The following is a 144,179-nucleotide window of genomic DNA, read 5'->3' as shown; positions in this document are numbered from 1 at the left end:
TCTAAGAATATATCCTAAATACTACCGTATATATTTTAAACAGAGTGCATTCAAAGTCTGTTGCAAGCACACCATATGAGATATGGAAGGAAAGAAAGCCTAATCTTATACGTCTTAAGATTTGGAGCTGTCCTGATTATGTCAAAAATATTTTTAGACATAAACTTAGTGCTAGATCAGACAAATATAGATTTGTAGGATATCCTAAGAAAATTAATGGATACTACTTCTACCATCCTACTGAACAAAAGATTTTTGTTAGTAGGCATGCCACTTTTTTAAAAAATGAATTCATCCAAGAAAGAGGCTGTGAGAGGAATATTGAACTTATGAAAGTTCAAGATCTACAAACCAATCTAGAAATACCTATGGTTGAACCACAAGAAGATCCTCCATCAGAAATACTGAGAGATGAGATATATCCACAATACGTACCTTCTCTCCGAAGGTCAGATAGAGTACGTCAAGCACTTTTGAGATATGATTTTATCATTGAGAATGATAATTCGATCAACATCTTTCAGGATGATGATCCACTGATCTATTCAAAAGCTGTCATGAGTAAAAATTCAGACAAATAGCTGAAAGCCATGAATTCGGAGATGGACTCGATGTACGCCAACCAAGTGTAGACTTTGATTGATGCACCTGAGGGTGTGACCTTAATAGGGTGCAAGTAGATTTTCAAGAAGAAGATTGGAGTAGATGGCCAAATAGAAACCTACAAAGCTAGGTTGGTGGTGAAGGATTTCAGACAAAGGCAAAGAATTGATTATGATGAAACTTTCTCACCAGTGGCTATGCTCAAGTCCATCCAAATTTTGCTTGCTATAGTGGCATACTATGATTATGAGATCTGATAGATGGATGTCAAGACTGCTTTTCTCAATAGTAATCTAGAGGAAGAGGTCTATATGACTCAACCAGAGAGATTTATCTCAAGTGGGAGGGCAAATCAAGTATGCAAGCTAAAGAAATCTATCTATGGATTGAAGCAGGCTTCGAGGAGCTAGAACATCCAATTTGAGATGACAGTTAAAGAGTTTGGCTTTATCAAAAATAAGAATGAACTGTATGTATATAAGAAGATAAGTGAGAGTGCTATTGTCTTTTTGGTTTTGTATGTCGATGACATACTGTTCATTGAGAATGATATTCCAATGATACAATTGGTCAAGATTTGGCTATCAAATAAGTTTTTCATGAAAGACTTGGATGAAGCATCCTATATACTAGGTATAAAAATCTATAGAGATTGATCTAAAAAGATGTTAGGCTTATCCCAGTTATGGTACATAAATCTCATATTAAAGAGATTTAATATGGAGGCAAGTAAGAGAGGTTACCTACCTACAAGTCATGGTATACGACTCTCTAAGAAAATATATCCTAAGACATCAGAAGAGAGGAAGAGGATGAATGAAATCCCTTATGCTTCGACTGTGGGATCAATTATGTATGCCATGCTATATACCAAGCCTGATGTAGCTTATGCTTTAGGCATAGCTAGCAAATTTCAGGTTGATCCAGGAGAAGATCATTGAAAAGATATGAAAAATATTTTAAAGTACCTAAGAAAGGACTAAAGATATTTTTTTCATATATGGAGGAGGATCAGAGTTGAAACAAGAGGATTATATAGATTCTAGTTTTCAATCTGATCCAGATGATAGCAAGTCAATATCAGGATACGTGTTTACCCTAAATGATGGGGCAGTGAGTAGGAAGAGTTTCAAGTAGCAGATTGTAGCTGACTCAACCACTGAGGCCTAGTAAAGCCGTTAAGTTATCTGGATGAAAAAATTTATTATGGAATTAGGAGTTATTCTTCAGATCGAAGGATCAGTGTCACTTTATTGTGATAACACTGGGGCTGTTATTCAAACTAAGGAACCTAGGTCTCATCAAAGATCCAAGCACATCCTCAGACACTTCCATCTCATTTGAAAATTTATAGAGAGACAAGATATTATCCTTGAACGAGTAGACATAAAGAACAATATAGCAAACCCATTCATCAAGGCCATACCACAGCAGCTATATGATCTCCATCTTGATTGTATAGGATACAAAGGCAATTAGCTTTAGTGCAAGTGAGAGATTGAAAGAAGAGTGCCCTATAAGCTAATTACAAGTATGTTGCAATGGAACTTTTCTTTATAATTTTTTAACTCATATAATGATATTTATTATTTAATAATAAAATGAGATATTGATTCATCATTCTAGCTGTATCTTATTATATCTAAGATTATGATGAATCTCAAAGATTAGGATAATAATTTTAAGAGATATAAATGGTTCATGCTAGTGAAATCTAAAATCTTAAAATTTTAATCTTAAATATTTTTGATCGTAGGAGCATTGAGTCAAAGATCAATGTTCCAAATAGACTGACACATCTATGTATACTCGACAAAGAGGGTGGCAATCTCACTAGCCACTTGTGTATTAGACATTAATACAAGGATGTGGATGCTCATTTGAGAAATGAGTCCACTAAATTGACTCGATGAAAGAAAATATCTTATGGAAGTCTTACTTGCATGTCAAAGATGGTTCTTTAAGTGAGAATTATGTAAGTGATCTTTAAACCTGAGACCACCATAGAATCTTATACATATGAACCTATATTTTGGTTCATACCCAGACATGGCATTAAGATATGTACGGAGTGTTCTAGATATGTTGGAGTGTGTATGAAGGTTATGAGTAGGTTAATATGGTATTGATCACTCCTAGTAAGAGGAGATCGCATCATGTGTATTTTCATCCTTAGATGACTCAAAAAAAATCTTTTAGCCAAAAGCAGAAAGGAGATTAGAAAGAGTTTTTAATACTTTTTTATCAAAATTATTATTGATTAATTAAGAATCAATATGAATATGTGTTAGAGTTTGACATGTTCCATACTTATGAATATATTTAGGGTGAAGGGATAATCAAAGGATTGAATACACAGTAACTTACCATTAAAGGATATATTTGATATTTTTATCAAATTTTATATTTTTTGATTAGTCATGATATATTACTAGATATCAATCTTAATTTATAGATTTGATCAAATTAAAGTGTTTAATTTGATCACCAATTAGAAAGGATTCAAATTGTTGAACTCGGATTAGCTCGATTAGATCTAAATCGGTTAGATTGAAATCTAAACAAATTTGGTTAACTTACACCCAGACCTACTGCTAGCTAGATGTAGAATCTAATGGATCACACATATATAAAAATTAATCAAGGACCCTTTTAATAAGGTTGATTGAAATTTTAGATTCAATCAGGATTCTCGATAAGCATGCTAGCACGTGTGAAAATCCTAGCTCCTTTGGAGATCAATTTGGTCTCATCCTTTGCTAATTAGCTAGCCTAATTTGGTGAATATTTGGATTAGGTCCTGCCACCTAGAAGCAGCCTAAAATGAGACATCTAATCCCATGTTCATATATGAAGAGTCTAAATTGTGAAGGACTCTTGGTGCAAAATGGGTTTTGTGTGTGTGTGTTAGCATGAGCAGGAGGAGTCCTTCTAGCATGGAATTAAGATACATGTGGTAGCCTATATCATCTTTAATCCTCTGGTGCATATCTCAAAGTATGAGATAGATTTTTTTTGAAATTTTTGGGTTGGAGAAAAAATAAGAAAATTGAAGGTCTCTCGCATGTGGGATGAAGCATTGCTTCTCTCTATGGTTTGGAGAGTCTATCTCTTAATCAAATGCTTTCAAATTGAACTTATTTCTTTTGATAACATTCCATATTTGACAAACTATTTTTGGTGATTTTTTTGAAATTTTGTAAGACTTATTAGATGGCCAAATGGATGCTAGAAACTTCCTCACGTGTGCGCACACATGGTGATCAGAACTCACATGAAGAGGTGTGAGAATAGCATCCTTCCATGAGAATTTTATCACCTTATTAGGTTTTTGGAAATAGAAATGAGTCTCCTATCCATGTGGATTTTTGTAGATTTTTCTAATTTGAGAAGGGATACGACAATAATCCTTCTTTGGTCGTGCACGTAGGTGTAGGTGCAGATCAATGTATCGGTGATAAGAGTTTTTCTACTTGAAGGAACTCTTATCTCTAATAATTTGATTAGATAAGCCTCTTGGATGAGGCATGTCCCTTCCTTTTTAGCACCCCTCTGATGGCTATAAAAGGATCTGGGTACAGAGTGTCCGATGCATTCAAAAAAGGTTTCCAATTTTTCTCTGTAGCTCTCCTTTCTTTCTTACAACCTATCTTAGTTTTAGGATAAGGCTTTAGAATTTAAGACAAAGCCTTATCTGATCCTAACAATGGTTAGAAAGATCCTAGAGAAGGAGAATCAGAAGTCTAGAGAAAGTTCTAAGAGGATTGAGTCAGATTCTTGAAGAAATCTGATAGGTATGGGGCTAGTCGAGTTCTAGGGACTAGAACTCTTGAAGCAAGGTGAAGGAGGAGCGCTGTCTTTGGTTCAATTTTCATATGAATCATCATTGGAGGGCAGATACTTGGATGCCTCATAAAAATTGAATTAGTGCTATAGGTATTCTTCTTATCCTAATTTTAATTTAACTATATTTTGATTGTTATAGTCAAGGGTTTCTGGGCATTTGGGTTTTCGGTGCATCAGGTATTTTAAATAAAAATTTTAAACACCTAACCCTTCTACTGCACCACTGGAACCCAACACAAAGACCAACATCAAATTGTTAGTCCTTCTTAAGTACTTAAGAATATTTTTAACAATAATCCAGTGTTCTTCACCTGGATTTGCCTGATATCTACTCGTGATACTTACGGAAAGTGCTATATCAAGGCGTGTACATAACATGGCATACATGAGGCTCCCTATTGTTGAAGCATAAGGGATCTAGCTCATGCACTGCATCTCCTCAGGTGTATCAGGATACATCTTCTTAGAGAGATGAATGCCATATCTAAGGGGTAAAAAATCTCTTTTAGAGTTTTTCATGCTAAGCCTCTTCAGCACCTCCTCTATGTACATTTGTTGTGAGAGGCCTATCATTCTGTTAGATCTATCTCTATAGACCTTTATACCAAGAATGTAGGATGCTTCTCCTAAGTCTTTCATGGTAAACTCTTTCGACAACCATACTTTGATCGATATCAGCATGAAAATATCATTTCCAATCAGGAGGTTGTCATCGACATACAATGCAAGGAATGTGATAGTGCTCTCACTAACCTTTCTATACACAAATAGCTCCTCATTTTTGATGAAATCAAATATTTTGATCACATCATTGAAGCGAGTGTTCCAACTCTGAGATACTTGCTTGAGTCCATATATAGACCTTTACAACTTGTAGACCTTGTGATTACTATCACTGGATGTGAAATTCAGAGGCTACTCCATATAGATATCTTCCTCAAGATATCCATTTAGGAAGACAGTTTTCACATTCATCTATCAGATTTCATAATCATGAAATGCTGCTATCGTAAGCAGAGTATGGATGGATTTCAGCATAGCTACGGATGAAAAAGTTTCACGATAGTCAATGCCTTCACGTTGACTATAACCTTTTATGACTAGCCTTGTTTTATAAGTCTCTACTTTACCATCCAACCCAATTTTCTTTTTGTAAATCTATTCACACCCAATAGGTACAATACCTTTAGATGGATCTACTAAGGACCAAATCTAGTTGGAATATATAGAGTCAATTTCTAACTTCATCGCTTTCATCCATTTCTTAGAGTCTCTATCTAACATTGCCTCATCATAGATCTTGGGATCATTCCTAATGTTCCTATCTCCCATAAGGAATGCTTCCTCTAAATCCTCAGTAAGAATACCTAAGTAGCTTTCAGGAGGATGGAAGATCCTACTTGATCTATGAGGTGGAGGAGGTATCACATCTACTGGCTCATTATTGGGTTTAGATTCTTGGACTCGATGCTCTTTAGAGACTTTCTCTTCGAGCTCAATTTTTCTCCCACTACCTCTATCTTGGATAAACTCTTTTTTCAAGAATATGTTATGATGGCTCACAATCACATTATGATCCTCAAAAAAATAGAAGCAGTATCCCATAATTTTCTTAGGATACCCTATAAAGCGAGCCCTAAAGGATCTAGCCTCTAACTTGTCCGCCTGCTGTCGCTTGACATAGACTGGACATCTCCAAATCTTAAGGTATCCAAGAGTTGACTTCTCATTAGGCCATAACTCATATAGTGTGGTAGGAACAGATTTAGAGGGAACCTGATTCAAAAGATGAATCATAAAAAATAAAGCATATCTCCAAAGAAAGTCAAGAAGGTCTGTGAAGCTCATCATAGACCGAACCATATCTAATAAGGTCTGATTCCTCCTTTCAGATATCCTATTGAGCTGAGGTATCCCTAGAGGTGTCCACTGTGAGACTATGCCATTATCTTTGAGATAGATCCAAAATTTTCCACTAAGGTATTCTCCTCCTCGATCTGATTGAAGAACCTTTATGAATTTTTTGATCTATTTTTCTACTTCATGTCTGAACTCTATGAACTTTTCAAAGACTTCAAACTTTTGGTGCATCAGATATACAAATCCATATCATGAATAATCATCAATAAAGATTATGAAGTAGATATAGCCATCCCTAGCTTGTATATCTAATGGACCACAATGTCAGTGTGTACTAGGGCTAATATCTTAGTTGGCCCTTTCCTCTTGTCTCACAAAGGATAGCTTGATTATTTTTTCTTGAAGACATGATTCTCAAATTGAATAACACTAGAAAGTCAATGGTCCGAAAAGATCATCTTTCTCCAGTTTGTTGAGTTTGTCCCCTTCAATATGGCTAAGCCTAAGGTGTCATAGGTATTTTTGGCTAATTCTATCTCTAAGTCTCTTGGACCCTATAGTATTCACAACTTACTCATTAATATTTACACTCGTATCCGTATGTAAATGATAAAGATCGTCAATCAAGAAAGTATGTGCAAGAATTTTATTTTTGAAATAAATTAAACACATATCTTTATTGAAATAAAAATTATAGTTATTCTGTGTCAGCACAGAGATAGAAATCAAATTTTTACTAACTATAGGTACATAATAACAGTCTTTTAAAAATAAACTAAGTCCTAACAGTAGTCACAGAGGGTAGGTCTTGACGGCCATAGCAGCAACTCTTGCTCCATTGCCGACTCAGAGAGTGATCTCACCTTTCCTCAGCCCCCTAACTTCTTCATGACCCTGCATAGAAGTGCATAAATGAGCACTTAAACCAGAATCTAGACCCAACTAGAAGAAGAGAAAATCATTATATTAGTTTCAATAATGAACAATTCAGACATACCTTCAAAAGGTCCATCTTTCTTTCTACTCTTGACAGTCGTCTGGTAGGCCAGATAGTTTCTCCTCCAATGGCCTTCGACATTACAATGAAAATATTTTTCTTTATCGTCAACCTTCTTCGGAACTTATTTTTTGGGCTTGGCCTTATTCTTCTGCTTCTTTACGGGCTTTTTCTTCTTCTTAAAAAAAGACTTTCTTTTAGAGGAAGCTTGCTACGCAGCTAGAACTGTGCCCCTTAAACTCTTCAAGGTGTCCTCTGCTGTTACCAACATATTCAATAACTCAAGCAAAGTGGCATCGATTTTATTCATATGATAGTTTATAATGAGCAGCCCATATGAATCAAGAAGAGATTGGAGGATCAAATCTACTTGTAATTCCTTATCCATGTTCATCTCAAGCTTCTAAAGCTCCTTTATGTCCTTGATCATTATCAAACAATGATCATTGACGGACTATCCATCATACATTTTTGCTCTGAAAAATCTCCAGAAGACCTCAAAGCGAGCTATGCAACTCTGCTCACCATACAACTCTTGTAGGTGAGTCAGCATCTCTCTGACAGTCCTCATGTCTTCATGCTATTGCTGAAGATCATTGCACATGGATGATAAGATATAACACTTTGCCTTGTTATCTTCATCCATCCATTTCTCAAGTGTGGCTCATTGATCAGGGGATGGACAAATAGGTAACACAGGTGCATCCTGATCTAGGACATGAGTGAGCTTTTCGAAGTTAAGAACAATTCTCAGATTTTGAAGCCGATCTTTGTAATTGGTGCTAATCAACATATTAGTATCGAGGATTTGGGCTAAGGGGTTGGTACTCGACATGGTTATCTGTAGAGAGAACAATTTTTAGTTAGATATTTATACTTATAAGATTGTTTATTCTAGGAACTTTAAAAATAAATAAAAGCTCTCACTATTTTTTCGAATCTTCCAAACTCTTCAGATAGGAAAACAAAAGTCTATATGCGATCAGTTTCAAGTGGGTACTGTGGTCTCATTAATCTATACACACCTTACCTAATAGTTATTAGTGAATACAGACCAATGAGTGGATAACACTTTGTCCATTGCTGAAGGAAAGAGAAACTATTTCTCTTTGGATGATCTAGGTTGCATCTAAAATTTTTTTTATTAATTTACATGAATAAGGATCAAATATTTACCTAATTAGCAATAGAACTAGAGATCAAATCTCAAATAATCTAAATTAAACCTTTGTGGAGGCCTGGATGTGTAGACCCTCTACTTCGCATGCACGTCAGATGCCACGAGAAAGCAGGATGAACTCCGATCAAATCACCTTCACAATCTAATCAAATGAGGGATGAGAGGTGCTGGTGTGACGCCTTACACCAGTAAGGGTGATGCCCAAGAAGGGCCCTATGCCAAGGAGAAAGGGATGGCACCAAGGGGAGACGCCAAGGATGAGAAGAAGGAATCTCTCTCTCTTCTCACACCTCTCTCTTTCTCTTTCTCTTCTCTCAATCTGATTTGTTTGCTATGTATCCATAGATAGAAACTCTCTCTATTTATAGATAAATCTCATGATCTAATAAGTATAAGACTCCTAACCTAAATCTAATTTAAATCAGTCCAATACTCATGAAAGAAGGATTTCTACATGAGATAGAATTACCATCACTTATGACAATCACTTTGCATCCAATCCCTCATCCACGTGGGACACCCCAAACCAGCACCATTTCAGGTGTAGGTCAGCCCATATGAGAGGAAAATTTTAGTGCAAGAAGAATTTCTCATATCTCATCCAAAATAAATTCGATTCAAATCCAATTCAAAGTTGGTTCGAAATAATTTCGAAAGACTATCAATCCTAAACTCTTTAGGACTTTTGTATCAAGTTTAACTTAAATTTTGGATCTAATTAAGTCTAATTAACTCAAATCTAATTTCAAATTAATTAATACTTAAATCTAATCTCTCATATGCTCTATAGATTATAGATCAGAAACTGTTCATTCCTGAGATCGAACCAAAACCTCATGTATAGTACTAGCTAGACATAGTCAACTCTTCAATCTTATTTGACCCATAACTTAATTCTCAATTAAGTTAGCTTATATGTTCAATCAAATCAAGTACTTTCAAATTGGATATGTAAACATAAGCTGATTCCTTCCTACTTTGTCTGACTCGTGTGCATGACTCCATAGATTCAAACACTAAGCCGATAGCACAAGAACCAATTCTTGTACTAATTGAGATACCATCTAGCAATGGTTTCTGACATCTAGATAAGTTAAATTATCAAAAAAAATATTTCAGAACCCATACACATTGTTACCGCATAATTCATCCTTTTGATCCTGAATGCTCTAGGATGATCTCAGGTTAACTATCAACCTAGATTGCTTCATCTACATTGTATTTCAATCTTTCAAATCCATCTCATGGATTATGTTGGTTAAGATTTTACTAAATTAAAATATAGCGATACATCAACTTCAATAATCCAGAGGGGTCAATCCCATCTTGATCCATACACAGACTTTGCAAGTACTTGAATGTACCCAGCAGTCTTTCATACTACATTAGAAATCCAGATAGTTTGGCATCAAAGCACAGTGAGTTGCTTGCAAGTCACTATGGTGATCTCAGGTCTGAAGGACACTTATACCCAGTGCTTCACGAGCAGCTCTTGACAGTAGAATGCTCAGCAGGTGAGTCACTTATTCAATGATGATGTACTCCTACATCTCACCTGTATGCCATACCAGTGTCACCACACTCCTTAGTTAAGAGGATAACCAACCTATATGGCACACAATGACCTCCACTTGATAAACGTCATCATCCTATAATGATGTATTATTTGGTTGTGAATATATTTAAGAACTATACACTAAATCCTCTCTTTATCGCACACTAATATAATTCTAACGACTTCATCATAACACAAGAGTTCAAAGAAGATGTAACTATATGATGAAAAATATCAAAATAACTATTATTCATGAATTAATAATTCATATATAAAGATGAACTCAATCATCATACGATTGATTTTAGGATATAATTTCTAACAACTCCCACTTGGACTAAAGCCAATCGAAGTAGTATCTTATACCCATCTTTCATTTAAAGTCATCGAACTCTTTGATCCTAAGAGCTTTAGTGAAGGGGTCGGATAAATTCTCCATTTCGTTGATTTTCTAAAGCTCCACATCACTTCGATTCATGATTTCTCGCACCAGATGATAGTGGTACAGAATATGTTGCAACATTCGATGCAGCATTGTATTCCACTTTGTATACAGAATCGACCATAGTATGTTACTTGGAACTCTTCCAACAAACTACTCCTTTATTCAGAGTAAATACATAGCCCGACATGCTTCTGCTGTCATCACAATTTGATTGAAAATTGAAATCGGTATATCCCACTGATTTCAGGTCAGTGTCTCTATAGATAAGTTATTAGTTTTTAGTATTTCTTAAATACTTAAGAATTGCTTTCACAATCTTTCAATGCTTCTCATCTGGATCAGACTGATACCTACTCACTACCCCTAGTGAATAGGCCACATCCGATCTCGTACATGTCATAGTGTACATGATAGATCTTATTGTCGAAGCATATGGTATTCTACTCATACGCTCTCTCCTCAGAAGTTGTCAGATAATCCTTCTTGAAAAGAGTAATCCTATGACCTATCAAAAGATAGCTTTTATTGAAATTATCTATGTTGAACCGCTTCAACAAGGTATCAATGTACGTAGATTGGGACAATCCAAACAACCTTTTAGATCTCATCCCTAGGATGTAGGATGCTTTTTTCAAGTCTTTCATAGAGAACTGTGATGATAACTATAGCTTCACACTCTGCAAAGCTGGGATGTCATTTTCTAGTAACAGTATGTCATCTACATACAGCACAAAGAAAATGACTACAGAATCAGAAGTTCACTTGTAGATGCAAGGCTCTTCTCCATTCCCAATGATGCCATATGTTTTGATTACCTTATCAAAATGTATGTTCCAACTCCTAAACGCCTACTTAAGTCCATAAATAGACCTTTTCAGCTTGCACACTTTTGACTCATCTGTGGATGTGAACCCTTCAGGTTGTATCATATACACCTCTTCTTCTAGTTCTTCGTTAAGAAAAGTAGTTTTGACATCCATCTGCTAAATCTCATAATCTAAGTATGTAGTGATAGCAAACATAACCTGGATGGACTTGAGCATTACCACAGAAGAGAAGGTCTCGTCATGGTCAATACCATAATGCTGACAGTAACCTTTGGCAACTAGACGGACTTTATAGGTCTCTACTTTTCCATCTGCTCTATTTTTTCTCTTGAAAATCCATTTATAACCTCTGAGTTTTATCCCTTTGGATGGATCAACTAGTATCTATATACCATTGATCTTCATAGATTTCATCTCGAATTTCATGGCTTCAAGCCAGTTCTGAGAATCGAACCTTTGTATGGCCTCCATATAGGTGATCAAATCCTCATCATTCTCATCAAGTTCGATGGGGTCATCATTTTGGATCAAAAAATTATAGTATCTATCTGATTGATGCGGTACTTTATTGGATCTCTTTAATGGTACTTCTACTGGCTCCAGATTTAATTCACTAATCAAATTCAATTCTGTGTGTGTCAGTCCTTCCACCTCATGAACTTTATCAAGTTTAATTTTACAAGCCTTAGCTCTTTCACTAAGAAACTCTTTTTTCAAAAAGACTGTCCGACTGCTGACAAACATCTTTTGTTCTGCAGTGAGGTAGAAGTAGTATCTTTTAGTTTTATTTGGATACCCTACGAACAAGCATCTATCAAACTTAGGTCCAAGCTTATCTATCTTTAAATGTTTGACATAAACTGGACACCGCCAGATCCTAAGGTGTGAGAGCACCGACTTACGTCCAATCCATATCTCATATGAAGTTTTATCAACAAACTTGCTTGGCACCTTATTCAAAATGTAGCAGGCAATTTCTAAAGCATATCCTCAAAAAGAGATTGACAGACTCATAAAGCCCATCATGGATCAGACCATGTCTAACAAGGTTCGATTCCTCTTCTCCAACACCCCGTTATGTTGTGGTGTTCCAAAAGGGGTCCATTGTAAAAGAATCTCATTCTCTTCTAGATATATCAAAAACTCATTGGGGAGGTATTTCCTATCTCGGTTTGATCGAAGGGTCTTAATACTCTTCCCAGTCTGTTTCTCTACTTCAGTATAGAATCATTTGAATATTTTAAATGATTCTGACTTATGCTTCATAAGATAGACATATCCATACCTCGATAGGTCGTCTGTAAACGTAATGAAGTAATAGTATCCTCCTCTGACACTTATGTTCATAGGTCCGCATATATCAGTATATATTAAACCTAGGATATCGCTGGCTCTTTCATCATTTTTTTTAAAAGGTGACTTAGTCATCTTACCAAATAGACAAGATTCGTAGGTTAGTAATGATTGACAATCATCTATCTTAAGGACATGTTTCTTGATCAACCTGTCAATTCTACTCTTGTTCACATGACCAAGACTACAATGCCAAGGTAGGATTCACTAATATTATCTAATTTAGGATGCTTGCTGGCTGTGTACATTACACTAACAGGCTGTGATATCATGTATATGCCATATTTTAATTATCCATGCATAATTGCAGTATCATTCATAATGATATCACAAAAATCATCTTTTATTATAAACTTGTAACCAAATTTGGCCAAAAGGCCTATAGAGATGATATTCATTATAAAAGAGAGACAATAATGACAATCATCTAACATGGCACTACTGGACTCGAAGACAAGCTGTAAAGCTTTCAAGGTCAGAACTGAACAAAACTTCCATCTCCAACGTTAAGAAACCACTCGTCCTCTCTAAACTTCTTACTTACCTATAGTCCCTGCAACGAATTGAATATATTAATAAGACTTTCGATACCCAATACGCAGGTAGTAGTATCACAAACACAAAAATTATAAGGTGTTATCATATAAGTATCTTGTGAAGCAACCGCTTGCTTCTTTCTCTTGCTTGTAGGCTTGTTTGGATCAAGGGTGGCTATATAAGTAGGACAATTTCTCTTTCAATGATCCAGCTTTTTGCAGAAGAAGTATTCTGCCTGGCTCTTGTCAACTTTTGATGTTTGCTCTACTGAAGATCGATAGTATGAGATTTTTATCCTTTTTTCTTTTTTCCTCTCCTAAAGGATCGACACCCTATAGATGAACCTCCCACTAAATTCACTGACTCCTTCTGGAGCTGGTGATCCTTCTTAAATATTTGCATTAATCTAAACAAACCATGATAGTTCACTATAGGTTTCGTCATTCTATAATGACTAAGAAAGGATAGGTAGGGTTTCGGTAGCGAATTGAGAATAGCATCCTTGCCTAACTGTTCATGCAATGAAAAGCCAAGTTTGCTAAGTTGTTCAATCTGCTCAATCATGTACAATACATGATCGGTGATTGAAGCCCTCTCTTGCATACAGGCATTGAATACTGTGTAGGAGATTTTGTGTCTCTTCACATCCTTAGGGGTGTTGAAGGACTCATTCAATATTTAAATGATCTTTTCTGACTGTGCATCTTCAAACTTATGACTAAGTTCATCGTTCATAGCTACCCTCATCACACAATGCATAGTCGTACAATTATTGAGCCACTTCATATAAGTATCTCTCATGGCATGAGGAGCATTGGCTGCAGGTTCTTCAGGTGCCTTGTCTGTAAGGACATATAAAATCCTCTGGTACTCTAAGATGATCTTCAACTTTTGATACAGCTATCAAAGTTGGATCTAGTGAGCTTGTCACTGTCTAACAGCGTATGGAGGGTTAATGTGTTGGTCATAATTGAAAGAAAAAATATAAGCCTATTAGTAAATGAATTATTTTTTAATCCTGAAGATATAGACTTCAGTCTAAAGGTCATCCCACTATTTTTATGAATTAGTAGCATCTACCTCTAATTCGAAGAATTGCATTAATTCTTTAACAGGTACTAGAATCCACACGAATTATATTCAGACCCGAGTGTAGCTCAGCCAACTTGTTAGATGCATGTCCTAGAAGTCAATATGGCTAACACATTGTAATTAATCTAGGATACAATTTTATACTTAATATATTAATATAATCAATAAAAGGATAAATTCTTTTTCATTCAAGTGTAATGTATCTTTGAATCATCCATGAAATTAGTTTCGATACATATTCTCAAGGTGTTGAGAATTAGAGACATGTATTTAATTCCTAAAGAGCTCCCGATCATAGGATCATCATGAAAATAATGATAGATCCAGATAGACTGGCACACAAATCACTTCCTTCAGGATAGATGGATCTCTAATCTATTGTGTAGAGACATAGGATGATGAGTGCAGATGATTGTTAGAGAACAACTAGCATTGAGTGTGACCATACGAGAGATCACTTGAAATTCTATTCAATCATCAGTGATTGTCTCGATGCTGTAGTTATGTGACTGATCTTTTGACTTGAGATGGTACTATTACTCATAGTGAGACTACTGGAGTTTGATTGACACATAAATATGGGTCTTAATGAGCCCTTGTAGCAAATATTGACGACAGTTAGTCCACTATAGGAATAGAGTGCGCATCAAGATAGGATCTTCAACCTTAATAGAGAGGAGTAGTCCTATGAGATTTAAGAAGTTAAGTCTATGAATCTGTGACCACAGTAGAGTGATTGATGGAAAAGAGTTTTCATAGACATCACATCTGGACTTGAGCTAATCGAATCTATCATATGACTGATGTTGAGGTTTGATGATTTATCCATGACCCATCATCTAGTCGGGACTCATAATAGAGGGACTGAATCACATGTTAACTACACCTAAAGATTTATTTTAGTTCTACTGAGTTGTCACTATATACTGTTAGGTGTCACTGATGGATTGTGAGAGCTCACTAGGGTTGTTTTGGATCAACAATCTTTGATTGAGTTAGAGTGAAATTATTTCGATTCATTGAAAAGAGTTTCAATGATACAATGATAGAGATCATTGTATGTCTCACTACCAAATAGAATTGAACCTATGAGATCACACAACAAAAGGATCATGCCTGAAATTAGTAATTGAGCTTATGAAGTGTCAATTGGGTTTAGAGAAATCTATTAGGTTTATGGTAACCTTGCTAGCACATGGTTGGACCCAATTTTTTTTTTTCAATTAGATTTACTTATTTGATAAGTCTAACTTAATTATCTACTGATTACCTATATGAATAAGATTTATGAGACTCTAATTGTTGGGTGTTGGGTATAAAATAACCCCAGCTGAAGTTCGTAAAAGGCTGACTCTCCCAGGGCTCTTCCGGCTTCCGACCTTGTGCGGCATCTTTCTGAACTCCCTCAGCTGTCCGAGCTTCCATAATACTATCCGAACTCCCCCAGCTGTCGACCTTCCACAGTGTCCTCCAGATTCCTCCAACGGACGAACTCCTATTGTGCCATTCAGACTTCTCCAATAATGAGCTCCTCCATTCATCTACCGGACTGTCCCAAATGCTCTATAGGCTTCACTATCAGTCGATTTTCTACAGTGTCGACTATTCTCCGAATCTCTTCCAGACTTCTTCCAACCATGATCAACTTTACTCCGAACTTCTTTCGGACTTCGTCAATGATCGAGCTTCTCCAGCGGTAGGACTTCTACAGTAACTAGACTCCATCCAAGTTTCTATGGTGGTCGACCTCCTTCCGAATTTCATCCGAGCTCCTACAAGAGTCGGACTCCGTTTGAACTTCTACAGCGGATGAATCCCAGACGAACTTCTACAATAGACGGGCTCCACCAGCCGGATCTCTACTCTGAACTTCTATTGCAAGCAGACTTCATCCGAGCTTCTACAATAAGAAGTCTCCATCCAAGATTCCACGGCAACCGGTCTTCATCCGAGCTTCTACAGTAAGCGGCCTCCTTTCGGGCTCTTACAAGAACCAAACTCTGTCCAAACTTCTATAATAGAATTGAATTCCAGACTCCTCCAGTGCTCAACCTTCCACAGTGTCCTCAAGACTTTTTCAGTGGACGAACTTCCACAACGCCTTCCAAACTCCACTATCGGTCGACCTTCTGCTGGATTCCTCGTGAAATCAGACCTCTCCAATGAACAATCTTCAGACGAACTTCTACATCAGATAAATTTTAGACAGACTTCTCTAGCAATAGGACTCCTGTCGGACTTCTCCAACAAAAAGTCTCCGTCCGAGCTTCTACAGCAGATGACTTCCACCTGCAGCATCAGCGCCCAAGGCACCCGACAACAGTAGACTCATCAGCAATCTCGAAAACATCCGAGCCTCTTTTAGATTACTGAGACAGAGAGCCATTCTACTCCATCAGACGTCCCAGCCAAGCTTCAACCGTCCAGCCCAAACTCTCTGACAAGTAGCGACAACGGACACTACCCCACTCCGTCCTCTGTAACAGATTCCATGTGGCCCCACCACTCTCTGGCAAGTCACGACAAAGGACACCACTCCACTCTCTGTAACAGATTCCACGTGGCCCCACTACTCTCTAGTAAGTCGTGACAATGGATACCACTCCACTCTCCATAACAAACTCTATGTGGCCCTGAACGGCCCACTACCAGGCAGTTACGGACGTCGCTGTCAAGTGGTTATGCTCTCCCACCTATAAAAGAGACCCTCCCAGATACGTTCTCCTCCAAGCTCTAAACTCTATCTCGAAACTCTGCTAAAATTTTATTCGAGTGCTCCATTTCTATTGAAGCAGAGTACTGACTTGAGCATCGAAGGATCTTGCCGGAGCACCCCCAACTCCAGTTTAGACTTTCCTTACAGGTCCCGATGGTGGCCGCGATCCCCTCGACTCCAGCTTCTCCGATGTCGGTGGAATTCTACACCAACAGAATTGACGCTAGAGGAAGGGCCTGTGTCTTCTTAAAGGAGTACTCAACGAGACTGTCTCCGATCATCTTCTTCGACATCTTTTTCCTCTTCTCCTGCCAGATCCCCACCCGATGCCTCCCCAAAAGGCATCCAACAGGCGATCTACGGCCTCCATGGCCAGATCTCAGTGAGATCCGCAAGCTCCAGCCTCATCGCCAGTTTTTCAGGCTCCTCCTCCAACAATGGTAGTCGGCATGGAGCAGTTCGACCTGCTGGTTCAGTAGGTTAGGGGCCTCACCGAAGCAATGCAAGCCATGCAGCAGCAGTAGAAGCAGCTGCAGGCATCTGTGCGGCTGGAAAGAGCATCGTCGGAGTTTTAGAATCTGACGATCGGGTGATCCACTTGGGCCAGTCACCCTGTCTTCCCCGAAAAGGAGAAGCAAAGGGCGGAGAGCCCTCCATCTGATCATGATTCCACCCCCGAAGGGTCCCTATCTCCATTCTACCAGAAGACCCTTGAGACTCGCAATTGAGAGGATCTCATGGATCAAAGGTTCTAGGAGATGAACCGATGGATCGAAAAGCTCCACCATGCTCCCCCTACTTACGGTGAGGATATCTGTACTAACCCTCCTTTCTCTCAAATGATTATGCAGGAACCGATCCCGCGAAACTTCAAGCTCCCCCAATTTGAGAGCTACGACGGAACCTCAGATCCGGTTGACCACCTGGAGGCCTTTCGGACAATGATGCTGCTCCATGGCATGCCAGATGCCATCCTATGTCGAGCCTTCCCATCTACTTTGAAGGAAGCAGTAAGAAACTGGTACTCAATACTGAAGCCAGGTACTATCTTCTCCTTTGATCAGATGAGCCACCAGTTTGCTGCTCATTTCGTCAGCAGTCGGCATCCCTGGAGAGGTTCAGAGTCCCTCATCAACATCAAGCAAAAGGAGGGAGAATCCATCCGAACTTACGTCGATCGTTTCAACGTTGCTGCATTGGAGGTCCGAAACTTGGACCAATTAGTTACAATGACCACCCTGAAGAGCGGTCTTCAAAAGAACGATCTTCTATTTTCCCTGGAAAAGAAGTATCCCGGAGACTTTGTTGATTTGCTGGCTCAAGCCGAAGGGTATGCCCGAGCAAAGGAAGCCTTCAAGATGAAGGACGAGGAGACCGTGAAGGAGTGGCAAGCAGGTGACTCCAGCAAGCCCGCAGCTAAAAAAGGGGTGAGTGAAGCTCGACCACATTCTCGAACTCTCCCCGGACACAAGCATGTCCGAACTCCTCTCCGAGCTTGTAGGCAGAGGAGCCCAGACTGTAGAGTTTGACGGAGCTCTCCCCCAGGAAGATTCCACAGCTACGCCCCTCTCAATGCTCTAAAAGCCCAAATGCTGATGGAGGTCAGGGAGCAGCTGCCAAGGCCGAAGAGGATGCGCACACATCCCAGGAAGTGCAACCCTAACAAGTTCTGCCTCTATCATCATGAGCACGGCCATGACACGGAAGATTGTATTCAGCTCTGAGATGAGATCGAGGAGCTCATCAGATGAGGTCGGCTCGACAGATTCATCCGATGTCGGCTTGAAGGTAGGGAAGATCGACCGAGGGCCCTACCACAGCTAGAGCCACCAAGGAGGAAAGAACAGTCGGAAGATCGGCCTCCAATCAGGATCATCAACACCATCTCTGGAGGATCCTGGCGGGGAGCAGCCAGTGGATTGGCCGTACCGCCCAAGCGGTAGAGGACTGAAGAATCTATAACCTTTACTGAAGAAGATGCCAAGGAGATTCAATTCTCCTATAATGATGCGATTGCGATTTCTTTAAATATTGCTGACTATGATGTACGCCGTATTCTTATTGATAGTGAAAGCTCTGCAGATATTTTGTTTTACGATGCATTCTCAAAAATATCCATTCTGGATGGTCGATTAGGGTCGATAAGCTCCCCGTTGGTAGGGTTCACTAGTGATGCTGTGCCGGTGAAAGGAGTAATAACTTTAATCGTAGTTGCAGGTCGGTACCCGAAACAATCTAGAGTGCAAGTGGATTTTCTAGTAGTAAGGGCACCGTCTGCCTACAATGCAATACTCGACCGACCTGATCTCAACGCCCTCCAAGCTGTGGTATCGACTTACCATTTGAAATTAAAATTTTCTACTAGCCAAGGGGTCGGAGAGGTCAAAGGAGATCAAGTCCTGGCAAGACACTGCTATAACATAGCCTTACAAAGAAATTATCGGTCTAACCCCTGTCTGGTTGATGGATTAGACACCCACGATGACCTTGCTAAGGAACGGGGTGAGCTGATTGAAGATCTTGTCTCAATTCTTTTGAACGACGGGAATGAGGAGCATGTGGTGAAGATCGGCTCCAACCTGGGAGATGAGGTACGGACACAGCTCATCAATTTTCTACAAAAGAATGTGAATGTTTTTGCTTGAGTTTCGACGGACATGCCAGGGATTGATGCGGAAGTCATGGAACACCGTCTAGCTGTTGATCCCAAACATTGGTCGATGAAGGAAAAAATTCGAGGTCATGCACCAGAAAGGCAGAAAGCAATAGCTGAGGAAGTTGATAAACTCCTGAAAGTCGGGTTCATCAAAGAAGTCAACTACCCGAACTGGATCTCCAATGTGGTTCTTGTCAAGAAGGCGAATGGCAAGTGGAGGATGTGTATAGACTTCAAAAAGCTGAATAAAGTCTGCTCGAAGGACAGTTACCCTCTGTCCAGAAATGATCAATTAGTGGATGCAACCTCGGGCCATGAGCTTCTCACTTTCATGGATGCATTTTCTGGTCACAATCAAATTAGGATGGCACCAGAGGATGAAGAAAAAACTACTTTTATTATTAACTGTGGTCTTTATTGTTACAGAGTCATGCCTTTTGGCCTCAAAAATGCAGGGGCGACCTATCAATGGCTGGTGAACAAGATCTTCAAAGAGCAGACAACCGCAACATGGAGGTCTACGTGGACGACATGCTTGTAAAAAGTAAATTCTCAATGAACCATGTCGCCGACCTTGAGAAGACCTTCAGCGCCCTCCAAAAATATAAGATGAAGCTGAACCCAGCCAAGTGCGCTTTTGGAGTGACCTCAGGAAAATTCTTAGGCTTTATGGTATCGAGGCGCAGGATCGAAGCAAATCCAGAAAAAATTCATGCCATCCAGGAAATGACCGCCCCAAAGTCAATAAAGGAAGTTCAGCGCCTTACTGGGAGAGTAGCAGCTCTGAATCGCTTTGTCTCAAGGTCGGCCGAACGGTGCCTACTTTTCTTTCAGACTCTCAAGCAGTCGAAAAATTTCTGTTGGACCACTGAATGTTAGCAGATATTCGAAGAATTAAAGAGCTACCTCGACTCACCTCTGCTATTGGCAAAGCCTGAACCCGGAGAGGAGTTGTTCCTGTACCTGGCGGTCTCCCTTGTGGCTCTTGCAGCAGTTCTGGTTAAGGAAGAAGTAAAAATTCAACGGCCGATCTACTACATAAGCCGAGTATTAAGAGATGCCGAAACCAGGTATACTAAGTTAGAAAAACTAACTTACGCCTTGTTGATTGTAGCTCGAAGGCTCTGACCTTACTTTCAAGGGCACACCATAACACTGCTCACCGACCAACCGATTAAGATGGTTCTGCATCGAGCGGATGCTTCCGAAAGGATAGCGAAATGGACAGTCGAGCTCATAGAATTCGATATCAACTATCGACCTCGGCCGGTGATAAAAGCTCAGATATTAACAGACTTCATAGTGGAATGTACTATTCTGGAAGAGATCGAACTTGAACAAGGTGAAGCTAACAACCTAGGGCTCCAGCCGAACTCCCCTAAAGAAAGAACAGATCTCCCTGATGGTTTTTGGGCCCCCTATGTAGATGGTTCCTCCAACATGTCAGGCACAGGAGTGGGCCTGATCTTGATCAATCTGGAAGGAATTATCATAGAGTACGCACTGCGCTTCGGCATCCTGCAGCTACTTCTGGAGGTCAGAAAATTTCATCGACCAATCTCGATCGTGGTCGGCTTGAGTCATGAGCCAGAATGAGCTCCCCTCCAACTGGTCGATCTTCTCCCGTGCAGCCACCAGCTCGACCTCAAGGGAGCTGATCTTGGAAGCCTAAGTCCAAGATCGGTCGCTGGCGCATTTTCGGAGTTCCTCAAGCTCCTTTATGAAGTCAGCCTTCCTCCGAGTGTAGTCCATGAAGCCCTTCTTATAGAGGTCCCGAAGGCGAGTAACCTCTGCGGTGGCTTCCGAATGGCTCTTCCTCAGTCGGTGAAGTTCGTCATCCAGCTTCTTTGATTTTTTCATTAGGTGACGAACTTCCCTTCTCAGATCCCAGATCATCGATTTCAAAGGGATCCCCTACGGCAGGGGAAGAGTTTCGATAGGGCACTGTTGTTGGGAGACAAGAGTGTCACAACACAAATCAGTGCAAGAAAATAAAAGAGAAGAAAAAAGATGCAGAGTAAGAAAAAGGAGCTCTCTATAAAGAAGAATCTGATTTCATTGATTAAATAGTTCTTAAATACAAGAGAATGAGAAAAGGTCACAACAAAGGGAAAAAATATAAAATTAGAGGTTTCAGACCTCTGGGGCAGAAGTGGAGGAGCTCGATGCCCTCGGAAGGTCGATCGTGGTAGCCACGGCAGTCGAGGAAGTCCCCACTGGAGGAAGACCGACAGCGGCTTCAGAAGGTCCGGCCTCATCGTCAGACGCCTCATCCAGGAAGTCGAGGTCCAGTTCGAAAAACTTCCCGACCACCTTCTCCTGACAGAGCTCAAAGCCCTTGATGAAGGTGGCCTGGCCGAACTGGACCTTCAAATCTCTCATCTCGGAGGAGGTTTTGAACTCCTCCACTGCTCGGACCATTGCCTCCGAGACCAGGGTTGGGATCTGCACCTTCAGCTCAGAGACCTCGGCCTCCGCCTTCTTTCTTTCCTCCTCCAAGGTTGTTGCCCAGCTATGCAACCCAAGAGGGGGGGGTGAATTGGGTTTCTAAAAATTTTAGGCTTAATTAATTACTTATGATGAATGAGAACAAAGACTTTAATTCAAGATTAATTACCTAAAGCAAGAATGCAAGGATATAATAGAGAAATAAAGAGAAACAATAAAGCACACCACAAACACAAGGATTTATAGTGGTTCGGTGCCAACCTTGCACCTACATCCACTCCCCAAGCTCCTACTTGGAAATTTTAATCCACTATACTTGTATTCAACCCGAATACAAATCGTCGGAAACTCCGACACTAGCTATCCCAAGCTAGTCTACTTGTTTCCCGGGTACAAGTCAACCCAAAATACTCTGATTTCAGGTTCGGATCAACCTTCCCTTGTTTTGGAAATCCTCCAAAAACAAGAACAAATACTCACAAAGAGTAAAATAGCTTAGAGCACAAATTAATACAATAACAGCTCCTTAAATGAGCGAATATAACAATAAAAATACTTTACTCAAATGAAGAATCTCCTTTTTGGATTTTCTCAAGGTGGATGAATGCTTGAATGAACTCTTGAGAAGAAGATGATCTTTGATTGAGGACTTCTTGAAGGCTTTGAAAGATCTCTGGATCAAGGTTGAACAATAGGCTTGAAAAATCCTCTCTTTGAATGCTCTTGAATCTCTTTCACAATCTCTCGTGTGGATTTTGGATCCTCTTTTCTTTTTCTCTCGAATATCTCGTTGATCACTTCGTGTATATTTTGGATCCTCTCTTTTGTATTTGATCTCTCATTTTTTTCTTCCGTTTCTTTCATCATTTGAAACCTTTTATAACCTTAAGAAACAAGAGAAAATATTTTAGGCAGATAAAGAGCCGTTAGAGCAATTTTAGGAAGCATAAAAGGCAATTAAAATGGGCAAAAAAATAGCCGTTGCTGACATTTTCCGTCGCAGGGGTCGACTCATGAGTCGACTCATGCTTCAGGGGTCGACTCATGAGTCGACCTCTGTTGCAAAGACCAGAGATTCAGTTTCTGGATTTTCTTGGCTCAAAATAGCAGAAGTCGACTCATGAGTCGACTCATGCCTTGTGGGTCGACTCATGAGTCGACTCACAGGTCGTGCCAAGCCAGAAAACTAGCGTGCCAAGGGGAATTTTTGCGTGCCAATCAGCTCATAGTGCCATGAGTTGACTCATGAGTCGACTCATGCACTTCAAACCTTCATAACTTCAAAAATATAAGTCCAAAAATAATGAAATTTTCACCAATAGATTACAAATCATTTGTTCTACCAAATGATACTATCAAATCAGGATTTTAATGAAATTATGATTTTGCCCTTGAAGAGCATAAGGACTTTTTCAATTTAAAATTATTTGTATCCCTTCAATCTGCTTTGTAATCATCAAAATCAATCTAGGAGCAACAAAGGTGCCCCTCAGATCTGTCGAGGTTTGTCCCTTCTTCTGTAGTGCCTCTTGGAGACTTGCGACTTCGGCGATCTTCTTCTTGAGGCGGGCGGTCTCGGCCAGGCGACCTTCCTCCGCCTGGACCGCTTCCTTCTTAGCATTGTTCATCGCCTCGATGTTGGCGATGAGCTGGTGTCCAATTTGCAAGAGCAGCCAGGGAGAATATAAAAGCCAAAGAATAAGCTAAGTAAAGAAGCGAGAAGAAGAAAGAAGTAAATTGACCTACCTCGACAAAGGACCCAGAGAGTCCCAGACCCGCTGCTCAGGATCGGTGTGGACGATCCTGTGGATGACCTAGGACAGGATGCACCCATCGACCAATCTCTTTATTAGATCCGTATTATTGAAGAGATTCTCCCCCGGATCTTCTTCGGAGCTGTCGGACCCCTCGATGGCAGCCCTACTGCTGCGGCTCTTGCGGGCCAACATCTTCTTCCTCCTCCTTTCGACCCCCGGTGCCTCCTCGAGACAAGCCTCTGGAGCAAGAACCTCGATCAAGGGGCTTCTTGAAGAGGCTCGGGGGACTGCGAGCTCGACGTCGGAGGGGGCATCGACGGCAATGGCCGCCTGGGCAGGCACAACCGAGCTAGTCTCTTCTACCCTGGCCCTCTTCGCCGCCCCCGAGGATGCGGCACCTTTCCTTTTGTGGGCCTTGAGACCTTGGGCTAGCATTCGAGTTGCGTCAGCATCCACATCTGCAATGAAAGAAGATCGGCACAGCTTAGAAAAAGAACAAGAAGAAAGGGGAAGCAGTGAATCACAAAAAAAAAAAATACCGACAGGGTTGAGAGGGCTTAGGCCGACGTTAAATAAGAGTTTCTCCTTCAGGAGGTCAGAGAGGAGAGGAGCTGGATAAGCCTCGAGTTTATTGGAGGCTTCAAGGTCATCCTGTCCCAGGCTAGAAGCCCGACAGATGGAATCCCTCAGGGAGCCCCAGGGGGGCAACTCTAGCTCCAAGGTCGAGCATCAGACGTAGAAGTACCTCTCCTTCCAGTTGTGGATAGAAGAGGGGGCACTTTTCAGTAACCCCTTTCTACCAAACTAGGGGGAGAAGTACCACCAGTCCTTTGCTGAAGGGTGACGCTTGAAGGTATAGAAATTTCTAAACAAAGAAAGGGTTGGCCGAACTTCAGCTAAACTACAGAGGGAAAGAAATCCTATCAGAAATCTAAAGGAGTTCGGTGCTACAGAAACTAAAGAAATGTTTAAGAAGCAAAAAAGAGCAATAACAAAAGGTGGAAGCAGAAGTCGAAGCCTGATGCGGAAAGCTTCTTGGTATAAATAGAAGCAGCCGGGGGGAGGGGCGCTAGCTCGGCCAGTTGGCCCGGAAAGCTCCAGCTCATACTCTGAAGGAACTCCGTACTGAATTCTAATCAGTGAGAGTTCCTCCAGAGTCAGAGAGCTGGGGATGGTGTCTGGTACAAAGATCAGATGAGATTCATCTACAGAACTAAAATTTTATGGGGCTGGAATGGACGAACTCCTAGAACTGCTTGAGGAGGAAGTGTTGGAAGATATTTTGAATCAAGTGAAAACCCTAAAAATCTCAAAAAAATTAAAAAAAATAAGAAACAGGATGCTCGTGGAAAATCGAACAGGCAGAATGCAAAGGAGGAAAATGAAAGAATAGCAAGAAAAAAAAAGGAAGGTTCTGGAACTAACCTAGGTTGATCCGAGAGATGCAGAGATGCAGAGATGGGGGTCAACCCGAAGAATAACTAAGGCCGAGAGGAATGCTGGAGAAGGATGAAACTCTTGAGAAGAAGGAGGGATCGAAGAAACTCTCAGGCAAAGTGAAACCCCTGAAGGAGGGGAGCGGGTTAAAATAGGCAACTGGGTCCGATGCAATGATGATTGCAGATCTCCTCTGGCCGATCTACAACCGTCGCATGTCCCACTCATCATGGCAGGCGGCTGACAACTGACAAAATCATTATTGCACCGTACCTAGAGCAATGCTCCAGTGAGAATTCCAAAAAAATCTTTTCGGATTGCCTCGATTTGAAAAGACTCCAGCACCAGTACACCAAACGCCAAAATATCTGGGAACAATCGAGTACGAAAATCGAGGGAGGCAACTTCGGCTGTAAAAACTTCTCTGAACTTCCTTCATTTGGAATCCGAACTCGAAAGTAGGGGGACTTGTGTTGGGTATAAAATAACTCCAGTCAAAGTTCGTAAGAGGCCGACTCTCCCAGGGCTCTTCTGGCTTCCGACCTTGTGCGACGTCTTTCTGAACTCCCCCAACTGTCCGAGCTTCCATAATACCATCCGGACTCCCCCAGCTGTCGACCTTCCATAGTGTCCTCTAGATTCCTCCAACGGATGAACTCCTATCATGCCATCCAGACTTCTCCAATAATGAGCTCCTTCATTCATCTATCGAACTGCCCTAAATGCTCTCTGGACTTCACTATCAGTCGATTTTCTACAGTGTCAACTATTCTCCGAATCTCTTCCAGACTTCTTCCAGCCACGATCGACTTTACTATGAATTTTTTTCAGATTTCGTCAATGATCGAGCTTCTCCAGCAGCAGGACTTCTACAATAACCAGACTCCATCCAAGTTTCTACGGTGGTCGACCGCCTTCCAAATTTCATCCGAGCTCCTACAAGAGCCAGACTCTGTCCAAACTTCTACAGCGGATGAATCCCAGATGAACTTCTACAACAGACGGGATCCACCAGCTGGATCTCTACTCTGAACTTCTATTGCAAGTGGACTTCATCCGAGCTTCTACAATAAGAAGTCTCCATCCGAGCTTCCACGGCAACCGATCTTCGTCTGAGCTTCTACAGTAAGCGGCCTCCTTCCGAACTCTTACAAGAACCAGACTTTGTCCAAACTTCTACAATAGAATTGAATTCCAGACTCCTCCAGCGGTCAACCTTCCATAGTCTCCTCAAGACTCCTCCAGCGGACGAACTTCCACAATGCCTTCTGAACTCCACTATCGGTCGACCTTCTGCTGGATTCCTCATGAAACTGGACCTCTCCAGCGGACAGTCTTCAAACGAACTTCTACATCAAATAAATTTCAGATGGACTTCTCTAGCAATCGGATTCCTGCCGAACTTCTCCAACAGAAAGTCTCCATCCGAGCTTCTACAGCAGATGACTTCTGCCTGTAGCATCAGCGCCCAAGGCACCCGATAATAGTGGACTCATCAGCTGTTGCCCAGCTATGCAACCCAAGAGGGGGGGTGAATTGGGTTTTTAAAAATTTTAAGCTCAATTAATTGCTTATGAAAAGTAATTGTTAAAAGCTTGATGAATTAGAAGAAAGACTTTAAATCAAGATTAATTACCTAAAGCAAGAATGCAAGGATATAATAAAGAAATAAAGAGAAACAATAAAGCACACCACAAACACAAGAATTTATAGTGGTTCAGTGCCAACCTTGCACCTACATCCACTCCCCAAGCTCCTACTTGGGAATTTCAATCCACTATACTTGTATTCAACCCGAATACAAAATGTCAGAAATTTTGACACTAGCTATCCCAAGCTAGTCCACTTATTTCCCGGGTACAAGCCAACCCAAAATACTCCGATTTCAGGTTCGGATCAACCTTTCCTTGTTTTGGAAACCCTCCAAAAATAAGAATAATTACTCACAAAGAGTAAGACAGTTTAGAGCATAAATAAGTACAAGAATAGCTCCTTAAATGAGCGAATATAATAATAAAAATACTTTACTCAAATGAAGAATCCCCTTTTTGGATTTCCTCAAGGTGGATGAAGAGTTGAATGAACGCTTGAGGAGAAGGTGAACTTTGATTGAAGACTTCTTGAAGGCTTTGAAAGAGCTCTTGATCAAGGTTGAAAAATTTGCTTGAAAAACCCTCTCTTTGAATGCTCTTGAATGCCCTTTTGAACGCTCTTGCTTTTCTCTTTCACAATCTCTCGTGTATATTGTAGATCACCTGTCTCTCTCATGTAGATTTTGGATCTCCTCTCTTTTTCTTTTGTGTATTTCGTTGATCTCCTTTTTCTTTCACCTTTTGAAACCTTTTATAGCCTTAAGAAACAAGGAAAAATATTTTAGACAGAAAAAGAGCCGTTAGAGCATTTTAAGGGAGCATAAAAGGCAACTAAAATGGACAAAAAACTAGCCGTTGCGGATGATTTCCATCGCAGGGGTCGACTCATGAGTCGACTCATGCTTCAGGGGTCGCCTCATGAGTCGACCTCTGTTGCAAAGATCAGAGATTTTGTTTCTGGATTTTTTTTTGGCCCAAATCAGCAGAGGTCGACTCATGAGTCGACTCATGCCTTGTGGGTCGACTCATGAGTCGACTCACAGGTCATGCCAAGCCAAAAATCCAGCGTGCCAAGGAAAATTTTTGCGTGCCAATCAGCTCATAGTGCCATGAGTTGACTCATGAGTCGACTCATGCACTTCAACCATTCATATCTTCAAAAATATAAGTCCAAAAATAATGAAATTTTCACCAATAGATTACAAATCATTTGTTCTACCAAATGATACTATCAAATCAGGATTTTAGTAAAATTATGATTTTGCCCCTGAAGAGCATAAAGACTTTTTCAATTAAAAATATTTGTATCCCTTCAATCTGCTTTGTAATCATCAAAATCAATCTAGGAGCAACAATCTTCCCCTTTTTTATGATGACAAAATATTTGAACAAAAGCATTTATGTGAATGCATTATAGATGCTTGAAAAGAGTATGATTCTTTTGGCATGTAATATAAATGGTCATATACAAAAATAGTTTGTCCATTTTCTTAAAGATTTGAAGATATGCTCATTGGATTATGTGATTTTAGTGTTAGAGTGGAAAACTTATTTTTGTTATCAGATTAAGCTGTATTTTGAAAATTTGCTCATTCTCATTTGATTTTAGTTTTAGCATCAGAGCAAAAAAAATAATTATGTGCTTTAATTGCTTTTGATACAAAAGATAATTATGTGTGCCAAAGTATGTTTAAGAGTTGATTTGGAATGTGTATTAGATCATTTTGAGTTTAAGATGTATCAGAGCAAGAGAAAAATAAATTTTGCAATGTATCAGAGCAAGAAAAATAATTTTACAATGTTATCAGAAAAAATTTTACAATGTATCAGAGAAAATTTTTATAATGTATCAGAGCAAATTTTATAATGTATCAGAGCAAGTTAAAAAAAAATTTTAAGATGTATCAGAGTAAGTTAAATTTCAAAAGATGTATCAGAGCAAGTTGGAATTTTGAAGTATATCAGAGCATATTTAAATTTTTAAAGCAAATCAGAGCATATGTAAAGAAGTAATTTAAAAGTTACTTATTTGCATTGTACTTAGCATTGTACTTTTGATATTGTTCTTTGAATTCTCCAATTCATTCATTAATTTCTCATAATTTGTAGTTTTGCTTTTGATGGGTTGCTTTTTCTTTAATTGCTCATAATTTATGGTTTTGCTTTTGATTGGTTTTTTGTTTAATTTTTGTTTAATTTCTCCCCCTTTTTGACATCATCAAACATGGTTAACTCCTCCTTTTTCTGAAACATTCTTTAATTTCTCTCCGTTTAGAGTTTATCAAAGATGTTTGCTCCCCCTTAATACAGCAATTATTAACAGCAAACAACAATAAAGAGAAGACAATATTTCAACAAGGAGAATATATATATATAACCAAAATATGATCGACATCATTACAAAAGGTATAAGTAAAAGATGATACCATAAAACCATAATTGTTTCATTACATAGTTCTTAATATAAAAGTCAACCAGCTAATTGTCAATACATGGCCCCAAAATACAGATCCTAGAACAAGACACTAACACCTAGGATTTAGTAATGATCATGAGAAGTCATGGATCGGAGTCATCAGATATGGGATGAGAAGCTGATGGATCAGAAGTGCGTCCTCTACCCCGTCTGCCTCTGGCACGAGCAGGAGAGCGAGATGAACTGGGAGGCTGAGAATGCTGAGAGGCTAAGGACTGAACAGAAAGGGTGAGTCTGATGGAATCAAGTATGTTCAGTGCTCTGGAAACAGACTGAAGTAGAGCAGTGAACTGAGTGGTTGCATGCTCACTCGATCCTCGGATTTCTTTCCTCAGTAACTCATATCCACCCTCTAGTGCTCCTCTGAGCCTGCCAGCCTCTGCAGTGAGGTCTGTGACCTCAATAGTGGACTCCTGTGACTTGGGATGGGCCAAAGCAAGGACTTGCCCCTGCAAGTCAAGAACTCTGCCAGTCAGTCTCCAGACAGTGTCCTCAAGCTGCTGAATCCGGATGGACTGATCTGATATCATCTAAAACATAGTGGATATGTGGGGAGTCATGGTCTGATCAGAAGAAGTGGCTCCTGGTGCAAAAGTAGTACTGCTCCACTGACTAGATAGCAAAGAGGCCACACGCTGTGATATCTGCTCGATCTGATCATCAGCCAGTCTGAACTCTGATGGAGGTGCTCTGCTCTCTGGCTGATACACTGGTGTGGGCATCCTAGTAAACTCTGAAGGGCCAGCCTCTGTATCAGGAATGAACTGGATATTTGGTGATGCTGCCCTGAAGTCATGGATAGGAGATGATGGACCTTCTTCTTCTACTCTGTCTTCAACTCTGTCTTCAGCTCTATCTTCAGTTCTCTCCCCAGCTCTCTCCTCAGCTCTCTCCTCAGATCCCTTGATCCAACCACCATCAGTCTTTGTAAATCCCATTCGGTGCAGGGTGTGTTGGTTGAAAGTGTCCACATGAGAGAGCTTAGTAGAAGCCTCCCCCTCACAGCTAACTCCAAACCTCCTAAATACTCTAGTAAGGGCCATACCATAAGGCAAGTGTGCCTTGGATCTGTTCAAAGTCTCTCTCATGGCCTCTATCATAAGTGCAGGGAGGTTCAGGGGTGTCTGAGTGATGACATGAAACATGATACAAACATCTCTGCTGGAAAGTAAATCATGCCTACCACTCCTAGGAAAGAAGAGCTTCGTTACCATCTGATGCAGGATCCTCATCTCAATGGACAAAATCTTTGCTTCCAATTTATTCAAACTTCCTGAATAAGTTCCCCCTAGAATAACTCTGATCCCCTCTTCTTTTACTGGGAGTTCCATATAAGAGTAACCCTCACTAGGCAAATGAAGTATTTCTCCCAATATACTAGAATCCAAGCAAATATCAATACCCTTGACTGTTGAAGTCACTGACCCATTTCCATAATGTAGATTCTGGTAGAATTCTCTAACAAGGTCAACATAGGTGACTTCCTTAAGGGAGCAGTAGAAATCCCATCCTTGGTTTTTAATCTTAGTTGCAAATGTAAAACCCTCTTTTTCAAAGAACCAAAAATCTATATTTTTCCTGATTTCAACTTTTCTATCAAAAAGAGGATTCTTACTGGGGCTTAGGAAGGATTGAGGGGGACCTTGAGCAGATACTGAAACTGGAGTGGGAGCAGTGGAAGACTGAGCAGCTTGTCTTTTCTTTCGGACATTTTCTTCAGGCTCACGGATTGACTTTCTTCTTTGGGGAAGCTTCATCTTCGGAGCCATATTCACTACAGAAGCAGGCAAGGAGACTTGGAGGAACAAGCGAATGAGTGGAGAAGGGATCACAAGAGAGTGAAGAGGGATTTTGGTGGAGAAAAGAGGTGGATTTGGGAAGAACGGTGGAGTGCTAGGGCACGCTCCAACTATGCCAAACAATGGGAGAAAGCACAAAAATCCCTTTCCAAGGTGGCGATTTTTGGTGGAGAGGAGGAGGGAGAAATGCCTCGAGCTAGATCCTTGGATTTGGAGCAAAAGGAAATGGGGAAGTCGGCTTTTGGAAGGAGGAAGATGAAAGGATGAGTCGTCTCACGAACAGGATCCCATATAAAAATAATGAGCCCGTGAGAAGTTTGAGGAAATAACAAGTTTGCCATTGAGTCGACTCATGGGGGTCGACTCATGAAGTTCAAAAATTCAGAAAAAATGTGAATAAATTCCAAAAAAATTTGAAATTTTGGGAGAAGGAGTTTTGCTCAAAGATAAGTTTTTAGAATGATAAACTTGAGCTTTTGGGACCAGGTTAGATGTTGGAAATTGAGCTCTAAGAATTTTTGACATCAATTCTTGGAAATTGAGAAAAATTTAGGCATATGGATCTAGAATTCCTAGATTTCTCCTAATTTTACAGAATCTATCCTCACTAAGGGCCTTTGTAAAGATATCAGCTAATTGATTTTCAGTGCAAATATATTCAAGAATTATATTTTTGTTTTGAACATGTTCTCTTATAAAATGATGTCTTATTTCAATATGTTTGGATCTTGAGTGTTGATTAGATTTTTAGATAGATTTATGGCACTTGTGTTGTCACATCTTATTGGTGTTTCATTAAGTTTGATTCCAAAGTCTTCGAGTTATTGCTTAATCCATAAGATTTGAGCACAACAACTTCCGGCTGCAATGTATTCGGCCTCAGCCGTAGACAGTGCCACCGAATTTTGTTTCTTGCTAAACCATAAGATTAGGTTAACTCCAAGAAATTGGCAAGTTCCACTTGTGCTTTTTCTATCTAATTTACATCCAGCAAAATCAGCATCTGAATATCCTAATAAATCAATTTGTGAGTCCTTAGAGTACCATAACCTTAGAGTTTGAGTACCATTTAAGTATCTAAGGATTCTTTTAACAGCATTCAAATGAGATTCTTTAGGATTAGATTGATATCTAGCACATAAGCAAACACTAAACATGATATCAGGCCTACTTGCAGTTAAATATAATAATGAGCCAATCATACCTCTATAGTATTTTAAGTCTACACATTTACCTTCATCATCCTTGTCAAGCTTACATAAGGGACTCATTGGTGTGCCAATTGGTTTGCAGTTCTCCATTCCAAATCTTTTGAGTAGTTCCTTGGTGTACTTGCTTTGGGTGATGGAGATTCTCTCTTTTGATTGTTTGATTTGGAGTCCGAGGAAGAAGGTGAGTTCTCCCATCATGCTCATCTCGAACTCTCCCTGCATGAGCTTAGCAAAGTCTTGACAAAGGGATTCATTAGTAGACCCAAAAATTATGTCATCAACATAAATTTGTATAACTAGCATATCATTTTGATTTCTTTTAATAAAGAGGGTTGTATCTACATTACCTCTTGAAAAGCTATTATTTAGTAGAAATTTGCTTAGCCTATCATACCATGCTCTAGGTGCTTGTTTTAATCCATATAAAGCTTTATTTAATCTAAAGACATGATTAGGAAAAGCATGATTTTCAAATCCAGGGGGTTGTTCTACATATACTTCTTCAGCAATATATCCATTTAAAAATGCACTTTTAACATCCATTTGAAATAACTTCAATTTCATAAAGTAGGCATATGCAAGTAGAAGTCTAATAGCTTCTAATCTAGCAACAGGTGCAAAGGTTTCATCAAAATCAATTCCTTCTTCTTAATTATATCCCTTAGCAACCAGTCTTGCTTTATTTCTAATTATATTTCCATGCTCATCTAATTTATTTCTAAAGACCCATTTTGTGCCAATTATTGAATAATTTTTAGGTCTTGATACTAAGGTCCAAACATTATTTCTTTCAAATTGATTAAGTTCCTCTTGCATTGCATTAATCCAATTATGATCATTTTCAGCTTCTTCAAAAGTTTTAGGTTCAAGATGAGATACAAAAGCACAATGATTAACTACATCTCTAAGTGAAGAACGGATTTTTACCCCATGCATAGGATCACCAATAATTAACTCCTTAGGGTGGTTGTGAACATACCTCCATTCCTTGGGTAGGTCATTTGTACCTTGAGGTTGTTCTTGAATTTCTTCATCTTTCTCATCTTGTTCGTCTTCTTGATCCTTGTCTTCTGGAGTTGCTGAATCTTTCAGAGTGATCTCCTTCATACCTTCTATTAGTGGATCTGCATCATCAACACCCTCATTCTTCCTTGAAGGAAGATCGTTAGATTCATCAAAAACAACATGTATGGACTCCTCAACTACTAAAGTTCTTTTGTTGAAAACTCTAAATGCTTTACTAGTGGAGGAGTAACCTAGAAAGATTGCTTCATCTGATTTTGCATCAAATTTACTAAGTTTTTCTTTGCCATTATTTAATACAAAACATCGGCAACCAAAAATATGAAAATATGCAATATTTGGATTTCTTCCTTTCCAAAGTTCATAGGGGGTTTTCTTTAAAAATTGTCTAATCAAAGCACGATTTAAAATGTAACATGCTGTGTTAATTGCTTCCGCCCAAAAATATCTTGGAAGGTTGCTTTCACAAAGCATGGTACGGGCCATTTCTTCTAAGGTTCTATTTTTCCTTTCAACTACCCCATTCTGTTAGGGTGTCCTAGGAGTAGAGAAGTTATGGCCAATTCCATTTTCATCACAAAAATTTTCAAAATCTTGATTTTCAAATTCAGTTCCATGATCACTTCTAATATTTTGAATTGAAAACCCTTTTTCATTAGTGACTTTTCGGTGAAATTTAGTGAAAATATGAAAAGTTTCATCTTTGTGTGCCAAAAAGAAAACCCAAGTAAAACGAGAGTAATCATCTATAATTACAAAGCCATATCGTTTTCCTCCTAGACTAGTGGTTCTAGTTGGTCCAAATAAGTCTATATGCAAGAGCTCTAAAGGTCTAGAAGTTGAAACAGTATTTTTGGATTTAAATGAAACTCTAGTTTGTTTACCTAATTGGCATGCATCACAAATTTTATCCTTTTCAAAATTCAGTTTTGGCAAACCAAGAACTAATTCTTTCTTAATTAATTTTGAAAGAGAATGCATGCTAATATGTGCAAGTCTACGATGCCACAGCCAACTAGTTTCATTAACTTTAGCATTCAAGGATACTAGGCATTGCATGTCTAATTTGGCTAAATCATTCAAATCTACCATATAAATATTGCCATGCCTATGTCCTATAAATTTAATGCCATCGTTAATAGGACTAGTCACAATGCAAACAGATGATTCAAAAACAACTTTATACCCTTTATCACAAAATTGACTAATGCTAAGTAAGTTATGCTTTAAACCTTTAACTAATAAAACATTCTCAATGTATTTGGAGGGAGTGATACCAATGTTACCTATCCCTATGATCTTTCCTTTGCCATTATCTCCAAAGGTGACCATCCCTCCATCCTTAGCATCAAGCGTGATGAATTGTGATTCATCACCAGTCATGTGTCTCGAGCATCCACTGTCAAGATACCATTTCCTGTTTCCTTCTTGGGATGCTAGACACACCTGCAAGCAAAGGTCAAGTTTCTGTCTTAGGTACCCAAGCTTTCTTGGGTCCTTTTAGGTTAGTCAAAATGGTTCCTTTTGGAACCCATATTTTCTTTATAGTTGTGTTTGCAGATTTGTTAATAAGGTATGTGTATGATTTATGTCCTATTCTACCACATTTGAAACAAGTAATATTTGTAGACTTGTTACTTGAATAATTTACATAAATATTCTTCAAAAATTTTTGTTTCTTCAAGGGGTTATAGCCAAGTCCAGCCTTATCATATACAGCTTTTTGATTATCAAGAATCATATTTAGTTTGTTTGAACTTAAGGTGAACTTATCTACTACAGATTTCAGCTTGTTAATTTCATTCTTTATGCTTTGATTTTTTTGAATCAAGGTGGATTTTTCAATTGAAAGGTTTTCAGCTTGTTTCACTAAGGACTGATTTTTCAATTTCAGTTCTTTGTTTTTCATCCCTAGTTTCTTTAATTCATCAATTAAATCATAGAATGCTTCATGCAATTCTTCAAAAGTAAATTCACTAGAAGTTACCTCATTTTCGTGTGCCATAAGGCACAGGTTGGCTTGTTCTGTTGAGGTTTCCTCATCGGAGCTTGAGTCATCACTCGCACTCCAAGTCGCCATCATTGCTTTCTTTTTGAACTTTTTGGGACCTTTCTTCAGTTGTGGACATTCGGATTTGAAATGTCCCGGCTTCTTGCACTCGTAGCATATAAGGGGTTGATCTTTCTCTTTCTCTTTGCTTTGTTCTCCTTTTGTGAATGACTTCTTTCTCATCCCCTGTTTTCTTTTTCTTAGAAACTTCTTAAATCTCCGGGTGATGAGTGCCATCTCTTCATCCTGTTCTTCATCTTCAGTGTCATCCGTTTCATCATCAGGCGAAGCTGTGGATTTGAGGGCAATGATTCTTTTCTTTTTGACTTCATCCTCTTGATGTTGCTTCATGTTAAGTTCATGAGTCATCAAGGATCCAAGAAGCTCTTCTAGAGGTAGAGTGTTCAAGTCCTTTGCTTCTTGGATGGCAGTCACCTTGGCTTCCCAAGTTCTTGGCAATGACCTGAGAATCTTCCTTACAAGCTCACTGTTAGTATAAGATTTGCCAAGACTCTTCAAACCATTAACTATATCAGTAAAATAAGTAAACATAGCAGTTATGGACTCATCATGCTCCATTTTCAACAATTCATATTTATGCACAAGCATGTTTATTTTAGACTCTTTTACTTGATTTATTCCCTCATGGGTTACTTCTAACCTATCCCATATTTCTTTAGCAGATGCACAAGTAGAAATACGATTAAATTCATTTGCATCAAGTGCACAATAAAGAACATTCATAGCTTTAGCATTTAATTGTGCCAATTTCTTATCAACCTCATCCCATTCTTTCTCGGGTTTGGTTGACTCCTCACCATCTATAATCTTGGTGGGTGTGTGAGGACCGTTCACTATGATACTCCACATATCATAGTTGAGTGCTTGTATGAATATCTTCATCCGAGCTTTCCAATAGGTGTAATTAGACCCATTGAAAAGTGGAGGTCGGTTGGTAGATTGCCCCTCGGCTAGAGAAGTACTGACATGGTGTTGCTCCTAGATTGATTTTGATGATTATAAAGCAGATTGAAGGGATACAAATAATTTTAAAATGAAAAAGTCCTTATGCTCTTCAAGGGCAAAATCGTAATTTCACTAAAATCCTAATTTGATAGTACCATTTGGTAGAACAAATGATTTGAAATCTATTGGTGAAAATTTCATTGTGTTTGGACTTATATTTTTGAAGTTATGAAGGTTTGAAGTGCATGAGTCGACTCATGAGTCAACTCATGGCACTGTGAGCTGATTGGCACGCAAAAATTCTCCTTGGCACGCTAGTTTTCTGGCTTGGCACGACCTGTGAGTCGACTCATGAGTCGACCCACAAGGCATGAGTCGACTCATGAGTCGACCCCTGCTAATTTGAGCCAAAAATTTCCAGAAACGCATTCTCTGGTTTTTGCAACAGAGGTCGACTCATGAGTCGACCCCTGAAGCATGAGTCGACTCATGAGTCGACCCCTGCGACGGGAAATGTCAGCAACGGCTATTTTTTTGCCCATTTTAATTGTCATTTATGCTTCCTAAAAATCCTCTAACGGCTCTTTATCTACCTAAATTATTTTCTCTTGCTTCTAATGCTACAAAATGCTTTAAATGATGAAAGGAATTGCAGTTTAAATAGCGGATCAAACGTGAAATCAAAAACGAGAAGAATAGAAGAAAGGATCTGAAATTTGCACGAAAAAGCCTGAGATCAACGAAAAATCCAAAAAGAAAAAGAGAGAGGATCCACAATATACCAGAGAGATTGTGAAAGAGAAAAGCAAGATCTTTCAAGGAGAGAATTCTTCACGCCTATTGTTTCAACCTTGATCTAGAGATCGTTCAAAGCTTTCAAGAGATCTTCAATCAACAACCAACCTCTTCTCAAGCATTCAAGCGTTCATCCACTTTGAGAAAATCTGAAAAAGGGGTTCATCATTTGAGTAAAATTTTTATTATTATATTTGCTCATTTAAGGAGCTGTTATTGTATTAATCTGTGCTCTAAATACTCTTACTCTTTGTGAGTTTTTGTTCTTGTGTTTGGAGGATTTCCAAAACAAGGAAAGGTTGATCCGAACCTGAAATCGGAGTGTTTTGGGTTTACTTGTACCCAGAAAATAAGTGATCTAGCTTGGGATAGCTAGTGTCGGAGTTTCCGACATCTTGTATTCTAGCTTGGGATAGCTAGTGTCGGAGTTTCCGACGTTTTGTATTCAGGTTGAATACAAAGGATAGTGGATTGAAATTCCCAAGTGGGATCTTGGGGAGTGGATGTAGGTGCAAGGTTAGCACCGAACCACTATAAATTCTTGTGTTTGTGGTGTGCTTTATCACTTCACTTTATATCTTTATTATATTCTTGCATTCCTGCTTTAGGTAATTAATATTGAATTAAAGTCTTTGTTTTGTTCTTCATAAGTAATCAGTTGGGCTTAAAATTTTTAGAAACCCAATTCACCCCCCCTCTTGGGTTGCATAGCTGGGCAACAAGTGGTATCAGAGCCGGTGCTCTAGCCCTTCTTTGATCTAATAATCAAAGAGCCAAAGATCTATGGCAACCCATGTTGGTACTTCTCTAGCCGAGGGGCAATCAACAAACCGACCTCCACTTTTCAATGGGTCTAATTACACCTATTGAAAAGCTCGGATGAAGATTTTCATACAAGCACTCGACTATGATATGTGGAGTATCATAGTGAATGGTCCTCACACACCCACCAAGATTATAGATGGTGAGGAATCAACCAAATCCGAGAAAGAATGGGATGAGGTTGACAAGAAATTGGCACAATTAAATGCCAAAGCCATGAATGTTCTTTATTGTGCACTAGATGCAAGTGAATTTAATCGCATTTCTACTTGTGCATCTGCTAAAGAAATATGGAATAGGTTAGAAGTAACCCATGAGGGAACAAATCAAGTAAAAGAGTCTAAAATAAACATGCTTGTACATAAATATGAATTGTTCAAAATAGAGCATGATGAGTCCATAACTGCTATGTTTACTCGTTTTACTGATATAATCAATGGTTTAAAGAGTCTTGGCAAATCTTATACTAACAGTGAACTTGTAAGGAAGATTCTCAGGTCACTGCCAAGAACTTGGGAAGCCAAGGTGACTGCCATCCAAGAAGCAAAGGACTTGAACACTCTACCTCTAGAAGAGCTTCTTGGATCCTTGATGACTCATGAACTTAGCATGAAGCAACATCAAGAGGATGAAGTCAAAAAGAAAAGAACCATTGCCCTCAAATCCACAACTTCGCCTGATTATGAAATGGATGACTCTGAAGATGAAGATCAGGATGAAGAGATGGCTCTCATCACCCGAAAATTTAAGAAGTTTCTAAGAAAAAGGAAACAGGGGATGAGAAAGAAATTCACAAAAGGGGATCAAAGCAAAGAAAAGGAGAAAGATCAACCCCCTATATGCTACGAGTGCAAGAAGACAGGACATTTCAGATCCGAATGTCCACAATTGAAGAAAGGTCCAAAGAAGTTCAAAAAGAAGGCAATGATGGCGACCTGGAGTGCGAGTGATGACTCAAGCTCCGATGAGGAAACCTCAACAGAACAAGCCAACCTGTGCCTGATGGCACATAAAAATGAGGTAACTTCTGAATCCACTAGTGAATATACTTTTGAAGAATTGCATGAAGCATTCTATGATTCAATTGATGAATTAAAGAAACTAGGGAAGAAAAACAAAGAGCTGAAATTGGAAAATCAGTCCTTAGTGAAACAAGCTGAAAATCTTTCAATTGAAAAATTCACCTTGATTCAAGAAAATCAAAACTTAAAGGATGAAATGAACAAGCTAAAATCTATAGTAGATAAGTTCACCTTAAGTTCAAACAAACTAAATATGATCCTTGAAAATCAGAAAGCTATATATGATAAGGCTGGACTTGGTTATAAACCCCTGAAGAAACAAAAATTTCTGAAGGATATTTATGTAAGTTATTCAAGTAACAAGTCTACAAATATTACTTGTTTTAAATGTGGAAGAATAGGACATAAATCATATACATGTCTTATTAACAAATATGCAAACACAAAGAAAATATGGGTTCCAAAAGGAACCATTCTGACTAACCTGAAAGGACCCAAGAAAGCTTGGGTACCTAAGACAGAAACTTGATCTTTGCTTGCAGGTGTGTCTAGCATCCCAAGAAGGAAACAGGAAATGGTATCTTGACAGTGGATGCTCGAGACACATGACTGGTGATGAATCACAATTCATTACGCTTGATGCTAAGGATGGAGGGATGGTCATCTTTGGAGATAATGGCAAAGGAGAGATCATCGGGATAGGTAACATTGGTATCACTCCCTCCAAATACATTGAGAATGTTTTATTAGTTAAAGGTTTAAAGCATAACTTACTTAGCATTAGTCAATTCTATGATAAAGGGTATAAAGTAAGTTTTGAATCATCTGTTTGCATTGTGACGAGTCCTATTAACGATGACATTAAATTTATAGGACATAGGCATGGCAATGTTTATATGGTAGACTTGAATGATTTAACTAAATTAGACATGCAATGCCTAGTTTCTTTAAATACTAAAATAAATGAGACTAGTTGGCTGTGGCATCGTAGACTTGCACACATTAGCATGCATTTTCTCTCAAAATTAATTAAAAAGGTTTTAGTTCTCAGTTTGCCAAAACTGAATTTTGAAAAGGATAGAATTTGTGATGCATGCCAATTAGGTAAACAAACTAGAGTATCATTTAAATCCAAAAATACTGTTTCAACTTCTAGACCTTTAGAGCTCTTACATATGGATTTATTTGGACCAACTAGAACCACTAGTCTAGGAGGAAAATGATATGGATTTGTAATAATTGATGATTACTCTCGTTTTACTTGGGTTTTCTTTTTAGCTCACAAAAATGAAACTTTTCAAATTTTCACTAAATTTCATCAAAAAGTCACTAATAAAAAAGAGTTTTCAATTCAAAATATTAGAAGTGATCATGGAACAGAATTTGAAAATCATGACTTTGAAAATTTTTGTGATGAAAATGGAATTGGCCATAACTTCTCTGCTCCTAGGACACCCCAACAGAATGGGGTAGTAGAAAGGAAAAACAGAACCTTAGAAGAAATGGCCCGTATCAAGCTTTGTGAAAGCAACCTTCCAAGATATTTTTGGGCAGAAGCTATTAACACAGCATATTACATTTTAAATCGTGCTTTAATTAGACAATTTTTAAAGAAAACCCCCTATGAACTTTGAAAAGGAAGAAAACCAAATATTGCATATTTTAATATTTTTGGTTGCCGATGTTTTGTATTAAATAATGGGAAAAAAAAATTTGGTAAATTTGATGCAAAATCAGATGAAGCAATCTTTCTAGGTTACTCCTCCACTAGTAAAGCATTTAGAGTTTTCAACAAAAGAACTTTAGTAGTTGAGGAGTCCATACATGTTGTCTTTGATGAATCTAACGATCTTCCTTCGAGGAAGAATGAGGGTGTTGATGATGCAGATCCACTAATAGAAGGTATAAAGGAGATCACTCTGAAAGATTCAGCAACTCCAGAAGACAAAGATCAAGAAGACAAACAAAATGAGAAAGGTGAAGAAATTCAAGAACAACCTCAAGGTACAAATGACTTACCTAAGGAATGGAGGTATGCTCACAACCACCCTAAGGAGTTAATAATTGGTGATCCTATGCATGTGGTAAAAACACGTTCTTCACTTAGAGATGTACTTAATCATTGTGCATTTGTATCTCAACTTGAACCTAAAACTTTTGAAGAAGCTGAAAATGATCATAACTGGATTAATGCTATGCAAGAAGAACTTAATCAATTTGAAAGAAATAATGTTTGGACCTTAGTAACAAGACCTAAAGATTATTCAATAATTGGCACAAAATGGGTCTTTAGAAATAAATTAGATGAGCATGGAAATATAATTAGAAATAAAGCAAGACTGGTTGCTAAGGGATATAATCAAGAAGAAGGAATTGATTTTGATGAAACCTTTGCACCTGTTGCTAGATTAGAAGCCATTAGACTTCTACTTGCTTATGCTTGCTTTATGAAATTCAAACTATTTCAAATGGATGTTAAAAGTGCATTTTTAAATGGATATATTTCTGAAGAAGTATATGTAGAACAACCCCCTGGATTTGAAAATCATGCTTTTCCCAATCATGTCTTTAGATTAAATAAAGCTTTATATGGTCTAAAACAAGCACCTAGAGCATGGTATAAAAGGCTAAGCAAATTTCTACTAAATAATGGTTTCTCAAGAGGCAATGTAGATACAACCCTATTTATTAAAAGAAACCAAAATGATATGCTAATTATACAAATTTATGTTGATGACATAATTTTTGGGTCTACTAATGAATCCCTTTGTCAAGACTTTGCTAAGCTTATGCAGGGAGAGTTTGAGATGAGCATGATGGGAGAACTCACCTTCTTCCTCGGACTCCAAACTAAACAATCAAAAGAGGGAATCTCCATCACCCAAAGCAAGTACACCAAGGAACTACTCAAAAGATTTGGAATGGAGAACTGCAAACCAATTGGCACACCAATGAGTCCCTCATGTAAGCTTGACAAGGATAATGAAGGTAAAAGCGTAGACTTAAAATACTATAGAGGTATGATTGGCTCATTATTATATCTAACTGCAAGTAGGCCTGATATCATGTTTAGTGTTTGCTTATGTGCTAGATATCAATCTAATCCTAAAGAATCTCATTTGAATGCTGTTAAAAGAATCCTTAGATACTTAAATGGTACACAAACTATAGGGCTATGGTACTCTAAGGACTCACAAATTAATTTATTAGGATATTCAGATGCTAATTTTGTTGGATGTAAATTAGATAGAAAAAGCACAAGTGGAACTTGCCAATTTCTTGGAGTTAACCTAATCTCATGGTTTAGCAAGAAACAAAGTTCCATGGCACTATCTACGGCTGAGGCCGAATACATTGCAGCTGAAAGTTGTTGTACTCAAATCTTATGGATTAAGCAACAACTCAAAGATTTTGGAATCAAACTTAATGAAACACCAATAAGATGTGATAATACAAGTGCCATAAATCTATCTAAAAATCCAATACAACACTCAAGATCTAAACATATTGAAATAAGACATCATTTTATAAGAGAACATGTTCAAAACAAAAATATAATTCTTGAATATGTTTGCACTGAAAATCAATTAGCCGATATCTTTACAAAGGCCCTTAGTGAGGATAGATTCTGTGAAATTAGGAGAAATCTAGGAATTTTAGATCTATTTGTCTGAAATTTCTCAATTTCCAAAGAATAGATGTCAAAAAATCTTAGAGCTCAATTTTCAACATCTATCCTGGTCCCAAAAGCTCAGATTTATCACTCTAAAAACTTATCATTGAGCAAAATTCCTTCACTCAAAATTTCGAATTTTTCTGGAATTTATTTGCATTTTTCCTGAATTTCTGAACTTCATGAGTCGACCCCCATGAGTCGACTCAATGGCAAACTTGTAAATCTCACAAACTTCCCACGGGATCATTGTTTTTAAACGGGAACCCTGTTTGTGAGACGACTCATCTTCTCATCGTCTTCCTTCCGAAAGCCGTTCTTTCCAACTCTTTCTTGCTCCAAAACCAAGGATTTATCTCAAGGCAATTCTCCCTCCTACTCTCCACCAAAAATCGCCTCCTTGGAAAAGAGATTTCTCGTGCTTTCTCGCATTGCTTGGCGCGGTTGGAACGTGCCCTAGCACTTCACCGAACTTCCAAAATCCACTTCTTTTCTCCACTAAAATTCCTCTTTACTCTCTTGTAATCCCTCCTCCTCTCAATTCAAGTCTTCTTGTATGCTACTTTATTGGATATGGCTCCAAAGATGAAACTTCCCCAAAGGAGGAAATCAATCCGTGAGCCTGAAGAAGTTGTCCGAAAGAAAAGGCATGCTCAGTCTTCAACTGCTCCCACTCCAGTTTCAGTACCTGCTCAAGGTCTCTCTCAATCCTCCATAAGCCCCAGTGTAAATCCTCATTCTGATAGAAGAGTAGAAACCGGGAAAAATATAGATTTTCGGTTCTTTGAGAAAGAAGGCTTTACTTTTGCTACCAAGATCAAAAATCAAGGATGGGAACTCTATTGCTCTCTTAAGAAAGTCACCTATGTTGATCTAGTCAGAGAGTTCTACCAGAACCTAAATTATGGAAATGGGTCAGTGACTTCAACTGTAAAGGGAATTGATATCTGTTTGGATTCTAGAATATTGGGAGAAATACTTCAGTTGCCTAGTGAAGGATACTCATATATGGAACTCCCAATTAAAGAAGAAGGGATCAGAATTATCTTAGGAGAAGCTTTTTCAGGAAATTTAAACAAATTGGAAGCAAAGCTATTATCCATTGAGATGAGGGTCCTGCATCAGATTGTAACAAAACTCTTCTTTCCTAGGAGTGGTAGGCATGATCTACTATCTGGCAGAGATGTATGTGTCATATTTCATATCATCACTCAGACCCCCCTGAACCTCCCTGCACTTATGATAGAGGCCATGAGAGAAACTTTGAATAGATCCAAGGCACACTTGCCTTATGGTATGGCCCTTACTAGAGTATTTAGGAGGTTTGGAGTTAGCTGTGAGGGGGAGACACCTACCAAGCTCTCACATGTGGACACTTTCAATCAACACAGCCTGCACCAAATGGGAATTACAAAGACTGTTGGTGGTTGGATCAAGGGCTCTGAAGAAAGAGCTGAGGAGAGAGCTGAGGAAAGAGCTGAAGACAGAACTGAAGGCAGAGTAGAAGAAGAAGGTCCATCTTCTCCTGTACATGACTTCAGGGCAGCATCACCAGATACACAGTTCATTCCTGATACAGAGGCTGGCCCTTCTGAATTTACTAGGATGCCCACACCAGTGTATCAGCCAGAGAGCAGAGCACCTCATTCAGAGTTCAGACTGGCTGACGATCAGATCGAGCATATATCTCAGCGTGTGGCTTCTTTGCTGTCTAGCCAGTGGGGTAGTACTATTTTTGCACCTGGTGCCACTTCTTCTGATCAGACCATTACTCCCCACATCTCCACTGTGTTTCAGATGATTTCAGATCAGTCCGTCAGGATACAGCAGCTTGAGGACACAGTCTGGAAACTGACTGGCAGAGTTCTTGACTTGCAGGGGCAAGTCCTTGCATTGGCCCATCCCCAGCCACAGGAGTCTACCATTGAGGTCACAGACCTCACTGCAGAGGCTGGCAGGCTCAGAGGAGCACTAGAAGGTGGATATGAACTACTGAGGAAAGAGATCCGAGGATCGAGTGAGCATGCTACCACCCAGTTCACTGCTCTACTTCAATCTATTTTCAGAGCACTGAACGTACTTGATTCTATCAGACTCATGGTATCAGCCCTAGCATCTCAGCATTCTCAGCCACCCAGTTCATCTCGCCCTCCTACTCGTGGCAGAGGCAGACGGGGTAGAGGACGCACTTCTGATCCATCATCTCCTCACCCTATATCTGATGACTCCGATCATTGACTTATCTTGATCTTTACTAGACCATAGGAGTTAGTATCTTGTTCTAGGATCTATACCTTGGGGCCATGTATTGACATTTAGCTGGTTGAATTTTATGTATTGAAACAATTATGATATTAATGGAATCATCTTTTACCTATATTTCTACCTCTTTGTAATGATCATATTTTGGTTATATATTTTCTTCTTGTTGAAATATTGTCTTCTCTTTGTTGTTGTTTGCTGTTGATAATTGCTATATTAAGGGGGAGCAAACATCTGTGAAAAACTCTAAAGAGGAAGAAATTAAAGAATGTTTCAGAAAAAGGAAGAGTTAACTATGTTTGATGATGTCAAAAAGGGGGAGAAATTAAACAAAAACAAAAATTGAAATTAGACAAAAAGCAAAACCCTAAATTATGAGAAAAAAAGGAGGAGAAATTAAACAAAAACAAAGATTGGAAGATTAAAACAAATATTGGAGAAATTAAATAAATATTGGAGAAATTAAACAAATATTGGAGAAATTAAAGAAAAAACAAGGATTGAAAGATTAAACAAAACTTTGTGAAATTTGGTATCAAAATTTGGTATCAAACAGAACTTAAACAAAAAGTCATCCATCAAAAGCAAAATCATAAGTACAATGCAAATAAGTATTTTTTTTTATGCTCTGATATATTTCAAAATTCAAACTTGCTTTTGAAATTTTACTCACCTTGATACATCTTAAGAAATTTATTTTACTCTGATACATCCTACAATTTCTTTTAACTTGCTCTAATACATGATAAAATTTAATCCGATACAGTGTGAAGGTTTCTCTGATAAATTATAAAATTTAATCCGATACAGTGAGAAAGTTTCTCTGATATATTATAACATTTGCTCTGATACAGTGTGAAATTTTCTCTAAAATTTGTTCTGATACAGTGTGAAATTTTCTCTGAAATTTGTTCTGATACAGTGTGAAATTTTCTCTGACATTTGCTCTAATACAGTGTGAAATTTTTTCTGATACATTATAAAATTTTCTTGCTCTGATACATTGTAAAATCTTTTCTGATATCATTGTAAAAATTATTTTTTCTTGCTCTAATACATTGCAAAATTTATTTCTCTTCTCTTGCTCTGATATATCTTGAACTCAAAATGATCTAATACCTTTTTCAAATCTTTAAGAAAATGGACAAACTATTTTTGCATTTATATTACATGCCAAAAGAATCATACTCTTTTCAAGCATATACACCTATAATGGATTCTTTTGAAATTAATGCATTAACATAAATATTTTTGTTCAATTGTTTTATCATCATCAAAAAGGGGGAGATTGTTGCTCCTAGATTGATTTTGATGATTACAAAGCAGATTGAAGGGATACAAATAATTTTAAAATGAAAAAATCCTTATGCTCTTCAAGGGCAAAATCATAATTTCACTAAAATCCTGATTTGATAGTACCATTTGGTAGAACAAATGATTTGAAATCTATTGGTGAAAATTTTATTGTGTTTGGACTTATATTTTTGAAGTTATGAAGGTTTGAAGTGCATGAGTCGACTCATGAGTCAACTCATGGCACTGTGAGCTGATTGGCACGCAAAAATTCTCCTTGGCACGCTAGTTTTCTGGCTTGGCACGACTTGTGAGTCGACTCATGAGTCGACCCACAAGGCATGAGTCGACTCATGAGTCGACCCCTGCTAATTTGAGCCAAGAATTTCCAGAAACGCATTCTCTAATTTTTGCAACAGAGGTCGACTCATGAGTCGACCCCTGAAGCATGAGTCGACTCATGAGTCGACCCCTGCGACGGGAAATGTCAGCAACGGCTATTTTTTTGCCCGTTTTAATTGCCATTTATGCTTCCTAAAAATCCTCTAACGGCTCTTTATCTACCTAAATTATTTTCTCTTGCTTCTAATACTACAAAATGCTTTAAATGATGAAAGGAATTGCAGTTTAAATAGTGGATCAAACGTGAAATAAAAAATGAGAAGAATAGAAGAAAGGATCCAAAATTTGCACGAAAAAGCCTGAGATCAACGAAAAATCCAAAAAGAAAAAGAGAGAGGATCCACAATATACCAGAGAGATTGTGAAAGAGAAAAGCAAGATCTTTCAAGGAGAGAATTTTTCACGCCTATTGTTTCAACCTTGATCTAGAGATCGTTCAAAGCTTTCAAGAGATCTTCAATCAACAACCAACCTCTTCTCAAGCATTCAAGCGTTCATCCACTTTGAGAAAATCTGAAAAAGGGGTTCATCATTTGAGTAAAGTTTTTATTGTTATATTTGCTCATTTAAGGAGCTGTTATTGTATTAATCTGTACTCTAAATACTCTTACTCTTTGTGAGTTTTTGTTCTTGTGTTTGGAGGATTTCCAAAACAAGGAAAGGTTGATCCGAACCTGAAATCGGAGTGTTTTGGGTTTACTTGTACCCGGGAAACAAGTGATCTAGCTTGGGATAGCTAGTGTCAGAGTTTTCGACGTCTTGTATTGTAGCTTGGGATAGCTAGTGTCGGAGTTTCCGACGTTTTGTATTCAGGTTGAATACAAAGGATAGTGGATTGAAATTCCCAAGTGGGATCTTGGGGAGTGGATGTAGGTGCAAGGTTAGCACCGAACCATTATAAATTCTTGTGTTTGTGGTGTGCTTTATCGCTTCACTTTATATCTTTATTATATTCTTGCATTCCTGCTTTAGGTAATTAATATTGAATTAAAGTCTTTGTTTTGTTCTTCATAAGTAATCAGTTGGGCTTAAAATTTTTAGAAACCCAATTCACCCTCCCTCTTGGGTTGCATAGCTGGGCAACACATGGGTTGCCATAGATCTTTGGCTCTTTGATTGTTAGATCAAAGAAGGGCTAGAGCACCGGGCTCTGATACCACTTGTTGCCCAGCTATGCAACCCAAGAGGGGGGGTGAATTGGGTTTTTAAAAATTTTAAGCTCAATTAATTGCTTATGAAAAGTAATTGTTAAAAGCTTGATGAATTAGAAGAAAGACTTTAAATCAAGATTAATTACCTAAAGCAAGAATGCAAGGATATAATAAAGAAATAAAGAGAAACAATAAAGCACACCACAAACACAAGAATTTATAGTGGTTCAGTGCCAACCTTGCACCTACATCCACTCCCCAAGCTCCTACTTGGGAATTTCAATCCACTATACTTGTATTCAACCCGAATACAAAATGTCAGAAATTTCGACACTAGCTATCCCAAGCTAGTCCACTTGTTTTTCGGGTACAAGCCAACCCAAAATACTCCGATTTCAGGTTCGGATCAACCTTTCCTTGTTTTGGAAATCCTCCAAAAATAAGAACAATTACTCACAAAGAGTAAGACAGTTTAGAGCATAAATAAGTACAAGAATAGCTCCTTAAATAAGCGAATATAACAATAAAAATACTTTACTCAAATGAAGAATCTCCTTTTTGGATTTTCTCAAGGTGGATGAAGAGTTGAATGAACGCTTGAGGAGAAGGTGAACTTTGATTGAAGACTTCTTGAAGGCTTTGAAAGAGCTCTTGATCAAGGTTGAAAAATTTGCTTGAAAAACCCTCTCTTTGAATGCTCTTGAATGCCCTTTTGAATGCTCTTGCTTTTCTCTTTCACAATCTCTCGTGTATATTGTAGATCACCTATCTCTCTCGTGTAGATTTTGGATCTCCTCTCTTTTTCTTTTGTGTATTTCGTTGATCTCCTTTTTCTTTCACCTTTTGAAACCTTTTATAGCCTTAAGAAACAAGAAAAAATATTTTAGGCAAAAAAAGAGCCTTTAGAGCATTTTAAGGGAGCATAAAAGGCAACTAAAATGGGCAAAAAACTAGCCGTTGCGGACGATTTCCATCGCAGGGGTCGACTCATGAGTTGACTCATGCTTCAGGGGTCGACTCATGAGTCGACCTCTGTTGCAAAGACCAGAGATTTTATTTCTGAATTTTTTTTTGGCCCAAATCAGCAGAGGTCGACTCATGAGTCGACTCATGCCTTGTGGGTCGACTCATGAGTCGACTCACAGGTCGTGCCAAGCCAAAAATCCAGCGTGCCAAGGGAAATTTTTGCGTGCCAATCAGCTCATAGTGCCATGAGTTGACTCATGAGTCGACTCATGCACTTCAACCATTCATATCTTCAAAAGTATAAGTCCAAAAATAATGAAATTTTCACCAATAGATTACAAATCATTTGTTCTACCAAATGATACTATCAAATCAGGATTTTAGTAAAATTATGATTTTGCCCCTGAAGAGCATAAAGACTTTTTCAATTAAAAATATTTGTATCCCTTCAATCTGCTTTGTAATCATCAAAATCAATCTAGGAGCAACATCAGCAATCTCAAAAACATCCGAGCCTCTCTTAGATTACTGAGATAGAGAGCCATTCTGCTCCATCAGACGTCCCAGCCGAGCTTCAGACATCCAGCCCGAACTCTCTAGCAAGTCGTGACAACGGACACTACCCCACTCCACCCTCCGTAATAGATTCCACATGGCCCCACCACTCTCTGGCAAGTCGTGACAACGGACACCACTCCACTCTCTATAATAGATTCCACATGGCCCCACCACTCTCTGGCAAGTCACGACAACGGACACCACTCCACTCTCCATAACGAACTCCACATGGCCCTGAACAGCTCACTACCAAGCAGTTACGGACGTCGCTGTCAAGCGGTTACGCTCCCCCACCTATAAACGAGACCCTCCCAGATATGTTCTCCTCTAAGCTCTAAACTCTATCTCAAAACTCTGCTAAAATCCCATTCGAGTGCTCCATTTCTGTTGAAGCAGAGTACTGACTTGAGCGTCGAAGGGTCTTGTTGGAGCACCTCCAACTCCAATTTAGACTTTCCTTGCAGGTCCTGACGGCGGCCGTGATCTCCTCGACTCCAGCTTCTCCAGAGTTGGTAGAATTCTGCACCAACATTGGGTGTCTAAGGTTATGGATCACATAAATTAAGGGTGCCAGTCCTTTATGAATTTCATTGATAGTTATTATGGGGCACCACTTTGAATTGTTCAATTTGGATGTATCTATTGATTAGAGAGCCTTTAGTTCTCATATAGAGTGTCTTTTGGGTGCAAAAGAGGGTGTCTAGTTATGGGTGCAAGGGCTCCAATAGTTGGTGCCTAATGGGCTTCCTAATGTAAGTTGGATAACTTAAGTTAGTAGGAGTCCTAATGTAAGTAGGACTTGTATTATGTGATTGAATAGGATTCAATCTTTGTGCTTATAAAAGGAGACCTCCCCTAAGGTCTTAAGACCATCCAAGCTGCCCACTCCATGCCCAAAGAGCTCCCCACACCCCTCTTTCTTCTCCCTTTCTCTTGTTCTCCCTTGGGCGTCCCATATATGCCCCATACTTGGGATGCGCATCCCAACTATTGCACACGCCCAAGGTGTTGGGTGGCCCTTCATCTGCTAGTTGTTGGTTTCTTGTAGCACTACAAGGTAAGGAGAAAGGCTAGAGAGGAAGAGAAGATAAGGATCAAAGAGAAAAATCAAATGTTGATCGCGATCCAAGCTTCGTTCAGATTCAGCAGGCTGAATTTTAAAGAATCAAAATTCAGATCTTAGAGGGCTGTTCCAGACTGATCTCGAGTGGATACTCATAGAGGCTAAATACTTGTATGGCTAATAGAGAGCCTTGTCTCTTTCAGATCTAGATTTGAAGAAAGAGATTGTGAAATAGATATATGATTTGATCACAATCTAAATTTCAGCATATATCAATTTCAGCATATGAAATAGATCCATATGATTTTATATTTTTATACATGTAAAATTTAGATTAAAATTACTTTAATCTTATTCTTCACTATAATATTTAAAAAATTAAGTTTTGAAATACATATGCATGTTTCAAACTTCAAATACCAACAGTGGTATCAGAGCCACAAATTTTCTTATACTGAATTTTGATATACATATTTTTGAAAAAATTTTAAAATTAATTTTTTTTTTGATACATAAGATGTATGAATGGATCTTCAAATCTAAAATCTAATTTTAGATTTAGTTTTAGAATATATAGTTGATATGTTGTTGCATGCATAGATCTGAATTTTGATCTAGAAAGAGTTCTAGTTAATATTCATATGAAATATAGATGCATGCATGAAATCTGAAATTTTTATGATCTAAATTTTAATTTATATATGTGATATATGATTGCATATTTAGATCATAAATTTATTTTTAATCTTATTCGTGACTAGTATATGAGATATATAATATCATGCTTAGATCTAAAATTTTATTTAGATCAAATTATACATGCATATATATGATATATGTTTGTATGTTAAAACCTAAAAATTATTTTCATATTTTAAAACTTACTTTCATGTAAAGAATTTAGATTTGAAATATGATTTTAGAATCTAAAATTTATGTTTGTGCATGAGAGTTTTGGTCATGAAAAAATAAAAAATTAGGTCATGTAATAGGATTACATCTAAGATTTTTGATTTGAGTCATATGGGTCTAATTCGATTAAGTAATTGGTCAAACTAAGTCAAGTATTGAATTGAGTTAGATCAATTAAGTTAATGATCATACAGTTATTGTTGATCAAATCGATTGAGTCACATATGTAGAATCAATTAATCTAAGGACCTAATTTGGCTCGTTGGTTTGAGTCTGATTCGCTTGAGCTAACCAATTCTGATCAATCGACCTATTGATGTCTAAGGCAAGTTAATGAGATGTAGTTATTTAATTGATTTCGTTAGAGAACCTGATTAATTCATTGGTGTCTAAGGAAGACAATAGGGGGACCCCCACTATTCTCCATTTACCTGGCCAATTTGGAAGATTGGGTCTTAAATTAGGTTGCTTGGCATTTTGGTTTAGCCCATGCCAGTTAGATCAGTCATATGATGACTGATTAGATGAGACATAAATCCAAACCTCCCCATAAATATTAAGTCCATAGATCTTCCACCATTGTAGATGTGCGGGCGTGTTACCGACGTTGATTGTTCTAGACTGGTCACAGTGGTTTAATTACATCGAAAATATGCAACCACTCTATTAGCAAAGAGTTGCTTCAAGATAAAGATGGGGTTGGACCCAATAACTGTTAGGTAAGGGATCCAATGACGGCCTTGCACCTGCTTATGAACAATGGGTCGGACTTAACTAAGAAGTATGGACAATAACTATTAGGTGAGCCCACATGACTTAGAGATCAAGTAGCTGCAATATGTTTAGTGAAGCATCTGGGTAAAGAGTTGCCCATGCATCGGTGTGTATGTTACCAATAACTATTAGGTGAGGTGCATGTCATCAATAGGACCGCAGCACCCACTAGGAATCTTTTGTCATGTTAGAATTTTTATTTTCTTCTCGAGGAGTAGAGGGATCCAAAAAATTAGTGAGAGTCATTATTTGCATCTTAAAGTCCCTAGAAGTAAATTAAAAAATTAAGTACAAAAGTTTAACTTGAATCTCTACTCTTGTAGTTAAACCATCATGTTAGCCTCAAATTCTCTAGCTTATATCCTTGAAACCAATCATTTGATTAGTAATAATTTCAAAGACTGGCTCAGAAACCTCAGGATTGTCCTGACTTCAGAAAAGTTAAGCCATGTTCTTGATCAGAATCCCATTGTGTTGTCAAACCATCTAACTACTGAGCAGAGAGCTGCTTTTGAGAAGTGAACGGATGAAGATAGTCGGGTTAAGTGCTATGTGCTGGCATCTATGTCAAACGAGTTGCAAAGCCAGCATGAGCATAGCCCACTGTCCGGGCCATGATTACTTATCTACAAGAGTTGTATGGTGAGCAGAGCCGTACTGCGCACTTCGAAGTGTCCAAAAAACTCTTCAACCTGAAGATGTACAAAGGGCAGTCTATCTATGAGCACTGTATAATAGTGATCAAAGATATTGAAGAGCTTGAGAAGCCTGAGCTTGATATGCAAAAGGAATTACAGATGGATCTGATCCTTCAATCTCTTACCAGTTCATATAGTCAATTCATCGTGAATTTTTATATGAACAAACTTGACTACACTATTTTCAAACTTGTCAACATGTTGGTCACAACGGAGGGTACCTTGAAGAGTTTAAGGGGCACTATTCTCTCTGTGGAGTGGACTTCTTCTTTTAAGAAAAAGTCTGTTAGAAAGAAGAAGGCTAAATCCACAAAGAAGCAGAAGAGAGAGAGCAAGCCAAAGAAGGATGGTCCTAAGATGGCTGAAGCAAAGAAAAAGTGTTTCCATTGTCATGCTGAAGGCCACTAGAGGAGGAACTGTCCTAAATACCTGGAGAGCCTAAAGACTAAAAATGGTGACAAACCTTTCGAAGGTATACTTGTAATTGAATCTAACCTTACGATTTCTTCTACTTCTAGTTGGGTATTGGACTCTGGCTTGAGTACTCATATTTGTATGTTAATGTAGGATCTGATAGAAAGTAAGAGATTAAGGAAAGATGATATGATCCTTCGGGTCAGCAATGGAGCAAAGGTTGCTGTAGAAACCATTAGCACTTATCCTCTTCGATTACCATCTGGCGTTATATTAGATTTGAGAGACTATTATCATGTTCCTGTAGCTAGTCGAAATTTAATTTTTATGTCTATGCTAGCACAAGAAGGTTTTGAAATTAGTTTCAATAAAGGCTTTTATTTCATTTATTTATGAAATAAATTGCTTGCATGAAGTCTTTTAATTGACAGTCTTTATCACTTGCATGTTGATGCGAATGTGAACCTAAATGAGCAAATAGTAAGTGCCATAGGTCAAAAGAGATCCAAAGATAAAATTAACCAGAAGTACTTGTGGCATCATAGACTAAGCCATATTGGAGAGGACAGGATAAACAAACTGAAAAAAGATAGGATTCTTGACTCTCTTTGCCCAGAATCATATCCAACTTGTGAATCTTGCCTTCGAGGAAAGATGGCTAAGTTATTCTTTGTAGGACATGGAAAAAGGGCCACAGAGTTAATTGCCCTAGTACACATCGACGTGTGTGGGCTATTTGATGTGCAGGCCAGGAATGGTTATACCTACTTTATTATCTTTACTAATAATTTATCTAGGTACAGGTATATGTTTCTAATGAAACATAAGTCTGAGGCCTTTGAAAAGTTCAAAAAATTCAGACATGAAGTAGAAAAGCAGACAGGCAAGCCCATTAAGATTCTTCGATCTGATCGAGGAGATAAATATCTTAGTCGAAAATTTTTGAGATATCTTAAGGACAACGGCATAGTCTCTTAGTGGACCCCTCTTGGAACATCTCAGCTCAACGGGGTATCTGAAAGGAGGAATAGGACTCTATTGGATATGGTCTGATCCATGATGAGCTTCACTGATCTACCCTTATTTTTTTAGGGACATGTCTTGTTAACTGTAGGGAAATATGTCTCAAAAGTCAATCGTCAAGCTGTTGACGGTTGAGCAACCAAGTATTGTAATTGATTTGTTAATAAATAAATATATTTGGTATTTTCATCATAAGCATTCATCTTCTAATGAACTCCATTGTTATGATGAAGTCCTTAGGACTATTTAGATTCGATAAAGAGAGGATTTATCGATTAGTCCTTAAAACTGTTCATGACCAAATGATAGGCAGTTAATAAGGACGACAGCTTCTATCGAGCATAGGTCGCTGTAGGTCATATGGGTTGGTTGTCCTCTTAACCAAGGAGTGTGGAGATACTGGTATGGCATACAGGTGAGATGTAAGGGTACATCATCATTGAACGTGACCAACTCCAGAATATTTTGCTGTCAAAAATGTCTCTGATGGGATATAGGTATAAGTATCCCTTAGACTTGAGATCACCTCAGTGACTTGTAAGCAACTCACTGTGCTTTGGTACTGAACTAACTAAATTTCTAATTCAGTGATAGAAGGCTTCTGGGCATAGTCAAGTACTTGCAAAGTCAGAGTGTGATCGAGATGGGATTGACCACTCCAAGAGTTGGAGAAGAATGAGTCACTGTATTTCAATTTAGCAAAACCTTGGTCAGGATTATCCATCAGATGGATTTGATATTTTGAAATACAATGTGGACAACCTGATCAGAGTTGATAGTTGAACTCTGAGGTGTCCTATGATCATTTTGGTCAAGGGGATGAATTATATGGAAACTATATCCGCATGGGTTCTAAAGATGTTGTTCTACATAGTCGACCTATCCGATCGTCGAGTACCATTGCTAGATGGTCAACTCGATTGGTATAAAAATTTATTTCTATGCTACCGACTTAGGTTTGGACCTATGAGGTCACACACATTAAAGTTCATGATCCGATCGGATAATTGATCAATGATTGAGAATCATTCTAGGATTAAATGATCAATACGATTGACATTTAACCTAGTGCAAGTATTTTTGGAGGATCGATTAGCAATTTGATTACTAATTAGTTTAATTTGATTAAGTCAATGGGCTGAGATTAAGTCTAATTGAATATAATTTAATTATATTTAGTTTGGGCTTGATTGGATCAAGTCCAATTGGTTTATTGGATAAGTCAAGAGCAAAGAAAAAACTAGTCCTAATTCAATTAGGACTTGGGTCAACCTAATTTTTAATTTGATTAGAAAATTAAATAAGATTTAAATCTAATTTAATCTAATTAAATTAAGTTTTTAATTAAGTTAAGACCTATTTTAATTGAGTTGATCTAATTTTAGTTTGATTTGGTTTGAGAAACCAAATTAAAACAAGTCATCAGATAGAATCCTAGTAAGACTAGGATTCCACCTTGCGCCACATAAGCCCCCCCATGCCCTCTCTCTTATTCCATGCCAATCCCCTCTTATTTTGTGTGACAAAAGCCCTCTTTCAGGTCTATCCCATGTTCAAAAGGTTTTCTCTCTTCTTCCATACATGAAAAGTGGTTGTGGATCAAATCAAAGTAGGAATAAGTTTGAATTTCAAATTCTATGAGATAGAGTTTTAGAAATCCAAAACTTTTTTTCTTTTTGCATCAAATTTATCTAGATTTTTTTTAAAATTTTCATGACTTGTAGGGCACATATTGTGAACCTTTTTCTGGTGGTCCATGCATGAAAATAAGGAGGAGGAGCCCAAGAGTTGGGAGCCCCTTATCTTGCCATGTTTGGATAAGCCTTGACTAGGTATTTGACCTAGACAAGGACTCTATCATATCTCTCTCTATAAAATGAGTTTCTTCATAAAATTTTTAGAAAACATAGATATTTGAGAGACCTTTGGAGCATCCAAAAATTAGAGAGAAAAACCTTTGGATCATAGAGATATAATAGACACAAGATAAGGTGTCTAGGAGAGAGTAAAGAGAAGAAGAAGAGAGTCTTCTTCTAGGGTTGTTAGTTTCATCTCTTCCCTTCCTCCATCTTGAGTTTCTTGAGAGTGTCTCAGATCTGAAACTCCTCCTCCTACTTCTCATCTTTGGAAGAGTCCAAATCAAAAAGAAGGAGGCATCTGATCAACCATCGAAGAAGGATCAGTGCAGTACTAGCATACTGTGCTGATTTCCTGGAGCAAAACTTCTGATCGAGATTCGTGGGCTCGTGTGGATGACTCCTAGAGGTCGGATATGTGTGCGGCTCACAACATCATCCTCAAATCTAGATCAGCAAAGTTAGAATGTCTAACTTGCAAGGTAATAGATCTGATCTATTGTTTAATACATACATTAGATGTAGTATAGAAACATGTTGATATGATCAATATGTAGTTCATGCTCTATATATTTTAATTTTTGATTTAATGCTATATAATAATCATATAATAGAATCTTAGATCTAGGGATTTTTTGATTTTAAAAAATAAATTTTGATTTATTTTAGTCTTCCACTGCCTGATCTTAAAAAAGTTTCAAGATCTAACCCTAAAACCCTAGATCTGGTTCCTTCATTAACTGCCATTCACTTGTTGAATAGGATTCTTTCAAAGTCCATTCCTATCACACTGTATGAGATATGGTTCGGTAATAAGCCGAGTCTGGGTTATCTTAAGATTTGAGGATGTCTGGCCTATGTCAAGAGACAGATGGTGGAAAAATTGGAGGATAGATCTATTATAGCTCATTTTATAGGGCATCCAAAAGAATTCATGGGATACTACTTCTACTTTCCATAAGATCACAATGTGATTGTGAGTTGAAATATCGTATTCCTAAAAAAATAGTTTATCTAGGATGGTGGTAGTGGGAAGTTAGTGGAGCTCAAAGAGAACGTCTCTGAAGAGCCCAGAGCTATAGATCCTGAGGAACCTATAATTCATGAGCCAATAGTTGATGTTCTTCTACCATCTCATAGATCTAACAGGATCTCCTGACCTCCTGAAAGGTACATGGTATGCTTATGGAGAAAGTAAAGAAAATATTTCTTATGAAAGATAGGGGTCATACTGATGACCCTAATACCTTTGACGAAGTGATGTCTGACATCGATTCCGAGAAGTGGTTAGATGCAATGAAGTCAAAAATTGACTCAATGCACTCGAACCAAGTTTGAAATTTAGTGGATCCACTTGAGGATATTATACCTATTGGGTGTAAATGAATCTATAAAAGAAAGATAGGTGTCGATGGTAAAGTAGAGATCTATAAAGCTAGGCTTGTAGCTAAAGGTTATAGTCAGCGTGAAGGCATTGACTATCTGAAAACCTTCTCGCCCATAACTATGCTGAAATCCATCCGCACTCTGCTTGCTGTTGCAGCTTATTACAATTATGAAATCTGGCAGATGGATGTGAAAACTATCTTTCTAAATGGATATCTTGAAGAAGATATCTATATAGAGTAGTCTATAGGTTTCATGTTTGGTGATGGTGATCACAGAGTCTGTAAGCTGCAAAGATCCATATATGGATTGAAGCAAGCCTCTCGAAGTTGGAATTATCATTTTGATGAGGCAATCAAATCATTTGATTCAATCAAAATGAAAAGGAACCTTGCGTATACAAGAGAGTCAGTGAGAGTGCGATCACCTTCCTCGTATTATACGTGGATGATATTCTCCTTATTGAAAATGATATTCCTATGCTGACCATGATCAAAAGATGATTGTCCAAGAAATTCTCCATGAAAGACTTAGAGAAAGCATCCTATATTCTTGAAATAAAGGTTTATAGGAATAGACCTAGATGGATGCTTGGCCTGTCACAAAAGCTGTACATAGAGAAGATGCTGAAGAAGTTCAGCATAGAAAACTCCAAGAGAGGTCTTTTACCTCTCAGGCATGGTATTCGTCTCTCCAAGATGATGTGTCCGCCCACATCTGAGGAGGTTCAGTGCATGAGTAGGATTCTTTATGATTCGGTAATAGGAAGCCTCATGTATGCCATGCTATGTACCCAACCTGATATTGCCTTTGCTGTGAGTGTCACAAGCAGATATTAGTCGAATCTAGATGAAGAGCACTGGACAGCTGTAAAGAACATCTTTAAGTACTTAAGAAGAACTAAGGATTTGTTCTTGATCTTTGGAGGAGACTCTGAGTTACGAGTTGAGGGGTATACTGATTCAAACTTCATGTCTGATCCTGATGATAGGATAAGGTATGTATTCATTTGCCATGGTAGTACAGTCAGCAGAAAGAGTTTCAAGCTATCCATCATAGTAGATTCAACCACGGAGGCTGAATATGTCGCTGCTTCGGATGCTACGAAGGAAGACTCTGGTTCAAAAAGTTTATTGCAAAACTTTGGGTCATGACATCGGATATCATACCACTGTACTGTGACAACAATGAAACCATAGTACTTGCTAAAGAGTTAAAGTCTCATCAAAAATCAAAGCACATCGAGCAGCGTTATTATATCATATGTGACTACCTCGATAAGAAATATGTCAAGGTGTGAAGAGTAGACTTCACGGATAACGTGGCTGACCCGCTGACTAAGAAGTTGAGCCAACCAAAAATGGAAGTCCACCTTGAAAAGAGGGGACTTAGATTTATTGCCAATTGGTTTTTAGTCTAAGTGAAAAATTATTAGATATATATCCTAGAAGCCAATATGGCTGATACATTGTAATTAATCTATGACATAATTTTATACTTAATATATTGATATGATCAATAAAAAGGTAAATTCTTTTTCATTCAAGTGTAATATTTCTTTGAATCATCCAAAGAATTAGTTTCGATATATATTCTCAAGGTATTGAGAATTAGAGATATATATTTAATTCTTAAAGAGCTCCCGATCATAGGATCATCATGAGGATGGTGATAGATCCAGATAGACTGACACATAAATCGCTTCCTTCGAGATAGATAGATCACTAATCTACTGTGTAGAGACACAGGATAACGAGTGCGGGTGGTTGTTAGAGAACAACTAGCATAGAGTATGACCATACGAGAGATCATTTGGATTTCTATTCAATCATTAGTGATTATCTCGATGCTGTAGTTGTATGACTGATCTTTTGACTTGAGATGGTACTACTGCTTGTAGTGAGGCTACTGGAGTTTGATTGACACATAAACATGGATCTCAATGAGCCCTTGTAGTGGATATTAGTGATAATTGGTCCACTGTAGAAGTAGGATGCGCATCAAGATTGGATCTATCAATCTTGATAGAGAGTAGTCCTATGAGATTTGAGAAGCTAAGTCCATAAATCTGTAGCCACAGTAGAGTGATTGATGAAAAAGAGTTTCCATAAACATCACATCTAGATTTGAGCTAATCGAATCTATCATATGACTGATGTTGAGGTTTGACGATTTATCCATGACTTGCCATCTAGTCAGAACTCACGATAAAGAGACTGAATCACATGTTAACTACACCTAGAGGTTCATTTTAGTTCTACTGAGTTGCCACTATATACCGCTAAATGTCACTGAAAGATTATGAGAGCTCACTAGGATTGTTTTGGATCAATAATCTTTGATTGAGTTAGAGTGGAATTATTTCAACCCATTGAAAAGAGTTTCAATGATACAATGATAGAGATCATTGTATGTCTCACTACCAGATAGAATTGAACCTATGAGGTCACACAACAAAGAGATCATGCCTGAAATTAGTAATTGAGCTTATGAAGTATTAGTTGGATTTAGAGAAACCAATTGGGTTCATGGTAACCTTGCTAGGACATGATTGGACTCAATTCTTCTTTCAGTTAGGATTACTTATTTGATAAGTCTAACTTAATTATCTGCTGATTATCTACATGAATAAGGTTCATAAGACTCCAATTGTTGGCTGTCTAAGTTTATGGATCACACAAATTAAGGGTGCAAGTCTCTTATGAATCTCCTTGATAGTTATTATGGGACATCACTTTGAATTGTTCTATTTAGATGTATCTATTGATTAGAGGGCCTTTAGTTCTCATATGGGGTGTCTCCTGAAGTGAAATTTGGGTGTTTCAGTGCAGGGATAAAATGATAATTTTAAAACTTTTTCAAAATTATAATTTTACAGCAAAAATTATTAATTAATCTAATTAATTAACATGTATTAACCCTACATAAGGATCTAAATATGATATATATAGCATGCATTTAAATTTGAAATTTAAACTTTTACAGTAAATATTTTACTGTTATGTGATCAGAACATATTACCTTTGTGTGGGTACTCGATCACCGTAATCTGATCACTGTCGGAAGGGTCTGATCATCATAATATAGCCACACAGTATATCTGGCCACTACGGATCATCCACAAGAAGCTCTCGATCTGATCGGCTCCTCATAAATGCTAGTTTGTTGCAGAACCCTTTCGATAGCTGATGCTGATCAAACTCATTGGATCTTGATCTGTCAATTCTTTGGATGCTTCAGATCGTCAGTAGATGTACTTGAGAGGTTCATGAAATTCTTCCTAAGATCTGGTGGGCTCATGACACTCGTAGCTCACTTTCTCACTTCTCAAACCCTAGGCAGAAACCCTAGGGTACTCCAAGAAAAACCTTGCACCCACTCTCTCTTTTCTTTTCTCTTCTTTTCTTCTCCTTTCTCACGCACAGAAACTTTCTCATGCCACACTTTTTCTTTGGGATTAGATGTGCGCATGCCCTATCTTCTCTTCTTTTTAAAATAATGCAAGACCGCATCTTTTCAGCATTTTCACCACGTGAGAAGATAAAGATAAGTGGTTGCTCACTTGAATCCAAATCGAATTTGAATTCAAATACCAACCAACCAATTTTATCCACTCTTGACGTGAGAAGGGAAGGGTGTGGGCTTCTTTGTGCGTGGAGAGTTTACATGAGAAACCTTTTCTCGTGTGGAGGAAGTGGCGCACAAAAGAAAGGGATGGCGCAGGGATTTGTTAACCATTCAAATTCAAACATCCTTTGAATTTGAATGGCCAACAAATTTATCCTTATCATTATCCATTCAAAATGGTGCACAAAGAAGGGGTGTGGGAAGACTTCTGTGTGAGAGAAAATTCATGAGAACTCATTTCTCGTGAATTCAAATAGGCACAGGTGAAGTGAGGTGGCGCAGGAAGATAAGTCAAGGTGGTTTGAAATTTTAAAGCAATCTAATTGAACCAACCATATTAAAGTAGGTTAGACACAATTAGACTAAATTAAACCCAACATAATTAGACTTAATTAGGCTCAACAAAATATTAATCAAATTAAAAATTGACTAAGCCCAACCCCTGATCAGATCAGGGATCAAACCACCTCGGTGATTAGGTCAACTCTTAACCTAATCGGGTCAAACCCAACTGAATCCAATTCAATTGGACTTGATCCAAAAATAATTACTCAATCAAATTGGGTTAATTAGCGATCAAATCACTAATTAAACCTCTCATAAATACTGAGTCCAAATCTAATGGGCAATCGGACATCAAAGTCCATCGATATGAAACTTTGATCGAAGAGTCCCAAACTAGTGGGACTCTTGACCCCAGTACCCAAAATGTGTGAAACTTGTGATCAGAGAATCCTGATTCTCAATCATAGAGTCCCCAAGCATTAGAACTCTTGGTCGAAGAGTTCCAATCCAGTGAGACTCTTCACCAGCCATCAGATCAGATAGGAACCTCTAATGTGTGTGACCCCGCAGGTTCGAACCTAAGCTGGTAGCATAGAAACCAATTCCTGTACTAATCGAAGTGACCATCTAGCAATGGTACCCAACATCCGGATAGGTCGAATAGATGCAATCGCAACATTCAGAACCTACGTGAATATGGTTACTGTATAATTCATCCCTTTTGACCCTTGTGTATAGGACGACTCAAGGTTAAACTGTCAACCCTGATCAGATCATCCGAATCATGCTCCACTCAAACAGTCCTGTGACTCCTCACTAGGACTATCCTGGCCAAGGTTTTGCTAAATTAAAATATGGCTATACACAGCTCCTAAACTGGAGTGGTCAATCCTATCTTGACACATGCACCGACAAGTCAAGTACTTGACTACACCCAGCAACCTTCCGTCACTGAATTAGAAATTTAGGTAGTCCAGTGCCTAAGTGCAATGAGTTGCTTGCAAGTCACCATGGCGGTCTCAGATCAGAGGGACAGTTATACCCATATCTCATCAGAGCAAATTTTGATAGCAGAAAAAAGCTTCGGAGTCGGTCACATTCAGTGCAGATGTACCTTTACATCTCACCTATATGCCATACCAGTGTCTCCACACTCTTTGGTTAAGAGGACAACCAACCCATATGGCACACAACGACCTATGCTTGATAAACGTTGTTGTCCTTAGTAACAATGTATCATTTGGTCGTGAATAGGTTTAAGGACTAAATGACAAATCCTCCTTTGTCAAGTCTAAATAGTCCTAAGGACTTCACCACAACACAGGAGTTCATTAGAAGATAAAACAATTTGTGATGAAAAATACCAAAATAACTTTTACTTATTTATAATTCATATACTAATACAAGAAAGAGCACAATCGTCAACAGGCTGACGATTGGCTTTGGGACACTATTCCCAACAATCTCCCACTTGGCCTAAAGTCAATCGGTGCAGTATCTAATACCCATCTTCGACTTGAAGTCGTCGAACTCCTTCACCGCAATGGCTTTAGTGAATGAGTCGGCCAGATTCTCCTTTTCGTCGATCTTCTGAAGGTCAATGTTACCTCTATCCATGATCTCTCGGATGAGATGGTAGCGACACAAAATATGCTTCGTCTGCTGGTGTGCCTTCGGTTCCTTCGCCTGAGCAATGGCTCTAGAGCTATCACAGTAGAGCAGAACTAGACCAATAAGGGAGGGTGCTACTCCGAGCTCGGTGATGAATTTTCTCAGCCACACAGCTTCTTTGGCAGCATCTGATGCAGCGACATACTCTGTCTCACAAACTGAATCAGCCACAGTATGCTGCTTGAAATTCTTCCAGCAGACAACCCCACCATTAAGGATAAAAATAAATCCCAACACACTCTTGCTGTCATCGTGATCAGACTGAAAACTGGAGTCTGTAAACCCCATAAGTCTAAAGTCTGACTTACCATAAATAAGTCACTGGTCCTTAGTATTTCTTAAATACTTCAGGATAGTTTTAACAACCTTCCAGTGATTTTCTCCTGGATCAGATTGGTGTCTACTCACTACCCCTAGTGAGTATGCCACTCTGATCATGTACATGTCATGGCGTACATGATAGATCCCACTGTCGAAGCATATGAAATTCTACCCATATGCTCTCTCTCTTGAGTTGTTGTCGGACAATCCCTCTTCGAGAGAAAAATTTCATGGCCTATCGGTAGATAGCCTTTCTTGAAATTCTTCATGCCGAACCTCTTCAGCATAGTATCAATGTACGTAGACTGGGATAAGCCAAGCAACCTTTTAGATCTATCCCTATAGATCCTCATCCCTAGGATGTAGGAAGCTTCTCCCAGATCCTTCATGGAGAACTATGACGACAGCCAAATCTTTATTCCTTGTAATGCAGGGACATCATTTCCAATTAAGAGAATATCATCCACATACAATACAAGAAATATCACTACTGGACCATTAGCCCACTTATAAATGCAGGGCTCTTCTCCGTTCTTAATGAAGCCATACATCTTGATCGTCCTATCAAAACGTATGTTCCAACTCTGGGATGCCTGCTTAAGTCCATAAATGGACCTCTGTAGCCTGCACTCCTTAGACTCATCTGTGGATGTGAACCCTTCAGGTTGTATCTGAGAGAAAAATCAGTGTAGAGGTAAATTGATAATTTTAAAACTTTTTCAAAATCACTATTTTACAGCAAAAATTATTAATTAATCTAATTAATTAATAAAAATTTATCCTACACTAGGATCTAAATATGATATAAAGCATGCATGCATTTAAATTTGAAATTCAAATTTAAACAGTAAATGCTTTACTGTAATGTGTTCAGAACACAATACCTTTGTGCGGGTAGTAGATCGCCGCAATCTGATCACTATTGGGAGAGTCTGATTGTCATGATGCAGCCACACAGTGTGTCTGGCTTCTGTGGATCATCCATATGAAGCTCCCGATCTGATCGACTCCTCACGAGTGCTAGCTCGTTGTAGAGCCCTTTCGACGGCCGATGCTGATCGAACTCCTTCGATCGATGTCTGCCAATTTTTTAGATACTCCAAATCATCAGCAAACATGCTTGAGAAGATGTTGAAGATCTCTCTAAAATTTGGTGGGCTCACGACACTCGTAGCTCAGCTTCTCACTTTCCGAACTCCAGGCTAAAATCCTAAAGAACTCACTGAAACCCTGCACACACTTTTTCTTTCTTTTCTCTATTTTTCTCTCGAAAGGATATTGACCTTCACCTTGCACACAAGGATTCCTCACTCCTAGATTTTCTTTCAAAATTTTTCTTGCACAGGCCCCACTCTTCTCCTCCTTTTAAAACAATGTCAAACGTCTTATCCATTTGAGAGGATAAAGATGAGTAATTGTACATTTGAATTCAAATCAAATTTTGAATTCAAATGGAAATCAATTTATCCCTATCCACTAAGGATGTGAGAAGAGGAGGGCATGGGTTAATTTGTGCATGAGTGATTTCATGAGAAACATTTTCTCGTGTAATAAATGGGGCGTTAAAATAGGATAAGGTCAAGGCGCTAAGATTGGTTGCTCATTCAAATTCAAACTTTTGTTTTGAATTTGAATGGCCAACTAATCATCCTTATCTACTCATTTGGTGCATTAAAGTAGGATGTGAGGAGGGCTTTGTGTGAGGAAAAATTCATGAGAACTTCCTTCTCATGAATTCAAATGGGTGCAGTGGAAGTGAGGTGGCGCAGGGAGAATGGGTCAAGGTGGTTTCATTATTTAAACCAACCTAATTGAACCAAATAAGTTAGGCCCAATTAGACTAATTTAAATCCAACTTAATTAGGCTTAATTAAGCTCAATAAAATCTTAATCAAATCAGGAATTGATTAAGCCCAACCCCTGATCATATCAGGGACCAAACCATCTCGACGATTAGGTCAACTCTTAACCTAATCGGGTCAAACCCAACTGAATCCAATTCAATTGGACTTGATCCAAAATTAATTACTCAATCAAATTGAGTTAATTAGTGATCAAATCACTAATTAAACCTCTCATAAATATTGAGTTCAAATCCAATGGGTAATCGGACATCAGAATTCATCGATATGTAACCCTGATCGAAGAGTTCTAAACCAGTGGGACTCTTGACCCCGGTACCCAAAATGTGTGGAATTCATGATCAGAGAATCCTGATTCTCGATCACAGAATCCCAAACATGAAGAACTCTTCACCAGCTATCAGATCAGATAGGAACCTCTAATGTGTGTGACCCCGCAGGTTCGAACCTAAGCTGGTAGCACAAGAACCAATTTCTATACTAATCGAAGTGATCATCTAGCAATAGTACCCGATGATCGGATAGGTCGAATGGTCACAATCACAATACTCAGAACCTACGTGAATATTGTTACTGTATAATTCATCCTTTTGACCTCTGTGTTTAGGACGACTCAGGGTTAAACTGTCAACCCTGATTAGATCATCCGAATCGTGCTCAACTCAAACAGTCCTGTGACTCCTCACAAAGACAACCCTGGCCAAGGTTTTACTAAATTGAAACACGACTGTACACAGCTCCTAAACTAGAGTGGTCAATCCCATCTTGACACACGCACCGACAAGTCAAGTACTTGACTACACCCTGCAGCCTTCCATCACTGAATTAAAAATTCAAGTAGTCCAGTGCCTACGTGCAGTGAGTTGCTTGCAAGTCACCGTGGCGGTCCCAGGTTGGAGGGATATTTATGCCCATATTCTATCGGAGCAAATCTTGACAGCAAAAATAGCTCCGAAGTCGGTCACGTTCAGTACTGATGTATCCTTACATCTCACCTGTATGCCATACCAATATCTCCACACTCATTGGTTAAGAGGACAACCAACCTATATGGCACACAACGATCTATGCTTGATAAATGTTGCCGTCCTTGGTAACAACGTATCATTTGGTCGCGAATAGATTTAAGGACTAAATGACAAATCCTCCTTTGTTGAGTCTAAATAGTCCTAAGGACTTCACCACAACATAGAAGTTCATTAGAAGATGAAATATTTTGTGGTGAAAAATGCCAAAATAATTTTTATTAATTCATAAATCATGTACATATACAAAAATGAGCACAACCATCAACAGGCTGACGATTGGCTTTGAGACACTATTCCCAACAATCTCTCACTTGGCCTAAAGCCAATCGGTGCAGTATCTAATACCCATCTTTGACTTGTAGTCATCGAACTCCTTCACCGTAATGGCTTTAGTGAATGGGTCGGCCAGATTCTCCTTTCCATCAATCTTCTGAAGGTCAACATCATCTCGATCCATAATTATCCAGATGAGATGGTAGCGGTGCAGAATATGCTTCATCTGCTGGTGTGCCTTGGGTTCCTTCGCCTGAGCAATGGCTCCAGAGCTGTCACAATAGAGCAGAATTGGACCAACAAGGGAGGGTGCTACTCCGAGCTCGGTGATGAATTTTCTCAGCCACATCGCTTCTTTGGCAGCATCTAATGCAGTGACATACTCTGCCTCGCAAACTGAATCAGCCACTATGTGTTGCTTGAAACTCTTCCAACAGATAGCCCCACCATTAAGGATAAAAATAAATCCCGACACACTTTTGCTGTCACCGCGATCAGACTAGAAACTAAAGTCTGTAAACCCTATAAGTCTCAAGTCCGATTCACCATAAACAAGCCACTGGTCCTTAGTATTTCTTAAATACTTCAGGATGATTTTAACAACCTTCCAGCGATTCTCTCCTGGATCAGATTGGTATCTACTCACTACCTCTAGTGAGTATGCCACATCTGGTCGTGTACATGTCATGGCGTACATGATAGATCTCACTATCGAAGTATATGGAATCCTACCCATACGCTCTCTCTCTTGAGGTGTTGTCAGACAATCCCTCTTCGAGAGAGAAATTTTATGGCCTATCGGTAGATAGTCTTTCTTGAAATTCTCCATGCTGAACCTCTTCAGCATAGTATCTATGTACATAGACTGGGATAAACCAAGCAACCTTTTAGATCTATCCCTATAGATCCTCATCCCTAGGATGTAGGAAGCTTCTCCCAAATCCTTCATGGAGAACTGTGACGACAGCCAAATCTATATTTCCTGTAATGCAGGGATATCATTCCCCATTAAGAGAATGACATCCACATACAATACAAGAAATACTACTACTGGCCCATTAGCCCACTTATAAATGTAGGGCTCTTCTCCGTTCTTAACGAAGCCATACGTCTTGATCGTCCTATCAAAATGTATGTTCCAACTCCGGGATGCCTGCTTAAGTCCATAAATGGACCTCTGTAGTCTGCACACCTTAGACTCATCTGTGGATGTGAATCCTTCAGGTTGTATCATATACACCTCTTCGTCCAGCTCTCTGTTTAGGAAAGCTGTCTTCACATCCATCTGCCAAATTTCATAGTCCAGATGGGCAGCTATCGCAAGCATAATCCTAATGGATTTGAGCATTGCCACAGGAGAAAATATCTCATCATAGTCTATACCATAACGTTGATGATATTCCTTGGCAACCAGATGGGCTTTATAGGTTTTCACCTTTCCGTCTGCGCCCTTCTTCCTCTTGAAGACCCACTTACACCCTATGGATTTTACTCCTTCGGGTGGGTCAACTAATGTCCACACATCGTTGACCTTCATGGACTCCATTTCGAATTTTATGGCCTCTAGCCATTTCTCAGAGTCGGGTCTCTGCATTGCATCCATGTAGGTGATCGGATCCTCATCGTTTTCATCAAGTTCGATAGGATCGTCATCCCGGATCAAGAAATCATAGTATCTGTCTAGTTGATGTGGTACTCTACCAGATCGCCTTAAGGGTGCTTGAATAATGAGCTCCGGATCGCCATACCTCGATAGGTTGTCTGTGAAGGTTATGAAGTAGAAATATCCACCTCTTGCACTTGAGTTCATAGGTCCACATACATCAAAATATACCAGAGCCAAGAGTTCACTGGCTTGCTCACCTTTTCCAGTAAAAGGTGACTTGATCATTTTACCAAGAAGACAGGACTCACAGATTGGAAGTGATTCATAATCACCTACTTCAAAAATTTCTTCTTGAGCCAACCTATTTATCCTGTTCTTATTGATATGACCTAGCCTACAGTGCCAAAGATAGACTTCTGACACATTATCTATTTTAGGGCATTTATCGGAGGTTTGAACCACATTAACAGGTTGTGATAGAAAGTAAATTTTATTATTAAGTTGTCCAACAAACATTGTAACACCATTCAAAATGATATTGCAAATATTTTTTTTTATTAAAAATTGATAACCGTTCATGGCCAAAAGGCCTACAGAAATAATATTTAATAAAAAGTTTGGACAATAGTGACATTCACTCAGAATTATATTTCGAGAATTGATTACAAGGTTCATGATTTCTAATGCTAGAACTGAAACTTTGCTTCCATCTCCAATGTTTAGGAATCTCTCGCCTTCATCAAATCTTCTACTGACCTGCAGACCCTTCATCGAATTGCAAATATGATAAGGGCTTCTGGTATCAGTAGTATCACAAATGGAAAAGTTGTAAGGTGTTATCATATAAGTACCTTGCTTCTTCTTCGGCCTATTCGGGTCCAGTGAGGCAATGTATAGAGGATGGTTCTTCTTCCAATGCCCCTGCTTCTTGCAAAAGAAGCACTCCGCCTGGCTCTGACCGGGCTTGCGCTTCTTGGTCTGACCCTGTGCAGACATCCCAGCATGCGGCTGCACCTTCTTATTCTTCTTCTTCTTGTTCTTCTTCCCTTTCTTAAAGGGTTGATGACCAGAAGAAGACCCTCCCATAATATTTACCGACTCCTTATGGAGCTGGTGGTCCTTCTCAAAGTTCTGTATTAACCCCAACAAGCCGTGGTAGTTCACTACAGGCTTTGTCATTCGAAAATGAGTAAGGAAGGAAAGGTAGGACTTGGGCAGAGAATTAAAGATCGCATCCTTACCGAGCTGCTCGTGCAGGGGAAAGTCCAGTTTACTTAGGTGCTCAATCATTTTGATCATGTACAGTACATGATTAGTGACTGAGGCTCCATCCCTCATCCGAGCATTGAACATGGCACAACTAGTTTTGTGCCTTTCAATGTCGTCAGGCGTGCCAAAGGAGTTGTTCAATATTTGAAGCATCTCCTGTGGTTGGGCATTCTCAAACCTGTGGCTGAACTCATCATTCATTGCCGCCAGCATAATGCACCGAACGATGGTGCGATCGTTGAGCCACTTCTGATAAGTGTCTCAGACCACCCCTCTAGCTTTCGGGGCTGGCTCCTCAGGTGCCGGATCCGTTACTACATAAAGGATCCGCTCATGCTCAAGGATGATTTTTAATTTTCGATACCAGCTATCGAAATTCGGTCCCATGAGCTTGTCATTATCTAATAATGACCAGAGCAAAAGGGTGTGGCCATAGCTGCATAAAGGAAAACCAGACCTATATTAGTAAATAAATTATTAATATTAAAGACTTGGACTTTAGTCTAAAGTTTCTCCCAGTATTTTTATGAATTGGTAGCCTCAACCTCCAATTCGAGGAATTACTTTAATTCCTTAGTGGGTACTAGAATCCACACAGACTACACACGAGCCCAACTTTAGTTGGTCAACCCATGTACATCTATGGGTAGGTTCATAACCAGTTGTTTCTCTAAACAACTTTTAATAATTGATTTTGCCCCTGAACCTAATCAGTAGGCTTTGGCCTCCACTGAAAAGATCTGGTTAGGTCTAACCATTAACATGATTTGATTTGGTGAATCAGACCAATAAATGATCAGGCCCGACTTTGGCAGGCCAACCTGACCACCATCAGAAAGACTTAAACCAAATTATCATATTATGAATGATAATTCCATTAGTCAATAAGCACCAGACCTTTGGGCCTCCAATGATTATTAAACTAATGGACTCATTATCACTCACTTAATGGGAGGCTATGATTTAGTTATCAATATAACTTAATCATTTTTTAGGATCTAATAATTTTTGAGGATTTTATTAAAGAATCGAAGAGAAAAAAATATCCAGCCAATTTCAATCCTCCCACTGACTTCACCAAGTTAGATTAAAAAGGATTTACTTAAAGCTGGCATTAGGAGCATCTAAATCAGTCAAACTGATTTACCTAATGACATGGGTGAGCCCTAATCACCAAGTGATCTAATCAAAACTTAATTCACCAGGTTGGCCAGGTAAGTGAGATCAGTGGTGGGGATAAGCCATTAACTCGTCAGAGATCAAATCACAGCGAGTAGCTCCCACTTAAAAATCACTGGTCAAACTGCCAAACTTACCTTAAACACCAACCGGTTCATTAGTTTTAATTTGATCAACTTAGTAAATAGGGTTCCACTGCATAGCCATGAATTAAGTCCATCTTGGTCTAGTTAAAGACATGGACCCATTCAACTATAACCATTGGAGTTGAGTCTAGAGTATCCTTACCTAATCTAATTCAACTTTTGATTAGATCTGTCCAATTACTCTAATTTAGTCTATTTCTTTAAGCTAACCTTAGGTCTAACCCAATTATGGACCTAATCCATCTAACCCATTGACCCACAAGTTTATGAAATTGTCTTAGGTCTTAATTCATAATTTTAGACCTACTAGACAACACTTAATTCTTTTAATTAAGTATTTGGGCTGATAGGTCAGGGTTTGGCATTTCAAAAATAATTTTCAAATTTGAAAGGTTTTATTTTCTGTTCACCAAATATGTTGACTCATTTCATAAATAGATCAGCACATTTCATAAATAGCAATCCTATTGCTAATTACATAACAGAAAATAACTTTTTTTTAAAAAATCATGAATATTTTTTTAGATCTAATCTAACACATTCATGATAAATTTTATAATTAAACTTTTACAATTAATTTCTTTCACTGCTTCATCTGCATGGGATATAATTGCAGCGGCACCCCTACCACCATAGGAGACCCCATCGAATGGGAGGAGAGGGCCTTTAAACCCTACTTTTTTCCTATGACGGGACGGCCATGGCAATCAACCCAATTCGATTACTTGCTACTTGGATCAAGTATATCTAAATATACCAATTTCAAAATTTAAATTTCAAATTTCAAATTTTAAATTTTGAAATTCAAATTTCAAACAAATTTCAAATTTTTGAATTTCAAATTTTGAATTTTAAATTTTGAATTTCAAATTTTTGAATTTTAAATTTTGAATTTCAAATTTGAAAATTCAAATTTCAAATTTTGAATTTCAAATTTTTGAATTTTGAATTTCGAATTTCGAACAACTTTCAAAATTCAAATTTTAAATTGTAAACTTTTAGATTACAACTTAATCTACGCATGCAAATATATATATCATATCTAAGAACCTGCTCTGATACCATTTGTGGGGAAAATCAGTGCAGGGGTAAAATGGTAATTTTAAATTTTTTTCAAAATCACTATTTTACAGTAAAAATTATTAATTAATCTAATTAATTAATAAAAATTTATCCTATACTAAGATCTAAATATGATATATAGCATGCATGCATTTAAATTTGAAATTCAAATTTGAACAGTAAACACTTTACTGTAATGTGTTCAGAACACAATACCTTTGTGCGGGTAGTAAATCGCCGCAATCTGATCACCATCGGGAGAGTCTGATCATCGTGATATAGCCACACAGTGTGTCTGACCTCTGTGGATCATCCACACCAAGCTTCCAGTCTGATCGACTCCTCACGAGTGCTAGCTCGTTGTAGAGCCTTTTCGACAGCCGATGCTGATCGAACTCCTTCGATCGATGTCTGTCAATTCTTTGGATACTTTAGATCATCAACAGACGTCCTTGAGAGGATGTTGAAGATCTTCCTAAAATTTGATGGGCTCATGACACTCGTGGCTCACCTTCTCACTTTTCGAACTCCAGGCTGAAACTCTGAAAACTCACTGAAACCCTACGCACACTTTTTCTTTCTTTTCTTTCTTTTTCTCTCGGAAGGATATTGACCTTCACCTTACACACAAGGATTCCTCATGCCCAGATTTTCTCTCCAAAATTTTTCTTGCACACGCCCCACTCTTCTCCTCCTTTTAAAACAATGTCAAACATCTTATCCACATGAGAGAATAAAGATGAGTAATTGTATATTTGAATTCAAATCAAATTTTGAATTCAAATGGAAAACAATTTATCCCTATCCACTAAGGGTGTGAGAAGAGGAGGGTGTGGCTTAATTTATGCATGAGTGATTTCATGAGAAACATTTTCTCGTGTAATAAATGGGGCGTTAAAAGAGGATAAGGTCAAGGCACTAAGATTGGTTGCTCATTCAAATTCAAACTTTTGTTTTGAATTTGAATGGCCAACTAATCATCCTAATCCACTCATTTATTAAAGTAGGGCGTGAGGACGGCTTTGCATGAGGAAAAATTCATGAGAACTTCCTTCTCGTGAATTTAAATGGGCGCAGTGGAAGTGAGGTGGCGCAGGGAGAATGGGTCCAGGTGGTTTCATTATTTAAACCAACCTAATTGAACCAAATAAGTTAGGCCCAATTAGACTAATTTAAACCCAACTTAATTAGGCTTAATTAGGCTCAATAAAATCTTAATCAAATTAGAAATTGATTAAGTCCAACCCCTGATCATATCAGAGACCAAACCATCTCGATGATTAGGTCAACTCTTAACCTAATCAGGTCAAACCCAACTGAATCCAATTCAATTGGACTTGATCTAAAATTAATTACTCAATCAAATTGAGTTAATTAGTGATCAAATCATTAATTAAATCTCTCATAAATATTGAGTCCAAATTCGATGGGTAATCGGGCATCAGAATTCATCGATATGTACCCTAATCGAAGAGTCCTAAACCAGTGGGACTCTTGACCCCGGTACCCAAAATGTGTGGAATTCGTGATCAGAGAATCCTGATTCTCGATCACAAAATCTCAGATATGAAGGACTCTTCACCAGCTATCAGATCAGATAGGAACCTCTAATGTGTGTGACCCCGCAGGTTCGAACTTAAGCTGGTAGCACAGGAACCAATTCCTGTACTAATCGAAGTGACCATCTAGCAATGGTACCCGATGATCGGATAGGTCGAATGGTCGTAATCGCAACACTCAGAACCTATGTGAATATGGTTATTGTATAATTCATCCTTTTGACCTCTGTGTTTAGAATGAATCAGGGTTAAACTGTCAACCCTGATTAGATCATCCGAATCGTGCTCAACTCAAACAGTTCTGTGACTCCTCACTAAGACTACCCTGGCCAAGGTTTTGCTAAATTGAAACACAACTGTACATAGCTCCTAAACTAGAGTGGTCAATCCCATCTTGACACACGCACCGACAAGTCAAGTACTTGACTACACCCAGCAGCCTTCCGTCACTGAATTAGAAATTCAGGTAGTCCAGTGCCTAAGTGCAGTGAGTTGCTTGCAAGTCACCGTGGCGGTCTCAGGTCGGAGGGATATTTATACCCATATTCCATCAGAGCAAATCTTGATAGTAGAAATAGCTCCAGAGTCAGTCACGTTCAGTGCAGATGTATCCTTACATCTCACCTGTATGCCATACCAGTGTCTCCACACTCATTGGTTAAGAGGACAACCAACCTATATGGCACACAACGACCTATGCTTGATAAATGTTGTCGTCCTTGATAACAACGTATCATTTGGTCGCGAACAGATTTAAGGACTAAACGACAAATCCTCCATTGTTGAGTCTAAATAGTCTTAAGAACTTCACCACAACATAGGAGTTCATTAGAGGATGAAATATTTTGTGATGAAAAATATCAAAATAATTTTTATTAATTCATAATTCGTGTATATATACAAAAATGAGCACAACCGTCAACAGGCTGATGATTGACTTTGGGACACTATTTCCAACAGTATCATATACACCTCTTCGTCCAGCTCTCCATTTAAGAAAGCTGTCTTCACATCCATCTGTCAGATTTCATAGTCCAGATGGATAGCTATCGAAAGCATAATCCGAATAGATTTGAGCATTGTCATAGGAGAAAACATCTCGTCATAGTCTATACTATAACGTTGATGATTTTCCTTGGCAACCAGACGGACTTTATAGGTCTCCATCTTTTCGTCTGCGCCCCTCTTCCTCTTGAAGACCCACTTACACCCTATGGATTTTACTCCTTCGGGTAGGTCAACCAATGTCCACACATCGTTGACCTTCATGGACTCCATTTCAGATTTCATGGCCTGTAGCCATTTTTCAGAGTCAGGTCTCTGCATTGCATCTATGTAGGTGATCGGATCCTCATCATTTTCATCAAGTTCGACAGGATCGTCGTCCCGGACCAAGAAACCATAGTATCTATCTGGTTGACGTGGTACTCTATCAGACCTCCTTAAGGGTGCAGGAACAATGGGCTCTGAATCTGATCTAACCAAATCTGGTTCAAGTTCAGCAACTTGTGTCAATTTTTTCACCTGTCGAACTTCCTCAAGTTCGACCTTAGAGGCAACAGTCCCTTCACCAATGAACTCCTTTTCTAAAAAGATTGCCTTAAGGCTGACAAACACCTTTTGCTCATCAGCTAGGTAGAAATAATACCCTTTGGTCTCTTTTGGGTATCCTATGAAATAACACTTGTCAGACCTAGGTCCAAGCTTGTCCGTAATTAAATATTTAACATAAGTTGGACACCCCCAAACCCTAAGGTGCGAGAGTACTGGCTTACGTCCTATCCATATCTCATATGGTATTTTGGTTACAGACTTACTCGGAACCCTATTTAGAAGGTAACAAGTCGATTCGAGTGCATATCCCCAAAGGGAGATCGACAGACCAGCAAACCCCATCATGGATCAAACCATATCTAATAAGGTCCAATTCCTCCTTTCAGACACACCATTATGCTGTGGTGTTCCAGGAGGAGTCCATTGAGAGAGAATCCCATTCTCTCTAAGATATGTCAGAAACTCATTGGAAAGGTATTCACCTCCTCGATCAGATCGAAGAGTTTTAATATACTTCCCAGTTTATTTTTCTACCTCATTTCAGAATAGTTTGAACATTTCAAATGACTCCGACTTATGCTTCATTAGGTAGACATACCCATACCTCGATAGGTCATCTGTGAAGGTTATGAAGTAGAAATATCCACCTCTTGCACTTGAGCTCATGGGTCCACATACATCAGAATGTACCAGACCCAAGAGTTCACTGGCTCGCTCACCTTTTTCAGTAAAAGGTGACTTGGTCATCTTCCCAAGAAGATAGGACTCACAGGTTGGAAGTGATTCATAATCACCAACTTCAAGAATTCCTTCTTAAGCCAACATGTTTATCCTGTTCTTATTGATATGACCTAGCCTACAGTGTCAAAGGTAGACTTCTGACGTATTCTCAATTCTAGGGCATTTACCGGAGGTTTGAACCACATTAATAGGTTGTGATAGTAAGTAAATTCTATTATTTAGTTGTCCAACAAATATTGTAACACCATTCAAAATGATATTGCAAATATTTTTTTTTGTTAAAAATTCATAACTGTACATGGTCAAAAGGCCTACAGAAATAATATTTAATAAAAAACTTGGACAATAGTGGCATTCACTCAGAATTACATTACGAGAATTGATTATAAGGTTCATGATTCCTAAAGCGAGAATTAAAACTTTGCTTCCATCTCCAACGTTCAGGAATCTCTCGCCTTCATCAAATCTCCTACTGACCTGCAGACCCTGCATCGAATTACAGATATGATAAGGGCTTCCGGTATCCAATATCCAGGTAGTAGTATCACAAATGGAAAAGTTGCAAGATGTTATCATATAATTATCTTGCTTCTTCTTCAGCCTGTTCGGGTCCAAGGAGGCAATGTATAGAGGACAGTTCCTCTTCCAGTGCCCCTGCTTCTTGCAAAAGAAGCACTCCGCCTGACTCTGATCGGGCTTGTGCTTCTTGGTCTGACCCTGTGCAGACATCCCAGCATGCGACTGTACCTTCTTATTCTTTTTCTTCTTGTTCTTCTTTCCTTTCTTAAAGAGTCGATGACCAGAAAAAGACCCTCCCACAATATTCACCGAATCCTTATGAAGCTGGTGATCCTTCTCAAAGTTCTGCAGTAACCCCAACAAGCCATGGTAGTTCACTGCAGGCTTTGTCATCCGAAGATGAGTAAGGAAGGAGAGGAAGGACTTGGGCAAAGAATTAAGGATCGCATCCTTACTGAGCTGCACGTGTAAGAGAAAGCCCAATTTACTTAGGTGCTCAATCATTTTCATCATGTACAGTACATGATCGGTGACTGAGACCCCATCCCTCATCCGAGCATTGAAAATGGCACAACTAGTTTTGTGCCTTTCAACATCGTCAGGCATGCCAAAGGAGTCATTCAACATTTGAAGCATCTCCTGCGGCTGGGCGTTTTCGAACCTACGGCTGAACTCATCATTCATTGCCGCCAGCATTATGCATCGAACGATGGTGCAGTCGTTGATCCACTTCTAGTAAGTATCTCGGACTATCCCTCTAGCGTTCGGGGCTGGCTCCTCAGATGCTGGATCCGTTACTACATAAAGGATCCACTCATGCTCAAGGACGATTTTCAATTTTCGATACTAGCTATCGAAATTAGGTCCCATGAGCTTGTCATTATCTAATAATGATCGGAGCGACAGGGTAGTGGCCATAGCTACATAAAAAAAAATTAGACCTTTATTAGTATATAAATTATTAATACTAAAGACTTGGACTTTAGTCTAAAGTTTCTCTCAGTATTTTTACGAATTGGTAGCCTCAACCTCCAATTCGAGGAATTACTTTAATTCCTTAGTGGATACTAGAATCCACACAAACTACACACGAGTCCAACTTTGGTTGGTCAACCCATGTGCATCTATGGGTAGGTTCATAACCAGTTATTTCTCTAAACAACTTCTAGTAATTAATTTTGCCCCAGAACCTAATCAGTAGGCTTTGGCCTCCACTAAAAAGATTTGGTTAGGTCCAACCATTAACATGACTTGATTTGGTGAATCTGACCAATAAATGATCAGGCCCGACTTTGGCCAGCCAACCTGACCACCATCAGAAAGACTCAACCAAATGATCATATTATGAATGATAATTCCATTAGTCAATAAGTACCAGGCCTTTGGGCCTCCAGTGATTATTAAACTAATGGACTCATTATCACTCACTTAATGGGAGGTTATGACTTAGTTATCACTATAACTTAATCATTTTTAGGGACCTAATAATTTTTGAGGATTTTATTAAAGGATAAAAGAGAAGAAATTAACTAGCCAATTTTAATCCTCCCACTGACTTCACCAAGTCAGATTAAAAAAAGATTTAATTAAAGCCGGCATTAGGAGCACCTAAATCAGTCACACTGATTTACCTAATGACATGGGTGAGCCCTAATCACCAAGTAATCTAATCAAAATCTAACTCACTAGGTTGGCCAGGTAAGTGAGATCAGTGGAAGGGATATGCCATTAACTTGTCAGAGATCGAATCAATGCGAGTAGCTCCTAGTTAAAAACCACTGGTCAGACTGCCGAACTTACCTTAGACACCAACCGATTCATTAGTTTTAATTTGATCAACTTAGTAAATAGGATTCCACCGTGTAGCCATGAATTAAGTCCATCTTGGTCTAGTTAAAGACATGGACCCATTCAACTACAACTATTGGAGTTGAGTCTAGAGTGTCCTTGACCTAATCTAATTCAACTTTTGATTAGATTTGACCAATTACTCTAATTTAGTCCATTTCTTTAAGCTAACCTTAGGTCTAACCCAATTATGGACCTAATCCATCTAACCCATTGACCCACAAATTTATGCAATTGTCTTAGGTCTTAATTCACAATTCTAGACCAATTAGACAACACTTAATTCTTTTAATTAAGTATTTGGGCTGATGGGTCAGGATTTGGCATTTTGAAAATAATTTTTAAATTTGAAAGGTTTTATTTTCTGTTCATCAAATGTGTTGACTCATTTCACAAATGGATCAGCATATTTCATAAACAGCAATCCTATTGCTAATTACATAACAGAAAATAACTCAATCAAAATAAATCATGAATATTCCTTTAGATCTAATCTAACACATTTATGATAAATTTTATAATTGAATATTTACAAATTAAATCCTTTCACTGCTTCATCTGCATAGGATATAATCGCATCGGCACCCCTACCACCGTAGGAGAACCCCATCGAATGGGAGGAGAGGACCTTTAAACCCTACTTTTCTCCTATGATCGGACGACCATGGCAACCAACCCAATTAGACTACTTGCAACTTGGATCAAGTATATCTAAATATACCAATTGCAAAATTTAAATTTCAAATTTCAAATTTTAAATTTTAAATTTTAAATTTTAAATTTTGAATTTTAAATTTCAAACAAATTTCAAATTTTAAATTTTAAATTTTTGAATTTCAAATTTTGAATTTTAAATTTTGAATTTTAAATTTAAAATTTCAAACAAATTTCAAATTTTAAATTTTTAAATTTTGAATTTCAAATTTTAAATTTCAAAATTCAAAATTTAAATTTTGAATTTTAAATTTTAAATTTAAATTTCAAATTTAAATTTTTATATTACTACTTAATCTACGCATGCAAATGTATATCATATTTTAGAACCTGCGCTGATACCATTTGAAGTAAAATTTGGGTGTTTCAATGCAGAGGTAAAACGATAATTTTAAAATTTTTTCAAAATTATAATTTTACAATAGAATATATTAATTAATCTAATTAATTATTATGTATTAACCCAATACAAGGATCTAAATATGATATATATAGCATGCATTTAAATTTAAAATTTAAACTTTTACAGTAAATATTTTACTGTTATGTGTTCAGAACATATTACCTTCGTGCGGGTAATCGATCACCACAATCTGATCACCATCGGGAGGGTCTGATCATTGTAATACAGCCACACAATATGTCTGGCCTCTGCGGATCATCCACATGAAGCTTTCGATCTGATCGGCTCCTCACGAATGCTATTTTATTGCAGAACCCTTTCGACAGCTGATGCTGATCGAACTCCTTCGATCTTGATCTGTCGATTCTTCGGATGCTTTGGATCATCAACAGATATACTTGAGAGGTTGATGAAACTCTCACTGAGATCTAGTGGGCTCACGACACTCGTAGCTTATTTTCTCACTTCCCGAACCCTAGGCAGAAACCCTAGGATACTCCAAGAAAAACCTTGCGCCCACTCTCTCTTTTCTTTTCTTTTCTCATGCATAGAAACTTTCTCACGCCACATTTTTTCTCTGGGATCAGATGTGCGCACGCCCTATCTTCTCTTCTTTTTAAAATGATGCAAGACCGCATCTTTTCAGCATTTTCACCGCGTGAGAGGATAAAGATAAGTGGTTGCTCACTTGAATTCAAATCGAATTTGAATTCAAATGCCAACCAACCAATTTTATCCACTCTTGGCATGAGAAGGGAAGGGCGTGGGCTTCTTTGTGCATGGAGAGTTTACATGAGAAACCTTTTCTCATGTGGAGGAAGTGGCGCACAAAAGAAAAGGATGGTGCAGGGATTTGTCAATGATTCAAATTCAAACATCCTTTGAATTTGAATGGCCAACAAATTTATCCTTATCATTATCCATTCAAAATGATGCACAAAGAAGGGGTGTGGGAAGGCTTCTGTGTGGGAGAAAATTCATGAGAACTCATTTCTCGTGAATTCAAATAGGCACAAGTGAAGTGAGGTGGCACAGGGAGATAAGTCAAGGTGGTTTGAAATTTTAAAGTAATCTAATTGAACCAACCATATTAAAATAGGTTAGACACAATTAGACTAAATTAAATACAACATAATTAGGCTTAATTAGGCTCAATAAAATCTTAATCAAATCAAGAATTGACTAAGCCCAACCCCTGATCAGATCAGGGACCAAACCACCTCAGTGATTAGGTCAACTCTTAACCTAATCGAGTCAAACCCAACTGAATCCAATTCAATTGGACTTGATCTAAAAATAATTAATCAATCAAATTGAGTTAATTAGTGATCAAATCACTAATTAAACCTCTCATAAATATTGAGTCCAAATTCGATGGGCAATCGGGCATCAAAGTCCATCGATATGAAACCTTGATCGAAGAGTCCCAAACCAGTGGGACTCTTGACCCCGGTACCCAAAATGTGTGAAACTCGTGATCAAAGAATTCTGATTCTCAATCACAGAGTTTTTGAGTATTAGGACTCTTGGTCAAAGAGTCTCAGTCCAGTGGGACTCTTCATCGCCATCAGATCAGATAGGAACCTCTAATGTGTGTGACCCCACAGGTTCGAACCTAAGCCGGTAGCACAGGAATCAATTCCTGTACTAATCGAAGTGACCATCTAGCAATGGTACCCGACATTCGGATAGATCAAATAGTCATAATTACAACATTCAGAACCTATGTGAATATGGATACTGTATAATTCATCCCTTTTGACCCCTATGTATAGGATGACTCAGGGTTAAACTGTCAACCCTGATCAGATCATCCGAATCGTGCTCAACTCAAATAGTCCTGTGACTCCTCACTAGGATTACCCTGGCTAAGATTTTGTGAAATTGAAATACGACTGTACATAGCTCCTGAACTTGAGTGGTCAATCCCATCTTGACACATGCACCGACAAGTCAAGTACTTGACTACACCCAGCAACCTTCCATCACTAAATTAGAAATTCAGATAGTCCAGTGCCTAAGTACAGTGAGTTGCTTGCAAATCACCGTGGCAGTCTCAGGTTGGAGGGACAGTTATACCCATATCTTATCGGAGCAAATCTTGACAGTAGAAAAAAGCTCCGGAGTTGGTCACGTTCAGTGCAGATGTACCCTTACATCTCACCTGTATGCCATACCAGTGTCTCTACACTCGGTTAAGAGGACTACCAACCCATATGGCACACAACGACCTATGCTTGATAAACATTGTCATCCTTGGTAACAACATATCATTTGGTCGCGAACAGGTTTAAGGACTAAACGACAAATCCTCCTTTGTTGAGTCTAAATAGTCCTAAGGACTTCACCACAACACAGGAGTTCATTAAAAGATGAAATAATTTATGATGAAAAATATCAAAATAACTTTTATTTATTTATAATTCATATACTAATACAAGAAAGAGCACAACCGTCAACAGGCTGACGATTGGCTTTGGGACACTATTCCCAATATCTCCTGGGTGCAAAAGAGGGTGTCTAATTATGAATGCAAGGGCTCCAATAGTTGGCACCTAATGGGCTTCCTAATATAAGTTAGATAACTTAAGTTAATAAGAATCTTAATGCAAGTAGGACTTGTATTATATGATTGAATAGGATTCAATCTTTGTGCTTATAAAAGGAGACCTCCTCTAAAGTCCTAAGACCATCCAAGCCACCCCCTCTCCACACCTAAAGAGATCCCCATGCCCCTCTTCCTTCTCCTTTTCTCTTCTTCTCCCTTGGGCGTCCCATATATGCCCCATACTTGGGACGCACGTCCCAAGTGTTGCACATGCCCAAGGTGTTGGGCGGCCCTTCATCTCTTGGTTGTTGGTCTCTTGTAGCACTATAAGGTTAGGAGAAAGGCTAGAGAGGAAGAGAAGATAAGGATCAAGGAGAAAGATCAAATGTTGATCGCAATTCAGGCTTCATTCAGATTCAGTAGGTTGAATTTTAAAGAATCAAAATTCAGATTTTAGAGGACTATTCTAGACTGATTCTGAGTGGATACTCGTAGAGGCCAGAACTTGTGCGGCTAACAAAGAGCCTCATCTCTTTCAGATCCAAATTTGAAGAAAGAGATTGCAAAATAGGTATGTGATTTGATCACAATATAAATTCCAGCATATATGAATTTTAGCATATAAAATAGATCCATGTGGTTTTATATTTTTATGCATGCAAAATTCATATTAAAATTATTTTAATCTTATTCTCCGTTGCGACGTTTAGAAAATTAAGTTTTGAAATACATATGCATGCTTCAAACCCCAAATTCCAACACAATCCTAATACATCCATGGGTAGATTCATAACCAATTATTTCTTTAAACAACTTCTAGCAATTAGATTTTTCCCCAAACATCCCTTCAATAGGCATGTGGCACCTCCATTGAAAATCTCGATTAGGTCCAACCATTAACATGACACACTAGGTGTATCCAACAAATGGGTGTCTATACCCGAGTGTGGCTTGGTCAACCTGAACATGGATCTGAAAGTACATCATGATGGTCATATGATGAATGACCATTCCAATACATAATAGACATCAGGCGTATGGCATCTCCAATGCCTATTTGGAATATTAGACTCATTATCACTTACTTTAATGAGAGGCTATGACCAAGTTATCCCATAACTTTATTATTTTATGGATCTAATAATTTAGAAGATTTGATTTCATTGATATGAGAATAAGAGAAAAAGTCGATCTGCAAGCTGCAAATCCTCCCACTGATTTTATCAAGTCATATAAAGGATTAAACACAAGCCGATCTAAAGATACCTAAATCAATCACACTGATTCACCTTAATGGCATGGGTCTATACGAATCGACTAGTGATCTAATCAAAATATAATCTACTATGTTGTCTAGGTAAATGAGATCAGTGAGAGGAATGTACCCTTAACTCACCGTAGATGCATCTAGATGAATAGCTTTCAATTAAAAATTACTTGATCAAATTTTTCAAACTTATCTTAGACACCAACTGGTTAATTAGTTTTGATTTGATCCACCAGCAGATTCAGGCTCAACCATGGAGCCATGATCATGATCCATTTATTAGGGTCAAACACATAGACTTGATCAAACTTCAACTATTGAGATTGATCTAAAAAAATTTTGACCTAATCTAATTCAAGACTTGATTAGATTTAATCAATTTTTTTACTTAGTCCATATGTATTTCTAACCCTAAGTCTAACCCATTAGTGAAGAAAAAATCACCTTTTTTCTGTGTAGGATCTTCCAAATTTCACCAAATCTGGGGCGGAATAAATTTTATTTTTTTTTATCCTATGCTATTTTAGATCTAATATATATTAGATCTAATTTTATTATCTGATATTTAAAATCTAAAATTAAATCTAAAAGTATGAGAAATATAGACATACCTTAAGGGTAATCTAATTACCCTATAGAAGATCGCAGCACTGCCTGAGGTTCTGATGTAGCCACGCAAGCACCTGGCCTCTACTAGTATCCACTTAGGTAGGATCTAGAACATCTTCTCCTTAAAATTTTATACTCCAAAAATTAGATCAATATCTAATTTGAAAGTACTTCAAAACTCCTTCTGAAGTTGGAGCAACAGCCTATCGAAGATGTCCTACAGCCTTCTGATCCAGGCGTCACCACTCCATGTACCTTTGCCAGATGAATGTCCAACTTCTTGGATGTGAAGAGGGGAGAAAGGAGAGTAGGGAGGATGTGGAGAAGAGGGGAGGGGGTGGCAGCTAATGGGTTTTTTGCATAAAACAATTTCTATCTCGAAACCCTAGGTGTAGTAGGGTTTATATAGATCCTGTATGCTGCGCAGTGCCACATCATTCGACCAATCAAAAAATTCTAATAAATTTTAAAAAAATTTTGATTGGTAGAGTGATGTCATCTAATAATATCAGATAAGGATCCCCATGCTCTCTCCTATGTTGGCACCAACATTGGATAAGCACAAATAAGGTGGCGCCAAAGAGTCCAAGTTTATCAGGACTCTTTGGTTCTTATCCATTTGGGGCGCCCACTTAAATCCAATTGAGCTCATACCATAATCTGATTATGGCACCCAATTTGAAGTAGTTTGGATATATGGATACTCCACAAAAATCTTCCAATAAATCTTCTTCAGTTTAAGACCCATATGTCAACTTTTGATAGATGTCCTAAAATAAAATTGGCAGGTGCTAGAAATTAGCAGGTGTTGTCTTAAATTTATCTCATGAATTAAGACAAGCCTTTTCTGAGCTGGACAAGCTTCAATTAGACTGAGAAAAACCTTCTCAAAGTTCTCTGAATGAGCCAAAGCATATTTGACTCAGTAGAGATAGAAAAGATTACACGAGGAGAAAGTTAGGCTCAATCGAGTGCTAGCATGATTTCCTTGAACCTAATTGGATCTTATCCAAATCAATTGGGATAGCCCAATTGATGACATCCAGACCCTAACCTTTATTTGTGTGACCCAGTTGGTTCAATTCTGTATGGTAATGAGACATGTCGTGATCTCATCATCGACATCATCGAAACTCCTTTCGATGGACCAGAACTCTTCTGATTTAGACAATTAGAATGATCGATCATCAAAATCATTCTAATTGCTCCTAAAATCCACCAGTGATACCTAGCAGTATATGGTGGCAACCCATCAGAATTGAAGACGAACCTCTTCGTGCAGCTACCTGTGTGATTGAGTTCCTCTATCATGAGTCCCGACTGAATTAGGGTTAAGGTGAACTCGTCAAACCCAATATCAGTCATATGAATCAATCGATCGATCTGAATCCGATGTGAAATCCAATGAAAAACTTTTTTTCATTATTTCACTCTGTCATGGCCATGGGCTTAAGGACTCGATCTTTCGATCATCATACGACTACTCTCATCTACCGAGGTTGATAGATCCTATCTTGGTGCGATCTGGTTCCTACAATGGATATGCTACAGCCAACATACACCTCAGGATTCCGAATGGCTAGAAGATCGAGTTATGGTGTAGTCAAACTATAACACACTCAAAGTGAACCATCGATGCACCTCAGGTCAAAGAACTATACACACAACTGTAGCATTGAGCTAGTCATCGATGCGAAGGTAGACTTCCTTATGACTGCTCGAGGTGGTCATGCTCAGTACTCTCGTTCTCAACGAATATCTGTACTCTCACTCTGGTGTCTCCACACCATAGACTCAAGACTCATCTACCCTAAAAAAGCGATCGTACACCAACCTTCCGGATCGATCACCATCCTCGTGATGATCTTATGGTCAGGAGCAGTCTATGAGTTAGTTATGTAAATTCATGCCTTAAATTTTCAACTCTTGAAAATATGAATTTACATTCCCACTAACTCAAAGGATGTATCACAGACACAATATACACAATGTGATAGAAGAATAACCCTTTTATTCATTTATAGTCAAAATTATAAATTTGCCCTTAGTTCTGTACAAGAATGTGTCAGCCGATCTGGCATCTAAGACACACATCTAACAAACTCTTACTTGACCTAATGCCAATTGGCTACATATCTAAGTTCCATCTTCTCAAGATGGGCTTCGATCTTCTGTTGGTCCAATGGCCTAGTCAACGGGTCTGCCACATTGTCTGTGGAATCGACTCTCTTGACCTCGATATAACCTTTTTCAAGGTAATTACAAATCAGATGGAATCGCCGCTCGATGTGCTTGGACTTCTGGTGAGACCTTGGCTCCTTAGCTAGGGCTATGGCACCATTATTGTCGCAGTAAAGAGGGATGGAATCTGATGACATCACTCCAAGCTCTGTGGCAAACTTCTTGTACCAGAATACCTCCTTTGCAGCTTCCGATGCAGCAATATATTCTGCCTCCATGATGAAATCTGCAATCATCGTTTGCTTGGAACTCTTCCAGCTAACTGCACCACCATTGTAAATGAACAAACTCCCAGATGTCGACTTTGGATCATCTATATCAAACATAAAGTCTGAGTCTGTATATCCCTGAAACTGGAGTTCTCCATTCCCAAAGATTAGAAACATATCCTTAGTCCTTCTCAAGTACTTAAGGATACATTTCACAGAAGTCCAGTGCTCTTCGTCTGGATTTGACTGATATCTGCTTGTGACACTCACAGCATGGGCTATATCAGGTTGTGTACATAGCATGGCATACATGAGGCTCCCTATTGCCGAAGCATAAGGGATCTTGCTCATGCGTTCAATCTCCTCAGGTGTGCTAGGGCACTTCTTCTTGGAGAGATGAATGCCATGTCTAAAAGGCAATAAACCTCTTTTGGAGTTATCCATGCTAAAACTTTTTAGCACCTCCTCTATGTACATTTTCTGTGAAAGTCCCAACATCCTATTTGGTTTATCTCTATAAACCTTAATACCCAGTATAAAGGATGCCTCTCCTAGATCTTTCATAAAGAACTCCTTAGACAACCATACTTTGACTGAGGTCAACATGAGAATGTTATTCTCAATTAGGAGGATGTCATCCACGTACAATATGTGGAAGATAACTGTGCTCTCATTGATCTTTTTGAATACACATGGTTCCTCCTCGTTCTTGATGAAACCAAATATTTTGATCACATTATTGAAACGAGTATTCCAACTCTGAGATGCTTGCTTAAGTCCATAAATGGACCTTTGCAGTTTGCAGACCTTGTGATCATCATCACTGGATGTGAAACCAAGCGACTGTTCCATATAGATATCTTCCTCAAGATATCCATTTAAGAATGTCATTTTCATGTCCATCTGCCATATTTCATAATCGAAATAGGCTGCAATAGCAAGCAATGTGTGGATGGATTTTAGCATGGCTACGGATGAGAAAGTATCCTGATAGTCAATGCCTTCATGCTGACTATAACCTTTCGCTACGAGCCTAGCCTTGAATGTCTCCACATTTCTATCTGCACCTATCTTTCTCTTGAAGATCCATTTACACCTAATAGGTACAATACCTTCAGATGGATCTACCAAGGTCCAGACTTGGTTTGAGTACATTGAGTCAGTTTCTGATCTCATTGCCTCTAACCATTTCTCGGAGTCGATATCTGATATCGCCTCGTCATAGGTCTTGGGATCATCACCATGAACCCCATTTTCCATGAGGAATATTTCCTCTACATCCTCTTGTATGGTACCTAAGTACCTTTCAGGAGGATGGAAAATCCTAGTCGATCTATGAGGTGAAAGAGGTTGTGTTAGGACTGGTTCTGATTGATTAGGTTCCTCAGGTTCTTTAGCTCGTTACTCTTGGGAGATATTCTCCTTGAGCTTAATTATTCTTTCGATGCCACCATCTTGAATAAACTATTTTTTAAGAAAAATAGTCTTTTGACTCACAATCACATTGTGGTCTTTCGAAATATAAAAATAATATCCTAATGACTCTTTAGGATATCCTATGAACCGAGCTCTAAAAGATCTGAACTCTAACTTGTCCGTCTGCTGTCTCTTGACATGAGCCGGACAACCCCAAATTTTGAGATGATTCAAACTTGGCTTCTTACCATGTCATATCTCATACGGTGTGGTAGGAATAATTTTAGAGGAAATCCTATTCAATACATAAATTGCTGTCATGAGACAATATCCCCAAAGAAATTCTAGGAGGTCTGTGAAGCTCATCATGGAATGGACCATATCTAATAGGGTCCGATTTCTCTGTTCTGAAACTTCGTTGAGTTGAGGCGTTCCAGGTGGAGTCTATTGAGAGACTATACCATTATCCTTAAGATAGTCTAAAAATTCTCGACTAAGATATTCACCTCCTCGATCTGATCGAAGAACCTTAATGGGCTTTCCTGTTTATTTTTCTACCTCATATCTGAATTCTTTGAACCTTTCAAAGGCTTCAGACTTGTGTTTCATTAGAAACACATACCCGTACCTAGACATATCATTCGTAAAGGTAATGAAGTAGATAAAGTTGCCTCTAGCTGGCACATCAAATGGGTCGCACACATCCGTATGTACTAGGGCAAGTAGGTCTGTGGCCCTTTCCCCATGTCCCACAAAAGAGAGCTTGGTCATTTTGCCTTGAAAGCATGATTCATAAACTGGATATGACTCGAAAGTCAACAGACTCAGTAGATCAGATTTTTTCAATTTGTTAACCCTGTCTTCCGCTATATAACCTAGCCTTAGGTGCCACAGATACTTATCATTTAGACTATCTCTAGGCCTTTTAATTCCTATGACATTCACATTTTGCTCAATATTAAAAATAGATACATCAACATGTAACTGATAGAGACTATTAATAACAAAACCATTTGCAACTTTATTATTTTCATAAAATATGTTACAATGGTCCTTGTGAAAGCTAATCACTTAGCCTTCTTGTGCTAAACATGAAACAAAAATTAAATTCCTGCTTGCTGTAGGCACATAATAACAGTCTCTTAAAACTAAATCTAATCCTAACGGTAATCGCAGAGGATAGGTTCCTACGGCTATATCAGCAACTCTTGCTCTTTTTCCGACACGTAGGATCATCTCCCCATCCCTCAGCCTCTTGCTCTCCTCAAGACCCTGCATAGAAGTGCACAAATGAGCACTAGAACTAGAGTCAAGCACCCAACTGGATGCAGAAAAAATCATAAGATTAGATTCGATAATGAACATACCTCCAGAAGGACCATCCTTCTTGTTCTTCAGGGTGGCCAGGTACTGAGGACAGTTTCACTTTCAATGGCCTTCTGACTGACAGTGGAAACACTTTCCCTTTTCAGAAGCCTTCTTCTTTGGTCCTGTCTTCTTGTTCTTGCCATCCACCTTCTGCTTCTTCACGAACTTCTTTTTTCTTTCAAAAGACTTTCTCTTGAAAGAAGTCTGCTCCACAGTAAGAACTGAGCCTTTTGAACCTTTCATTGAAAGCTCAGCCGTAACCAGCATATTCATTAACTCATCCAAGGTACATTGCATCTTATGCATATGGAAGTTCATGATGAACTGACCATATACATCGGACAAGGACTGAAGGATCACATCAATCTGAAAATTCTTGTCTAAGATGATATCGAGCTTCTCAAGCTCCTCAAGATCCTTGATCATTGTCAAACAATGATCTTGGACTGACTGCCCATCACGCATCTTGGCCTTAAAATATCTTTGATAGACTTGATACTTGGCCGCACAACTCTGTTCACCAAACAACTCTTGTAGGTGAGCCAACATTTGGTGGGTAGTCAAAATATTTTCATGTTGGTGCTGCAAATCATCAGACATTGCACCCAACATGTAGTACCTGGCTTTGTTATCATCATCCGTCCACTTTTTCAGAGATGCTTTCTATTTAGCAGTCGGACATGCTGGCATGGTAGGTGGGTCCTGTTTCAAGATATGAGTCAATTTTTTGAAACCCAGAATAATTCTATAGTTCCTCAACCAGTCCTTAAAATTTGGTCTAGTCAGTCTATAAGTGTCTAGAATTTTGGTCAGGGGGTTTGAGGCAGACATGTTTTTTGTAGAGAGTCAAAAGTTTCTAGTTAGATTTTGTAATCAGACTCAACCAATTTGTTTAGAATTTTTATTTTTAAACAAATTAGGCTCTCACTATTTTCTCAGATCCCTACACTCCCTTGGTAGAGATATGAAAATCTTCGTGATTAGTGATTTCTAATGGGTGGTATAGTCTCACCGACTGGCTCATCACCTCACCTAACAGTTATTGGTGATGGGTCAACCAATGAGTGGACAACTCTTGTCCAATGATTCTCTAATCATGGTGCACCCAAAACTTGGTCTCTAATTCATGAGCTCACCGTATCCGAGATATTGCTCCAATCCTTAGTTAAGCCAAACCCACCATTTGCACGAACTAGATTCCTGATTGGGTCCCTCACCATATCCAAAATATTGAGCCCAACCCATCCTCTAATCTGTAGCATCCAATGCCTAATGGATATGGTTGCGTCTTCCCGGTGCAACTGAGCCACTGTAACCAGTCGAGAACAATCAACCCCAGGAAGGGCCCGCACATCCACAATGGTGGAAGACCTAGACTTAATATTTTCTTAGAGAGATTTGATTTAGGTCTCTTTAAACTTGACTTGACATAGTCATAATAATTATGACTAACCTAGTGGCATGGGTCAGCTCGAATTGTTAACCATCTCAAATCAGAACTGGGTCGACACATATGGCCAGGTAAGTGAGACTAATGAGAGGGATATGCCATTAACTCGACAAGAACGCATTCGAGTCGAGTAGCTTCCAATTAAAAACCAGTCGATCGCATCTGCCCAACTTATCTTAGACACCAAATTGTCGAACCAGAACTAATTGAGTTAGTCTACAATCCAGGTTCTAACCACTGAGCCAAATTAGGTCTTAACTTGATCGAATCACATCTAAACATGATTCGACCTTGACCCAGACTTAATCCTATTAGGCTGGTCAATTATTAGCTTTCATGATCCCACCTAACCAACTCTTGATTTGGTTTGATCAACCGCTAGACCTAATTGAGCTACCCAAGCCCGAACCCAATCTTATGAAAATATATTAGATTTGAAATTCTCAATTTTAGACCTAACTTAATTTCATAAGCTCAATACATTAATTTAGTTTGGGTTCATAAACAAAATATGTAAAATAAATCTTAGGGTTTCAGGATCTAGGATTTTGCAGAAAAGTAAGTTTTGATTTCTGATTAAGGATGAACGCGCAGCACCCCTACACGTCATATGAACACCCCATTGAATGGAAAGAGAGGATCTTAAAATTTTACTTTATTCTTATAACTGGACGGCCACGAGGAACACCTTAATCAGAAATATAAATTTAACTACAAAACTAGTTAGATCTAAATTAACATATCACATATACAATTTAAGATCTAACTAATACATGCTTTGCATACATCTCATGTATTAAAAATCAATCTAATTAACATGCTTTCAGATCTGATACATCACATGTAATATCTAAAAAATAAAATTTAAATTAAACTATTCAAAATAAAAACTATTCTAGAAAAGTTACTAGAATAATTCTACAACTAGTCTAGGCATGCAACAGATCAATTTTATGAAATAATTAAAATTTTATTTTTTATTTTCTGATCTAATTATAACAATTATAACATCAGAAAGAATAGCAAATAAATTATATTTAATTCATATTTTAGTCTCATTAAAATATAAAACTTAAGACTATTCATGGATTCAATTAATCCTAGTCTAGTTATGCATCTCATGCATGTTAGATCTTCTTAGATTTAATTTTAAATATTTTAATTTCAGATCCTATCATATCTGATGTGATATCTGAAATCATTTAATATCAGATAAATTAAATTAAAATCAGATCTAAAATAGATCTGAAATAGAGCCAACAACCTGGCTCTGATACCACTTGAAGGAAAAACCATCTTTTTCCTGTGTAGGATCTTCCAGATTTCACCAAATCTGGGGCAGAATAAATTTTATTTTTTTTTATCCTATGTTATTTTAGATCTAATATCTATTAGATCTAATTTTATTATCTAATATTTAAAATCTAAAATTAAATCTAAAAGTATGAAAAATATAGACATACCTTAAGGGTAATCTAATTACCTTGTAGATGATCGCAGCACTGCCAGAGGTTCTGATGTAGCCACGCAAGCGCCTGACCTCTACCAGTATCCACTTAGGTAGAATTTGAAACATATTCTTCTCACAATTCTATGCTCTAAAAATTAGATCAATATCTGATTTGGAAGTACTTCAGAACTCCTTCTGAAGTTGGAGCAACAGCCTGTCGAAGATGTCCTGCAGCCTTCTGTTCCAAGCGTCACCACGCTTTGTACCTTTGCCAGATAAATGTCCAACTTCTTGGATGTGAGGAGGGGAGAAAGGAGAGTAGAGAGGATATAGAGAATATGGGAGGGGGTGTCAGCTAATAGGTTTTTTGCATAAAACAAGTTCTATCTCAAAACCCTAGGTGCAGCAGGGTTTATATAGATCCTATATGCTGCGCAGTGCCACATCATTCGACCAATCAAAAAATTCCAATAAATTTTGAAAAAGTTCTGATTGATGGAGTGATGTCATTTGATCACATCAGATAAGAATCCCCATACTCTCTCCTATGTTGGCACCAACATTGGATAAGCACAAATAAGGTGGCACCAAAGAGTCCAAGTTTATCAGGACTCTTTGGTTCTTATCCATTTGGGGTGCCCACTTAAATCCAATTGAGCTCATACCATAATCTGATTATGGCACCCAATTTGAAGTGGTTTGGACATGTGGATACTCTATAAAAATTCTTCAATAAATCCTCTTCAGTTTAAGACCCATATGTCAACTTTTGACAGATGTCCTAAAATAAAATTGGCAGGTGCTAAAAATTAGCAGGTGTTGTCTTAAATTCATCTCATGAATTAAGACAAGCCTTTTTTGAGCTGGACAAGCTTTAATTAGACTGAGAGAAATCTTCCCAAGGTTCTCTGGATGAGCCAGATCACATTTGGCTCAGTAGAGACAGAAAAGATTACACGAGGAGAAAGTTAGGCTCAATCGAATGCTAGCACGATTTCCTTGAACCTAATTGGATCTTATCCAAATCAATTGGGGTAGCCCAATTGATGACATCCAGACCCTAACCCTTATTTGTGTGATCCAGTTAGGTTCAATTCTGTATGGTAATGAGACATGTCATGATCTCATCATCGACATCATCGAAACTCCTTTCGATGGACCAGAACTCTTCTAATTCAGACAATTAGAATGATCGATCATCAAAATCATTCTAATTGCTTCCAAAATCTACTAGTGATACCTAGCAGTATATGGTGGCAACCCATCAGAACTGAAGATGAACCTCTTGGTGCAACTACCTATGTGATTGAGTTCCTCTATCATGAGTCCCAACTGAATTAGGGTTAAGGTGAACTCGTCAAACCCAACATCAGTCTATGAATCAATCGATCGATCCGAGTCTGATGTGAAATCCAATAGAAAACTTTTTTCCATTATTTCACTCGGTCATGGCCATGGGCTTAAGGACTCGATCTTTCGATCATCATAGGACTACTCTCATCTACCGAGGTTGATAGATCCCATCTTGGTGCGATCTGGTTCCTACAATGGATATGTTACAGCCAACATACACCTCAAGATTTCGAATAGCTAGGAGATTGAGTTATGGTGTAGTCAAACTATAACACACTTAAGGTGAACCATCGATGCACCTCAGGTCAAAGAACTAGATACACAACTGCAGCATCGAGCTAGTCATCGATGAGAAGGTAGACTTCCTTATGACTGCTCGAGGTGATCACGCTCAGTACTCTCGTTCTCAATGAATTCCTGTACTCTCACTCTGGTGTCTCCACACCGTAGACTCAAGACTCATCTACCCTAAAGAAGCGATCGTACACCAACCTTTCAGATCGATCACCATCCTCGTGATGATCCTATGGTCAGGAGCAGTTTATGAGTTAGTTATGTAAATTCATGCCTTAAATTTTCAACTCTTGAAAATATGAATTTATATTCTCACTAACTCAAAGGATGTATCACAGACACAATGTACACAATGTGATAGAAGAATAACCCTTTTATTCATTTATAGTCAAAATTACAAATTTGTCCTTAGTTCTGTACAGGAATGTGTCAGCCGATCTGGCATCTAAGGCACACATCTAATAATTAGAAGGATCTAATTCAAGCTAACCCTTTGCACATTATTTTATGTGGCATCTTAATGATCTTCAATTCTCAAATCTAAATCATTCAAACTTAATTCAAAATTAAATGTGTGAAACGTGTGTTTCAGTCTGTAGAACTATTCTAGAAAGATTTTAGATGAAGCATACCATATGTTTCAATTTCTAAAAATAAATTTTCATATTATGTTTAATAATTAAACATGCATAGGTATGATCTAAACTTCATACATACATCTCATGTATCATGACAACTTTTAGATCAATACTGATTACATCTTATGTAACATGCAATTCAGATCTAAAATAATTTTATATCTGAATATTATTCTATTGTAATAAATTATAAATTATTTTAGATCTAATATAAATATATTTTGATCAAAATAATACATAAATATATGTTCGCTTTTCTTCTTCATGAAATCGGATTACGATGATATCCCTACACATCATAAGAGAACTCATCGAATAGGCAAAAGAGAGATTAATCTCTTCAATCTCCTATGGTCAGATGGTTTGATGATCTCATCAATCCGAGTACTAGGCTTCTAAGATCTAAAATCTAATTTCATATATAATCACATAAACATGCAATTATTGACAAAACTATTTATGTCATGAATATGTTCTTAATCTTATCAATCATGTTCTTCATCTAATCTAATTAGATTCGATGCATCATATACATCATATTAGATCTAAAATATATTTTATACTAATTATAAAATATAAATTTTAGATTTGATATTATATAAGAAATTAATTAGATGCAAACATGAATGCATAAGGAATAAATTTCTGATAAAATCTGTTTTCACACAGTACTAAATTCTAATAGGATTTATATCTAAATATCTATCGAAATAGATTCAATTTAAATCTAAAATAAATCTTACTTTATTATAAAAATAATAATATTAAAATTTTATTAAAATAAATTTAAAATAAATTTTAATTCATGTTGTTATTCTATCAAAATTCAGTAGTAGCAAAATTCTGTTATAACAAACTTGTAACAACCTTAATCAATAATTGATTAGACTCATCTAATCCAATCAAAATTAAATTAAAAGTTTTATATAAATAGATTTAAATCAGATTTAATATTTAGCAAAAAATTCTAATTACATCTTATGTAATTAATATAAAAAAAAATAGTTATGCACGTATGTATTTCAGACCTGCTCTGATACCAATTGAAAGGAAGAAAAACTGTTTCTCTTCAGATGACCCAAGTTGCATCTAAAAATTTTTCTATTAATCTGCATGAATAAGAATCAAATCCTTACCTAATTAGTAATTGTTGGTACAAAAATTCACCGGCGTCGGAGAAGCTGGAGTCGAGGGAGTCGCGGTCGCCATCGGGACCTGCAAAGGAAGTCTAAACCGAAGTTGGGGGTGCTCCGGCAAGACCCTCCGATGCTCAAGTCAGTTCTCTGCTTCAACAAGAATGGAGTGCTCAAACGGAAATTTTAGCAGAGTTTTGAGATAGAAATTAGAACCTAGAGAATAACGTATCTGGGGTCCCCCTTTTTATAGACGGAGGGTGCAACAGACCGATAGCGACGTTTGTAACCGCCTGGCAGTGGGCCATTCAGGGCCAGGAGAAGTTTATTATGAAGAGTAGTGGAGTGAAATCGTGGCCATCACCATGGCCTGCCACGTGGAGTCCGTTGCGGAGAGTGGAGCAGCGTCCGTTGTCGTGACTTGCCAGAGAGTGGAGCCGCGCAGAATCCATCGCAGGAAGTGGAGCAGAGTCGTGGCCATTACTGTGCCTGCCAGAGAATGAAGGAGCCATGCGATATCCATCATAGGAAGTGGAGTAGAGTCGTGGCCATTACTGTGGCCTGCCAGGGAGTGAAGGAGCCTGTCGGCCGAAGCTCGGTTGAGGTGCCTGGCGGAGAGAGATAGCTATCCATCTGAGAGGAGCTCGGATGTCGCAGGCGAACCTTCTACCGTTGGGTGCCTTGGGCATTAATACTGCAGGCGAAGGCCACTTGCCGTAGGAGCTCGGTCAGAGGCTTTTCGCAGATGAAGTTCGGTTTCACGTAGAATTCGATAGAGGGTTGACCGGCAGTGGATGTCAGATGGCGCTGGAGAGGTTCATCCGCTGGACGGGTCCAGCTGCTAGATTCCGTGTGTCAAGGAGTTCGCCCAGAATCGGTCCATTACAGAAGTTCGGTCAGAGTTCGATCTCCATAGAAGCCCGGATGGGGATCATTTATCGAGGAATCTCGATCGAAGCCTGCCTACAATAAAAATCTGGAAGGAATTCATTCACAATGGAAGCTTGGGTGAAGGCTTACAGTGGGAATCCGACGTGGACCGCTCGTAGTGGAAATTCAAAGTAGATCGTTTGTAGCAGAAGCTCAGAGTGAATCGCTTGCAGTAGAAGCTCGGAGTCCAGCCCTTGTAGGAGTTCGGGTGAAATCTTCCTGCAGTCGGAGTTCGGGGAAGAAGTCTGACTCCCGTAGGAGCCCGGACGGAGTCCACCTGCAGTTGGCCTTCAGGGAAAAGGTCCGACTCCCGTGGGAGCCCGGACGAAGGCTACCTGCAGTTGGAGTTCGGAGAAGAAGTCTGACTCCCGTAGGAGCCCGGATGGAGTCTACCTGCAGTTGGCATTCGGGGAAGAGGTTCAACTCCCATGGGAGCCCGGACGAAGGCTACCTACAGTTGGAGTTCGGGGGAGAAGTCCGGCTCCCGTAGGAGCCCGGACGGAGTCTAGAAGGTGGTCGACCACCGTAGACACCTGGATGGAGTCCGTCCGTCGTGGAGAATCCGGTCAACACTGGTGGGGGTTTATCCATCGCCAGAACTCAAGAACATTGCGGAGGCTCGACCACCGAAGAGGTTTGGAAAGATGTCGCCGAAGGTCGGACGTCGGTAGAATCCCTGGAGGGTCACTCCTGACACGAACTTCGACTGGAGGGTATTTTATACCCAACACCAGTCTCCCTACTTTCGAGTTTGAGTTTTGAATGAAGGAAGTACAGAGAAATTTTCACAGTCGAAGTTGCTCCCTTGAATCCCGCGCACGACCACTCTCGAAGATCTTGGCATTTAATGCGTGCGTACTGGAGTCTTTTTCTAATTAGGGTGATCCGAAGAGACTTTTCAGAATTCCCGCTGGAGCGCAGTCCCAAGTGCCACGCCATAATGGCCCTGCCAACAGTCAACCGTATGCCATGGTGAGTGGGACACGTGGCGAGCATTGGTCGGCCTAGGGATATCCGCTGTCATAACTGTGCCAGGCCCTGTTGCTTATTTAAACCCACTCCTTCCCTCTAGGGACTTCACTTTGCCTGAGAGTCCAGTCGGTGCCTTTATTCTATCTGAGAGTTCTGCCTTCCATCGATGCCCTTTTCGACCCTAAGCATTCTTTGCGTCAATCCCCGCCATCTCTGCCGGCTCCCCGCCTACGTCGGGCCAATCTAGGTTGGTCTCGAAACTTCTCTTGTCATTACTGTTGTTCCTTCCTCTTCTTGCTTTGTTTGTTCAGCTTCTGAGGGTTTATTCGCAATCTTTCTCGATCTTTCGGGATTTCCTTCTTTCTTTTCTCTTATTGCAGGCACGGATGTAGGAGTTGCTCGGGCAGCCCTCACCGTCGACGTCCCTTACGACGTCGAGCCTTCAGTTCTCTGAGCCCTTTCGAGGAGTTCTCCCACCGAGGCTTCTGCCCCGGAGGTCCATCTCGAGGGGATGTTGCGGATCGAGAGGAGGAGGAGAAGGGAAACAGTGGCCCGCAAGTTCAGCGACCACCGAGCTGCCATCGAGGACTCCCACAGCTTCGAACTCGAGAGAGAATTTCTTTAACAACAGGGATTTAATAACGGAACTGGCCGGTGAGTGCGTCCCACCCGAGAATTTTGAAGTAGTTGAACGAAGCGACACCGGTCAAGGGGTTAGAGTTGCCGTCATAAGCTGTGGCGGGCTTCTTGACATCGTCGGGGTCGAGGGACCAGAGGCGGTCGGCGCTGACGGCAGAACAGTTGAACTTGTTGCGGGGGCGGTGGAAGTAGCGCATGCTGACCTCGTTGAAGTACCTAGGATGGTAATTATCGGAGAGAATATGGTGGTGGTGCATGCCTCCGATGTTACCGCGACCTGCGGGGTACTTCCGATTCTTCTTGATGCAGGTCATCGTTGCCGCCGCTGTCGCCGCCGTCGCCCCTTGAGTTCTATCCCCCCCTTTTTCCCTTAGGGTTAGGGTTTCGGCAATGGGGCAAAATGAGGCGAAGGGTGAGAGTCGATGGGCTCATCATACGTACTGAGAAATACTACTGAGAAAGATGGAACTGGAAGGAGAAGTCGAAAGCTTGAAGTGGTCTCTAATGTATTCCTTTCAGGTCTTGTAGTATTGTTCTTCTTTCCTTGGCCTTCAGGGCTTTGTAACGTATACCTTGTTAATCAAAAATGAAAAAGAGATTTTTTGTTACCTTGTCCACACTTTGTGTCAAATTATCGTCCATCGAACTTCTTTTATTTATTTTTTTTTTCTTTTTTTTTTCTTTGTCTCGTTCGATGTCGATGTTGTCTGAAAGTTTCCGGTCGTCACCATGTTGGCTTGCTTTTCTTGTCATCTTTCTTTTTCGGCCTTAAGGGCTTTGTAATGCATACTTAGTTAATGAAATGAAAAGAAAATTTTCTATTACCTCTTCTACTCATGTGTTGAGTTGTCGTTTGCCAAACTTCTTTCGATTTTTGCCTTGCTCGATATCGATGTCATTCGAAGGTACCCAATCGTCGTCGCATTGACCTATCCCTTTTGTTTATGGCCACAGATTTATCCGAGGCCACTCGAGTTTGATGCTTCTTTTTGGAGTTCGAGCTCAGGGGTCTGAACTTCTCGTCGCCTTGAGGAAGCCGTCTTATCCTTGGCCTGTGTTGAGAGCCCTCTTGGAGATTGGAGATTTTTGATAAGAATCCCCATCCTCGCTGAGACGAGGTCCCCTGTATCTTTGATGTAACTTATTTTTCATTTGTCGCTAGTGTAGTTTGTCGCTTTCCTTTTTAACTTCTTCCCTTTTTCTTTTTCTTTTCTCGAGTGAGGGTTTTCCCTCTGCTCTTAGTGGGGTCGCGGGAGTGCGGAGGGGCCATCGTGAAGGTTTTCTTTTTCTTATCTAGTCTTGAATGATCGGATCTTAGTTGGCATCAGGACGAGGTTCTCCTCCTATTCCTGATGTAGTCGATTCCAGCTCAGGTTAGGACGAGGTTCTCCTCCTGTTCCTAACAGGGCTGTGGGGGCACATATGGGCGTTGCAGGGCCTCTCCCCCCATCCGATCTAAAAGTAACCGGGCCTTCGACTTTGCTCATGTTAGGGCGAGGTTCTCCTCCTATCCCTAACAGGGCTGTGGGGGCACTTATAGGCGTTGCAGGGCCTCTCCCCCCATCCGATCTAAAAGTAACCGGGCCTTCAACTTTGCTCATGTTAGGGCGAGGTTCTCCTCCTATCCTTAACAGGGCTGTGGGGGCACATATGGGCGTTGCAAGGCCTCTCCCCCCATCCGGTCTAAAAGTAATCAGGCCTTCGACTTTGCTCATGTTAGGGCGAGGTTCTCCTCCTGTCCCTAACAGGGCTGTGGGGGTACATATGGGTGTTGCAGGGCCTCTCCCCCCATCCGGTCTAAAAGTAACCGGGCCTTCGACTTTGCTCATGTTAGGGCGAGGTTCTCCTCCTGTCCCTAATAGGGCTGTGGGGACACATATGAGCGTTGCAGGGCCTCTCCCCCCGTCCGGTCTAAGGAGAACCGGGCCTTCGACTTTGCTCATGTTAGGGCGAGGTTCTCCTCCTGTCCCTAACAGGGCTGTAGGGGCACATAAGGACCGTTATATGGGCCTCTCCCCCCGTCCGGTCTTAAAATAACCAGACTTTCAACTTTTCCCATGTTAGGACAAGGTTCTCCTCCTCTTCCTAACATGGCTTTGTTTTCATTATCTGAAGAGGTTACACCCTATCGTTACGGGTCCATGCCAAAAGGGAAAGATATGCAAATTTGAAAGGAATCTTGATTTAAAGCAAAGTCGTGAGTAATACATTTACAGATTTTTCAAATCTCATGATCGTAAAAGGTCTGCTCCCCGTCGAGGTCCTCCAGAGATGGAGTTGATGATCCCAATTGGAGGCCGATCTCTAGACTGCTCTTCCCTCCTCGACAGCTTAGGTTGTGACAGGGCACTTGGCCGATCTTCTCTACCCTCAGACCGACGTCGAATGAACCTGTCGAGCCGACCTCGTCTGATGAGCTCCTCGATCTCGTCTCGGAGTTGAATGCATTCCTCTGTGTCGTGGCCGTGGTCACGATGGTAGAGGCAGAACTTGTTAGGATTGTACTTCCTGAGGTGTGTGCGCATCCTTTCTAGCCTTGGGAGCTGCTCTCTGACTTCCATCAGCACCTGAGTTTTCGATGCGTTGAGGGGGGCGTAGCTGCGGAATCTTCCTGGGGGGAGCCCCGCCGAACCTCGCGCTCCGGGCTTCTCTGCCTGCATGCTCGGGGAGGAGTCTGGTCTCGCCTGTGCCTGGGAGGAGTTCGAGAATGTGGTCGAGCTTCTCTCGGCCCTTTTTTGACTACGGGCTTACTCGAGTCTCCCGCCTGTCACTCTCTCGCAGTCTCCTCATCCTTTATCTTGAAGGCTTCTTCTGCTCAGGCGTATCCTTCGGCCCGAGCCAGCAAATCAGCAAAATTCCTGGGATATTTCTTCTCCAAAAAAAATAGAAGGTCGTTCTTTTGGAGGCTGCCTTTCAGAGCGGCCATCGCGACCGATTGGTCCAAGTTTCGGACCTCCAATGCGGCGACATTGAAGCGGTTGACGTAGGCCCGAATGGACTCCCCCTCCCTCTGCTTGATGTTGATGAGGGACTCTGAACCCCTCTAGGGATGCCGGCTGCTAACAAAATGAGCCGCAAACTGGTGGCTCATCTGATCAAAGGAAAAGATGGTACCCGACTTCAGCACCGAGTACCAGTTTCTCATCGCTCCTTTCAAGGTGGATGGGAAAGCTTGACACAGGATGGCGTCTGACGCACCATGGAGTAGCATCATTGTCTAGAAGGCCTCCAGGTGGTCAACTGGGTCTGAAGTCTCGTCGTAGCTTTCAAATTGAGGGAGCTTGAAGTTTGGCGGGATCGGTTCCTGCGTGATCATTTGAGAGAAGGGAGGGTCAGTACAAATATCCTCACCATAAGCGGGGGGAGCGTGGCGGAGTTCTTTGATCCGACGGTTCATCTCCTGGAGCCTTCGATCCAGAAAATCCTCTCGACTACGAGTCTCAAGGGTTTTCTGGCAGAATGGAGATAGAGATCTTCCAGGAGTAGAATCGTGATCTGATTGAGGGCTCTCCACCCTCAGATTCATCTTTTTGAGAAAGACGGGGCGACTTGCCCAAGTGGCCCATCCTACCGTCGGATTTTGGAGTTCCGGCGATGTTCTCTCCAGTCTCACTGATGCCTGCGGTTGTTGCTGCTGTTGCATGGCCTGTACCGCTTCAGTGAGGCCTCTGACCTGCTGAACCAGTAGGTCGAATTGCTCCACGCCAACCATCATTGCCGGAGGAGCTAGGAAAACTGGAGGTGAGGCCGGAGCCTGAGATCTGGCCGCAGAGGCTGTGGATCGCCGAGTGGATGCTTTGCGGGGAGGCATCGGGCGAAGATCCGGTAGAGGGAGGAGAAGAGGATGTCGAAGAAGATGACCGGAGGCGGTCCCGTTGAGCACTCCTTTAAGAACAAGGGTACTGCGAAGACACAGCCACCCTTCCTCTAGCGCCAATCCTGTTGGTGCAAAAATCCATCGGCGTCGGAGAAGCTGGAGTCGAGGGAGTCGCGGTCGCCGCCGGGACCTGCAAAGGAAGTCTAAACTGGAGTTGGGGGTGCTCCGGCAAGACCCTCCGATGCTCAAGTCAGTTCTCTACCTCAACAAGAATGGAGTGCTCGAACGAAAATTTTAGCAGAGTTTTAAGATAGAAATTAGAGCCTAGAGAATAACGTATCTGGGGTCTCTCCTTTTATAGGCGAAGGGTGCAACAGACCGATAGCGATGTTTGTAACTGCCTGGCAGTGGGCCATTCGAGGCTAGGAGAAGTTTATTATGAAGAGTAGTGGAGTGGAATCGTGGCCATCACCGTGGCCTACCACGTGGAGTCCATTGCGGGAAGTGGAGCAGCGTCCGTTGTCGTGACTTGCCAGAGAGTGGAGGAGCCGCGCGGAATCCGTCGCAGAAAGTGGAGCAGAATCGTGGCCATTACTGTGGCCTGCCAGGGAATGAAGGAGCCACGCGATATCCGTCGCAGGAAGTCGAGCAGAGTCATGGCCATTACTGTGGCCTGCCAGGGAGTGAAGGAGCCTGTCGGCTGAAGCTCGGTTGAGGTGCCTGGCGGAGAGAGGTAGCTATCCATTTGAGAGGAGCTCGGATGTCGCAGGCGAACCTTCTACCGTTGGGTGCCTTGGGCGTTAATACTGCAGGCGAAGGCCACTTGCCGTAGGAGCTCGGTCAGAGACTTTCCGCAGACGAAGTTTGGTTTCGCACAGAATTCGGCAGAGGGTTAACCGACAGTGGATGTCGGATGGCGCTGGAGAGGTTCATCCACTGGAGGGGTCCAGCTGCTGGATTCCATGTGTCGTAGGAGTTCGCCCAGAATCTGTCCGTTACAGAAGTTCGGTCCGAGTCCGATCTCTGTAGAAGCCCGGATGGGGATCATTTATCGAGGAATCTCGGCCGAAGCCTGCCTGCAATAGAAATCCGGAAGGAATTCATTCACAATGGAAGCTCGGGTGAAGGCTTACAGTGGGAATCCGGCGCGGACCGCTCGTGGTGGAAATTCAAAGTAGATCATTTGTAGCAGAAGCTCGGAGTGAATCGCTTGCAGTAGAAGCTCGGAGTCCGGCCCTTGTAGGAGTTCGGGTGAAATCTTCCTACAGTCGGAGTTCGGAGAAGAAGTCCGACTCCCGTAGGAGCCCGGATAGAGTCCACCTACAGTTGGTGTTCGGGGAAGAGGTCCGACTCCCGTGGGATCCCGGACGAAGGCTACCTGCAGTTGGAGTTCGGGGAAGAAGTCCGACTCCCGTAGGAGCCCGGATGGAGTCTACCTGCAGTTGGCATTCGGGGAAGAGGTCCGACTCCCGTGGGAGCCCGGATGAAGGCTACCTGCAGTTGGAGTTCGGGGGAGAAGTCCGACTCCCGTAGGAGCTCGGACAGAGTCTAGAAGGTGGTCAACCACCGTAGACACCTGGATGGAGTCCGTCCATCACGGAGAATCCGGTCAACACTGGTGGGAGTTTATCCATCAGCAGAACTCGGGAACGTTGCGGAGGCTCGGCTGTCGGAGAGGTTCGAAAAGATGTCACCGAAGGTCGGATGCCGGTAGAATCTCTGGAGGGTCACTCCTGACATGAACTTCAGCTGGGGGGTATTTTATACCCAACAGTAATAAAACTAGAGATCAAATCTCAAATAATCTAATTAAATCTTCATGAAGGTCTGGATGTGCAGACCTTCTACTTCGTATACACACCAGACGTTGTAGAAAAGCAGGATGAACTCCGATCGAATCACCTTCACAACCCAATCAAATGAGAAAAGAGAGGTGCTGGTGTGACACCTCACACCAATAAGGGGGATGCCCAAGAAGGGCCCCATGCCAAGGAGAAAGGGGCGGCACCAAGGGGAGACGTCAAGGATGAGAAGAAGGGACCTCTCTCTCTTCTCACGCCTCTCTCTCTCTTTCTCTTCTCTCAATCTGATTTATTTGCTATGCATCCATAGGTAGAGACCCTCTCTATTTATAGATGAATCCCATAATCCAATAAGTATAGGACTCCTAACTCAAATCTAATTTGAATCAGTCCAATACTCATGAAAGAAGGATTTCGATATAAGATAGAATTGCCATCACTTATGACAACCACTTTGCACCTAATCTCTCACCCACATGGGATGCCCCAAACTAGCACTATTTCAGGTATAGGTTGGCCTATATGAGAGGAAAATTCTAGTGCAAGAAGAATTTCTCATATCTCATCCAAAATGGATCCGATTCGAATCCAATTCGAAGTTGGTTCGAAATAATTTCGGAAGGCTGTCAATCCCAAACTCTTTAGGACTTTTGTATCAAGTCTAACTTGAATTTTGGACCCAATTAAGTTTAATTTACTTAGATCTAATCTAAAATTAATTAGCACTTAAATTCAATCTCTCATACGCTCCATGGATCATAGATCAAAAACTATTCATCCTCGAAATCGAACCTGAATCTCATATGTAGTCCTAGCTAGACATAGTCAACTCTTCAATCCCATTTGATTCATAACTTAATTCTCAATCAAGTTAGCTTATATATTCAATCAAGTCAAGTACTTCCAAATTGGATATATAAACATAGGCCAATTTCTTCCTACTTTGTCTGACTTGTGTGTGTAACTTCATAGGTTCAAACACTAAGTCGGTAGCACAGGAACCAATTCCTACACTAATCAAGATACAATCTTGCAATGGTTTCTGATATCCAGATAGGTTGAATTATTATAAAGAAATATTTTAGAATCTATACACATGGTTACCACATAATTCATCTTTTTGATCCTGAATGCTCTAGGATGGTCTCAGGTTAACTGTTAATCGAGATTGCTTCATTCACCTTGTATTTTAACTTTTCAAATCCATCTTATAGATTATCCTGATCAAGATTTTACTCAATTAAAATATAATAATACATCAACTTCAATAATCTGGAGGGGTCAATCTCATCTTAATTCACACACAGACTTCACATGTACTTGACTATACCCAATAACCTTCTATCACTGCATTAGAAATCTAGATTGTCCGACATCAAAGCATAGTAAGTTGCTTACAAGTCACTATGATGATCTCAGGTCTGAAGAATACTTATATCCTTGTGCTTCGTGAGTAGCTCTTGATAGCAGAATGCTCAATAAGTGAGATACTTGTTCAATGATGATGTACTCCTATATCTCATCTGTATGCCATACTAGTGTCACCACACTCCTTGACTAAGAGGACAACCAATCCATATGGCACACAACGACCTTCACTCAATAAACATCATCATCTTGTAATGATGTATCATTTGATCATGAACATGTTTAAGAACTATACAATAAATTCTCTCTTTATCGTATATTAACATAGTTCTAAGGACTTCATCACAACACAAGAATTCAAAGAAGATGTAACTTTATGATGAAAAATATCAAAATAATTATTATTTATTAATTAATAATTTATATATAAAGATGAACTCAATCATCATATGATTGATTTTAGGATATAATTTCTAACAATTGCTTCACTAAGCAAGATGCAATGGACTTGGTCTCTAAGTCCTGTGGCCTCACCTAACAGTTATTGACATATTTTTTAGTTAAGTCAGACCCATCGTTCACCAACGGACATAAAACCATCATTAGAACACTCACCTAACAGTTATTGGGTCCAACCCCATCTCTGCTCCAAGACATCAAATGTCAATAAAGTGATTGTACCTTTCTGATGCAACCAAACCACTATAACCAGCCGAGAATGATCAATGCCAGGAAGGTATTTGTATCTCTACCATGATGGAAGATCTCTAGACTTAATATTTAGTGAAAAGATTTAGGTTTAGATCTCTTCTAAATCAACTGATTTGACATCCGATTGATTAAATTCCAGTTAGCACATCAACATATCTAACCAACCTAGTCGATATGGGTGAACTTGAGTCAACAAGTAACCAAACATGAAACTGAATCTCCCAAGATGGCCAGGTAAGTTAAGATGCATGGGGGTCCCCCCATTGCTTTCCTTAGATACCAATCAAAATTGATCAGATCAGACAATGGAACCAATTAAATAACCACCATCTAAATACTTGCCTTAGACATTAAATTGGTCGATTAGAATCGATCAAGTTAACCTATTGAAATGGATCCGAATCACTGAGCCAATTCGATCTTGAGTCAATCAACTCATATCAAAATGTGAGTCAATACAACCAACTATAACTAAACTTGACTTTGAGCTCCTTTGATCTAATCCTAATTAACCATTGATTAGGTTCAATCAACTGCTCAAAATTGACAACGAATTCTACTCTGATCTAATCAATTAGATCCTAATTATAGTTTGATCACTTAGACCTAATTTGTTCAACCCATACCCACATGTAACAATATAATTTTTTTATTGCATGAAATTATTGATTTATGATCTTGAAACTGTTTCAGATCTAAACCTAATGTCATATATCATATATATAGTTTCAGATCTAAATTAAACATGCATCACATATACATTAAATTTTAGATCAAAAACTATATTTACACATATCAAATATATATATAATTAGATCTAAAATAATAATTAAAATATTTTAAAAATATTTTTTTAAAAATTGATTCACATCAAACTAGGACAACCTTTACAATATAAGGGATAAATCTTATATCAGGATAACCTATATCAGTTTGATATAAATTTTTAATCATTCTAATTTTAGATCTAAATTTAAAATTAAATATATCATATTTATTAATTTTTAAATTTAAAAAATTAATTTAATTATTTAAAAATAATTTTTAAAATCAATCAATCTTGTGCTAGGATAACCTTTGCAATATAGGAGGTAAATTCTATATCTGGACAATCTTATATTAGCACAAGATTAATTTTAAATCATTAAAATTTTTAGATCTAATAAAAAAATTAGATCATATGTATTTTTAAAAATCTATGACTCTGATACCACTGTTAGAAAATCGGATAGACAGTATGTGTATATTTTAAAAACTATTTTTGAATGCAGTGAAAAATAAATAGATTAAACCCTTAACCCTACATGCATAAGATCAAATCTAATCCTACCTAAGCTCAGAACAAAAATATACATATAATCTAAAATTTAAAAAAAAAAGTATGAGATCGTATCTCAATACCTTAGCACGGATAGATATTCATCGCTACCGATGATCACAAATTCATAGATGCTTGAGCCATACACGTGTTTACGGATATCCATTAGAATCAATCTCAAACTAATCTCCTCGTAGTAGATTCTTCTTCTCCAAGTAGAATCTTAGCTTTGAGAACTTAGATCAACTTCTTGATCTAGACTGCGAGATCAACTCCTTAATTTGTAGCCTTCTTCTTTTCCTCCTCGTTCTTCACTGTAAATGGATAGTACCTCTACTATTGACGTGTGGAAGTATGGAACGCCCAACCCTTGGGTGTGGAAGAGAAGAGAGGGAGGAGAGGAGGTGTGGAGAAGGGAGAGGAGAGAGATTTTTTCTCACAAAATTCTATTACTTAGAAACCCTAGAGACATTCTCTTTATATAAGCACTACCCTGACTCATAATAGGAATCCAATTATTTTAAAAAGGTACATTCTTATCTCATAAGAATCTTCTACCTTTTTAATTTAATTTATTTTCAATAAAATCATATATAATTAGTAAATAATCAATCCCTTTAGGTAGGTACAAGGGGCACCCATGGAATATAAGTCAGGTAGTTGGGGTGCCAAGATAGTCAAGTAGTTGGGGCGCCAACTCTTGGCACCCTACATTAGGGTTTCTTGCCATATGAGAGGGGGTGTGGCCCTTCTCTCTCTCCTCCATGCCATGCCATATAAGAGGGGCAGGCCCCTCTTGCAATATACTGAGATTTGGTATCCCATTTTCTACCAAAATTGAAGAAAGGCGCCACCCATTCTTCCTTTTTATTCCACACACCACTTAGAGATAATTAAGAGATAATGTTAGAATAATTATGCTAACTAATTGACTTAATCAAATCTTCTTGGGCTCATAATTAAGAGCTCAATTAAATTCAAATAGATTTAGGTTAGGTTCAAAGCTATGGACTTGATCAAATTGAAGTTTCGAGAAGAATTAGGTTTAACCATGTGCTAACATGGTTCTCATAAACCTAATAGGATTTCAATAAATCCTAACCCAATTAGAACTTCATAAGTTCAATTAGTAAATTCGAGATTAAATTTCTTAATATGTGACCCCAAAGGTTCTAGTCTATCTGGTAGTGAGATATATCGTGATCTCTATTATAATATCATCAAAACTCTTTTCGATGGATTAGAATATTTTCAATTCTACCCTTCGAGAGCCATCAATCATCAAAATGACACCCAATGAGTCTCACAATCCACCAATGACACCTAACAGTATGTAGTGGTAATCCAGTAAAATAAAAGTACGAACTTCTAGGTACAATTATCATATGATTCAGTCCTTCTATCATGAGTTCTGACTTGACGAAGGTCATGGAGAACTCGTCAGACCCCATCGTCAGTCATATGCTAGATTAGCTCGACTCGAGTTCATTTGTGAATCTTGTGAAAACTCTTTTCCAGCATTCATACTTACTTTGGATAAAGACTTTCTGAACTCAGTCTCGTAAATCACATAGAACTCCTTTTCTATCAAGGTCAATAGATTCCATCTAGGTGCATCCTACTCCAAATAGCAAACCTGAACCTACTAAAGCCAACATACACAGCAAAGATCTAAATGACTAGGGACTAAAAAAATATGCAGTCAAATCCAATAGCCTCACTGTGAATAACCAATGACACCATGGTCAAAGGACCACTTACATCACTACAGCATTGAGAAGACCACTAACGAGTGAGTGGACATCTATATGGTTCTCATGTTGGTCATGCTCAGTGTAAGTTATTCTCTAACAACCACCTGTACCCTTACTCCAGTGTCTCTATACTATAGATCTGAGACTCATCTACCCACAAGGGAGGTGAACCGTGTATCGATCTCAAATGGATTAATCTCTGTCCTCTGTGACGATCTTTTGATCGAAAGTATTTAAAAATTAATCACTAATTAATGTATGTCTCAAATTCTTAATACTTTAAGAATATACAAAAATCATCTTTCTTAATTTTTAGAATAAATCATGGACACATAAACATGATTGGAATGAAAAAGCCCTTTATTGATAATAAAAAATTATAAGTATAAGTTTAAGTCTTGAAATTATATAATGTGTCACCCAATAATTGGCTTCTAGGATATAAATCTAACAATTTTTTCACACCAAAAGCTCTTTCCCTTAATTGGATGAGATCTGGTTTTACATAGTATGTTTAAATGTGATATGAAATTGGATACAATATGAATAATGTTTGACATTATCTCTTAGACCTTGTCGTCCACTTTTTTTATCCTCTTGATTTTGTGCAACATTTTGAGGAAGTTTTCACATGGAAAATCAGATGGGATCTAGTTTTATCATGAAAAATAAAGAAAAGGGATGTCACATAATTTTAGGGGCGTGGAATTGTGAAGAGAGGCGACAATGCTTGGAAGAGTCCAAGGATTGTTGGACTCTTCATCCCACCTTCTTACATGTTAAAATAAATAGGGATTTATTTTGGTTTTGAGCATATAAGAGACTAGAGGAATAGCTCTTCACGTTGAAGGGCTTTGGGCATTGGTTTTTGGCATGAAAAAGAGGAGGAGAGTCCTCTCTTTTTGGGTGTGCGCAAAACCTAGTTTCTAAAGTTTTGGTCCTAAGGATTTGGGAAGAAAAAAAATAAGAGAAGATAGTCTCCTCTCTGTCTTTCTTTCACCTCTTCATCTCCTTCAGAAATCCATCTTCAATCTTTGAAAATATTCTAGAGATTTGAAGAAAGGATCCATATTAGCCAAAAAGATGGTCTTCGCACGAGCTAGCACTCCCGAGAAGGCCGATCAGATCGGAGCTTCGAGTGGACTTTCCATAAAAGCTAGATGTATGTGCAGCTGCGAGCAAGTGGGAGTTTGTTAGATGTGTGCCCTAGATGCCAGATCGGCTGACACATTCCTGTACAGATCTAAGGGCAAATTTATAATTTTGACTATAAATAAATAAAAAAGTTATTCTTCTATCACATTGTGTACATTGTGTGTACCTGTAATACATCCTTTGAGTTAGTAGGAATGTAAACTCATATTTTCAAGAGTTAAAAATTTAAGGCATGAATTTACATAACTAACTCATAAACAGCTCCTGACCATAGGATCATCACGAGGATGGTGATCGATCTGGAAGGTTGGTGTACGATCGCTTCTTTAGGATAGATGTATCTCGAGTCTATGGTGTGGAGACACCAGAGTGAGAGTACAGGTATTCATTGAGAATGAGAGTACTGAGCGTGACCAGTTCGAGCAGTCATAAGGAAGTCTACCTTCTCGTCAATGACTAGCTCGATGCTGCAGTTGTGTGTCTAGTTCTTTGACCTGAGGTGCATCGACAGTTCACCTTGAGTGTGTTATAGTTTGACTACACCATAACTCGGTCTCCTAGCCATTCAAAATCCTGGGGTGTATATTGGCTGTAGCATATTCATTGTAGGAACTAGGTCGCACCAAGATGGGATCTATCAACCTCGGTAGATGAGAGGAGTAGTCCTATGATAATTGAAAGATTGAGTCCTTAAGCCCATAGCTATGACAGAGTGAAAAAATAAAAAAGAGTTTTCCATTAAGATTTCACATCGGACTCGGATCGATCGATTAACTCATATGACTGATGTTGGATTTGACGAGTTCACCTTAACCCTAATTCAGTCGAGACTCATGATAGAGAAACTCAATCACACAGGTAGCTACACTGAGAGGTTTGTCTTCAGTTCTGATGGATTGCCACCACATACTACTAGGTATCACTGGTGGATTTTGGGAGCAATTAGAATGATATTGATGATCGATCATTCTAATTGTCTGAATCAGAAGAGTTCTGATCCATCGAAAGGAGTTTCGATGATGTCGATGATGAGATCATGACATGTCTCATTACCATACAGAATTGAACCTAACTGGATCACACAAACAAGGGTTAGGATCTGGATGTCATCAATTGGACTAACCCAATTGATTTGGATAAGATCCAATTAGGTTCAAAGAAATCATGCTAGCACACGATTGAGCCTAACTTTCTCCTCATGTAATCTTTTCTATCTCTACTGAGCCAAATGTGATTTGACTCATCCAGAGAATCTTAGGAAGGTTTCTTTCAGTCTAAATGAAGCTTGTCCAGCTCAAAAAAGGCTTGTCTTAATTCATGAGATGAATTTAAGACAACACCTGCTAATTCCTAGCACCTGCCAATTTTATTTTAGGACATCGATCAAAAGTTGACATATGGGTCTTAAACTGAAGAGGGCTCATTGGAGAATTTTTATGGAGTATCCACAAGCCAAGCCACATCAAATTGGGTGCCATAATCAGATTATGGTGTGAGCCCAATTGGATTAAAGTGGGCACCCCAAGTGGATAAGGATTGGAGAGTCTTGATCAATTTAAACTCTTGGGCGCCACCTCTATTTGTGCTTATCCAATGTTGGCACTATCTTTTGGAGATAAGGTGGGGTTCTTATCTGATATGATTAGATGACATCACTCCACCAATCAAAATTTTTTCAAAATTTATTGGAATTTTTTGATTGGTTGAATGATGTGGCACTGTGCAGCATACAAGGTCTATATAAACCCTGCTGCGCCTAGGGTTTCGAGGTAGAAGTTATTTTTATACACAAAACCTAATAACTACCACCCCCTCTCCTCTTCTCTATATCCTCCCTACTCTCCTTCCTCCCCTCTGCATGTCCAAAGAGTTGGACATCCATCTGGCAAAGATCCAAGGTGTGGTGATGCCTGGAACAGAAGGCTGCAGGACTTCTTCAACAGGCTGCTGCTCCAACTTCAGGAAGACTTTTGAAGATCTTCCTAATCAGATTTAGATCTAATTTTTGGAGCATAGATTCACAAGGAGAAGATGTTCTAGGTCTTGCCTAAATGGATATCGGTAGAGATCAGGCACTTGCGTGGCTACATCAAAACCTCGGGCTGTGCAGAGATCATCTACAGGGTAATCAGATTACCCTTGAGGTATTACTTATTTCTTCATCCCTTTTAGATTTATTTTAGACTTAATATTAGATATAAAGATTAGATCTAGAGACTTAGATCTAAAATATATATAGGATAATTTTTTTTAAAATTATTCTGCCCCAGATTTGATGAAATCTGGAAGATCCTATAGAGGAAAAGCAATTTTCCTCCTTCAACTGGTATCAGAGCCAAGTTGTTGGCTCTATTTCAGATCTAATTTAGATCTAATTTTAATTTTTATTTATCTGATATTAAAGATTTTAGATATCACATCAGATGTGATAGGATCTGAAATCAAAATATTTAAAATTAAATCTAAGAAGATCTAACATGCATAAGATGTATGACTAGACTAGGATTAGTTGAATTCATGAATAGTCTTAAGTCTTATGTTTTAATGAGATTAAAATATGAATTAAATCTAATTTATTTTTTATTTTTTTAATATTATAAGTATTATAATCAGATTAGAAAATAAAAAATAAAATTTTAATTTTTTCATAAAATTGATCTGCTGCATGCCTAGACTAGTTGTAGAATTATTCTAGTAACTTGTCTAGAATAGATTTAATTTTAAATAGTTTAATTTAAATCTTATTTTTTAGATATTACATGTAATATATCAGATCTGAAAGAATATTAATTAGATTGATTTTTGATACATGAGATGTATGCAAAGTATATATTAGTTAGATCTTAAATTGTATATGTGATATGTTAATTTAAATCTAACTAGTTTTGTAGTTAAATTTATATTTCTGAATAAGGTGTTCCTCATGGCCGTCTGATCATAAGAATTCTTGGTGCAAAAATTCGCTTGCGTCGGAGAAGCTGGAGTCGAGGGAGTCGCGGCCGCCGTCGGAACCTGCAAAAGAAGTCTAAACCGGAGGTGGGGTTGCTCCGGCAAGACCCTCCGATGCTCAAGTCAGTTCTCTGCCTCAACAAGGATGGAGTGCTCGAACGAAAATTTTAGCAGAGTTTTTAGGTAAAAATGAGAGCTTAAAAAATAATGTATCTGGGTTCCCCTCTTTTTATAGGCGAAGGGTGCAACAGACTGATAACAACGTTCGTAACCGTCTGGTAGTGGGCCACCCATAGTCAGGAAAAATTTATTGCGAAGAGTAGTGGAGTAGACCCGTGGCTATCACCGAAGCGTGCCATGTGGAGTCTGCCGCAGGGAGTGGAGCGGCGTCCATTGTCGCGACTTGCCAGGGGATGGAAGAATCGCGCGGTATCCGTCGCAGGAAGTGGAGCAGGATCGTGGGCATCATAGCGGTCTGTCAGGGAGTAATGGAGCCGCACGGAATCCGTCACAGGGAGTGGAGCAGGATCGTGGCCGTTGCTGCGTCGCGTCAGGGAGTGCAGACCTGTCGGCTGAAGTTCGACTGGAGTGTCTGGCGGAGAGGGGTGGTTAGCTATCCATTTGAGAGAAGCCCAGAGTCTGGCTCCCATAAGAGTCCGGACGAAGTCTTCCTTTAGCCGAAGTCAGGGACGAGGTCCGGCTCCCATAGGGGTCCGGGTGGAGTCTTCCTGCAATTAAAGTCAGGGACGAAGTCCGACCCCATAGAAGTCCGGACGAAGCTTACCAGCGGTTGAAGTTGATGATGAAGCCCAGCTCCCGTAGGAGTCCGAGCGAAGTCTGCTTGCAGTCGGAGTTTTGGGCGGAGTCCGGCTCCCGTAGGAGTCCGGACGAGGTCTGTCTGTAGCCAGAGTCGGGGATGAGGCCCGACTCCCGTAGGGGTCCGGGCGGAGTCTTCCTTGGAGTCACGGACGGAGCCCGACTCCCGTAGGAGCCCGGACGGAGTCTTTCTTGGAGTCGCGGATGGAGCCCAGCTCCCGTAGGAGCCCGAGCGGAGTCTTCCTTGGAGTCGTGGATGGAGCCCGGCTCCCGTAGGAGCCCGGGCGGAGTCTTCCTTGGAGTCGCGGATGGAGCCCGGCTCCCGTAGGAGTCTGGGCAGAGTCTTCCAGCAATTGAAGTTAGGTGCGAAGTCTGGCTCCCGTAGGAGTCCGGACGGGGCTTACCGGCAGTTGAAGTTGGCGACGGAGCCCGGCTCCCATAGGAGTCCGGGCGGAGTCCCCCTTGCGGTTGAAGTCGTGGATGGGGCCCGACTCCCGTAGGAGCCCGGGCGGAGCCTTCCTTGGAGTCGCAGATGGAGCCCGACTCCCATAGGAGTCCGGGCGAAGTCTTCCTTGAAATCGCGGACGGAGCCCGGCTCCCGTAGGAGCCCGGGCGGATTCTTCCTTGGAGTCGCGGACGGAGCCCGGCTCCCGTAGGAGCCTGGGCGGAGTCTTCCTTGGAGTCGCGGACGGAGCCCGGCTCCCATAGGAGTCCGGGCAGAGTCTTCCTGCAATTGAAGTTAGGTGCGAAGTCCGGCTCACGTAGGAGTCCGGGCGGGGCTTACCAGCAGTTGAAGTTGGCGATGGAGCCCGGCTCCCGTAGGAGTCCGGGTGGAGTCCCCCTTGCGGTTGATGTCGTGGATGGGGCCCGACTCCCGTAGGAGCCCGAGCAGAGCCTTCCTTGGAGTCGCGGACGGAGCCCGGCTCCCGTAGGAGTCCGGGCGGAGTCTTCCTACAATCGAAATCAAAAATGAAGTCCGGCTCCTGTAGGAGTCTGGATGAGGCCTACCAGCGGCAGAAGTCGTGGACGGAGCCCAGCTCCCGTAGGAGCCCGGGCGGGGTCTTCCTTGCTGCAGAAATCATGGGCAGAGCCCGGCTCTCGTAGGAGTCCGGGCGGAGTCTTCCTTGCTGTAGAAGTCATGGATGGAGCCCGGCTCCCGTAGGAGCCCGGGTGGAGTCCTCCTTGTTGTAGAAGTCATGGACGGAGCCTGGCTCCCGTAGGAGCCCGGGCGGAGTCCTCCTTGCTGTAGAAGTCATGGACGGAGCCCGACTCCCGTAAGAGCCCGGGCGGAGTCCTCCTTGCTGTAGAAGTCCTGAATGGAGCCCGACTCCCGTAGGAGTCCGGACGGAGTCCTCCTTGCTGTAGAAGTCGTGGATGGAGCCCAGCTCCCGTAGGAGCCCGGGCGGAGTCCTCCTTGCTGTAGAAGTCATGGACGGAGCTCGGCTCCCGTAGGAGTCCGGGCGGAGTCTTCCTTCCTGTAGAAGTCATGGACGGAGCCCAGCTCCCGTAGGAGTCCGGGCGGAGTCTTCCTTGCTGTAGAAGTCGTGGATGGAGCCTGGCTCCCGTAGGAGCCCGGGCGGAGTCTTCCTTGCTGTAGAAGTCGTGGACGGAGCCCGGCTCCCGTAGGAGCCCGGGCGGAGTCCTCCTTACTGTAGAAGTCATGGACGGAGCCCAGCTCCCGTAGGAGTCCGGGCGGAGCGACGGGAGCTCACCAACAGTTGTTGAAAGTCGGAAGAGACTCACGAGGGTCGACCCTACCAAGAACTTCGGCCGAGGGTATTTTATGCCCAACACCAGTCCCCCCACTTTCGAGTTTGAATTTCGAATGAAGAAAGTATGGAGAGGTAGTCGCGGTCGAAGTTCTCCCCCTGACGTCCGGGCGCAACTGTCGTTGGATATGTCGGCATTTAATGTGTGCATGCCAGAGCCCTTTTTCCGATTAGGGTGACCCGAAGAGTTTTTTTGGGACTCCCATCGAGATGTGATCCCAAGCATCGTGCCATGGAAATTTGTGAACAGTCAATCCTCGATAGCGGCGAGCGGGACACGCGGGACACGTGGTAAGCACCGGTTGGTCTAGAGACGCCCGCCATCATAATCGCGCTAAGATCCGCTGCCTATTTGAATCCCTTACCCTTCCTTCGGGGTTTCACTCCGCCAAAAGGATGGCACCTTTCTTTCGCCTGAGAGCCTAGCTACTCAGCCACTCCCTCGGTGCCCCTGTCAACTCCGAGCGTCCTCCGCGTCGGTCCTTGCCATCTTCAGCCCCCCGATTCCTCTCTAAGGGGTTTCCTCGCCATGTCCTCCACTCTGGAGGCCATCCTCAAGGGGATGTCAAGGGCTCGGAGGAAGGCAAGGAGGAGAACTGCAGTCCGCGAGCTCCCCGGTCATCGGGCGGCCGCTGAAGGTCCCCATCGTTTCAAAGGGGGCTCGAGGAAGAATTCCTTCAACAACAGGGGTTTAATAACGGGGACCGCCGGTAAAGGCGTTCTGCCCGATAATTTTGGAGTGGCAAGATGGGGTGATACCAGTCAGGAGGGCAGAGCTGTTGTCACAAGCTGTGGCGGGATCCTTGATGTCGTCGGGGCCGAGGGACCAGAAGCGGTCGGCATCGACGGTGGGGCAGTAAAACTTGTTGCGGGGGCGGTGGAAGTAGCACATGCCGACCTTGTCGGAGCATTTTGGACGGCGGCTGTCACGGAGCATTCGGTGATGGCGCATATCTCTGGTGCCACCGCTGCCTCCAGGGTGACTCCGGTTCTTCTTGAAACAGGTCTTCGTCGCTGCTGCCGTTGCCCTCACTGCCCCCTGGAATCTATCCCATCCTTTTACCCCTGGGGTTGGGACTTCGGAGGTGGAGCGAAGCAAGGCGAGTTGAGAGCCGATAGGCCTGCCACACGCACTGGAAAATGCGGTTGGGAAGGACAGAAACGGGAAGAGAAGTTTGCAGCTTGAAGCGACCTCCGGTGTATCCTTTCCAAGCCGTGTTCTCAGGCCTTGTAATAATGTATTCTTTTCTGGCCCTCTGGGTATTGTAACGTATATCTTGTTAGTTGAAAAATGAGAAGGAGATTTTGTTACCTCGTCCGCACTTTGCATCGAATTATTGTCTGTGGAACTTCCTTCCCTTTCTCGTCTCTTCTTCTTCTTTCTTCTCTCTTCTTCTTTTTTCTCTTCTTTTTTTTTTTTTTTAACGTCGTCCTAAGGCCACTGGTGGCCCTTTTATTCATGTTGAATTGTCGTTTGCCTGGGACTCCTGATGGGAGCCTCAATCCCTGCTGTGGCGGGTTCTCCGCACCTTGGACGCTGTTTGTTTTCCAATCGTCGCTGATGTGGTCCATTGCCTTCCTTTTTCTTTTTCGCTTGGAATTTTTCCTCCACTCTCAGTGAGGCCACGGGAGTTCGGCTCCAGTAGGAGTCTGGGCGAAGATCACCAGCAGTTGAAGTTAGTGACGAAGCCCGGCTCCCGTAGGAGTCCGGACGGAGTCCTCCCTGTGACTGGAGTTGCGGATGGAGCCCGGCTCTCGTAGGAGTCCGGTCAGAGCTTACCACCGGTTGAAGTTGGTGACGGAGCTCGGCTCCCGTAGGAGTCTGGGCGAAGTCCTCCTCGCGGTAGAAGTTGCGGACGGAGCTCGGCTCCTGTAGGAGTCTGGGCCTTTGACTTCGCTCAATCTAGGGCGAGGTTCTCCTCCTGTCCTTAGCAGGACTGTGGGGGCGCGTATGGACGTTGCAGTCCCCCCATCCGGTCTAAATGGAACCGGGCCTTCGACTTTGCTCAAGTTAGGGCGAGGTTTTCCTCCTGTCCCTAACAGGGCTGTGGGGGCGCATATGGGCGTTGCAGGGCCTCTCCCCCCATCCGGTCTAAATAGAACTGGACCTTCGACTTTGCTCAAGTTAGGGCGAGAATTTTCTCCTGTCCCTAACAGGGCTGTGGGGGTGCATATGGGCGTTGCAGGGCCTCTCCCCCATCCGATCTAAATAGAACCGGACCTTCGACTTTGCTCAAGTTAGGACGAGGTTTTTCTTCTGTCCCTAACAGGGCTATGGGTCGCATATGGACGTTGCAGGGCCTCTCCCCCCATCCGATCTAAATAGAATCGGGCCTTCGACTTTGCTCAAGTTAGGGCGAGGTTTTTCTCCTGTCCCTAACAGGGCTGTGGGGGTACATATGGGCGTTGCAGGGCCCCTCCCCCCATCCGATCTAAATGGAACCGGGCTTCGACTTTGCTCAAGTTAGGGCGAGGTTTTCCTTCTGTCTCTAACAGGGCTGTGGGGGCGCATATGGGCGTTGCAGGGCCTCTCCCCCCATCCGGTCTAAATGGAACCGGGCCTTCGACTTTGCTCAAGTTAGGGCGAGGTTTTTCTCCTGTCCCTAACAGGGCTGTGGGGGCGAATATGGGCGTTGCAGGGCCTCTCCCCCCATCCGGTCTAAATGGAACCGGGCCTTCGACTTTGTCGGGATGAGGTTTCCCTTTTGTTTCTGATACGGTTTGTTTGAATTATCCAAAGACATACAGGTATGCAGCTTTCAATTAAAATGAAGTTATTGGTAGTACATTCGTAAGTTTTTCGAGCTCCACGGTCGTGGGAGGTCGGCTCCTTCGAGTTTCTTAAGATAATAGGTTCCGGGTCGGACTACTTCTTTGACTTCATACGGTCCTTCCCAGTTTGGGGCGAGTTTTCTCCGATCCTGAGGTTGCAAGACAGCGGCTCATCGAAGCACTACATCTCCCGCTCTAAAGGTTTTGTTCTTGACTCGGGCATTGTAATATCGAGCGACTTTCTGTCTGTAGGCTGCCATTCGAACCTGAGCTATCTCCCATCTTTCTTCCAGCAGGTCGAGGTTGGCTCTAAGGCTTTGCAAATTTTGATGTTCGTCAAACGCCACGACTCGTGCCGATGGGAGTTTAAGCTCGATTGGGATGACGGCTTCCGTACCGAAGGCTAAGGCAAAGGGGGTCTCCCCCGTAGGTAGCCTCTGGGTAGTTCGATATGCCCACAACACATGATAAAGTTCGTCCGCCCAAGTTCCCTTCGCTTTTTCGAGCCTTATCTTAATCTCCTGCAAAAGGGTTCTGTTGGTCACCTCAGCTTCGCCATTCGCCTGGGGATGGGCTACTGATGTGAAGTTGTGGGAGATGTTTAGATCTTCACAGAATTCGGCGAATTTTGCTCCTGCGAATTACCGTCCATTATCAGTGATTAGGGTTCTAGACAGACCGAACCTACACACGATCGACTTCCAGACGAAATCTTGCACTTTTGCTTCTGTGATTTTTGCTAGTGGTTCGGCTTCAACCCATTTGGTGAAGTAGTCGATCGCTACAAGGAGGAACTTCCTCTGCCCAGACGCCATGGGAAAGGGGCCAAGGATGTCCATCCCCCATTGCGCAAAAGGCCATGGGGCACTCAAGGGTGTGAGCTCGATGGCGGGCTGTCTCTGGACGTTAGCATATCTCTGGCATCGATCACACTTTCTGACATATTCAATCGAATCATGATGCATTGTCGGTCAGTAATATCCTTGACGGAGCAACTTGTGGGATAAAGATCTAGCCCCCAAATAGTTTTCGCAGATTCCTTCATGCACTTCCCACAAGGCGTAGTCAGCTTCCGAAGGCCGGAGGCATTTTAAGAGGGGCAAGGAGTATAATCTCTTGTATAATTTATCCTCATAAAGGATGTATCGAGAGGCTTGGTTTCGGAGCTTCCGAGCTTCTTTCGCATCCTGGGGGAGAACTCCATCTCTGAGATAGATTATTAGTGGGTCGACCCAACTGGGCTCGTGGTCAATTTTCATCACGGGCCGCGACTCTTCTGTACTCGAGCACTTTAGAACTTCAAAGAGAATGCCTTTGGGCAGTTCGGTCGGAGCCAGCATTGCCAACTTGGAGAGAAGGTCAGTCCTGGTATTTTCCAACCTTGGGATCTGTCTGATGTTGAAGCTGCTAAAGGCGGGGACGAGCTCCTTTACTCTTTCAAGGTATTTGGCCATACTGTCCTCCCGTGCTTCGTAACTTCTGCTGACTTGTCCCACTACTAGTTGAGAGTCGCTGTGGACCCGGAGCTGATCTATTCCCAGCTCTTTGGCGATCCTTAGTCCTGCGATCAGAGCTTCATATTCCACTCCATTGTTTGTGCGGGAAACTCAAAATGCAGAGCGTACTCCACGATGATTCTCTCTGGACTAACCAAGATCAGGCCCGCACCTACGCCTGACGTGTTGGAAGACCCGTCCACATAGAGGGCCCAAAAGCGATCAGAGGGATCCGCTTCCTCTTTGGGAAAGTTCGGTCGGGACTTCAGGTCATCAATTTCGCTCTGTTCAGGTTCAGCTTCCTCTGGGATAGTATACTCCACTATGAAATCTGCTAGTATTTAGGCCTTCACTGCCGGCCTGGGTCGAAAGTTGATGTCGAATTCTGTGAGCTCGATCGCCCACTTTGCCATCCTCCCAGAGGCGTCCGCCCGATGCAAAATTGCTTTGATCGGTTGATCGATGAGCAGCATCACGGTGTGCCCTTGAAAGTAGGGCCAGAGCCTCCGGGCTGCAATCAACAAGGCGTAAGTCAGTTTTTCTAATTTGGTGTACCTGGTCTCGACGTCCCTCAACGCATGGCTGACGTAGTAGATTGGCCGTTGGACCTTCGCTTCTTCTTTGACAAGGACGGTCGTGAGAGCCATGGGAGAGACCGCCAGGTATAAAAATAGTTCCTCCCCAGGCTCCAGCTTTGCCAACAGTGGGGGTGAGCCGAGGTAGCTCCTTAGTTCCTCGAACGCCTGTTGGCACTCAGAGGTCCAACAGAAGTTCTTAGGCTGCTTGAGGGTTTGAAAGAAGGGTAAGCACCATTCGACCGACCTTGCGACGAAGCGATTCAGGGCCGCTATCCTCCCCGTGAGGTGCTGAACCTCTTTTATCGACTTTGGGGCGGCCATCTCCTGGATGGCGCGAATTTTCTCTGGATTGACCTCGATCCCGCACCCCGACACCATGAAGCCCAGGAACTTTCCCGAGGTTACCCCGAAAGCACATTTAGTTGGGTTCAGCTTCATTCTATATTTTCGGAGAGCGTCGAATGTCTCCTCGAGGTCGGTGACGTGATCTCTGAAAGATTTGCTTTTTACGAGCATATCGTCCATGTAGACCTCCATATTACGGCCGATCTGCTCCTTGAAGATTTTGTTCACCAACCGTTGGTAGGTTACGCCCGTATTTTTTAGGCCGAAAGGCATGACCCTATAACAGTAAAGGCCACGATTAGTGATGAAAGCTGTCTTTTCTTCGTCTTCCGATGCCATTCTGATTTGATTATAGCCGAAGAACGCATCCATGAAGGTGAGGAGCTCATGGCCCGAGGTCGCATCCACCAGTTGATCAATTCTGGGAAGGGGGTAGCTGTCCTTTGGATAGGTCTTATTCAGCTTTTTGAAGTCTATGCACATCCTCCACTTGCCGTTTGCTTTTTGACTAGGACAACGTTGGAAATCCAATTAGGATAATTGACTTCCTTAATGAATCCGGCTTTAAGGAGCTTGTCCACTTCCTCGACTATCGCCTTCTGCCTTTTCGGTGCATGACCTCAGATTTTTTCTTTCATCAGTCGATGCTTTGGATCGACGGCCAGGCGATGCTCCGTGACTTTCGTGTCAATCCCCGGCATGTCTGCTGGAACCCAGGCGAAAACGTCCGCATTCCTTCATAGAAAATCAATGAGGTGCGTCCGCATCTCCTCCCCCAGGTTGGAGCTGATCATCGCTACATGCTCCGCGTTCCCGTCGTTCAAAGGGATCGGTACTAGATCTTCAATTGGGGCACCCCTTTCTTCGGTGAGGTCATCGCGAGCATCCAATCCATCAACGGGACAGGGGTCAGATTGGTCGCTTCTTTGCAAGGCTATGTTGTAGCAGTGCCTGGCTAGGGCTTGGTCTCCCCGGACCTCTCTGATCCCCTGGTTGGTGGGGAATTTTAACTTCAAATGGTAGGTTGACACGACGGCTCGGAGAGCATTGAGGCCAGGTCGGCCGAGGATTGCATTGTAGGCTGACGGCGCTTTTACCATCAAGAAATTCACCAGAGCCTTGGATTGCCTTGGAAATCGACCTGCGACCACAGTCAAAGTTATTATTCCTTCCGTCGGGACAGCATCGCCGGTAAACCCTATCAGAGGGGAGATAATCGGTCTTAAATGGCCGTCAAGGATGGACATTCTTGAAAAGGCATCGTAGAACAAGATGTCGGCCGAGCTTCTATTGTCGACAAGAATGCGATGAACGTCATAATTTGCTATATTCATGAAAACTACGACCGTGTCGTTATGAGAAAATTGGACTCCCTGAGCATCTTCTTCAGTAAAGATTAGGGGCTCTTCAATCTTTTGCCGCTTGGGGGGTACGGCTGGTACGTTGGTTGCTTCCTGTCGGGATCCTCCCGAGATGGTGTTGGCAAAATCCATCGAAGGCCGATTGTCCGACCACTCCATGCCGGCGACCATTGCCGGAGGATGCAGGGCCCGAGAAAACAGAGGCGAGATCGGGGCCCGAGATATGGCTGCGGAGGCCGAGGGTGTCCGTGCGGATGCTTCGCGAGAAGACATCGGGCGAGGATCCAGTGGGGGAAAGGAGTAGTGGGTGCCGGAGAAGATGACCGAAGACGGTCCCGTTGAGCGCTCCTTTAAGAACAAGGATGCTGCGAAGACACAGACCCTTCCTCTAGCGCCAATCATGTTGGTGCAAAAATCCGCTTGCGTCGGAGAAGCTGGAGTCGAGGGAGTCGCGGCCGCCGTCGGGACCTGCAAAAGAAGTCTAAACCGGAGGTGGGGTTGCTCCGGCAAGACCCTCCGATGCTCAAGTCAGTTCTCTTCCTCAACAAGGATGGAGTGCTCGAACGAAAATTTTAGCAGAGTTTTTAGGTAAAAATGAGAGCTTAGAAAATAACGTATCTGGGTTCCCCCCTTTTATAGGCGAAGGGTGCAACAGACTGATAACGACGTTCGTAATCATCTGGTAGTGGGACGCCCATAGTCAGGAGGAATTTGTTGCGAAGAGTAGTGGAGTAGACCCATGGCTATCACCGAAGCGCGCCACATGGAGTCTGCCGTAGGGAGTAGAGCGATGTCCGTTGTCGCGACTTGCCAAGGGATGGAAGAATCACGTGGTATCCATCGTAGGAAGTGAAGCAGGATCGTGGGCATCATAGCGGTCTGCCAGGGAGTAATGGAGCCATGTGGAATCCATCGCAGGGAGTGGAGCAGGATCGTGGCCGTTGCTGCGTCGCGTCAGGGAGTGTAGAGCTGTCGGCTGAAGTTCGGCTGGAGTGTCTGGCGGAGAGGGGTGGTTAGCTATCCATTTGAGAGGAGCCCGGAGTCCGACTCCCGTAAGAGTCCGGACGAAGTCTTCCTTTAGCCGAAGTCGGGGATGAGGCCCGGCTCCTGTAGGGGTCTGGGTGGAGTCTTCCTACAATTAAAGTCAAGGATGAAGTCCGACTCCCGTAGGAGTCCGGACGAAGCTTACCAGCGGTTGAAGTTGATGACGGAGCCCGGCTCCCGTAGGAGTCCGGGCGAAGTCTGCTTGCAGTCGGAGTTGTGGGCAGAGTCCAGCTCCCGTAGGAGTCCAGACGAGGTCTGTCTGCGGTCGGAGTCGGGGATGAGGCTCGGCTCCCGTAGGGGTCCGAGCGGAGTCTTCCTTGAAGTCACGGACGGAGCCCGGCTCCCGTAGGAGCCCGGGCGGAGTCTTCCTTGGAGTCACGGACGGAGCTCGGCTCCCGTAGGAGCCCAGGCGGAGTCTTCCTTGGAGTCGTGGACGGAGCCTAGCTCCCGTAGGAGTCCGGACGGGGCTTACCGGCAGTTGAAGTTGGCGACAGAGCCCGGCTCCCGTAGGAGTCCGGGCGGAGTCCCCCCTGCAGTTGAAGTCGTGGATGGGGCCCGGCTCCCGTAGGAGCCCGAGTGGAGCCTTCCTTGGAGTCGCGGATGGAGCCCAGCTCCCGTAGGAGTCCGGGCGGAGTCTTCCTGCAATCGAAATCAAAAATGAAGTCCGGCTCCTGTAGGAGTCTGGACGAGGCTTACCAGCGGCAGAAGTCGTGGATAGAGCCCGGCTCCCATAGGAGCCCGGGCGGGGTCTTCCTTGCTGCAGAAATCATGGGTGGAGCCCGGCTCCCGTAGGAGTCCTGGCGGAGTCTTCCTTGTTGTAGAAGTCGTGGACGGAGCCCGGCTCCCGTAGGAGCCTGGGCGGAGTCCTCCTTGCTGTAGAAGTCGTGGACGGAGCTCGGGCGGAGTCCTCCTTGCTGTAGAAGTCATGGATGGAGCCCAGCTCCTGTAGGAGCCCGGACGAAGTCCTCCTTACTGTAGAAGTCCTGGACGGAGCCCGGCTCCCGTAGGAGTCCGGGCGGAGTCTTCCTTGCTGTAGAAGTCATGGACGGAGCCCAGCTCCCGTAGGAGTCCGGACGGAGTCTTCCTTGCTGTAGAAGTCGTGGACGGAGCCCGGGCGGAGTCTTCCTTGCTGTAGAAGTCATGGACGGAGCCCGGCTCCCGTAGGAGCCCGGACGGAGTCCTCCTTGCTGTAGAAGTCGTGGATGGAGCCCGGCTCCCGTAGGAGCCCGGGCAGAGTCTTTTTTGTTGTAGAGGTCCTGGATGGAGCCCGGCTCCCGTAGGAGTCCGGGCGGAGCGACGGGAGCTCACCAACAGTTGTTGAAAGTCGAAAGAGACTCGCGAGGGTTGACCCTGCCAAGAACTTTTGCCGAGGGTATTTTATGTCCAACAAGAATGAAGTAGAGTTTTAAGACCCTCTCTTCTCATTCAATGGGGTGTTCGTATAACGTGTAGGGGTGCCGCACGTTCATCCTTAATCAAAAATCAAAACTTACTTTTCTGTAAAATCCTAGATCTTGAAATCCTAGAATTTATTTTACATGCTTTGTTTATGAACCCAAACTTAATTAATGAATTAAGCTTATGAAATTGAGTTAGGTCTAAAATTAAAAATTTCAAATCTAAGATATTTTCATAAAATTGAGTTCGGACTTAGGTAGCTCAATTAGGTCTAGCGGTTGATCAAACCGAATCAAGAGTTGGTTAGGTGAGATCATGAAAGCTAATAATTGACCAACCTAATGGGATTAAGTCTGGATCAAGGTCGAATCACATTTAGATGTGACCCGATCAAGTTAAAATCTAATTTGGCTCAGTGGTTAGAGCCTGGATTGTAGGCTAACCCAATTAGTTCTGGTTCGACAATTTGGTGTCTAAGGTAAGTTGGGCAGATGCAACCGACTGATTTTTAATTGGGAGCTACTCGATTCGAATGCATTCTTGTCAAGTTAATGGCATATCCCTCCCATCGGACTCACTTATCTGGCCATATGTGTCAACTCAGTTCTGATTAGAGGTGGCTAACAATTCGAGCTAACCCATGCCACTAGGTTAGTCATAATTGTTATGACTATGTCAAGTCAAGTTTAATGAGACCTAAATCAAATCTCCCTAAGAAAATATTAAGTCTAGGTCTTCCACTATTGTGGATGTGCGGACCCTTCCCGGGGTTGATTGTTCTCGACTGGTTACAGTAGCTCAGTTGCACTGAAAAGACGCAACCATATCCATTAGGCATTAGATGCTATGAATTAGAGGATGGGTTGGGCTTAATATTCTGAATACGGTGAGGGACCCAATCAGGAATCTAGTTCATGCAAATGGTGGGTCTGACTTAACTAAGGATTGGAGCAATATCCTAGACATGGTGAGCTTCATGAATTAGAGACCAAGTTTTAGGTACACCATGATTAGAGAATCATTGGACAAGAGTTGTCCACTCATCGGTTGACCCATCACTAATAACTGTTAGGTGAGGTGGTGAGCCAGTCGGTGAGACCGCACCACCCACTAAAAATCACTGATCATGGAGATTTTCACATCTCTACCAAGGAAGTGTAGGGATCTGAGAAAATAGTGAGAGCCTAATTTGTTTTAAAAATAAAAGTCCTAAACAAATTGGTTAAGTCTGATTACAAAATCTAACTAGAAACTTTTGACTCTTTACAGGAAACATGTCTGCCTCAAATCTTCTGACCAAAATACTAGATACCCACAGATTGATTGGACCCAATTCTAAAGACTGATTGAGGAACTACAAAATTATTCTGGATTCTAAAAAATTGACTCATATCTAGGACTAGGACCCACCTGCCATGCCAGCACGTCCGACTGCTGAATAGAGAGCGTCTCTGAAAAAGTGGACGGATGATGATAACAAAGCAAGGTACTACATGTTGAGTGCAATATCTGATGACTTGCAGTGCTAACATAAGAACATTTTGACTACTCGCCAAATGTTGGCTCACATGCAAGAGTTGTTTGGTGAACAGAGTCGCACAGCCAAGTATCAAGTATGTCAAAAACTTTTTAAGGCCAAGATGCGTGATGGGCAGTCAGTCCAAGATCATTGTTTGACAATGATCAAGGATCTTGAGGAGCTTGAGAAGCTCGGTATCATCTTAGACAAGGATTTTCAGATTGATGTGATCCTTCAGTCCTTGTCCAATACATATGGTTAGTTCATCATGAATTTTTATATGCATAAGATGCAGTGTACCTTAGCCGAGTTAATGAATATGCTGGTTACGGCTGAGCTTTCTATGAAGGGTTCAAAAGGCTCAGTTCTTACTGTGGAGCAGACTTCTTCCAAGAGAAAATCTTTTGGAAAGAAAAAGAAGCCTGCTAAGAAGTAGAAGGTGGATGGCAAGAAGAAGAAGACAGAACCGAAGAAAAAGGCTGCTGATAAGGAAAAATATTTCCACTGCCAATCAGACGGCCATTGAAAGTGGAACTGTCCTCAGTACCTGGCCACCCTGAAGAACAAGAAGGATGATCCTTCTGGAGGTGTGCTCATTTTAGAGTCTAATCTTACGGTTTCTTCTACATCCAGTTGGGTGCTTGACTCTGGTTCTAGTGCTCATTTGTGCACTTCTATGCAGGATCTTAAGGAGAGCAGGAGGCTGAGGGATGGGGAGATGATTCTACGCATCGGGAACGGAGCAAGAGTTGCTACTGTGGTCGTAGAAACCTACCCTCTGCGATTACCATTAAGATTAGATTTAGTTTTAAGAGACTGTTATTATGTGCCTGCAGCAAGCAGAAATTTGATTTCTGTTTCATGTTTAGCACAAGAAGGCTATATGATTAGCTTTCATAAGGACCGTTATAATATTTTTTATGAAAATAATAAAGTTGCAGATGGTTTTCTTATTAACGATCTCTATCAGCTACATATTGATGTATCTGAATTTAATATTGAGTAAAATGTGAATGCCATAGGAATTAAAAGGCCTAGAGATAGTCTAAATGATAAGTATCTGTGGCACCTAAGGCTAGGTCATATAGCAGAAGACAGGGTTAACAAATTGAAAAAATTTGGACTATTGAATCCATTGACTTTCGAGTCATATCCAGTTTGTAAATCATGCCTTCAAGGTAAAATGATCAAGCTTCCTTTTATGGGACATGGGGAAAGGGCCACAGACCTACTTGCCCTAGTACATATGGATGTGTGCGGCCCATTTGATGTGCCGGCTAGAGGCAACTACATCTACTTCATTACCTTTATCGATGATATGTCTAGGTATGGATATGTGTTTCTAATGAAACACAAGTCTGAAGCTTTTGAAAGGTTCAAAGAATTCAGACATGAGGTAGAAAAACAAACAGAAAAGCCCATTAAGGTTCTTCGATCAGATCGAGGAGGTGAATACCTTAGTCGGAAGTTCCTAGACTATCTTAAGGATAATGGCATAGTCTTTCAATGGACTCCACTTGGAACGCCTCAACTCAATGGGGTTTCAGAATGGAGAAATCAGACCCTATTAGATATGGTCCATTCCATGATGAGCTTCACGGACCTCTCTGAATTTCTTTGGAGATATTGTCTCATGACAGTAATTTATGTATTGAATAGGGTTTCCTCTAAAACCGTTCCTACCACACCATATGAGATATGGTATGGTAAGAAGCCAAGTTTGAATCATCTCAGAATTTGGGGTTGTCCGGCTCATGTCAAGAGACAGCAGGCGGACAAGTTAGAGTTCAGGTCTTTTAGAGCTCGATTCATAGGATATCCTAAAGAGTCATTAGGATACTATTTCTATATTCTGGAAGTCCACAATGTGATTGTGAGTCGAAATGCTATTTTTCTTGAAAAATAGTTTATTCAAGATGGTGGCATCGGAAGAATAATTAAGCTCAAGGAGAATATCTTCCAAGAGCAACGAGCTAAAGAACCTGAGGAACCTAATCAATCAGAACCAGTCTTAACACAACCTCTTCCACCTCATAGATCGACTAGGATTTTCCATCCTCTCGAAAGGTACTTAGGTACCATACAAGAGGATGTAGAGAAAATATTCCTCACAGGAAATGGGGCTCATGGTGATGACCCCAAGACCTATGACAAGGCGATATCAGATATCGACTTTGAGAAATGGTTAGAGGCAATGAAATCAGAAATTGACTCGATGCACTCAAACCAAGTCTGGACCTTGGTAGATCCACCTGAAGGTATTGTACCTATTGGGTGTAAATGGATCTTCAAGAGAAAGATAGGTGCAGATGGGAATGTAGAGATATTCAAGGCTAGGCTCGTAGCGAAAGGTTATAGTCAGCATGAAGGCATTGACTATCAGGATACCTTCTCACCCGTAGCCATGCTAAAATCCATCCGCACATTGCTTGCTGTTGCAGCCTATTTCGATTATGAAATATGGCAAATGGATGTGAAAACGACATTCTTAAATGAACATCTTGAGAAAGATATCTATGTGGAATAGCCGCTTGGTTTCACATCCAGTGATGATGATTACAAGATCTGCAAGATGCAAAGGTCCACTTATAGACTTAAGCAAGCATCTCGGAGTTGGAATACTCATTTCAATGATGTGATCAAAATGTTTGGTTTCATCAAGAACGAGGAGGAACCATATGTGTTCAAAAAGATCAGTGGGAGCACAGTTGTCATCCTCATATTGTACGTAGATGACATCCTCCTAATTGGAAATGACATTCTCATGTTGACCTCAGTCAAAGTATGGTTGTCTAAGGAGTTCTCTATGAAAGATCTAGGAGCGGCATCCTTTATACTGGGTATTAAGGTCTATAGAGATAGACCAAATAGGATGCTAGGACTTTCACAGAAGATGTACATAAAGGAGGTGCTAAAAAGGTTTAGCATGAAAAACTCCAAAAGAGGTTTATTACCTTTTAGACATGGCATTCATCTCTCCAAGAAGATGTGCCCTAGCACACCTGAGGAGATTGAACACATGAACAAGATCCCTTATGCTTCGGCAATAGGGAGCCTCATGTATGTCATGCTATGTACACGACCTGATATAGCCCATGCTGTGAGTGTCACAAGAAGATATCAGTCGAATTCAGGCGAAGAGCACTGGACTTCTGTGAAATATATCCTTAAGTACTTGAGAAGGACTAAGGATATGTTTCTAATCTTTGGGAATGGAGAACTCCAGATTTAGGGATATAGAGACTTAGACTTTATGTCTGATATAGATGATCGAAAGTCGACATCTGAAAGTCTGTTCATTTGTAATGGTGGTACAGTTAGCTGGAAGAGTTCCAAGCAGATGGTGATTGCTGATTCCATCATGGAGGCAGAGTACATTGCTGCATCGAAAGCTGTGAAGGAAGCATTCTGGTATAAGAAGTTTGCCATAGAGCTTGGAGTGATGTCATCGGATGCCATACCTCTTTACTACAATAATAATGGTGCAATAGCCCTAGCTAAGGAGCCAAGGTCTCACCAGAAGTCCAAGCACATTGAGCGACGATTCCATCTGATCCGTGATTACCTCGAAAAGGGTTATGTTGAGGTTATGACAGTCGACTCCACAGATAATGTGGCAGATCCGCTGACTAAACCATTGGGCCAGCAAAAGATCGAAGCCCACCTTGAGAAGATGGGACTTAGATATGTAGCCAATTGGCATTAGGTCAAGTGGGAGTTTGTTAGATGTGTGCCCTAGATGCCAGATCGACTGACACATTCCTGTACAGATCTAAAGGCAAATTTATAATTTTGACTATAAATAAATAAAAAGATTATTCTTCTATCACATTGTGTCTGTGATACATCCTTTGAGTTAGTAGGAATGTAAATTCATATTTTCAAGAGTTAAAAATTTAAGGCATGAATTTACATAACTAACTCATAAACAGCTCCTGATCATAGGATCATCACGAGGATAGTAATCGATCCGGAAGGTTGGTGTACGATCGCTTTCTTAAGGTAAATGTGTCTTGAGTCTACGGTGTGGAGACACCGAAGTGAGAGTACAGGTATTCATTGAGAACGAGAGTACTGAGTGTGACCACTTTGAGCAGTCATAAGGAAGTCTACCTTCTCGTCAATGACTAGCTCGATACTGTAGTTGTGTGTCTAGTTCTTTAACCTGAGGTGCATCGACAGTTCACCTTGAGTGTGTTATAGTTTGACTATACCATAACTCGATCTCCTAACCATTCAGAACCCTGAGGTGTATGTTGGTTGTAGCATATTCATTGTAGGAACTAGGTCGCACCAAAATGGGATCTATCAACCTCGGTAGATGAGAGGAGTAGTCTTATGATAATTGAAAGATCGAATCCTTAAGCGCATGGCCATGGCAGAGTGAAATAATGAAAAAAAAATTTCCATTAAGGTTTCACATCGGACTCGGATCGATCGATTAACTCGTATGACTGATGTTGGGTTTGACAAGTTCACCTTAACCCTAATTCAGTCGGAACTCATGATAGAGGAACTCAATCACACAGGTAGCTACACCGAGAAGTTCATCTTCAGTTCTGATGGATTGCCACCACATACTGCTAGGTGTCACTGGTGGATTTTGAGAGCAATTAGAATGATATTGATGATCGATCATTCTAATTGTCTAAATCAAAAGAGTTCTGATCCATCGAAAGGAGTTTCGATGATGTCGATGAAGAGATCATGACATGTCTCATTACCATACAGAATTAAACCTAATTGGATCACACAAATAAGGATTAGGATCTGGATATCATCAATTGGGCTAACCCAATTGATTTGGATAAGATCCAATTAAGTTCAAGAAAATCGTGCTAGCACACGATTGAGCCTAACTTTTTCCTTGGGTAATCTTTTCTGTCTCTACTGAGCCAAATATGATTTGACTCATCCAGAGAACCTTAGGAAGGTTTTTCTCAATCTAAATGAAGCTTGTCCAGCTCAAAAAAGGCTTATCTTAATTCATGAGATGAATTTAAGACAACACCTGCTAATTCCTAGCACCTATCAATTTCATTTTAGGACATCTGTCAAAAGTTGACATATGGGTCTTAAACTGAAGAGGGCTCATTGAAAGATTTTTTTGGAGTGTCCATAAGTCAAGCCACATCAAATTGGGTGCCATAATCAGATTATAGTGTGAGCCCAATTGGATTAAAGTGGGTGCCCCAAGTGGACAAAGATTGGAAAGTCTTGATCAATTTAAACTCTTGGGCACCACCTCTATTTGTGCTTATCCAATGTTGGTGCCATCTTTTGAAGAAAAGGTGAGGTTCTTATCTGATATGATTAGATGACATCACTCCATCAATCAGAATTTTTTCAAAATTTATTGAAATTTTTTGATTGGTTGAATGATGTGGCACTGCGCAGCATGCAGGGTCTATATAAACCCTGCTGCGCCTAGAGTTTCGAGGTAGAAGTTATTTTTATACACAAAACCCAATAGCTGCCACCTCCTCCCCTCTTCTCCACATCTTCCCTGCTCTCCTTCCTCCCCTCTTCACATCCAAAGAGTTGGACGTATTGGGAATACTGTCCCAAAGTCAATCATCAGCCTGTTGACGGTTGTTCTCTTTCTTGTATTAGTATATGAATTATAAATTAATAAAAGTTATTTTGGTATTTTTCATCACAAATTGTTTCATCTTCTAATGAACTTCTGTGTTGTGGTGAAGTCCTTAAGACTATTTAGACTCGACAAAGGAGGATTTGTCGTTTAGTCCTTAAACCTGTTCACGACCAAATGATACGTTGTTACCAAGGACAACAACGTTTATCAAGCATAGGTCATTGTGTGCCATATGGGTTGGTTGTCCTCTTAACCAAGGAGTGTGGAGACACTAGAATGGCATACAGGTGAGATGTAAGGGTACATCTGCACTGAACGTGACTGACTCCGAAGCTTTTTTTGCTGTCAAGATTTGCTCTGATGGGATATGGGTATAACTATCCCTCCAACCTGAGAACGCCATCGTGACTTGCAAGCAACTCACTGCACTTAGGCACTGGACTATCTGAATTTCTAATTCAGTGACGGAAGGCTGCTGGGTGTAGTCAAGTACTTGACTTGTCAGTGCGTGTGTCAAGATGGGATTGACCACTCCAGTTCAGGAGTTGTGTACAGTCGTATTTCAATTTAGCAAAATCTTGGTTAGGGTAGTCCTAGTAAGGAGTCACAGGATTGATTGAGTTGAGCATGATTCGGATGATCTGATCAGGGTTGACAGTTTAATCCTGAGTTGTCCTATACACAGGGGTCAAAAGGGATGAATTATACAGTAACCATATTCGCGTAGGTTCTGAATATTGCGATTGCGACTATTCGACCTATTCGGACGTCAGATACCATTGCTAGATGATCACTTCGATTAGTACAAAAATTGGTTCCTGTGCTACCGGCTTAGGTTCGAACCTGCAGGGTCACACACATCAGAGGTTCCTATCTGATCTGATGGTTGGTGAAGAGTCCCACTGGACTGAGACTCTTTGACCAAGAGTCCTAATACTTGGAGACTCTGAGTCCTATGTGTCTGGGACTCTATGATCAAGAATCAAGATTCTCTGATCATGAGTTCCACACATTTTGGGTATCGGGGTCAAGAGTCCCACTGGTTTGGGACTCTTCGATCAAGGTTTCATATCGATGGACTTTGATGCCCAATTGTCCATCAGATTTGGACTAAGTATTTATGAGAGGTTTAATTAGTGATTTGATCACTAATTAACTCAATTTGATTGAGTAATTATTTTTGATTCAAGTTCAATTGAATTGGATTCAGTTGGGTTTGACCCGATTAGGTTAAGAGTTGACCTAATCGCCAAGGTGGTTTGGTATCTGATCTGATCAGGGGTTGGACTTAGTCAATTTTTGATTTGATTAAGATTTTATTGAGCCTAATTAAGCCTAATTATGTTGGGTTTAATTTAGTCTAATTATGCCTAACCTATTTTGATAAGGTTGGTTCAATTAGATTTGAAACCACCTTGACTTATCTCCCTGCGCCACCTCACCTCACCTGTGCCTATTTAAATTCACGAGAAACAAGTTCTCATGAATTTTCTCCCATGCAGAAGCCTTCCCATGCCCCTCCTTTGTGCACCATTTTGAGTGGATAAAGATGGTTGGTTGGTCATTCAAATTCAAATGAAGTTTGAATTTGAATGGGCAACTAATCTCATGCGCCACCTTATCCACTTGTGCGCCACTTATTCTACACGAGAAAAAGTTTCTCATGTAAATTCTTCACGCACAAAGAACCCACGCCCCCTTCTTCTCACGCCAAGAGTGGATAAAGATTGGTTGGTTGGCATTTGAATTCAAATTCGATTTGAATTCAAGTGAGCAACCACCTAGCTTTATCCTCTCACGTGGTGAAGATGCGGTAAAGATGCGGTCTTGCACTGTTTTAAAAAGGGAAGAGAAGGTGGGGCATGTAGATGACTTTCTTATTGAGAGAAGTTGTGTGAGAAGGCCTTGTACGTGAGATTGAGAGTTCAAAAATTTTGAGAGAAAAGAAAAGAAAGATTTCTGCAAGGTTTTCTGTGTGTACCCTAGGGTACTGCCTAAGGTTCGGAAAGTGAGAAGGTGAGCTACGAGTGTCGTAAGCCCACTAGACTTTAGGAAGAGCTTCATCAACCTCTCTACTATCTCTGCTGATGATTCAGAGCATCCAAAAAATCGACAGACATCGATCGAAGGAGTTTGATCAGCATCAGCCGTCGAAAGGGTTCTGCAACGAACTAGCATTCGTGAGGAACCGATCAGACCAGGAGCTTCGTGTGAACGATCTGTAGATGCCAGACATACTGTGTTGCTGCATTGCGATGATCAAACCATCCTGATGGTGATCAGACTGCGGCGATCGACTACCTGCACGAAGGTAATGTGTTCTGAATATGTAACAGCAAAATATTTACTATAGAATTTAAAATTTTAAATTTAAATGCATGCTATATATATCATATTTAGATCCTTATGTAGAATTAATACATATTAATTAATTAGATTAATTAATAATTTTTACTGTAAAATTATAATTTTAAAAAGATTTTAAAATTATCGTTTTACCCCTGCATTGAAATTTTCACAAATGGTATCAAAGCAGGTTCTAAAATATGATATACATTTGCATGCATAGATTAAGTAGTAATCTAAAAGTTTAAATTTGAAATTTGAATTTGAAATTTGAAATTCAAATTTTGAAATTTGAAATTTGAAATTTAAAATTTGAAATTCAAATTTTAAAAATTTAAAATTTAAAATTTGAAATTTATTTAAAATTTGAAATTTAAAATTTAAAATTCAAAATTTGAAATTCAAAAATTTGAAATTTAAAATTTGAAATTTGTTTGAAATTTGAAATTTAAAATTTAAAATTTAAAATTTAAATTTTGAAATTGGTATATTTAGATATACTTGATCCAAGTAGCAAGTAGTCTAATTGGGTTGGTTGCCATGGTCGTCCGGTCATAGGAGAAAAGTAGGGTTTAAAGGCCCTCTCCTCCCATTCGATGGAGTTCTCCTATGGCGGTAGGGGTGCCGAGTGATTATATCCCATGCAGACGAAGCAGCGAAAGGATTTAATTGTAAAGGTTCAATTGTGAAATTTATCATGAATGTGTTAGATTAGATCTAAAGAAATATTCATGATTTATTTTGATTGAGTTATTTTCTGTTATGTAATTAGCAATAGGATTGCTGTTTATGAAATGTGCTAATCAGTTTGTGAAATGAGTCAACACATTTGGTGAACAGAAAATAAAACCTTTCAAATTTGAAAATTATTTTTGAAATGCCAAACCCTAACCTATCAGCCCAAATACTTAATTAAAAGAATTAAGTGTTGTCTAGTTGGTCTAGAATTGTGAATTAAGACCTAAGACAATTGCATAAACTTATGGGTCAATGAGTTAGATGAATTAGGTCCATAATTGGGTTAGACCTAAGGTTAGCTTAAAGAAATGAACTAAATTAGAGTAATTGATCAAATCTAATCAAAAGTTGAATTAGATTAGGTCAAGGACACTCTAGACTCAACTCCAATAGTTGTAGTTGAATGGATCCATATTTTTAACTAGACCAAGATGGACTTAATTCATGGCTACGTGATGGAATCCTATTTATTAAGTTGATCAAATTAAAACTAATGAACTGATTGGTGTCTAAGGTAAGTTCAGCAGTCTGACCAGTAGTTTTTAACTGGAAGCTACTCGTATTGATTCGATCTTTGATGAGTTAATGACATATCCCTTCCACTGATCTCAGGTGAGTTAGATTTTGATTAGATCACTTGGTGATTAGGGCTCACCCATGTCATTAGGTAAATCAGTGTGACTGATTTAGGTGCTCCTAATGTCGGCTTTAATTAAATCTTTTTTAATCTGACTTGGTGAAGTCAGTGGGAGGATTGAAATTGGCTGGTTAATTTCTTCTCTTCTATCCTTTAATAAAAATCTTCAAAAATTATTAGGTCCCTAAAAATGATTAAGTTATAGTGATAACTAAGTCATAGCCTCCCATTAAGTGAGTGATAATGAGTCCATTAGTTTAATAATCACTGGAGGCCAAAAGGCCTGGTGCTTATTGACTAATGGAATTATTATTCATAATATGATCATTTGGTTGAGTCTTTTTGATGGTGGTCAGGTTGGTCGGCCAAAGTTGGGCCTGATTATTTATTGGTCTGATTCACCAAATCAAGTCATGTTAATGGTTGGACCTAACCAGATTTTTTCAGTGGAGGCCAAAGCCTACTGATTAGGTTCTGGGGCAAAATTAATTACTAGAAGTTGTTTAAAGAAACAACTGGTTATGAACCTACCCATAGATGCACATGGGTTGACCAACCAAAGTTGGGCTCGTGTGTGGTCTGTGTAGATTCTAGTACCCACTAAGGAATTAAAGTAATTCCTCAAATTGGAGGTTGAGGCTACCAGTTCGTAAAAATACTGGGAGAAATTTTAGACTAAAGTTCAAGTCTTTAGTATTAATAATTTATGTACTAATAAAGATCTGGTTTTCTTTTATGCAGCTATGGCCACTATCCTATCACTCTGGTCATTATTAGATAATGACAAGCTCATGGGATCTAATTTTGATAGCTGGTATTAAAAATTAAAAATTATCCTTGAGCATGAGCGGATCCTTTATGTAGTAACGGATCCGGCACTTGAGGAGCCAGCCCTGAATGCTAGAGGGACGGTCCGAGATACTTACCAAAAGTAGCTCAACGATCACACCATCGTTTGATGCATAATGCTGGCAGTAATGAATGATGAGTTCAGTCGTAGGTTCGAGAATGCCCAGCCACAGGAGATGCTTCAAATGTTGAACGACTCCTTTGGCACGCCTGACGACATTGAAAGGCACAAAACTAGTTATGCCATTTTCAATGCTTGGATGAGGGATGGGGCCTCAGTCATCGATCATGTACTATACATGATCAAAATGATTGAGCACCTAAGTAAACTGGACTTTCCTTTGCACGAGCAGCTCGATAAAGGTGCGATCCTTAATTCTTTGCCCAAGTCCTTCCTCCCCTTCCTTACTCATTTTTAGATGACAAAGCCTGCAGTGAACTACCACAGCTTGTTGGGGTTGCTGCAGAACTTTGAGAAGGATCACCAGCTCCATAAGGAGTCAGTGAATGTTGTGGGAGGGTCTTCTTCTGGTCGTTGACCCTTTAAGAAAAGGAAGAAGAACAAGAAGAAGAAGAATAAGAAGGTCCAGTCGCATGCTGGGACGTCTGCACAGGGTCAGACCAAGAAGCGCAAGCCCGACCAGAGCTAGGCGGAGTGCTTCTTTTGCAAGAAGCAGGGGTACTGGAAGAGGAACTATCCTCTATACATTGCCTTCCTAGATCCGAACAAGCCGAAGAAGAAGCAAGGTAATTATATGATAACACCTTGCAACTTTTTCATTTGTGATACTACTGCCTGGGTATTGGATACCGGAAGCCCTTATCATATCTGTAATTCGATGCAGGGTTTGTAGGTCAGTAGGAGATTTGATGAAGGCGAGAGGTTCCTGAGCATTGGAGATGGAAGCAAAGTTTCAGTTCTAGCTTTAGAAATCATGAACCTTGTAATCAACTCTTGTAATGTAATTCTGAGTGGATGTCACTATTGTCCAAGTTTTTTATTAAATATTATTTCTGTAGTCCTTTTGGCCATGAACAGTTATGAATTTTTAATAAAAGAAAACGTTTGCAATATCATTTTGAATGATGTTATAATGTTTGTTGGATAACTAAATAATAGAATTTACTTACTATCACCGCCTGTTAATGTGGTTCAAACCTCCGATAAACGCTTTAGAATGGATAATGTATCAGAAGTCTACCTTTGGCACTGTAGGCTAGGTCATATCAATAAGAACAGGATAAATAGGTTGGCTCAAGAAGAAATTCTTGAAGTTGGTGATTGTGAATCACTTCCAACCTGTGAGTCCTGTCTTCTTGGGAAAATGACTAAGTCACCTTTTATTGGAAAAGGTGAGCGAGCCAGTGAACTCTTGGGTCTGGTACATTCTGATGTATGTGAACCCATGAGCTCAAGTGTAAGAGGTGGATATTTCTACTTCATAACCTTCACAGATGACCTATCGAGGTATGGGTATGTCTACCTAATGAAGCATAAGTCGAAGTCGTTTGAAATATTCAAACTATTCCGAAATGAGGTAGAAAATAAACTGAAAAGTGTATTAAAATTCTTCGATCTGATCGAGGAGGTGAATACCTTTCCAATGAGTTTCTGACATATCTTGGAGAGAATGGGATTCTCTCTCAGTGGACTCCTCCTGAAACACCACAGCATAATGGTGTGTCTGAAAGGAGGAATCGAACCTTGTCGGACATGGTTTGATCCATGATGGGGTTTGCTGGTCTGCCGATCTCCCTCTGGGGATATGCACTCGAATCGGCTTGTTACCTTCTAAATAGGGTTCCGAGTAAATCTGTAACCAAAATGCCTTATGAGATATAGATAGGATGTAAGCCAGCACTCTTGCACCTTAGGGTTTGGGGGTGTCCGACTTATGTTAAACATTTAATTACGGACAAGCTTGGACCTAGGTCTGACAAGTGTTATTTCATAGGGTACCCAAAAGAGACCAAAGGGTATTATTTCTACCTAGCTGATGAGCAAAAGGTATTTGTCAACCTTAAGGCAATCTTTTTGGAAAAGGAGTTCCTTGGTGAAGGGACTGCTACCTCTAAGGTCGAACATGAGGAAGTTCAGCAGGTGAAAAAATTGACACAAGTTGCTGAACCTGAACCAAATTTAGTTAGATCAGATTCGGACCCCATTATTCCTGCACCCTTAAGGCAGTCTGATAGAGTACCATGTTAACCAGACAGATACTATAGTTTCTTGGTTCGGGACGGCGATCCTGTCGAACTTGATGAAAATGATGAGGATCCGATCACCTACATGGATGCAATGCAGAGACCTGACTCTGAGAAATGGCTAGAGGCCATGAAATCTGAAATAGAGTCCATGAAGGTCAACGGTGTGTGGACATTGATTGACCCACCCGAAGGAGTAAAACCCATAGAGTGTAAGTGGGTCTTCAAGAGGAAGAGAGGCACAGACGGAAAGGTGGAGACCTATAAAGCCCGTCTGGTTGCCAAGGGATATCGTCAACATTATGGTATAGACTATGATGAGACATTTTCTCCTGTGGCAATGCTCAAATCCATTCGGATTATGCTTGCGATAGCTGCCCATCTGGACTATGAAATCTGACAGATGGATGTGAAAATAGTTTTCCTAAACGGAGAGCTGAACGAAGAGGTGTATATGATACAACCTAAAGGGTTCACATCCATAGATGAGTCTAAGGTGTGCAGGCTACAAAGGTCCATTTATGGACTTAAGCAGGCATCCCGGAGTTGGAACATACATTTTGATAGGATGATCAAAATGTATGGTTTCGTTAAGAATAGAGAAGAGTCTTGTATTTATAAGTGGGCTAATGGTCTAGTAGTGGTATTTCTTGTATTGTATGTGGATGATATTCTTTTAATCGGGAATGATGTCCCTGCATTACAGGGAATAAAGATTTGGCTGTCGTCACAGTTCTCCATGAAGGATCTAGGGGAAGCTTCCTACATCTTAGGGATGAAGATCTATAGGGATAGATCTAAAAGGTTGCTTGGTTTATCCCAGTCCACGTACATTGATACTATGCTGAAAAGGTTCAGCATGGAGAATTTCAAGAAAGGCTATCTACCGATAGGCCATAGAATTTCTCTCTCGAAGTGGGATTGTCCGACAACACCTCTAGAGAGAGAGCGTATAGGTAGAATTCTATATGCTTCAGCAGTGGGATCTATCATGTATGCTATGATATGTACACGACCAGATGTGGCATACTCACTAGGGGTAGTGATAGATACCAATCTGATCCAGGGGAGAATCACTGGAAGGTTGTTAAAACCATCCTGAAGTATTTAAGAAATACTAAGGACTGGTGGCTTGTTTATGGTGAATCAGACTTAAGACTTATAGGGTTTACAGACTCTAATTTTCAGTCTGATCACGATGATAGCAAGAGTGTGTCAGGATTTGTTTTTATCCTTAATGGTGGGGCTGTCTGCTTGAAGAGTTCCAAGCAGCACACTGTGGCTGATTCAGTTTGCGAAGCAGAGTATGTCACTGCATCAGATGTTGCTAAAGAAGCAGTGTGGCTGAAGAAATTCATCACCGAGCTCGGAGTAGCACCCTCCCTTGTTGGTCCAGTTCTGCTCTATTGTGATAGCTCTGGAGCCATTGCTCACGCGAAGGAACCAAAGGCACACCAGCGGACGAAACATATTCTGTGCTGCTACCATCTCATCTAGAAAATCATGGATCGAGGTGACGTCGACCTTCAGAAGATCGACGGAAAGGAGAACCTGGCCGACCCATTCACTAAAGCCATTACGGTGAAGGATTTTGATGACTTCAAGTCGAAGATGGGTATTAAATACTGCATCGATTGGCTTTAGGCCAAGTGGGAGATTGTTGGGAATAGTGTCCCAAAGTCAATCATCAGTCTGTTGACGGTTGTGCTCTTTCTTGTATTAGTATATGAATTATAAATAAATAAAAATTATTTTGATATTTTTCATCACAAATTATTTCATCTTCTAATGAACTCCTGTGTTGTGCTGAAGTCCTTAGGACTATTTAGACTCGACAAAGGAGGATTTGTCATTTAGTCCTTAAACCAGTTCACGACCAAATGATACATTGCTACCAAGGACAACAACATTTATCAAGCATAGGTTGTTGTGTACCATATGGGTTGGTTGTTCTCTTAACCAAGGAGTGTGGAGACACTGGTATGGCATACAGGTAAGATGTAAGGGTACATCTGCACTGAACATGACCAACTCCGGAGCATTTTCTACTGTCAAGATTTGCTCTGATGGGATATGGGTATAAATATCCCTCCGACCTGAGACCGCCACGGTGACTTGCAAGCAACTCACTGCACTTAGGTACTGGACTACTTGAATTTCTAATTCAGTGACGGAAGGCTGCTGGGTATAGTCAAGTACTTGACTTGTCGGTGTGTGTGTCAAGATGGGATTGACCACTCCAATTCAGGAGCTATGTACAGTCATGTTTCAATTTAGAAAAACCTTGGCCAGGATAGTCCTAGTAAGGAGTCACAGGACTGATTGAGTTGAGCATGATTCGGATGATCTAATCAGGGTTGATAGTTTAACCCTGAGTCTTCCTAAACACAGGGGTCAAAAGGAATGAATTATACAGAAACCATATTTGCATAGGTTCTGAGTGTTGCGATTATGACTATTCGACCTATCCAGACATCGGGTACCATTGCTAGATGATCACTTTGATTAGTACAGGAATTGGCTCCTGTGCTACCGACTTAAGTTCGAACCTGTGGGGTCACACACATTAGAGGTTCCTATCTAATCTGATGGCTGGTGAAGAGTCCCACTGGACTGGGACTCTTCGACCAAGAGTGCTAATGCTCAGGGACTCTGAGTCCTACGTGTCTGAGACTCTGTGATCGAGAATCAAGATTCTCTGATCATGAGTTCCACACATTTTGGGTATCGGGGTCAAGAGTCCCACTGGTTTGGGACTCTTTGATCAAGGTTTCATATCGATGGACTTTGATGCCCGATTGCCCATCGAATTTGGACTCAATATTTATGAGAGGTTTAATTAATGATTTGATCACTAATTAACTCAATTTGATTGAATAATTATTTTTGGATCACATCCAATTGAATTGGATTCAGTTGGGTTTGACCCGATTAGGTTAAGTGTTGACCTAATCGCCAAGGTGGTTTGGTCCCTGATCTAATCAGAGGTTGGGCTTAGTCAATTTTTAATTTGATTTGGATTTTATTGAGGCTAATTAAGCCTAATTAAGTTAGATTTAACTTAGTCTAATTGTGCCTAACCTATTTTGATTAAGTTGGCTCAATTAGGTTGAAACCACGTTGACCTCGTCTCCCTGCGCCACCTCACTTATCTACGCCCATTTGAATTCACGAAAAACAACTACTCATGAAGTTTCTTTCATGTAGAAGCCTTTCCATGCCCTCCCTTGTGCACTATTTATCTGGATAAAGATTGGTTTGTTGGCCATTCAAATTCAAAGGATGTTTGAATTTGAATGGGCAACTAATCCATGCGCCACCCACCTTATCTTGTGCACCATTTAATCTACATGAGAAAGAGTTTCTCGTGTAAATTCTCCATGCACAAAGAACCCACATCTCCTCTCTTCTCTCACCCAGAGTGGATAAGGATGGGTTGGTTTGCATTTGAATTCAAATTTGATTTGAATTCAAGTGAGCAACCATCTATCTTTATCCTCTCACGCGGATAAGATGCGTCTTGCACTATTTTAAAAGAGAAGAGAAGGTGGGGCAGGTGTAGAATTTTTTTGAGAGAGAATAGTGGAAGTGAGGAAGCCTTGTGCTTGAGTTGGAAGTTCAAAAACTTTCGAGAGAAAAGAAAAGAAAAGAAACAAAAGTGGATGCAGGGTTTTCAGTGAGTACCCTAGGGTTTCTGCTTGGGGTTCGAGAAGTGAAAAGGTGAGCTATGAGTATCATGAGCCCACCAAACTTCAGGGAGAGCTTCATCAACCTCTCAAACACCTTTGTTGATGATTAGAGCATCTGAAGAATTGACAAACATCGATCGAAGGAGTTCGATCAGCATCGGCCGTCGAAAGGGTTCTACAATGAACTAGCATTCGTGAGGAGCCGATCAGATCAGAAGCTTCATGTGGATGATCCACAGAGGCTAGACATACTGTGTGGCTACATTACGATGATCAAAACTTCCCAAAGATGATCAGACTGCGACGATCAACTATCCGCACAAAGGTAATGTGTTCTGAACACATAACAGTAAAAGATTTATTGTAGAATTTAAAATTTCAAATTTAAATGCATGCTATATATATCATATTTAGATCCTTGTGTAGGGTTAATACATGTTAATTAACTAAATTAATTAATATTTTTTACTATAAAATTATAATTTTGAAAACTTTTAAAATTACCATTTTTCCCCTGCACTGAATTCACTACAGATTAGACATAAGCCGATACTTTCTTACCTTAGGGTTTGAGAGTATTTGTTTAATGTCAAATATTTGCAGACCGATTAGCTTAGATTTCGATCCTATATGTATTATTTTGTAGGATAATCCTAAAGAATCTAGGGGATATAACTTCTATCTTGCTAAAGAACAAAAGTTGTTCGTCATTCTTTTTTGAAAAGGAGTACCTTGGTGAAGGAACTGATGCCTTTAATGTGAAACTTATAAAGTTTGATAGGTAGAAAAACTGACACAATCTAGTGAATCCATAAAATTAGATTTGATTAGATCAAACTCGAAATCCATTATAGAGACACCATTAAGGAGATCCGATAGAGTACCACATCCATTGGATAGATACTTCAGTTTTTAATTTCAAAATGTGATCCTGTTGAACTCGATGAGAACAACAAGGATCTGATTACTTACATGGATGCCATGCAGAGGTCTGACTTCGATTAGTGGCTTAGAGCCATAAAGTCCGAAATAAAGTCCATGAAGATCAATGGTGTATGGACGCTTGAAGGGATAAAATTCATAAGGTGTAAGTGGATCTTCAATAGGATTAGAGGGCATAGATGAGAAGGTGGAGACCTATAAAACTTGTCTAGTTGCCTAAGGATATCATTAACGTTATGGTATTGACTATAATGAGATAATTTTTTCTGTGGCAATGCTAAATATTTTGAAGTTGGAACATGCATTTTGATAAGTGATCAAAATGCATGGCTTCGTTGAGAACGAAGAAGAATCCTGCAAATACAAATGGATTAATAGTTCTATGAGTGTATTTTTTATTTTATATGTAAATAAAATTTTCTTAATTGAGAATTATAGATTTCGCTGTTATCATTGTTCTCCATAAAGGACTTAGAAAAAATATCTCTCATCCTAGAGATAAAGATCTATAGAGATAGATCTAAAAGGATACCTAACTTATCTCAGTCCAACATACATAGAATATTTATCAGTAGAATTTATTCTATCATATACATCGTGTATGAGATCGGATATGGTATACTCACTAGAGGTAGTGAGTGGATACTTGCAAGATCCAGATGAGAATTACTGGTAGGTCATCCTTAGGTATTTGAGAAATACTAAGGATCAGTAAATTGATTATGAAGAATCTAACTTAAAACTTGTAGAGTATGACTCTAATTTTTAGTTGGACATAATAATAGTAAGAACGTATTGGAATACATCCTTACCCTAAATAATAGAGCAACCTGCTGGAAAAGTTTCAAACAGAGTAATATAGCCAATTCAATTTGCGAGGCAGAATACATTATAGCATCCGATGTTTGAAAGAAAGCTATATGATTGCAGAAGTTCATTGGCAGGCTAGGAGTGGCACCCTTCAATAATGATTCTACTATATTGTATAGCATCAGAGCCATAGCTCATGCCAAGGAACCGAAGTTACATTAGCTTATCAAGCATTTTGCATCGCTACCATCTTATTCGAAAAATTTGTTGAAGTGATGTTGAACTTTAGAAGATCGACGGAAAGAAAAATCTGACCAATCCATTTACTAAAGCCTCAATATCTAGGAGTTCTAAAATGATAAATCGAAGATGGGTATATGATACTGTACTGATTGGCTTTAGTCCAAGTAGGAGTTGTTGGAAATTATATCCTAAAGCCAATCATTTGATGATTATGCTTGTTGGTGCAAAAATCTGCTTGCGCCGGAGAAGCTGGAGTCGGGGAAGCCGCGGTCGCCGCCGGGACCTGCAAGGGAAGTCTAAACCGGAGGTGGGGTTGCTCCGGCAAGACCCTCCGATGCTCAAGTCAGTTCTCTGCCTCAACAAGAATGGAGTGCTCGAACGGAGAATTTAGCAGAGTTTTTAGATAAGAAAAAGGAGCTTAAAGAATAACGTATCTGGGTCCCCCTTTTATAGGAGGAGGCAACGGATTGAT

The sequence above is a fragment of the Elaeis guineensis genome, chromosome 5 (assembly GCF_000442705.2).
Source record: "Elaeis guineensis isolate ETL-2024a chromosome 5, EG11, whole genome shotgun sequence".
NCBI lineage: Eukaryota > Viridiplantae > Streptophyta > Magnoliopsida > Arecales > Arecaceae > Elaeis > Elaeis guineensis.
This window is presented reverse-complemented; position numbering follows the sequence as displayed.